General features: G+C 49.3%; 1 protein-coding gene and 1 long non-coding RNA gene across 2 annotated transcripts; one reads left to right on the forward strand and one right to left on the reverse strand.

Annotated features, from left to right (window-relative positions):
* The first annotated feature begins 25,311 nt into the window (after positions 1 to 25,311).
* Positions 25,312 to 62,462, forward strand: LOC144753127 (uncharacterized). The gene is made up of 3 exons (XR_013594212.1): positions 25,312 to 25,427; positions 42,573 to 42,633; positions 61,760 to 62,462. It is a non-coding gene; the product is annotated as an uncharacterized LOC144753127 (long non-coding RNA).
* Positions 62,463 to 82,107: 19,645 nt separating this feature from the next.
* LOC144753128 (uncharacterized) lies at positions 82,108 to 87,813 on the reverse strand. Its single transcript, XM_078640907.1, has 2 exons — positions 86,687 to 87,813; positions 82,108 to 83,191 (listed from the first exon to the last, which is right to left on the reverse strand). Exons 1-2 carry the CDS (start codon positions 87,762 to 87,764, stop codon positions 82,581 to 82,583), a joined length of 1,689 nt encoding a protein of 562 aa, XP_078497033.1. The 5' UTR covers positions 87,765 to 87,813; the 3' UTR covers positions 82,108 to 82,580.
* Between the last annotated feature and the right edge of the window lie 56,366 nt (positions 87,814 to 144,179).

A 144,179-nucleotide genomic window follows, 5' to 3' on the forward strand; every position in this document is an offset into this window, starting at 1 on the left:
CCAGGCTCAAAGCAGGGGAGAAGGGAAGAAGAACAGGAGAAGGAAGGATTGGAGGCACCACTCTGAACTCTTTCCCAACTGATGAAGGAGAAGAAACCAGTGAGAATGGGACCAAAAATGGGACAAACATTGTTGCTTGAGCTTTCCTGATCCTTACGAGAGTCCCTTGAATCAGAGGAATGGCTGAAAAGGCAGATACAAAGAAGCCCCTGAGGCGACCCTGCATCCATCGCCCAAGCTCCCACATCTCTGAACCTGGAAACAAACATGGGTCAGGGAGCATTCTCCTTGTTGGCAAAGAGACCTATCACTGGACAACTCCTAATATGAAGATTTCCCTGAGGATCCAAGGACTCGGGCATTAGTTCTGTGAGGAAGGAAGCATCGTGCTGAGCCTGTCCGCTGCTCTACTGTCCGCCCTCTTGATGCGGATGGCAGATGGGGACAGGAGAGAGGTTCTTCAGACTATTGAGAATGATCACCACTTATGATAACAGGTTCATGAACCCTGTTCCACCATCTGTATGTATGACTTGGTTGTCCTACTGTCTGTTTTTAACAAGACACGAGCACCAGGATACAGTTCTTTCCAGTATGAGGAATGCCTACTGCATTGTGGGGATCACCTCTCCTGATGGCACATGGGGTCCATTGTGGCTCCCAGTCCATATCTGCTGGTATCTGTTGTGATCCCCTTTGGAGCTGGTTTCCACAATGGGGTTTCTATCCTCAAATGGACTGTGTGTAACCATTTCTGTAAGAATGGCCTGGGTGGGAGATATTAGTCATTTGTAATGTGCATTGAATTATTAAAATCTCTATTGGTTTGTGTGAGTGTGTGTGTATTGTGTTGTGTCAAAATTATACACATGGCGCCACCATGTAGTGGACTGTCATAAGCACCATTGCTGAGCACCGGCAGCCGCCCACTCAAACTAAGCACTGTATTTCTAAATCACAAGTTACCTAAGGACAGAGCTTGGTCTCATGTTGAGGGGGGCCTGGGAGCAGTGATACTGACTGTATCCTGGGCTAGGTTCTATTAGGGGATTTTTGGCCAACATCCTCTAGAATCAAGCATTTATGGGTCAGGAAGACCAGACTGGAAAAAGTCACTACATCAGGGAGGAACTCCTCATAGGTAATGACTGGTGCAAAGAACTGTATTAGGCAGAAACCGCATATTACACTCTCTGTCGCTCTAATGCATACTTCTGTTGCCCCATCTCCTTTTACCCAGCCCTTGACCTTTTCCAGCAATACAGCCTGGTAGGGTCATTGCTACTCAGTGTCCAGGGTTGGTGACCACTGAGTGAGTGTATAGCACTCAGAGCTTTCAGTCGTGAACAAATATTCTCTCCAGTTTGTACACAAATGATCATCGTCACAGACGCGTAATCAGATGGCCTTCTCATGGAAGAGGACACAACTTAGTGCGGTGGCGGAGAACTTCAAGGGACTTTATTTTTGTTTGATTCCATTGAAGTATTGGGAGTGAGTATGACATTTTGAGAAAAGCAGCAGGGGTTAACAAACTTTCTGCATTCTGATATTTCATGAAAAACATATAAACTGTGATCCAGTGTCTTTTTAAATTATAAAAGGGAGACATCTGAAATAAATGTCATATGCTCTGGTACGTTGATTTGCAAATTGAAAGATTTCTAGTATTTGTGTACGTTGAATTTGTTCAGGTGCTTAAAAACTGGGGCAGATGCAATGGCCGGGTCAGTAGCTCTTTGCATACCGCAGAAATGTACTGAAACTGATCCATTTAAACTAAAGTATGTTAATCCTGCATAGACATGCTTCACCTGTGCTAATATCTGCACAGCAGTCATGCAGAGGAGTGCTAGACCTGTCCCATTGAAAGCTTGTAATTCCTGCAGAAAAGTGCAAGTACTACCCAATGAAGGAATGCCAGAGAGGAAGTACTGGCACCTTCAATTGCCAGTGTGGCATCCCCACTGAAAGCTGCTGGTGCTGCTCCACTAAATGTGCGGCAGCACAACCGAGAAATCCTGGTGCTGTCCATTAATAGTACACCAGCTCTGCTGAGAAGTGCTGGTGATATGATTAACTAGCATAGTGACCTGCTGAGGAGTGCTGCTAATCGAGCACTAAAGTAGGCACAGTGTTGCTATGCACCAGTACATTTTTCCTATTCCCAGCCCTTGCACACTGGTCCCTTTTTAGGTCTCGCCTCGTGAACGCAGCGCATGCGCTGCTTTGCCTTGGCGAGACTATTGTTGTCGGTTTTGCTAGCGAAGGGAGACAAACCATGCGCGCGCACGGACAGGCGATGTACACGTGCATGGCGTCGCCTTTCTGCCTCACACGCTCCCACCGCTCGCATGCTCATGGCGTCTCTCTGAGCTTTGGCCCGGACAGGCCATGTGCACGCTCCAGGCTTGTCAAGCACCATCACTCTGCTGGATAGGCACAATTATTTGGCTCCCCTGCATTAATAATGTGAAACATCCAGGATGTTCTTCTTGCATTTGTAAAACTAAAGATTTGAATCATGTTTTTTTTGTCCAAGGCTACCATTTTATCTATATTTTAAACCTACATTTGTAAGATATGATCTTAGTGCTCTCTCTCTTTTTTCCAGTATAAAGTCAGTGAATGTTTATCACCATTGGTAAAAAAAAAGAATCTAAAATCTGTTCTTATATTCTAATTTGCATAACTTATTCATCATGACAATCAAATATATTTGTGGAAATGTTTTTTTATTAATGGTGACCTAGCTGGTCATAGGAGCACTTTACTTAAACGGGGGTGCTGAAAGATGATTTAGCATGTGTGCATGCACATCAAGTAGGGATTTGCACATTTCAATTATCCCATTACGTTACATTTTAATACTGCATCACTTTTCATATATTTACAATTTTAGGCACAGATTGACAAAGTAAATTGCCCAGAACCACATGATTTTCAATCAAGTGCCTGAGCCAGAATTAGAATCCTGGCCACCCTTTAGGAGTTAGGAGCAGATCAAAATTGAATTTATCGTTTAGAACTACCACTTTAATCATAACTATTTAGCTGTTTTTAAAGTATATCTTAATTACGGTTAATTCTAAAGACTTTTTTTAATTTAGCTGGTGATGTTTCCAATGATAAGTGGGATAAGAAACACTCTGCCATTAGAGATTCTATCAGCCTAGCGGAGTCAATTTTGTCCCTACAAGTGGAAAAATAAGTGAATTCCTGTTGAAGTCCCTTTATTTTGATTCATAAATCTGATTTTAGAGCCCTGCTGAATGTTATTAGATCAGCCTCGTCTGATGATTCCTGTTATAATTTGCAGATACTTAGGGTATTTTCAATAGGTTAATCGATATGATTAATTTCAGCATTTTATCAGGACCAATGCCTGATGTTGGACAGGCCGCATGGTCGGGCTGCCCCCTCCCCGCAATGGGACCTGGACCCTGGCTCTCCCTGCATCCCCAGCCAGAGTCCCCGACGACCACCCGAAGTACACTGTAATTCCTCACCCACAAGACACCAGCTCCGAACCCAGCTGGCCCGGGTCACCATCCACACCACGGCCTCGGCCCAGCCGCCATCTTGGGCCACTACAGCACGAGGCCGCGTGGCCTCAACTCGACCCTCACCCTGGGCCCGGCCGGGCCCGACATCGAGGCACCAACCTCCCCCCGGGAGGCAGAGTGACCACTTGGCGAGTCAATGGGAGAAAGGAATCGTCAACGGCTCTCCTCCGCCAGGTGTCGATCACCCCCGGCCGCCTGGGCGCTGGCTCCACCCCCCTGCTGGGTGTCTGGACTCCCTCATCCCGGACCTCCCGGCCCCCCCAGGCGCGAGGGTCCGGACATCAAAGGGGACCAGACCTATAACTGGGGCAGGACCAGACCAGGAAACCAGTTGTATCCTGGAGTCGAGAGACCCGAGAAGAACTCCTCTGTGTCTTGGCCTGCTGGCGCTGCCGCGGCCCTCTGCCTCGTGAAACCATCGTCTTGGCCTGCTGGCGCTGCCGCGGCCCTCTGCCTCGTGAAACCATCGACTTGGCCTGCTGGCGCTGCCGCGGCCCTCTGCCTCGTGAAACCATCGACTTGGCCTGCTGGCGCTGCCGCGGCCCTCTGCCTCGTGAAACCATCGTCTTGGCCTGCTGGCGCTGCCGCGGCCCTCTGCCTCGTGAAACCATCGTCTTGGCCTGCTGGCGCTGCCGCGGCCCTCTGCCTCGTGAAACCATCGACTTGGCCTGCTGGCGCTGCCGCGGCCCCCTACCTAGGGAGACTACCATCTTGGCCTGCTGGCACTGCCGCGGCCCGATCCACAGACCCTCCAGCTCGAGGATTGTGAGCTCGCCTCTTGCCACTACCTGTACCGATCCGGTACCAAGACTGTCCCGCTACCCCCTTTTTTCCCTACAGAGACTAGAAGTGAGAGGACCCCCGGGTCCGAGATATCCTGTATCGCTGATATCCTTGCCTTAAGAACCTTATATAAAGCATTGAACTCGACTTGGTGTGGTGCCTGTTTGTGGGGAGGGAGGTAACTTGTCTGTACGATCGCAGGAGACGGTCCCACTCGGGGATCTCTCCCTCAGTATCCGGCCGACCCTCAGGGTCCCCGTCTAACATTGGTGGCCAGCGACGGGATCCGAACCTACGCATAATCGTACAGAAAGTCACCCGACCCACGACACACGACCACCATGACAACAGAGAGCGGAACAACGGAGAAATTCCAGATGGAAAAATTGGAAGATTACAACCACCGAGAACTGAAGCAATATTGCATGGAACTTGGTCTCCCAACCACGGGTCTGAGTACGAAGGAAGACCTCAAACGAGCCCTAGAAGCCTGGGCGGAAACGGGTACGGCCGTACCCCGAACACAAACAACCGAGACGAGCCCCGCACCAACTAAAGAAAGAGCGGGTCTCTCCCTGGAAGAGATCCGAGAAAGAGAAAAAACCAGACTCCACGAATTAGAGCTAGCCCGACTTCGCTTGGATGGAGAACTCAAGCTGGCAGAACAAAAAATAACCCTGGAACACTTACGGCTCAGGGAAGAGCGAGAAGACAAGCAAAGACAGAGAGAGCTAGAGGAAAAGAAACTAGAGTACGAACATGAGCGCAATCTCAAAACACTGGAGGTCCAGAAACAGAATAAAGACCTCGGGCTCCCCGAACGACCGACCCCGTCTGCCTCGACCGAACCCAAGGTTCACATCCCCAAAGATGTCATCCGGGAATACCACAAGAACGATGATATACAGCAGTGGTTTAAAGCCTATGAGGTGGCAATGACCTCCCACCGGATTCCCCGAAGCGATTGGGGAGCCGGATTATGGGGGAGGTTTGTCAACGAAGGGCGGGACGCCCTGCTACAACTCCCGGACCAGCTGATGACCTCCTACGACCACATGAAGGCCGCCCTCCTCACTCGATACGGGCTCACACCGGAGATGTACCGCCAACGGTTCCGCGACTGCAAACGGATTCCGGGTACAACTTGGGTGGAGTACGTGAACTTTTTTAGCCGAGCCTTCGAGGGGTGGATCAAGGGCAACAAAGTAACCACCTACGAACAACTCTTTGACCTTATCGTATGGGAGCACCTGTCGAACAACTGCTTCGTGGAGCTCCGGCAACACCTCCTGGACAGTAAGCTAACCGACCCTCGACAACTCGCCGTCGAAGCCGACCGGTGGGAAAGCACCCGAGTTGGCCGGAACGCACCCAGCGAATTATCCAGACCGTATCGCCCCCGAGGGGGAGGAGGAAGTCAGGGTCGGGGGAGAGACCCCGGCCCCTCGTCACCCCCCAGAAACCCCTCGACCCCGGTTGGCCGAGGAAGCCCTGCCGTCCGGGCAGGTTTCCGGGCCAACATTACGTGCCACAGGTGCCAGCGACCCGGCCACTACGCCAGTGATCCCAATTGCCCAAAGAATCCGAACACTACCCCCCGCCAAGTTGCAGCGGCGGCCCTAGGGGAAGAACTAATCCCGGAAGACCAGGAAGAGTACGAGACCGATCCCTCTGAATGGGCACCCGCCGCCATGGCACTGGTCTGCTTAGGGGAGAGAGACATGATTCCGCGGGCCCCCCTTCCCGCCAACACCCAGAAGTACGGTCAATGGGTCAACATTAATGGCCGCCGGGCGGAAGCCCTCCGCGACACCGGGGCCAGTGTAACGGCGGTCCGACGCCACCTCGTCACTCCAGACCAAATCTTGCCGAACATTCTTTGCCCTGTCCGATCAGCCGACAATTCCGAAAGCCTATGCCACATGGCCTGCGTCCCCTTCGAGTGGGGAGGAGTAACAGGGATGTTAAAAGTAACTGTCCGCGATGATGCCCCCGTGGATTGCCTCCTAGGAAACGACCTTGAAAGCTCTCCCTGGGCAGCTGTCGAACGGAGGGAGCACCTGGGGATGCTCGGCCTCCCCGAATGGGTCTGCGTCACGACCAGGTCCATGACCGCCCGCGCGGTCCCCAGCCCAGAAGAGCCCGAGTGGCCAGAACCTCCTCCCGCGCTCATCCCCGAGGAGGCCGCCCCAGAAGCCAGTCCATTGACCCAAACCGAAGAAGGATCCGACCAGCTTCGGGACGTCCCTGACCTGGCACAATGGCGGCAGGAGGGAGGCCCCACGCAGGAACAATTCCGGGCCGAACAGAAAACCTGTCCCTCTCTCGTAGGACTCCGGCAGCAAGCCCTGGCCCAGAGCACCGGGGATACCTCGGGGGCCCACTGGATCTACTGGGAACAAGACCTGCTCTACAGCGAGCAGAAAGTTGCAGAACTCGGGGCCAGTCGGGTGCTAGTGGTGCCCCTTCGCTTCCGAGACTTCCTCCTGAACTTAGCCCACGATGTCCCCCTTGCCGGACACCTGGGGCAGGATAAAACCTACGACCGCCTGGTGACCCATTTTTTCTGGCCCCACATGCGGAAGGATGTCACCAACCACTGCAAGGCCTGCCCCACCTGCCAGGCCAGCGGAAAAAGTGGCCGAAAAATCAAAGCACCGTTACAACCCTTTCCTGTCGTCACCACCCCGTTTGAACGAGTGGGAATAGACATTGTGGGGCCCCTCGACCCTCGAACAGCCCAAGGACACCGGTTCATCCTGGTCCTTGTAGACCACGCCACCCGCTATCCCGAGGCCATCCCTCTTCGGACCGTGACGGCCCCCGTGGTGGGCCGGGCCCTGATGGGGATCTTCTCCCGGGTGGGGTTCCCCCGGGAGGTCGTCAGTGACAGGGGCACGAACTTTATCTCCAGATATATGAAGTCCCTCTGGCAACAATGCGGGGTCACCTACAAATTCACGACCCCCTATCACCCGCAAGGAAACGGACTGGTCGAGAGATTCAACCGCACCCTCAAGGGGATGATTATGGGTCTAGAAGAACCCCTTCGACGCCAGTGGGACGTGCTACTTCCCTGCCTCCTGTTTGCCTATCGGGAGGTCCCGCAGAAGTCCCTCGGCTTCAGCCCCTTTGAACTCCTGTACGGGCACCCCGTCCGGGGCCCCCTCAGCCTAGTCAAGGAAGGTTGGGAGCAGCCTCCCCAGAAAACTCCCCCGGACATCTACAGGTATCTCCTGGCTCTCCGCAACCAGACCCGGCGGTTCCGAGACGCCGCCAAAGCCAACCTCGAGGCCAGTCAGGAGGACATGAAGAGGTGGTACGATCAGCACACGTCCTCCATTGAGTTCGAACCTGGACAACAGGTCTGGGTGATGTCCCCGGTTGAGCCCTGTGCACTCCAAGACAGATGGTCCGGGCCCTTCAAGGTAATCGAACGCAAGGGGCCCGTCACCTATTTAATCGACATGGAGACTGCCCGGAACCCCCTACGGGTCCTCCATGCCAACAGGCTCAAACCCCATTTTGTGCGATCCGAACTCAGCCTCCTGATGGCTACCGATAATGGGACAGAAGAAGACTCTGAACCCCTTCCGGACTTACTGAGGGCCCTCGAGCAGGATGGCTCAGTGGAAGGGGTCCAGCTCTCCGAGGCCCTGTCCCCGGAGCAACACCAAGACTGCCAAACGCTCCTGAGGCAGTTCGCCTCCCTGTTCTCCCTCACCCCCGGAGTCACCCCCTGGTGCCTCCACGATGTGGACACCGGGGACAGCCCTCCTATTCGACACCGAGCGTACCGCGTACCAGACCGGGTACGAGCCTGCATCCAGACCGAGGTGTCCAAAATGCTGACCCTAGGAGTGATCGAACCCTCAGACAGTCCCTGGGCGAGCCCAGTCGTCCTAGTTCCCAAGGCAGCTGCCCCGGGCGTTGCCCCTGAGCTCCGGTTCTGCGTGGACTATCGGGGGCTGAATGCAGTTACCCGGACCGACGCTCATCCCATCCCCCGGGCAGACGAGCTAATTGACCGGATGGGGGCCGCCCGCTACCTGAGCATCTTCGACCTAACAGCGGGCTACTGGCAGATCGGCCTCACCCCTAGGGCCCAAGAACGATCCGCCTTCTCTACCCCAGACGGGCACTACCACTTTAAAGTCATGCCCTTCGGCATGAAAAACGCCCCGGCAACGTTCCAACGGCTGGTAAACCAGGTACTGGCGGGCCTGGAAGGCTTCAGCGCCGCCTACCTGGACGACATTGCTGTGTACAGCCACCAGTGGACCGACCACCTCCGCCACCTGCGGGAGGTTCTACACGCCCTCCAGCAAGCCGGGCTCACCATCAAAGCCAGCAAGTGCCAGGTGGGCCAAGGGTCCGTGACCTACCTAGGACACCAAGTGGGAAGCGGGCTGGTGGCCCCTCTCCAACTCAAGATTGCTGCCATCCAGGCCTGGCGACCCCCTACGACCCAAACAGAGGTCCGGGCCTTCCTCGGGCTCACCGGATACTACCGGCGGTTCATGAAGGACTATGGCAGCATCGTGGGGCCCCTCACGGAGCTCACCTCCAAAAAGAGCCCCAAAACCGTCAACTGGACCCCGGACTGCCAATCGGCCTTCGAAAAGCTAAAGACCGCCATGTGCACGGCCCCCGTGCTCCAGGCTCCCGACTACAGCCGGGAATTCATTGTGCAGACGGACGCCTCCGATCATGGTGTGGGGGCCGTCCTCTCCCAACTCAACGCCGAAGGGATCGACCAGCCAGTGGTCTTCATCAGCAGACGCCTATTGCCCCGAGAACAGCGCTGGAGCACCATTGAGAGGGAGGCCTTCGCCGTAGTCTGGGCACTCAAGAAGCTCCGGCCATACCTCTTCGGCACCCACTTCCGGGTGCAAACAGACCACCGACCCCTGCAATGGCTGATGCAAATGCGGGGGGAGAACCCGAAGCTGCTGCGCTGGTCCATCTCCCTGCAGGGGATGGACTTCACGGTGGAACATCGTCCAGGCCAGGACCACGCCAACGCCGACGGCCTGTCACGCTTTTTCCGCCTCAGCGAGGAGAGTCCCCAGGAAGATGGCTGACTCTCCCCGCCTTCAGCTGGGGGGGACGCATGTTGGACAGGCCGCATGGTCGGGCTGCCCCCTCCCCGCAATGGGACCTGGACCCTGGCTCTCCCTGCATCCCCAGCCAGAGTCCCCGACGACCACCCGAAGTACACTGTAATTCCTCACCCACAAGACACCAGCTCCGAACCCAGCTGGCCCGGGTCACCATCCACACCACGGCCTCGGCCCAGCCGCCATCTTGGGCCACTACAGCACGAGGCCGCGTGGCCTCAACTCGACCCTCACCCTGGGCCCGGCCGGGCCCGACATCGAGGCACCAACCTCCCCCCGGGAGGCAGAGTGACCACTTGGCGAGTCAATGGGAGAAAGGAATCGTCAACGGCTCTCCTCCGCCAGGTGTCGATCACCCCCGGCCGCCTGGGCGCTGGCTCCACCCCCCTGCTGGGTGTCTGGACTCCCTCATCCCGGACCTCCCGGCCCCCCCAGGCGCGAGGGTCCGGACATCAAAGGGGACCAGACCTATAACTGGGGCAGGACCAGACCAGGAAACCAGTTGTATCCTGGAGTCGAGAGACCCGAGAAGAACTCCTCTGTGTCTTGGCCTGCTGGCGCTGCCGCGGCCCTCTGCCTCGTGAAACCATCGTCTTGGCCTGCTGGCGCTGCCGCGGCCCTCTGCCTCGTGAAACCATCGACTTGGCCTGCTGGCGCTGCCGCGGCCCTCTGCCTCGTGAAACCATCGACTTGGCCTGCTGGCGCTGCCGCGGCCCTCTGCCTCGTGAAACCATCGACTTGGCCTGCTGGCGCTGCCGCGGCCCCCTACCTAGGGAGACTACCATCTTGGCCTGCTGGCGCTGCCGCGGCCCTCTGCCTCGTGAAACCATCGTCTTGGCCTGCTGGCGCTGCCGCGGCCCTCTGCCTCGTGAAACCATCGACTTGGCCTGCTGGCGCTGCCGCGGCCCCCTACCTAGGGAGACTACCATCTTGGCCTGCTGGCACTGCCGCGGCCCGATCCACAGACCCTCCAGCTCGAGGATTGTGAGCTCGCCTCTTGCCACTACCTGTACCGATCCGGTACCAAGACTGTCCCGCTACCCCCTTTTTTCCCTACAGAGACTAGAAGTGAGAGGACCCCCGGGTCCGAGATATCCTGTATCGCTGATATCCTTGCCTTAAGAACCTTATATAAAGCATTGAACTCGACTTGGTGTGGTGCCTGTTTGTGGGGAGGGAGGTAACTTGTCTGTACGATCGCAGGAGACGGTCCCACTCGGGGATCTCTCCCTCAGTATCCGGCCGACCCTCAGGGTCCCCGTCTAACACCTGACAAATGAAAAGTCAGTACGGTCTCATCCCTCCCAAAGAAACCAGGCTTATCACTTATGGATATGGCCAACTGAAGACTGATAACTGTACTCCCCACTCTTGGTATTCTTGGTAAATTATTGGAAAGGTTTGTGGCCAAACAGTTCTCCAATTGCCTGGAACAGCACAACAGTCTTGATCAATGGCAAAAAAGATTTCAACCAAGATGGGGTACGAAGTCCTCTTTGGTGGTTGCGCTCGATGAGGGTAGAGCTATTCACCAGAGGGATGCTCTTAGACACAGCGACCTTACTACCATCCCCAGATACTAGTTGAGGTTGGCATTGGAGATACACTTAGGAGTTGGTCTACTTCCCTTCTGTCTACTCCCAGATGCTCTCCATGCCTCCTGTCAAATCAGTGCCATCAAGAGTCACTCGTGGAGTATCTTATGGTTCATCCCTATCATACACATGGTTACCATCTACTCGGGTCTCCCATCTACCCTGATTAGATCTTTTGGGTGTAAGACAATTTCATATGCAGATGGCAAACAAATAATAATCAAACTGGATAAGTACGCATTATCTGTAATTCAACCCAAATTCTACCTCTCTGCTGTTCAGAAATGGATGAGCCACAATTACCTTAAGCTTAATACCACCAAGACTGAAGCTCCTCGAACTAGGTAACTACATCGTGCATTGGGATGCTTCCCTTTGACCTATGCTATCATACAATGGGAGGCCCAGTGGTCCTATGACATCAAGGACTAAATTCAGTATGCAGTACTAGTATCCTCCATAGGGACAGGCTCAATTGACTATGTACATATATTAAAGAAGTAACCCAATCTGTGTAAGTACTCCCTTTTTCTTGCATTATCATCTATGTATGTTTATAGCAGTTACTTTATTCAATGCACAACCATCAACTGGACTGATGGGCTTGTGGAGGCCTATGGTCTGGCCTGTGAGCAGAGGACTTCCTCCTACCCTGTGGAAAGTGTCAAGTCTCTGGGAGTGGCATTTGATTGGGATTCAACCTTGAAAGTGCAAGTGAATGCAGTGGCTTTAGTTCCTTTGCTATTTTCTGACTACAAATGAAGAGTTCTGATATATGAAAGAAGAACCCTTTTAAAATTCAATATTGGCCTGGGAGTCTTAGCAAAGTCTTGGCATTTAGAGACATATTTCTGGAGTGAAGAACAAACTCATGCAATGCAAATATATTTTAAATCAATGGAAATACTTTCAAAATGCAACATACAGTTGACTGCAATGCTAGGAACACACATGTTGAGTTAGGAGGAACAAACATTATTGCTTTGCAATTGCAATAAGGTTTTAGAATAAGGGCAATGCAGAGGAGAAAGAAAGAGACCATTTCAAAGTACAATAAGCAATTAGAGCTTCAGCCAAAGATGCTTAGATAGAGGGCTGAAGGTGACCACACAGGCGTCAGTGACCCAAGGGGTCACTGCAGCGGGGTAGTCCGTCGAATGGACTGAGGAGCAGATCTTTATACTCCTTTCAATGATGAACTATTGACCACAAAATGACAACATTATCAGGTGCCTTTGACCTATAGGACATGACGCATTTTGGTCACTTCTCTGAAATATTTAAGAAAATAGAAGTGCCACCCACGCTCCAAAAAGTTTCTCAAAAGGTCACAGGATGTTTGACCATGAATCCTAATGAAATTGAACATCTATTGAACAGGATTTGCGTCACGTCAGGGGAACTTTTATAGGAAAGCGGAACATTTAGGAAGAAATAGGTTGCATGTCTTAGTTACATTAAAGCTAGTAACAGATCCAATAATATGAAAGATGACAGATGGCAAGTGTCCCCCACCATCAGGTTTTGCCTGATGTCTCTTTTGGCTCGGGAAGTTCCCTATTCTTGTGGTATCTAAGTGGGTGTAACAGAAGAAGAGCACATCGAGGGAGTGGGCGCCCTGGGGGAGCTGGACCTCGCTGAGGGGATGTTTGTGTGAGAGAGACACTTTGGGGCCTGTTCATAGAAAAAGAACAGCTGGGACAGTTTGGTCAATTTAACAGATTCCCATTAAGCTAGCTGGAGGGGGCTTATCAGGGTCTCATGCCTCAGGTGTGGGTAGAATTGGCCTTGGGTACTATATGATAAAAAATAGACTCTTCTTCATTCTGCCTAGCCCCCAGGTATATGCATTCCCTTGGAGTGGATTCATGTGTATTATCAACCATTGCCTATTGCAATAGCATTTACTCTGGCCTGCCAGCCTATCTAATGGTAGTGTTGCAAAGGACACAGCATTTTGTGGTGAGGATGGCATACAATTTGTATAAGTATGAACATGTATCAAAGGTTTATAGTGGCGGGGGGGCACCTGTAAATGTCCTGGCCCCGTTTGTGCCCCATCCCTGGAGACAGCTGCAGCCAGCCAAAATAGATATAGTCCTTTCAGCTCGAGAATAGCGATGGCATTCTTGTTTACATTTCATGTTTTACTTACTTTTGGAATCCCTAACAGTATTCGTTTTTTCCGGGATGTTGCATTACTGTAGTTTTAGTGCAACATATTACTTATTTACAGTGCAAAGTATGAAAAGATTTGCTCCTATACAGCTGAGTAAGATCAGGTTGGGGATGGGCCACTACTGAGAGCTTTGGAGTTTAGGCCGAATGCAGTTCGAATTTCTCACAGTGCCTGGCAGTGGGTCAGAAAGGTTTTTGTAAAATATGCTCATCCAATCCTTGGCCTCTCTGCAGAGCACGCAGAGTATTGGTCATGTGTACCAATTGTAATTATATCTGAAAGTGTGCAAAAGAGGTTCAAAGGTGTCAAAATAATTAATGCAATGTATACAGATAAGTGGGTGCATTGTTTGTGTGGGGGTGATTGGTGGCGTGAAGGAGATGCAAGGAAGTGCATGCAAGAGAGAGTGAAATGGGGATGCTGAAAAAGAAAGAGGCGAGGTGCTAGATATTCAAACTGAGTATTTGAGAAAGATGTGAGGAGAAAATGAGCGTAAATGTCTAATAAAGACCCCACAGAAGAGAAAGGTGTAAAGAGGAGAACGAGGGTGACTTATAGGCTTACCCCTTCCGGAGACCACAGTAATTCTTAATTGACTGTGCTTAAAAAACGTTGTATACGTGTGTGTATATCAGGCACACAATGCCCATTGGGCTCAAAGGGCTTCACCCCCCACCCGTCATGTGTGGCAGCCCGAGCTGAAACAGCTTCCCGGACACACACACAGCCACACCCGAGTACTTCACAGGTCTTTAAAAGACCATTTACTTGTTAATGAGGCTTTGTTGTTTTTTCACCCCTCCTTATAGCCCCTGCATTTCGACTCTGCCTATTGTTGGAAGAATTAGCCCCCCCGCTGAAATTTTTTCTTAGCCCCCCCGGAAATTCGGCTCTAGTTACGCCTCTGGTATATATATATCTATATATATATATATATATATATATATATATATATATAGATATATATATATTTTATATTTTCCCAAGTTTAGGTGGATAGCAGCTCCTGTATAGAGCATGCTACAACACCAGCGACACTCTGAATCTACTCTCCTCAAACACAAAAGTGCCTCGCACACGCGGCCCCGTCCCCTTCAAGACCCCGTCCCCTCCTCACACAGTGAAATTTTTAGGTCGCACCTGGGTAGCGTATGCTCTGCTCTGCGGGGATGCAGTATTCAGGTGTGGACTTGAAGCTCCACCCACTCTCAATACATAATTTTCATTGGCTTGTGTCAGTGTCCTTTATAAAAGTTGGTTTCTGATTTGTTGTTACTTTTATTAGTCCCGCCTTAGTACCTCCCTGTCTTTTGTTGTTACCTCCCATTAGGACTGGCCCTTTTACTTGTGTCCTAACTCGGGAGCTTTCATTCGAAGTTTGGAGACCTATTTTTTTTAATTAATATAGACAGGACTTGCGGGATGCCAGCAATGGCAGCCGCTTCTATGAATTAGTAGCGGGCCATGTGCGCTTTCACTGTGGCTTCCCCCCAGAACTCGCGGGACGCTGGCAATGGCGGCCACTTCTATGTATTACCAGCCAGGCGCGCAACACCCATTGGGCTCATGGGGCTTCAGCCCCCCCCGTCGTGTGTGTCAGCCCGGGCTGACACAGCTTCGCGGGCTGGCGACGTCTAATTGCAGCCGCACCCGAGTACTTCACACGTCTGTTAAAGGCCATTTACTTATAAATGGGGCTTTTATTATGTTTTCACCCCTTCTTACAGCCACTCTGGTTACGGCTGGATGAATTAGCCCCCACCCAAAATCTTTTTCAGCCCCCCCTCCCTCGAAATTTGACTCTAGTTGCCCGCCTGTTACCAGCGCACCATGCGCGCTTTCACTGTGGCAATGCAATAGGTTTCGCATTTGCGAGAGTTTGAACTATTGGCATTGTAAATGATAATGCCTTTTAAATGCTTTTTAAAACATAAATAAAAGGCATTGTCATTTATTCATTTATTTATAAAGTTTTATATAGCGCAAACAAGATCCCGAAGGATATCAGAGCGCCAATGCCAATAGCTTAAACTCTCGCAAATATGAGACCTATTGCTTTGCAAATGCTTGTTGATCAAGTTCTGCGGATGTAGGTGACCCAGTTTTATCTGTGGCACCCTGCCTGCCCTCCTAAAAATCATGTCTAGTGACGCTACTGAAGGTTTTTTATAAAGACCCACATTTGCTTCTTATTAAACAATGTATATAGGGTGTGTCTATGTATAATCCATATGGTTTTCTAGAATACCAGGGTTTTCTAAGCTTCTACACGCCCTCCAGTTTAATAACCCTGTCTTCTGCCCAGTCTCACTCAATGGCAGCCGTGAGGGGCTGGGCGGAAAGAGATGACACGCCCAGGAGGGGTGTACACTGCAGAGTGAGTGTACCCGATGCATCTCCTCCGACTCCTGGCTGTTGCAGTTCCTGAATGACAGCTGCAGAGGGGGCGTGCGCGCCACTGTGAGTGGCTGCAGCTGTCATTCAGTAATCGAGGGAAAAGACCGTAGAAGTGATAAGTTTCAGGCAGCGTCTCTCCCATCGATGACAGAGTCCTATGCCACCCCAATGGTTTACAAAAGCGTAAATAATATTTGCAAGTCATAATTTCTGCCATGGAGCACTGTTCCCATCTTGTGGTGAAATTGAGTAATGCAGTCACATAAAAAGTTCCAGCCAACGTGCTTTTAGGCCTCTTTCGAATAACCTATTGTGACCTCACAGTGGGCTTATATATAGCACATCCATTTCTTACTATAGGTTGGCTTTATTGTTACTCTCATTTCCTTGCTCCTTATGATTGCTATTTGTGTTCACCCCTCCCTGCAGTGTAGCCACTCTACCATTCTTTTGATTGGGTGACCTGTATCCTACCACTGCGCTCGCTCTTAAGGAACTATTTCATAGCTGCCAAGGTATCAGACTGCTATGTGTGACATTTTACATAATTTTAGTGTAATTATGAGTGACAGTTCAATGAATATGAGTGACATATTCTCACAAGCAAAACCAAGCTATGAAGATGAAGGAAACATACAACAATTAGAAATTACTATCCACTGAGCAACTAAAAGCTCTAATTATATCTTAAAATTGCTTAGAAGCACCAGAAATGGAAGGACACTAACGGGACATAGACTACATGACAGCAGTGCTCAGCAACAGGGGGCAATCAGGCACTGCAGCTGCTCAGAAGATAATCTCAGCCACACCATGCAGATTATGCGATATTGATATTGAGTACACAAGGCTGACTTGTGATGGCAGTTCGTTGGAGCAATTGCTGCTGGAGGGAGTAACAGGATGTTGTTTAACTGCATCAGAGAGAGCCCTGTGATTACTCTGCTGTCTCTCTCCTAGCACGGAGAAACTGGATCTCACTAGCCAGTTAACTCATTTTCTGTAGTTTTAGTTAATTGTTTTAGTTAGGGGGTGGGTGCTTTGGTGTCTGGATGGTATATATGCATAGAAGCCAGGTTTTCAGTTTTCCCATGTGTGACATTTATAGACTTATTTATGAGTAACATTTCACTGGCTTATGTTTGACACTTTCGTGATGAATTAAAGACAGCTATCAATAGCTTTTTTCGGGCAGTTTTCCATTTTTTCATAACTTCTTATAAGAACCAGCCCTTCTTATAACCTATTGACTACAGTGCAAATTAAGAACGCTTTTGACAATAGCTTTTACCAATATTTCTTCTCCTTTACAGACCCAAAATGTGTTTACATTCTTGATGTCTGCCAAAATAGTTACCAATTTAACGCAGTGAGACTCATTAAGACCAAGTTAGAATGTAACTCAATTCGGATAATGAAGTCATTAGAGGTAAATATTTAGTCAAAGAACAAAAAATATACCTCTAACAAATGCACAGCGCTGCTCTTTGGGACATGATTATTTTTTTAATGACCCCCTAATTATTACGGTCCCAGGATGGCAGCTGATCCCGGAGCTGCAGTGGGGCTCTGTTTTGCTTATAACTGCGTGGTACTGAGGGGCCTCTCTCGGCTCCTTGGGTGTGAAATTGAAGGGCGACCAGCGACATCAGAGACACAGTCATTATGTTGTTTGGTGGGCGGGGGAGGTCAGGAGCACGAGAGCCATGATAAAGATATGTCCTTGTCTGACTTCTCTGTGGTGCCCCGATAGTGAAAACAAAACCATGCCCGCTTTGCTTCAGAGGAGCTGCAAAGAAGTACTACAGCTGCAACTGCCCGGCCATGTCCGCAGCGCCTGCCCAGCAGTGGCGGAAACCTGAGTAATTAAAACTAACAGTAAAAACTTACTGGAACAACGCGGGTCTTCTCAGTCAAGCCTTACTACACTGTCGTCCGGCGGCCGCGGTAGTGAGCCGCACGGGGTCATCGTGGTGATGGGGTCACAGCCCCACTGGCACAGGATGAGCTGCACCACTGCTGGCAGACTCCCTGCGCCGATCATGCCAGCCATCATGCAGTGCTGAGGCCCGGGTGGCCATCGTGCTGTCACTGACTGACAGTAGTGTGCGACAAATGCCTCGGGCTGCCCGGAACGCCGCTGCTGCGGCTGACTGAGGGGTGTATAATTACTCATTTTTCGCTGCCAGCCCGCAGCATTAAAGGCAGCACACTGCTGCAGAGCTGCAGCGAGCGCACAGTACAAGTCCCCCGCCGTCAATTCTTCAACCTCTGGTGACCATACTTCCTGCAGTGCAGGAAGTAATTTAATCGGCAGAGGGTGGGCAGGCTGTAAGAAAGCCTGGCGTGCGGTGCCACAGCGGGCACCCCGGGAATTAATTAATTAACGCAGAAGGCTGGAAGGTGGCTGAGGCCGCAATTGTAACATTGTAGCGCTGCCGCACCAGCACTCAGTGACTCACTCAGCCAGAGCTGAGAGCACAAGAACTTAACTGCTTATAAGCCACACTGCCTGCCAGAGCTGCTGGCCGCAAGTCTGGAAGAGCAGAGCTGTCGCTCTGGCAACAGCACAGTAGCCAGTTTCAGTGGCATTTATGCGTGACAAAGCATTTCAGAGCGGTGATGTGGAACACCACACTGAAATGCGTTAGTGTCACACATGATGCGTGATACTTGGCTGGACTGCTATTTGTTTCCGCGTTTTTGGCTAAACAGTTGCATGTTTTCTTCAGCTCTTTCCCTGCATACCATGTTGGTGGGGCTATGGCAAAGCCAGTGGTTTGCTAGTGAGGCTGGGGTACAGAGCTATACTAAGTTAGTCGTCTAGGGGCAGATTCAGTCACACAGCAGCCACTATCACTGGGGTGCAGAGCCATGTGAGACAAGAGCTGAGCCAGACGCACTGCAGACCAGTTGGGTTGGGGCAGAGCCAATCACACGCTCGGTTAGGTAGTTCCATACAGTTCACAGTGCCCCAGCCCAGACTACCTCACATGGTGCTGACTCTTCTCCAGCGCCATGTCCCACTGGCATGATATGCTGCTCATTGCACCCCAGCCCAGGAGGCCTGGGATATGACTGGCTCTTCCCCAACCCAACCAACATGAGATGCGACCTACTCTTCCTTGTCCTACTAGCCTGCCTTGTGATTGATTCTGCCCCAGCCCTACTGGCCAGGCATTTGACTGACTGAGCTCTACCCTGATAACCCCCCAACGCGACTGGCGTTGCCCCAGCCATGCATATGACTGGCCCTGCGCCAGCCTTGCTATTTAAACAAGTAAGTGGCTCTGCCCCATCTGTAGTGGCATGCCACATGACTGAATGTTTCACAGACCCACTGACCTGGTTTGCAGCATGGCTCTGGCCCAGCTCTACAAATCTGCTGAACAACAGCTATTCCCCAGCTCCACTGGCCTGCCGTGTCACTGCTCCTGCCCTAGCCCACTGGCCTGACTGGCAACCGGTCCAGACCTAATCCCCATGGGCTGCATTGTCTATTTGTAAAGTTTCTTTTGACAGTGTCAGAACATACGATCTGATGGTTCAGAAATAACCTTTGTGTGCTTTGATAATATGGCATGTATGCTCCACATAGATTACAAAAGAAACATTTACCTCTCTTGGGGCACAGCATGGGATTGAAAGCACCCCCACTTGAAATGTGTCTGGAGCGACAAAGAGAGCAGGTCACAGGTTAAGCTGGTAAAGTGGAAAAAGTTACATATGAAAACATTAAAATGATTGTATGGTTCATCAACTTTGTATTATAGGCCATTAAACGTGTTTATTTGGACCCATTTATTCCTGTATATATTTGATTTACGATGTCATTTGCAAGCAACATTGTAAAAACTTCAAACCAAAAAGTTGGCAATAGCGCTTGGTTTGTGAAAAAGGACCCTTGTCGGAGGCCACTGAACCTTGCACTACCCATTGCCCTGCTAGCACTGCCAATACCAACAAAAGTACTAACCATCACACTCCTTCGAGTGTAACAATTCACAATAGTCCAGGCCACCCTGAGCTATAACAAAGGCTTGAGTGGCAGGTATTAGCCATTTTTATTGTATTTTGAATGGTAAAACTGTTGTGCTCATTTCAAAATCGGACAGACAGTGCCACCATGTGACAAGACTATCATAAGTGCCGGTGTTGATAATTAAGTGCCAGTGCTGAACACCGGAAACCACCAGCTAAAATTAAGCACTGGTTGGTATTTATTTAAAAGGCTCCACATGAGGACAAACACTATCTGCCTTTCATATTTTGTTCAAATATTTTTACGCTTCACAGTGACAAAATGTCACTATAGAAGGGTGAAGTAAAAAGTGCACTTTCACATTTCCCAATAAATAGGGTTACCATCTATTTCCCTTTTCATTGGGACACCACTTTTCCCTGTCCCAAGCTTTCAATTACTAAATCTGTGCAGGCCTGTAGCCAGAATTATATGATTAGGGTGGGGGCATGGTGTGAATGCAGTACGTTTAAACCAATATTACTTTCTCAAGAAGCTCTCTGTGCTTGGGTTATTTGGGGTGGGCCAAGCAGTATTGCAGGATGGCCCTGCCCTCAAATGCCCCCCTCAATTCCCCCTGTATCTACAGCCATGAATCAATGTATTCTAGGGGTTAATATATTGGTTCTCTGCATTTGGAATAAATATAATAAACGGGACACGTGGTGCCATCTGGTTTCTCTCTATCCAGCCCCATAATTGAAATGCTTAGTGTTGATTTGTCTCGATGGGTCACAATTATGTGCCATTACAAATTGTCTCAACCTATAAAAGATAGAATGAGAACTTCCAATAACATGTGTATAATATTTAAATGCACGGGCATGTACAGGTGTCTTCATATTATAACGTGCATTGGCAAAGCCAATAGGTCTAGCCTTTGCAACGTGGTTGAATGGTTAATTTAAAATATAGAAATATATAATATATATATATATACATATATATATATATATATATATATATATATATATACATATACATATATATGTCCACACAATGGTTCAAAGTTCCCGGTTGATTCAGCGCTCGTTATGGGTGCTTTCCCTACGGCAGACCCACGCCGTTACGTATTCCAACACTTCCTTCGGTTCACAAAGGAAAAAAGAGGGCGCACTCTTTTGGAATTTCCACAGCAGGATATTTATTGCGATCTTTTTAACATGAGAGCGAGTGATCTACGCGTTTCGATGCTACAAGCATCTTGCTCACGACGAATATACATATATATATATATATATATATATATATATATATATATATATATATATATATATATTAAAAGCAAATGCCATAAAAAAAGCAACAAACATGTTTCCACCTAAACATAGTGGCCATGAGCTTGCAATAAAATGTCTTAATTAAAAATATAATGACTATAATCAAAAGGAAATGTAGTAGGACAGCACTAGTACTTCCTAGGAGGCATGTGAACTTGGGATAGGTATTGATTTTTAAATAAAAATATATTACTTTTGCAAGTGTGCTATTGGCCTTGAAATAATGTAACCTCAAGACCTGGGATATAGAATGGAAAGAGAAGAACACGGCCAAGTAAAGTATCGGCCCTCCAGCCCTGGTGCTAGTGAACACTTCTTTTTAGGTTAGGCAGATGTATGCATGTGATCATGAAAAAATGAAGCCGCTCACAGCTGAAGTAGGCTGACCTATTGCTCCATGATTCATGCTGTGGTGGACAGAAGCATATTGTGAATGGCAGCTAACTCACCAAGAGAAGGAGATTCACCCAAAGCCCTCTATACGTGCATACTTCTCTGTATTTATTTTACTTTTACATGCTTTAATTACATTAGGTTAGCAAGTAAGCTAAAGCAGTCTCTAGGCCAGACCTCAAAAAGGATCTTGCATGATAGATTGCTATCAGATGTGTTACCCCATTGGGTACAATTGTAATGAATCATTACAACAATTCCCAGAATGTTTTCATTTGTGTTTAAATGAAAGCCCAGAACTGGACACATGGTGTCTCTCGTGAAATAAAATAACATGTCCTGCTTTGTGGGGGTTGTAGGACCACCTCTCATTCTTTCGATGGGGGAATCTGAAGGCAGACCACACCTTGTTTGTGGGGGAGACAATGTGATGGCTGTACGCCTCTTGTCCCCCCAACTCCCCCCCCACCCGCAGACCAAACTCTGCCTTCAACGTGTATAATTTAAATGAGGCAAAACTACAACTTCCAGAATGCACTGATTTGTTAAATGAAAGTTTGCTACAGTAAATATAGACTATCGGTATCATGGGTCTGCTACAGATCTTAGTGTAGATGCAGGTATTTTACTCCTTGGTTTGAGGAGCTTGAAGACCCCTACTCCTCTGATGCTGCAAACTGTGCACCCAGCGGCATTCAAGGTCTGGTGCAGAACATTTCTTGTCACCCCCGGCTTGACAAAATGGTAACAATATGTGTTTAAAACACATATTTTTCCCATTTTGTCAAGCCGGGGGTGACAAGTGTCATTACTGCAGGGGGTGACAAAACGGCAAAAATATGTGTTTAAAACACCCCGCACCCACCGCCTTACGCACCTGTGTGCACTCCCTGTTTCAGAAAAGCTGCAGGCCGAGAACTCCTCCCCGTTTTTAAGGCGGTGGCAATCAGGACTACATCCACTTTGTAACAGCTGCAGCCAGGCGCGCAACACCCATTGGGCTCACCAGGCTTCAGCCCCCGCCCCCCGTCGTGTGTGTGTCAGCCCGGTTTGAGACAGCTTCGCGGGCTGGCGACGTCTAATTGCAGCCGCACCCGAGTACTTCACAGGTCTTTAAAAGACCGTTTACTTGTAAATGAGCCTTTTGTTGTGTTTTCACCCCCTTTTACAGCAACTCTGGTTATGGCTGGAATAATTAGCCCCCTCCCCAAATCTTTTTCAGCCCCCCCAGAATTTGGCTCTAGTTGCCCGCCTGGCTGCAGCAGTGCTTAATTTGTGCCAGTGTTTGCCAATGCCTACATTGGCACATATTTCTAGACACCAGCACCTATTTATGACAGTCTACCACATGGTGGCACTGCCTGTCTATTTCTAAACGCAAAAACAACAGTTGATGGACAGAATGTAGAACAATGTCATACATTCACCCCAGTACAGAGATCTGGGCCTGAATCCATCGTTTTTGTGCACTCCACACCACCCCAGTTCAGACATGGCCATATGCAAATCAGCCTTGACCCTGTGCCTCATGGGAACAGTCCAGCCCGAACTGCCAAGCCATGTCTTTCCTGGACCGGAATCAAGCATCCTAAGACCGGTTTCTGGCTATCAGCCGTCATCAGCCAGGATAGCTTGACTCCAGTGGTGTGGAGAGCATGGGACTCACGTCTGAGCATACCCATCCCACTCAGGGAGACAAATGCAAAAACAACAGTTGATGGACAGAACATCCTAGGACCGTTTTCTGGCTATCAGCCGTCATCAGCCAGGATAGCTTGACTCCAGAGGTGTGGAGAGCATGGGACTCACATCTGAGCATACCCATCGGGGTGACAATTGCAAAAACAACAGTTGATGGACAGAATGCAGAACAATGTCATACATTCACCCCAGTACAGAGATCTGGGCCTAAATCCATCGTTTTTTTTGCACTCCACACCACCCCAGTTCAGACATGGCCATATGCAAATATGCCTTGACCCTGTGCCTTATGGGATCAGTCCAGCCTGAACTGCCAAGCCATGTCTTTCCTAGACCGGAAAAGCCCGAAACCGGTCCTTGGATGCTTGTTTCCAGTCCAGGGAGTACCTGGCTTGGCAGTTCGGGCTGGACTGTTCCCATGGGGCACAGGGTCAAGACTGATTTGCATATGGCTGAGTTCAAACTGGAATGGCATGGTGAGCAAAAAAACGATGGATTAAGGCCCAGATCTCTGTACTGGGTGAATGTATGACATTGTTCTGCATTCTGTCCATCAACTGTTGTCTTTGCATTTGTCACCCCGAGTGGGATGGGTATGCTCAGACGTGAGTCCCGTGCTCTCCATGCCACTGGAATCGAGCTATCCAGGCTGAAAGCCCGAAACCGGTCCTTCGATGCTTGTTTCCAGTCCAGGGAGGACCTGGCTTGGCAGTTTGGGCTGGACTGTTCCCATGGGGCACAGGGTCAAGACTGATTTGCATATGGCTGGGTTCAAACTGGAATGGCATGGTGAGGAAAAAACGATGGATTAAGGCCCAGATCTCTGTACTGGGTGAATGTATGACATTGTTCTGCATTCTGTCCATCAACTGTTGTCTTTGCATTTGTCACCCCGAGTGGGATGGGTATGCTCAGACGTGAGTCCCGTGCTCTCCATGCCACTGGAATCGAGCTATCCAGGCTGAAAGCCCGAAACCGGTCCTTCGATGCTTGTTTCCAGTCCAGGGAGGACCTGGCTTGGCAGTTTGGGCTGGACTGTTCCCATGGGGCACAGGGTCAAGACTGATTTGCGTATGGCTGGGTTCAAACTGGAATGGCATGGTGAGGAAAAAACGATGGCTTTAGGCCCAGATCTCTGTACCGGGGTGAATGTATGACACTGTTCTGCATTCTGTCCATCAACTGATGTTTTGCATATTTCTAAACATCAGCTGATGATTTAACATTGCAAAATACATAAAATAACAAGACCAGACTCCCTCAGGACAGTCTTACAGCTGTGGATTGCCAGGAATAGCCCATACTCTCATATTTACAGGTATACAATGGTAAGTAGGAAGGTACTGGCACAAGGCAGGGAGGGTGTGCGGTGAAAGCTGCAGTGACCTCCTGAGAAATATCTGGGGCCATGGCGCTTATTTTTCCACAAATTAAGCTCGGCAGTACATGCGAGCATACGCGTCGTGCAGTGAGGCCATTGGGCACCTGTGGGCGGGAGAATCCCACTGCACAGAGCTGACCTGACGGCCAGTCGGAGGGACCGTGGGAGGCGGGACGGAGTCTCGCACCTCAGGCTGCTCGCAGTCGTAGCCGCCAGGTGTCTCTAGTCCATGCATGGCTAGCTGTTTCATTACAGGTTTTTAACTGTTGTCCTGGATTATAAAGGAATAAACAACACGACATCGACCCCGGAAAGGAAGTAAAAATAGGAACGGGGGCAGATAGTCATGCAAAAACACCTGGGAATCTTGGCAGGAGTCCCTGCATTCATTTGCCATTAAGACATGGGGATGGTGACATGGTAACTGCTCATTGATTGCTGACTTCACATGTGATATGTAGTATTCATTCCGAAAGGATACTTGCAATTTTACAAAAATGTGCAATAAAACTGCAGCGTTTTAAGATGTGCTCGTTCAGCCGAAGCAACTGACGTGCACCAGGACTACGAGTCCCACAATGCATTTATATGTTCAACTAAAATCCTTATTCCGGACCAGCTCCCGGTGCTTTGAAATGCAGGCTCCATACAGCATCCTGTCTCGCGGGGGCTGCTGTCCACGCGCCACATCCGTCGTGGGCAGCTCCTGGCCCAGCCCAGCCCCACGAGCCGTGTGAAGAGGGCCCCCCAGCCCCAGAGTTCAGGCCTCGTGCTGCAGGAGGGAAGCGCCCCCGCCCCTCTGCTCGCGCCGGCCTAGACTTGCCTGGACTTGCCCTGTCTCTGAATGAGCCCAGCTGAGCTGAGCCGGGCAGGAGTCTGCAGGGCGCATCCGGCGGCAGTGACCCTCAAAGGGGGGTGAGGGAGGGCCTTCGGGACAAGTACCGACACACTGCCAGAACCTGCACGGACGGACAGCCTTCCAGCGCCGAGGGAGCCCGCGAGCAGCACACAGTGAGTACTGGCACCGGGACCACATCTCCCTGGGACAGCACAGCTACCTCTCCGCAGAATGATGTGCTATTCACAGAGCAGTACCGGGATCCTCAGTGCGGCCTTTTATACAGTACATTGGACGGGACTAACGTTCCTCAGTGGGTCTTTAACTGTAATGGGGGCATTTATTTTATCGGGACCTTGGCATTGGGGTTTCTGTTTGTCGCAGTGCAGTAGCAGCATTTATTGGAAGTGCTGTTCAATCTTATGAGAGTGGTGCCAATACTCGCCAGCAAGGTTGCGGTACGCTCAATAGGGTGGGTCGGACCCCACACGACAGGACTGCTGCACTCTTAAACAAGGGGTGTGGACACCACTCCCCAGGGCTGCTGCACTCTTAAACAAGGAGTGTGGACACCACTCCCAGGGCTGCTGCACTCTTAAACAAGGAGTGTGAACACCACTCCCCAGGGCTGCTGCACTCTTAAACAAGGAGTGTGGACACCACTCCCAGGGCTGCTGCACTCTTAAACAAGGAGAGTGAACACAACTCCCCAGGGCTGCTGCACTCTTAAACAAGGAGTGTGAACACAACTCCCCAGGGCTGCTGCACTCTTAAACGAGGAGTGTGGACACCACCCCCCAGGGCTGCTTCACCCTTAAACAAGGAGTGTGAACAGTGGACATCACTCCCCAGGGCTGCTGTACTCTTAAACAAGGGGTGTGGACACCACTCCCCAGGGCTGCTGCACTCTTAAACAAGGAGTGTGGACACCTCTCCACAGGGCTGATGCACTCTTAAACAAGGAGTGTGGACACCTCTCCACAGGGCTGCTGCACTCTTAAACAAGGAGTGTGGACACCACTCCACAGGGCTGCTGCACTCTTAAACAAGGAGTGTGGACACAACCTCCGCAGGGCTGCTGCACTCTTAAACAAGGAGTGTAGACACAACTCCCCGGGGCTGCTGCACTCTTAAACAAGGAGAGTGGACACCAACTACTCCCCAGGGCTGCTGCACTCTTAAACAAGTGGTGTGGACACCACCCCCCAGGCCTGCTGCACTCTTAAACAAGGAGCGTGGACACCACCCCCCAGGGCTGCTGCACTCTTAAACGAGGAGTATGGACACCACCCCCCAGGGCTGCTGCACTCTTAAAGAAGGATTGTGGACCCCCCCCGGTTGCTGCATTCTTAAAGAAGGAGTGTGAACACCACTCCACAGGGCTGCTGCACTCTTAAAGAAAAAGTGTGAACACCACTCCCCAGGGCTGCTGCACTCTTAAACAAGGAGTGTGGACACAACACCCCCAGGATTGCTGCACTCTTGAAAAAGGAGTGTGGTCACCACTCCCCAGGGCTGCTGCACTCTAAACGGGGCAATACAGAGACCCCTGCACGGGGTTGCTGTAATTTTAATGGGACTTTAAAGACACTTCGGAAGGGTTCATATACACTTCATAAAGTACCAGCACTTTTAGACAGGGTTGTTTTAATTTTAAATGTAGCCGTGCCAGCGCTTACCAGTAGGACTGCTTCACTCTTAGCAGGGACTGTGGGCACTCCATGCCATGGCTTAATGGGGCAGTGAAGACAGTTTCAATGGCAGAACCTGGACTTTTTAGTTGGGCTTCTGGACTCTTAATATGGCAATTTTCTTCTCATGTGTTAATGGGGAAGCAATGTCACTTCCTCCATTTGGCCACTTTATTCTTAATGGGACAGTAGAGGCACTTCCTGTCGGGGGTGCTTTGCTGATAATGGGCTATACAGACATCTTTCAGCAGGGCTACAATAGCTTTTTAATGGGACAGTACCAGCGCTTCCCCGGTACAAAAGGGTCTGGTGATGGACGGAGTATCTGAACCAATCAAACACTCACACCCAGTCAAAAGATCTGGGTTTAATCCATCACCGTTCTTTAGCCCACTCTGCCACCCCAGTTCAGACATGGCTATATGCAAATCAGTCTGACCCTGTGCCTCATGGGAACAGTCCAGCCCGAACTGCCAAGCCATGCCTTCCCTGGACCGGAAACAAGCTTCCGAGGACCGGTTTCAGGCATTACAGCCTTCTTCCGCCCGGTTTGCTTGAATCCAGTGGCAAAGGGAGCAAGCGACTCACGTCTGAGCATACCCTGCCACACTTATGGCGGCCAAAGCGGTACAAAAGGGGGTGGTTATGGACGGAGTATCTGAACCAATCAAACACTCACACCCAGTCAAAAGATCTGGGTTTAATCCATCACCGTTCTTTAGCCCACTCTGCCACCCCAGTTCAGACATGGCTATATGCAAATCAGTCTGACCCTGTGCCTCATGGGAACAGTCCAGCCCAAACTGCTAAGCCATGCCTTCCCTCGGCCGGAAACAAGCTTCCGAGGACCGGTTTCTGGCATTACAGCCTTCTTCAGCCCGGCTTGCTTGAATCCAGTGGCAAAGTGAGCAAGGGACTCACGTCTGACCATACCCTGCCACACTTATGGTGGCCAAAGCGGTACAAAAGGGGGTTATGATGGACGGAGTATCTGAACCAATCAAACACTCACACCCAGTCAAAAGAACTGGGTTTAATCCATCACCGTTCTTTAGCCCACTCTGCCACCCCAGTTCAGACATAGCTAAATGCAAATCAGTCTGACCCTGTGCCTCATGGGAACAGTCCAACCTGAACTGCCAAGCCATGCCTTCCCTGGACCGGAAACAAGCTTCCGAGGACCGGTTTCTGGCATTACACCCTTCTTCAGCCCGGCTTGCTTGAATCCAGTGGCAAAGTGAGCAAGGGACTCACGTCTGAGCATACCCTGCCACACTTATGGCGGCCAAAGCGGTACAAAAGGGGGTGGCAGAGTGGGCTAAAGAACAGTGATGGATTCAGCCCAGATCTTTTGACTGGGTGTGAGTGTTTGATTGATTCAGATGCTCCGTCCATCACCACCCCCTTTTGTACCGCTTTTGGCCGCCATAAGTGTGGCAGGGTATGCTCAGATGTGAGTCCCTTGCTCACTTTGCCACTGGATTCAAGCAAGCCGGGTTGAAGACGGCTGGAATGCCAGAAACCGGTCCTCGGAAGCTTGTTTCCGGTCCAGGGAAGACATGGCTTGGTAGTTCGGGCTGTACTGTTCCCATGAGGCACAGGGTCAGACTGATTTTCATATAGCCATGTCTGAACTGGGGTGGCAGAGTGGGCTAAAGAACGGTGATGGATTCAGCCCAGAACTTTTGACTGGGTGTGAGTGTTTGATTGATTCAGATGCTCCGTCCATCACCACCCCCTTTTGTACCGCTTTTGGCCGCCATAAGTGTGGCAGGGTATGCTCAGACGTGAGTCAGTTGCTCACTTTGCCACTGGATTCAAGCAAGCCGGGCTGAAGACGGCTGGAATGCCAGAATCTGGTCCTCGGAAGCTTGTTTCCGGTCCAGGGAAGACATGGCTTGGCAGTTCGGGCTGGACTGTTCCCATGAGGCACAGGGTCAGACTGATTTGCATATAGCCATGTCTGAACTGGGGTGGCAGAGTGGGCTAAAGAACGGTGATGGATTCAGCCCAGATCTTTTGACTGGGTGTGAGTGTTTGATTGATTCAGATGCTCCATCCATCACCACCCCCTTTTGTACCGCTTTTGGCCGCCATAAGTGTGGCAGGGTATGCTCAGACGTGAGTCCGTTGCTCACTTTGCCACTGGATTCAAGCAAGCCGGGCTGAAGACGGCTGGAATGCCAGAAACTGGTCCTCGGAAGCTTGTTTCCGGTCCAGGGAAGACATGGCTTGGCAGTTCGGGCTGGACTGTTCCCATGAGGCACAGGGTCAGACTGATTTGCATATAGCCATGTCTGAACTGGGGTGGCAGAGTGGGCTAAAGAACGGTGATGGATTCAGCCCAGATCTTTTGACTGGGTGTGAGTGTTTGATTGATTCAGATGCTCCATCCATCACCACCCCCTTTTGTACCGCTTTTGGCCGCCATAAGTGTGGCAGGGTATGCTCAGACGTGAGTCCCTTGCTCACTTTGCCACTGGATTCAAGCAAGCCGGGCTGGAATGCCAGAAACCGGTCCTCGGAAGCTTGTTTCCGGTCCAGGGAAGACATGGCTTGACAGTTCGGGCTGGACTGTTCCCATGAGGCACAGGGTCAGACTGATTTGCATATAGCCATGTCTGAACTGGGGTGGCAGAGTGGGCTAAAGAACGGTGATGATTCAGCCCAGATAATTTGACTGGGTGTGAGTGTTTGATTGATTCAGATGCTCCGTCCATCACCACCCCCTTTTGTACCGCTTATGGTCTATTCCCGGCACACCTCTATGGGTGCTTCTCAACAGTGCTGCTATAGTTTCATTTGGACAGTGCAGGGATTTCCTACCGGGGTTGCTATGTTATTAGAGAAAAACAAAGGTTCTGTCTGGTCCCACAATTCTTGGCCAAGAATTGTGAAAAAATGTTGAACTATCAACATCTGTCGAAAGGGTCACTAAATGATCCCTTTAAGAGTAGTGAGTGTCCTAATAATTAACAATAGCAATTAACACCCTTTGGATCTGCATGTCGCCACTAAAGTGCTGATTTGTTTTGCAAAAATTAGCAAAATTATTATTATTTTTTTTCAGTTTATTATACTGTTAAGGCAATACGCAGCATTAATGCGCCTACAACCTGGAGGCCGGCAGGGAATAATATCAGCAATCTCTAACTGTTACACAGCTCAGTGGCCGACAACCTGGGGGTTCGGCAGCGAAGTCAAATCTACAATAAACCAACCAAAAAGAAGCCTTACTGCAACAATGCTTTGTAGACCCAATTAAGATATAAAACACATCAAAGGTATCCTGTTTGTGTCTACCTGTCCTATAAATAAGTTTATCTGAAACAGCCCCCCCAAACCCTGTTCTGCCTACTCCTATCTAGTGTGTAACAAGCAATCCGTCTTTGTGAGACAAGTGGTGTTCCAAGGGATAGCTAATACCATCATCCTGTGTAACATTTCGCCCTTCCTGGATCCAGCAATCTCTTAACAACATGCATACTGCATATGCCTCCTCAACATCTCGACCCCCTCTGCATGTCCCGATCAGTCAATCACCTCCAGACAATGGTCCACTCCGCCTGCTTCCAGCCACGCCACGTAAGGCCCCCAAATATCTATCGGGTGGGATCTAGCAGGCATCAGTTCCCAACTTCTTGGGAGATGGATTAGGGAAAACATTCTCTAAAGCTGGGAGAGTCTGTGGTTCTTGGGGAAATTCTGAGTACCGCGCCCTACAAGCGGCCCTAAGCTGATAGAATAACAGTGCGTCTGTCGCTGTGGGCGTCTGCTCCCCACACATAGTTTGTAGTGTCAAAAACGTGGCCTCCTGGAATAAGTCTCTGCCTGTCATCAACCCGCGTGCTTCTGCCCTCTGAGTCGTGGCCCTATCCGTGAGTGGAGTCAACAGTGGGTTGCCTCCCAGTGGCATGGATGGAGCATAAAGTGTCCTTACCCCTGCACGTTTCGCTATTTTATGCCACGCCCATCTCGTTGCCTCTACCGTGTCTATTTCCTGCTGTGGCAGTTTATATGCCTAATACACTGCTGTGTTTAGCGGGATCGGGGCTGCTCTATCTATCTCCACTGCCACATGCGGTTGAAATGGTGTTGGGTGTTGCCAGAAATGCAAAAACTGCGCCTGAGCACTGTATGCATAGAGTTCGAAGTCCGGGGCAGCCAGACCACCCTGTGCCAAGGGCAGTGTCAGCAGATTCCAGGCAACCCGCGGATGTCTGCCGGCCCATACCAACTCAAGCACGGCTGTCCTGAGTCTACGAAATAAATGTATATTAAGCGGCATGGGTATATTGACAAATAAATATAACAATTTAGGCAAAATAACCATTTTGGTAATTGCTATACGACCTAATAGAGACAGGGGGAGTCGTTTCCATCCCTGGACCTTGGTTTCAATCCAGTCTATAACCTTCCTATAGTTTGCCAGCCACAAATCATGCATGGATCTACTGATAATGATACCTAGATATCTTGTCTCCGACTCCACCCATTCGATAGGGTATTCCGTCGTGAAATGTTCAGTCTCTGCGGTGAGCGCTAATATCGTAGATTTGGTCCAGTTGATTTGTATCCCAGTGAGCCCCCCATATTGTATCAATTCCCGCATTATAACGTCAAAGTTATCTTTGGGATTGGTCATATAAATGGTCATGTGATCAGCGTACATGGAAATGAGAAGGCCTCGGGACGTAAACCCTATACTTCTATGTGTGTGGTGCTGTCGTAGCCTTGCCGCCAGAGACTCCGTCGCGATGGCGAAGAGCAAGGGTGACAGAGGGCACCCCTGTCTCGTGTCACGGGTAATATAAAAAGGGTCCGACACCTGGCCATTTACACGCACCCTCGCCACTGGTTTGGAATATAAAATCTGAATCTGCTGGATGAAAAACGGGCTTAGTCCCTTACGGGTCAACAATTTAAACAGGAACTTCCACTCCAGTGAGTCGAAGGCTTTAGTGGCGTCAAGCAGAGCGGCCACTGCCTGTACATGAGGAGCTAGGTAATGGAGCACCCCAAACAGTGTGCGCAAATTGTGTGACGTCGACCTCCCTGGTATTAATCCGGATTGGTCTGGAAGCGCTATCTGCGGGAGCATAGCAAACAGCAAAATTAAAGAAATCCCACACAACACAATGGGCAATTTTTAGTTTGGTATATTCATTGTCCATTAACCAACGTTACTTTCAATCAGGCAATTTTCTTTACTTATTTGCTTTTCATAATGCTGTCCAGAACACATACATTACATATAAAAAACAACAATTTGCATGGTGAGAATGTACATATCCCAGTGTCCATATACAAAATACACAAATCAATGAAAAACAAATAATAGCACATCTCCAGATTCAAAAGTTGAGAATATCCTTTTATTCTCATTATCTATTTGAGGATAACTTACACGGGACAAAAGACCAAGCCGTATGACAAAGGAAGAGTGAGGGCAAGCTTCTACCAGCACCTGGTGAACAAATAGGAAGGAGTTGCAATAGCTATCGAGTGAACCAGGTCTGGGATCAATGACAATACTTCAGGAAATTGATTGTATGTTTTTTGTCTGAGTAACAACATTGCAAGGCTGTCCTCTTATTGCTTCTTGTTGTAGTCCTCAGGAAGACCCGCTGTGATGTGCAGTTAATAACACATAACTACAGGGTCAAAATGTCGGCGGCAAGGTCTAATGCCCTGTGTCAGTTATCCCAAAGTAGATAACTAGAAAAAAAGGATATTCGGAACTTTTGTATCTGGACATTTGATATTCTAGTTTTTCATTGTTTCATGTATTTTGTATATGGACACTGGAATGGGTACATTCTCATCATGCACATGTATGTTCTTTATATGTAATGTCTGTGAATTGTACAGTATATTGAAAAGCAAATAAGTATTGGAAATTGCTTGATTGAAAGTAATGTTGGTTAACTGACAATGAATATACCAAACTAAAAATTGCCCCTTGTGTTGTGCGGGAATTCTTTAATTTTGCTGTTTGCTAATTTATGCAAAGTAATTCAGCACTTTGGTTCCTACAGTAAGTGCCAGGGCACGTTAATTGCTATTCTTAATTATTAAGACACTCCCTACTCTTAAAAAGGGATCATTTAGTGACCCATTGTACAGATGCTGATTGTTGAACATTTTTTCGCGAAGAAACATTTGTATTTTTTAAAATTCTATGCCCAGGTTCTGAGGGACACTGGCCAACCCCATTATATTTAATGGATTAAAGAAAATCAGACACTTCTGATCAGGTCTGCTATTCTTAATGGGACAGAAGAGGCATTTCCGAGCAGGTGTATTATTCTTAATTGGACAGAACAGGCACTTCGAGCAGGTGTGTTATTATCTTAAAGGGATAGTACAGACATTTCTGAGCAAGTGTTCTATTTTCTTAAAGGGAAGGTACATCTGAGTAGGTTTTCTATTCTCTTTATAGGACCGTAGAGACACTTCTGAGTAGATGTGTTTTTCTCTTAATGGGACAAGACAGTCGCTACTTAGTTAGTAGGTCTACTATTCTCTTAAAGGGACAGTACAGGAAATTCGAAGCAGGTCGTCGAGTTTCTTAACGGGGCAGTACCGGTATTTCTCGGCGGGAGTGCTGTACTAATAACAGAGCTGTTCCGACAATTCTCTTTAAAGGACAGTGCCAACATTTTTTTGAAGAAGCGATTCTGTACTGTAATCACTGGCACACACTGCAGGTGAAATAGGCATGTTGCGGGGGAGGGGCTGAGGACGCAGGGGAGAGTGGCGCGTGAGTAGGGATAGGATAGCATGTAGTGGAGGAGGGGGGATTCCTGCTGACACGGCCACTACACTTTGTAATCAATAAGTAATGCTTTTAGCCCATTGATCCGGGCTCTGGCCCGTGCAAGAGATACTGCCCGGAAGCAGGGTGCCTGCTGGGCCAATAATGCTTCATCAGCAAGGAGTGGTGGGGCGTGGGGGCACGGGAAGGTCACATACTTCAAAATTATAAGTGTGCAGCCTCTTTTCGAAGCCTCCTTTTTATTGTGACTATTTTGAATAATCCGTCCAAATCTCCGCGCGAGCTTGGTATTTTATCGACTGCGTTCTTTGAAATCCACATTTTTACTAATTGGCAAAACATGTAACAAAAAACCCCCCACCATGACATACCTCCGGGTGCTTCTGCTACACAACACGCAATTCGATGGAAGAAACACAGTTTCGGCCAGAGACAGGAGGAAATGGAAGATACATTGAAGCAGCTCCTGATAAACTATTAATACTTAAAATCAGTTGTTATAAAGCCGATCGTTCGCATGGACTGCAGGGGCAGCAGTGGTGTAAGTGTCTCTTCTGCACAGAACAGCACGTCATGTTAACAGCAGTGCAGATACAGCATGGACAGCAGCAGTGCAGACACAGCATGGCCAGCAGCAGTGCAGATACGGGATAGACAGCAGTAGTGCAGATACGGGATAGACAGCAGCAGTGCAGACACAGCACGGCCAGCAGTAGTGCAGACACAGCATGGCCAGCAGCAGTGCAGATACGGGATAGACAGCAGTAGTGCAGATACGGGATAGACAGCAGCAGTGCAGACACAGCACGGCCAGCAGCAGTGCAGACACAGCACGGCCAGCAGCAGTGCAGACACAGCATGGCCAGCAGCAGTGCAGACACAGCATGGCCAGCAGCAGTGCAGACACAGCATGGCCAGCAGCAGTGCAGATACGGGATAGACAGCAGTAGTGCAGATACGGGATAGACAGCAGCAGTGCAGACACAGCACGGCCAGCAGCAGTGCAGACACAGCACGGCCAGCAGCAGTGCAGATACGGGATAGACAGCAGTAGTGCAGATACGGGATAGACAGCAGCAGTGCAGACACAGCACGGCCAGCAGCAGTGCAGACACAGCATGGCCAGCAGCAGTGCAGATACGGGATAGACAGCAGTAGTGCAGATACGGGATAGACAGCAGCAGTGCAGACACAGCACGGCCAGCAGCAGTGCAGACACAGCACGGCCAGCAGCAGTGCAGACACAGCATGGCCAGCAGCAGTGCAGACACAGCATGGCCAGCAGCAGTGCAGATACGGGATAGACAGCAGTAGTGCAGATACGGGATAGACAGCAGCAGTGCAGACACAGCACGGCCAGCAGCAGTGCAGACACAGCATGGCCAGCAGCAGTGCAGATACGGGATAGACAGCAGTAGTGCAGATACGGGATAGACAGCAGCAGTGCAGACACAGCACGGCCAGCAGCAGTGCAGACACAGCACGGCCAGCAGCAGTGCAGACACAGCATGGCCAGCAGCAGTGCAGATACGGGATAGACAGCAGTAGTGCAGATACGGGATAGACAGCAGCAGTGCAGACACAGCACGGCCAGCAGCAGTGCAGACACAGCATGGCCAGCAGCAGTGCAGATACTGGATAGACAGCAGTAGTGCAGATACAGCATGGACAGCAGCAATTCAAGCTTCCCCTGGCGGTCATACAGCATCAATAGCAGCAGGGCAAGCTTCCCTCCCTCATAGAGCAGATACAGCGTGAACATCAGAACTGCAAGGTTCCCACCCTTGCAGAACAGGTGCAGCATGATCTGCAGCACTGCCCTTCTCAAAGAAAAGATGCAGCATTCATTCAGCACTGCAAGCTTCCCTCCCTCACATACCAGGTGCAGCACAGACAGCAGCTTTGCAAGCTTCCCTCCCTCGCAGAACAGGTACAGCATGACCAGCAGCAGTGCAAGCTTCCTTCGCTCTCAAAATAGATACAGCATGATCAGCAGCAGTGCAAGCTTCCCTCTCTCTCAAAATAGATACAGCATGAATAGTAGGAGTGCAAGCTTCTCTCCCTCGCAGAACAGGTACAGCATGGACAACAGCAGTGCAAGCTTTCCTCCCTCGCAGAACAGGTACAGCATGAACAGCAGCATTGCAAGCTTTCCTCCCCCGCAGAACAGGTACAGCATGACCAGCAGCAGTGCAAGCTTCCTTCGCTCTCAAAATAGATACAGCATGATCAGCAGCAGTGCAAGCTTCCCTCTCTCTCAAAATAGATACAGCATGAATAGTAGGAGTGCAAGCTTCCCTCCCTCGCAGAACAGGTACAGCATGGACAACAGCAGTGCAAGCTTTCCTCCCTCGCAGAACAGAGACAGCATGGACAGCAGCACTGCAAGCTTCCCTAACTCACAGAACAGGTACATCATGGACAGTGCCACTGCAAACCTCCCTCCTTGCAGAGCAGGTACAGCACTGCAAGCTTCATTCCCTCACAGAACAGGCACAGGATGACTTCTCTCCCTTGAAGAACAGGTACAGCATGACCAGCAGCAGTTCAAGCTTCCCTTGCTCTCAAAATAGATACATCATGAATAGCAGGAGTGCAAGCTTCCCTCCCTCGCAGACCAGGTACAGCACAGACAGCAGCATTACAAGCTTCCCTCCCTTGCAGAACAGGTACGGCATGGACAGCAGCATTGCAAACTTCCCTCCCTTGCCAATTGGTACAGCACAGACAGCAGCAGCGCAAGCTTACCTCCCCACTGAACATGTACAGTATGGACAGCAGCAGTGCAAGCTTCCCACTCTCACAGAACAGATACAGCACGAATAGCAGGAGTGCAAGCTTCCCTCCCTCGCAGAACAGGTACAGCATGGACAGCAGAAGTGCAAGCTTCCCTCCCTCGCAGAACAGGTACAGCATGGACAGAAGAAGTGCAAGCGTCCCTCCTTCTCAGAACAGGTACAGCATGGACAGCAGAAGTGCAAGCTTCTCTCCCTCGCAGAACACGCACAGCACCGACAGCAGCAGCACCACAAGCTTCCCTCCCTCACAGAACAGGTACAGCACTAACAACAGGAGTGCAACCTCCCTCCCTTGCAGAACAGGTACAGCATGAATAGAAGGAGTGCAAGCTACCCTCTTTCGAGACAGTTACAGCACAAATAGCAGCAGTGCAAGCTTCCCTCCCTCGGAGAACAGGTACAGCACGAACAGCAGCAGTGCCAGCTTCCCTGCCTAAGAACAGGTACAACATGGACAGAAGCAGTACAAGCTTCCTTCACTTGCAGAACATGGTACAGCATGGACAGCAGTAGTGCACCCCTCAAAGAAAAGGAACAGCATTGCTTCAGCAGTGCAAGCTTCCCTGCCTCACAGACATGGTACAGCATCGATAGCAGCACATCACCCCTCAAGGAAAAACATCCCTTCATCAATGCAAGCTTCCCTACCTCGCACAGCAGGTACAGCATGGGCAGCAGCGCTGTACCCCTCAATGAAAAGTAACAGCATTCCTTCATCAGTGCAAGCTTCCCTGCCTCGCACACATGGTACAGCATGGACATCAGTATTGCACTCCTCAAAGAAAAGGAATGGCATTCCTTCAGCAGTGCAAGCTTCCCTGCCTCGCACACATGGTACAGCATTGACATCAGCATTATACCCCACAAAGAAAAGGAAAAGCATTCCTGCAGCAGCGCATGCTTCCCTCACTCTCAAAATAGATACAGCATGAATATAAGGAGTGCAAGCTTCCCTCCCTCGCAGACCAGGTACAGCACAGACAGCAGCATTGCAAGCTTCCCTCCCTCCCAGAACTGGTACAGCATGGACAGCAGCACTGCAAGCTTTCCTCCCTCGCAGAACAGGTATAGCATGGACCGCACCACTGCAAGCTTCCCTAATTCACACAACAGATACAGCACAGACAGTAGCACTGCAAGCTTCCCTAATTCATAGAACAGGTACAGCACGGACAGCAGCAGTGCAATCTTCCCTTCCTCGCAGAACAGGTACAGTACTGCAAGCTTCATTCCCTCACAAAACAGGTACAGCACAGACAGTAGCACTGCAAGTTTCCCTCCCTCGCAGAACAGGTACAGCACAGACAGTAGCACTGCAAGCTTCATTCCCTCACAGAACTGGTACAGCACAGACAGTAGCACTGCAAGTTTCCCTCCCTCGCAGAACAGGTACAGCATGGACAGCAGCAGTGCAAGCTTCCCTACCACGCAGAACAGGTACAGCACTGCAAGCTTCATTCCCTCACAGAACAGGTACAGCACGCTTACTCCCAGATGAACAGGTACAGCATGGACAGCAGCAGTACATGCTTCTTTCTTTCGCAGAACATGTACAGCATGGACAGCAGCACTGCACCCCTCCAAGAAAAGGAACAGCATTCCTTCAGCAGTGCAAGTTTCCCAGCCTCGCACACATGGTACAGCATGGACATCAGCATTGCACTCCTCAAAGAAAAGGAATGGCATTCCTTTAGCAGGCCAAGCTTCCCTCCCTATCACAGACATGGTACAACATGAATAGAGGTAGTGCAAGTTGCCGTCCGTCAACAGCACAGTGCACCCCTCACAAGAAGGAAGCAGCATTCCTTCAGCAGAACAAACTTTCTTCTGTGAAAGAACAGATGTAGGATGCACATACGCAAAGGTAACGGCCTTGCAGAACAGGTACATGTAGCAACCAGCGGGGTGGGCTCTGTAACCCTAAGAACCAGGGTAGTCACCCTGTATTAAACAAGCATTTGCAATGCAAATGGTCTCACCTTTGGGACCTTATATGTATTTAGCTATGCCGCACATTAGTCTGGGTGGTGGAACATCTATTGTTCTTTAACATGAGGGAAAGTAAGTACCAAACTGCGTGACATGCCAGGTATGGAAACACATGGAGTGAAATATTGCCTTTCTGCGGGAAATGGTATAGTCAAAAGCTCTGTTTTTAATATTAAATCGGGGCCTTCGGTGGTCATATCTCTGAAAATACAAGATTTGAAAAAAATATTATTGTCTACAGGTGCTCGTTGAAGACCATTTCGATGGATTGAAATCTAGAGAATGCTAATGTGAATCTGGTATTTTAATGACCATTGCTGGTCGTTTTCTATCAAGAGAGTTAAATAGAGGCAGTTGCCAGAAAAATAAAAAAAGGAAAGTCCCTCAGCAGAAAGCAATTCTGGTATTTTATTGACCTCTACTGGTCTTGTTCTATCAAAACAGTTAAATAGAGGCAGTTGAACAGAAAAAAGTCCCTAAGTGGAAGCAGACAAGTCCTGGGGATGATCTCCAGAGCCCGCAAAGTACATACACATATAAGTATATACTAAAGTATGTACAAGAGGTCTTGAATGCTCGACCTAACTAAGAATAGTTGTTTTACTCTGGGTGAGAGAAAAAGAGAAAGGTGTTTAAATAAATAAAAGCAAATTGTTGCATTAGATAAACAAATAGTGACCACTATAATTTGAAGCCAGTAAGTCCACATCACAAAATAAATTAAATCAGTTGAAAATGTTTTGATTTTGAAGATTCTTGAAAGGAAATGTATTAGTTGCTACCCATGAATGGATAAAATGCCCTTTACTCTTACACATTAATAGAAAGAGAGTATTTTCTTTTCATTCATCTGAAAGAATGCTATGATCATTATTTCCTTCCATAGCAGTTGGGGGAATGAGCTTAATCCTGGCCCAGTGTGAAAATGTCCCCCCCCCCCCCCCTGCCAAGAAAGGATGTTCAACGATACTTATATTGATTTTTACATGTCTTTGATGCAGACAATGTTTGATAAAATTGAATGGGTCTTAACATTGGCATAGAACATTCACCAATTGTAGTGTTCTGAAATACCACATTAGGCCGACTGAAGGGCAAGCATGTGAGGGTAATGCCCTTCAGTGTGCATTCGGTTTAATTACTGTCTTTTTAAGTTTGAAAATGCTTTATTAAATAAGGAAACAAAATAACACGAGCAGCGACACATTGATAAAAGCTTGCAAAGGTGCCTGGAAAATACAAAGAAGTATTCTAAACCAGGAACATTATATAATCACAACTTTAAAGAACACATTAGCATTTTTTGTGAGAGAATTTTGTGTTGGTGAGGGGTAGGTAGAGGAGAAAGAAGAGGAAAGAGAGGAAAAAGAAAGGGAAAATTATCCTTATTAAGGGATACACATATAAGTCCTTATAATAGCATCATAAAATCTGATATTAAAGGTAATATACAGTACATAGAACCACCTATGTTTCATGGAGGGTCATAATTAATGACTTGAACTCCAGAAGTAACAGAATTTCTGGATAGAAAGGACGTAAACAGCTGTCGTAGTTGGTTCTATTTGATCATAAGAGGTGTGGAGGTAGCATTTGGTTGATCAAGTCAGTGATTATAGCATATCATATTCCACCATCAGGTGTACAAAATTTTATTTGTATCATCCCAGGTAGATATGATGATCTGTAACGCAATGGCTATAAGTAGATCGCCAAGTTTTCCAACCATTGTTTGAAAGTGCCAAATGTGTGATGATGAACTTCCTAGAAACATATACATCTCTTATCAAATGGTATATTTGTACAACATATATCAGAAATCATGCCCCAACCCCATAACCAGGAAGCATGCACATTTGGACATTCGAAAAACATAGGATAGACATAGGACCTCACTATCATGTTTATGACAAGACCAGCATCTATTAGTGGTGGAAAGTTTGAACCTGCTAAGAGAAGTAGGGGTTAAAGACAATATATTGTAGAAAAAGAATAATGTTTGTGTAATACTAGCTGAATGTGAAATAGAGTGAATTGTTGACCAAATGTGGTTCCAGGTTTGAAGGAAAAAAGTTTGTTGGAGATCAGTGTGGTGGTTGGTTTTATAGATATGAGGTGGAGACTTCCGAAGAAAAATTAAGAATGGAAAAAGTTGTAAGACTTTCTGAAGATGTCAATAAAGAAGAGGAGGAAATGCCTGAGATCAGCTTTATGAGATGTTTGTAGCAAATGGCATGATTAGAGGGAAGTCCTCATTTGGATTGCAGGTCTTGGAATGTGAGAGGGACCCCATCAAGGAACAGCTGACCTATGGTTATGATCCGTTTGTGAGCCCAGTCTTTCCAAGAAAGCACTCCGTTATGTAGCTGTATACATTTATTGTACCAAATAGGAGACGCTTCAAGATTAACTCGTTTGGAGGGCGAGTTGGTAGGAATGGGTTTGGCCAATCTACTAGAATGAGTTAGTATTGATGTGCAAAAACATTTTGGGGGTTGTGAAGTGGAAACCAGATCCAAAAGGAAAGTGGAGTGACAATATAATGTTCTAATTAATGCCAAATGGTAGGGTTGGGATTTGACGCTTGTGCAAGGGATGTCCATATTTGTTTATGTGACAGCTGAGTGATATTTCTTAAAATTGGGAAACAGACCACGCCATTGTCTTTAGAGCATTGCCTCAGGGAATGTACCTTGAGCCCAATTGTGGGAGATAAAATATTGCATGAGTATCAATAATGATGGTATCGAGATACGGGAGAAATGAGAATAAAACTACAGAAATCCCATCTTGGCCGGAGACATTCTCTTTTGGAAGTTAGGCAAAGGCTCAGAGAGCTCTGCTGTAGAGATATTAGCATCTAGCGAGGAAAGGTCCACTTGAAGGTCGAGGTGTCTGCGTATTGACTTGAAAAAACGTACCCAGCACCTCTTCAGTGGGAGATGACTCCGGTGTATATAGTCGAGTAAAGTATTCTGTAAAACACTTCAAAACCTTAGAATCGGTAGTAAGTCAATTGTCTTGTATATCATTAATGATTGTTATCTTGGATTTTTGTTGCTGTATTTAAAGATAGTTAGCAAGTTGTTTTCCAGTGTTATTACAAACACTGTAGTATTTGGCATTTATTTTAGTAAAGTACATTTTAATAAAGAGCTACATGCATTATTAGTAGATGTTTAATTATCTTGTAATTTAACCTAAACTAGTTATGTTAGAGTATTTTGTTTGTTAGAGGAATAATATTCAAGTCCCAACTTTTTCATTTAAAGTAAAAGGATTTTAGTATCCTTGAGAGCTTTCTTCTTTTTTTTTTTTTTTTTTTTAGCGACCTAGTCTATAATAAACCCTCTAGCGGTCACTTTAAAAGCGTCCCAAACAAAGTGCATTTGAGTGTCTGCAGTAAGATTGCATTAAAAAAATGTGTTCGAGAATGAATTAAATTGATCTACTAAGTTTTTGTCAAGTAATAAAGTTATAATTATTGCATCTCCATTAGTTTGATCATGGAGTGTCAGCAAGTATATCGAGATCAATTGAAACCGGAGCATGATCTGAAATGAGGATTGGGCCAATATCTGCATGGATCAAATGTTAAAATATATTTTGAGTTAAGAAAATATAGTCTATTCTTGATTTGAAATTGTGTACAGGGGAGTAGAAGATATAACCTAAAATATCAGGGTGGAAAGCTCTCCGGGCATCTATTAAACCTCAGGATACAATAGACTTATTGAAAGTTTTTTGCATTTTGGTGGTATGTACCCAGTATGAGAACTTCTATAAAAAAAATAGTTCTTTAATTTGGTGCAGTATCCATTCCCCCTCTCTTCACGATGAGATTATCTGATGGGCAGGAAAAAAAGGGGTAGAAATGTGTTCCCAAAAGTGTGAGTCGACCCCAGTGGGACCATATACATTACAGAGAGAGAGTGATATATTATGTACCTTGAGGTGTAGAAAAAGCCATCTGCCCATATCATCTCTAACCTCCTTTTCAACTTGAAACTGTAAGTTTTTATGAATGAGGATTACAACTAATTTTTTTATTGTTAACTGCAGGAGAACCAAACGTATGACCAACCCAATTTCTGCAGACGGATGAAATATCTTGTTTCTTAAGGTGAGTTTCCTGTAATAGGGCTATCTAATACTTTAATATTGATAGGCGAGTAATTACACTTTGTTTCTTGATAGGGTTGCAAACACCTTTAACGTTACAAGATATAACAGGCAAATTACTAATTTTTGCAAAAAAGCTATAGCTATAGTCACAGGCATTCTTGGTAACGCAGTAATATGGATCATTCTTATAGCAAAGGGAAACGTGAGATGTAGGTAAGAGAACGAAGAAAACAATCTAAGGTTGCTGAAAGAAAAGAGTAAGAAGAGGGACAAAAGAAGGGGGAAAAAGAAACTGGAAAAAAGAGTGAAGAAGAGAGGGTGAGGAAACAGGAAAGAGGGAAGCACTACAAGGCCTTCCCAATGAAAGGAGAGAGAGGATAATGAAAAGCCAAACAACTTTAGCCGTGAGTATCCAAACAGGACAAGAGATCACAAATGGAGGCGGAGGGATGGAATGCGAGTGAAGAGACAGACCGACCCACTGCAGACCCCTGGAACACTATAAACTTAAGAGAGGTTTGGTGGAAGAAAAAAGATTAGAACATAATGAATTACAAAAACCGTGAGGAGCAACATGCACCATGATGTCAAAATATGTCATTTATTGACATTTCCAGTGCTTTCCTTGTGAGAATTGGGGAGCGGGTGGGGTGGCAAAAGGCCTCGAGGAAGGGGAAGTTGAAGTGTCCATTATGATATACGTATTGGAGGATTGTATTGACTCTAGAAATGCTGAAGGCACAAACCATGAAGATGGAGAGGAGAAAGAATAGTAAACTATGATTGCGGTATACATGTTGCCCAAATATCCGTTAGTTTTCCCAGCAGTCAGTGTGACAAAAGTGCACATGGTTCCAAAAAACCCCTCCCTCCAAAAGACAAAAACAAACCAACCCCTCCCTCCAAAAACCCAAATAAAAACAGTCCCTCCATCTAAAAGCCCAAAATAAAACATAAGCACTAGCTTAATCACTACCCTTACATTTATTACACATTTCTAATAAATACATTAAAACGGTACTTTCATGGGCTGCATGTTCTCCATGGTATTCCTCTACAGTCTGATGCACAAAGATATCCCTTGATAAATCCAGAAGCTGCTGTCATGCTGTTAACTACGTAGTAACACACTACAAGAGGATACCCATAGATCCAGTAGAGACCTGGGTAGAATAGTACAGCATACAACGTCTCAACAGGTATTATTTAAATTGACAATTTAAAAGAGGTTATGCACATGACATGTTGCTTGAAGGGATCAAGGGGGGGGAGAAAACAAAACAGGAAACAATTAATGCAAATTTTTTTTTTATATTACTGATCAAAGGCTTAAACCAAAATGCACTTTGTTACATTAAATGTCATGTAACCTGTACAAAACTGTGCCCAAGAGCTTGTGGAAAGGTGAACGGCGCAAGTGACAATTTAAGGGATATGTACAGCAGGAAAATAGCGCAAGGAAGCAATATTATATACATTGAACTCCAATGGTACCTGTGCAATCCATTAATGAACAGAGACAGTGTGTGGGACCATGAGGGTGGCACCTTGAATTGCACTGCAAAGGCGACGGCGTTTCGGCCTATATAGACTTCAGGCCCTCATCAGGACCAGGTTACAATATTTACACAAGTGCTGTTTGTGGGTGGAAGTAAAGGATTGAGCCTCGGGGTGGCACTATTGTGGTGATGGTTGCAATAACATGAAGATCAGAAGAAAAGGGGCATGGGCCTCGGGCGACGGAGGAGTTGACGGATTATAACCCCTGCATGACCAAATCCTGTGGGGTGATTTCATCCAGAATATAGTGTTCGAGGCATATGAGCTGCAGATTGCACACTGTGCATAGATTGCCACCTAGTGTTGGGCCTGGATGTTTGCAGTTTGTTTTGTTATAGAAAAGTCTTTGGAAGTCACGGGATAAGTGACTCTTCCTTTGGATGATACTGCGCATGGTCATCGGCTCCATCCCCAGATTGTTTTTTTCCACCACCGGGCTCGGATGTGTTTCCAGCACTCCATGTTGAAACCGAATTCCTTTGGCGCGCAATCCTCACCAACTTTCCAAAAATAAGTTTCGAACGCTTCTCCACTCGACGCTATTCTTCAACGTCGAATACTTCGATTCCGGTCTCGTCGACGGCCTTCGGGCCTAACTAGACCTCGACTCTAGCTCATGGAAAGGACGCCATTCAAAAAGTGTCCTCAATGTGGGTCGAAGTTTCCCCACACCGACCTTCACGAGGTGTGTAACCTCTGCATTTCTCCGGAGTACGAGGCAAAGGACTGCTCAGCTTGTGCCTCTTTCCGCTCCAAAAAGACTATCCGGGACCGAAGAGCGAGAAGAACAATGGCTCGATCTTCAACCTCTATTCCGGATGGCATCTTTGAGGAAGGCGTCAACGTCCCAGAACAACAAGACGTCGACAGCGGTTCCGAACATGAAGAAGATTCGGATGTCGAAGACATCACTCCAGCGCAACTGGTCGTAAGTAAGACCGTCGACCCGACCCTTCCTTGACAGCCCCAAAGAAGGCCCCGGTTACACCCTCGCCCTCGGGCTCGGGTACACACCGACACTTCGCTTCTACTGCCCCACCTTCGGGCCCGGCTAAGAAGCCAATTAAGCCTTCAGGCGACTCGGGCTCGAGTCCGCCTTCTCAGGGTGCCGGTGCCAACTTACCGGCACCAAAAAAGACATCGACACCGGCTTCGTCGACGTCCAAACCATCGGCGCCGAAACCCACAACTCCTTCGGCACCGAAACCCAGGTCTGAACCAAGCAAAGCTTCGGATTCCAAAAAACCTTCGGAACCGAAAAAACATTCGGAGCCGTAAAAACATTCGGAGCCGAGAGACTCCTGCTTCCCCGACAAAGGACATTGTCAAAAAACCAAAGCAAGCCGCTTTGGTGCCGAAACCTTCTCCAGCACCAAAAAATCAGCTTCCGGCAGAAGAATTATCTTATCCAGACCCTGCTCAAAAGACTCTGGCTAGAGACCCAATCACTGGACAGTTGATTTTGGCCTCAAAGAAGTGACCACTGGACAAACCAGCTCCAGCTCTGCATGCAAAGAAGAAGGACATGCCTACCTCGCCTTTAAAACTGCCTTCCCCTTCTCCTCCACCTATGCCATCACCACAGGCTCCCATACCACAGCATTCCCCAGCATCCTCTATAGGCCATATAGTTCTGACTATATAGATAGTTCTGATGATATGGGGGTAACATGCCTGATCCAGCCACACCTACTGGATCACCTGACCCATGGGATGATTACACCACTCCAGATGTCCCAAATGTCCCTCAGGATGACTTATACCCCCCAAGGCCTTCCCCACCAGAAGACACTATAGGGTTTAACAAATTGATACACAGGGCTGCACAATATCATGGGGTAGACATACATACAGAGCCTGTAGACGAAGACTTCATGATGGATACCTTTGATAACGCACAAAGGTCTACATCCATCTTACCAATGCTCAAGGGAGTAATTAAACACGCTTCTGAAGTCTTCAAAGATCCAGTCAGAACTAGAATCATTAATCCTCGTATAGAGAAGAAATATAAAGCCGCCCCTTCAGACCCAACATATATTAAAGGGCCAGTACCACTAGACTTACTTGTAGTTATCAACGCACGCAAGAGAGCAAACTCGCAAACATCAGGTGATGCTGCCCCACCAGATAAAGAGTCTAAGTTACTGGATGCATCAGGGAAGAGAACTGCGTCTCAAGCAGCAAACATGTGGCGTATCGCCAACACACAGGCATTGCTTGCCAGATATGATCGAGCACATTATGACGAGTTAGAGTCACTAATGAGACACCTCCCTGATAAGTACAGGGATAGAGCACACAAACTCATCCAAGAGGGTAAAAACATTACAAACACCTCCATCACATGTGCCCTTGACGCAGTGGATACTGCGTCTAGAGCAGTTAACACCAGCGTCTTACTACGCAGACACGCCTGGCTACGTATATCCAGATTCAAACCTGAGGTACAAAGTGCCATTCTTAATCAACCTTTCGATGAGCAACACCTATTTGGAACCAATGTGGATGTATCTCTTGAAAAAATGAAAAAAGATACAGACGCCGCCAAATTCATGGGAGCCCTGCAGTCGCAGGCTCCCAGACGTTCATTTAGTCGCTCATCCTATAGAGGTGCCACCAGAGGATATTCCCCAGACACAGCCTCTGTCTCATACAAAGCCCCCACACAATCCACTTACGGCAAGGGCTACCAAAGGGGTGGGTACAGGGGTAACAATAACCAGGGCAGAGGTAAAAATAACAACTCCCGCTCTGCCTCTACCCCTGCCCAATTACTCCCTTCTCCTTCTCCTTCCCCCGTCCCACTCCACTCCTGTCGGGGTAAGACTCCAACAATACCTGCCAGCCCGGGAAAACATCACATCAGACAGGTGGGTGTTACAAATTATTCAATCAGGTTACTGTCTGGAACTAAACTCTACCCCCCCCAAACATACCACCCAAGCAGCGTCCAATGTCACAGGAACATTTAACATTGCTCAGACAAGAGGTAATATCGTCCTGCAGAAAAATGCAATAGAAATAGTTCCAGAGCACCAGAAAAACAAAGGAGTATACTCGCTGTATTTCCTAATACCAAAAAAGGACGGATCTCTAAGACCCATCCTAGACCTCAGACCTCTAAACGTTTACATTCAGTCGGACCATTTCCATATGGTCACACTTCAACAGGTCCTTCCACTACTCGTACTAAACGACTTCCTTGCCACTCTAGATCTCAAGGACGCCTACTTCCATATTCCCATCCACGCAAAGCACAGAAAATATCTCAGATTCGTGCTAGACGGGCAGCACTACCAGTTCAAAGTGCTCCTATTCGGAGTCACAACAGCGCCAAGGGTGTTTACCAAATGCCTAGCAGTAGTAGCAGCACACTTAAGAAGACAGCACATTCATGTCTTCCCATATCTGGACGACTGACTCATAAAAGCCACCTCATACAGCTAGTGTGTACAACACACTCACGCTACCATTCAACTGCTTCACGACTTGGGATTCACAGTAAATCACACCAAGTCGCCTCTACAACCCTCACACATGCAACAGTATCTCGGCGCTAAAATAAACACCCAACTAACACTAGCGTATCCCTCTCCAGCAAGGATAACAAGCGTACAAACTCTCCTAACAAAATTCAAGCCGCAACACTCGCTACCAGCTCGAGTGTTCATGCAGCTCATAGGAATGATGGCATCTTGCATAGTCGTAGTTCCTCAGGCAAGATTGCAAATGCGTCCACTTCAAGAGTGCCTAGCACGATAATGGAACCAGGCTCTAGGTCAACTGACAGACCTAGTGTTGGTAGACGGTCGGACTCATCGTTCTCTGCAATGGTGGAACACCAAAAACCTTTCTAGAGCCAGTTCCTCAAATAGTCTTAACAGCGGACGCATCGCTCTCCGGCTGGGGAGCCCACCTCCTGCATCACACCATGCAAGGCAGGTGGACACCGCAACATAAGCTACTCCACATCAACCATCTAGAGTTACTAGCTGTGTGTCTAGCCCTAAAAGCTTTTCAAACTCAAGTGTCAGGCAAAGCTGTCTTAGTCCACACAGACAATATGACAGCTATGTACTACATAAACAAACAAGGAGGGACACACTCTCTGCAGCTCTCTCAGTTAGCACAGCAGATATGGAGATGGGCTATACCACTAAAGATCTTCTTATTAGCCCAACACATCCCAGGAGTACAAAACACCATGGCAGATCTGCTAAGACGACAAACTCAGCAAATCCACAAATGGGACGTTCATCCACAAGTTCTTCATCTGTTCTTTCAAATGTGGGGACAACCTCAAATAGACCTCTTTGCCAACCACGAAAACGCAAAATGCCCAAACTTTTCCGCCAGATACCCACACTCATTGTCCAAAGGCAATGTGATATGGATGAACTGGTCAAAACTATTTGCGTACGCTTTTCCTCCTCTCCCACTACTTCCAGTAGTGGTACGCAAACTACAGCAACATTCCGTAACGCTCATCCTAATCGCTCCAACTTGGGCCAGACAACCGTGGTACACCACGCTGTTGCAGATGTCTGTAGTACCACACCAAAAATAAACCTATCTCCACGCCTATTAACGCAGAACCATGGAGAGATCAGACACCCGGATCCAGCTCAGCTCAACCAAGCGATCTGGCTCCTGAGGTCATAGAGTTTGGTTACCTCAACCTTCCCCCAGAATGTATGAACGTTATCAAAGAAGCTAGACGCCCCACCACTAGAGCATGTTACGCTGCTAAGTGGATAAGGTTTGTCATATACTGCCAGAACAACCAAATTAATCCTTTAGACGTGTCTATTCAACACATCATTGGATATTTATTGCACCTTCAAAAGTGTAACTTAGCCTACACGTCTATCAGGTTACACCTTGCGGCCATTGCGGCATACTTACAAAATAGACAACATCTATCTCTTTTTAGAGTGCCAGCTATTAAAGCTTTCATGGAAGGACTCAAAAGAATAATTCCTCCCAAAACACCACCTGCACCAGTGTGGAAATTAAATGTGGTTCTCACAAGGTTAATGGGACCTCCCTTTGAACCATTACATAAATGTGAATTGCAATTTCTAACCTGGAAAGTAGCTTTCCTAGTAGCCATTACGTCTCTCAGAAGGGGTAGTGAACTACAAGCATTTACCATTCAGGAACCCTTTTTGCAAATGCATCATAACTGACGTGGTTCTTCTTACTAATCCAAACTTCCTTCCAAAAGTAATTTCCCCTTTTCATCTAAATCAATCTGTTGAGCTGCCCGTATTTTTCTCGCAGCCTCAAACAGTTGCAGAAAGAGATCTACACACTTTAGATGTCAAGAGAGCATTACTGTACTACATTGAAAGGACACACACTTTTCGTAAGACAAAACAACTTTTGTGTCTTCCTCACCGCCACATAAAGGCAATCCCATTTCAAAGTCAGGGATCGCTAGGTGGATTGTTAAATGTATACAAATATGTTATGAAAAAGCCAAACGCACATTAACAATCCCACCAAAAGCCCATTCTACCAGGAAGATAGGGGCTTCAATGGCATTCTTAGGGAACATTCCCCTAGATGACCTATGCAAAGCAGCCACATGGTCTACACCGCACACATTCACAAAGCATTACTGTGTAGATGTGCAAACTAAACAACAAGCCACTGTGGGCCAGGCTGTACTAAAAACTCTGTCTCAAACAACTGCAACGGATACTGGTGGTCGCCGCTAGGTGTGGGAACTGCTATGTAATCTATGCATAGTGTGCAATCTGCAGCTCCTATGCCTCGAACGGAAAATGCTACTTACCAGTATGCATCTTTTCTTGGCATGTAGAGCTGCAGAGTTGCACATGCCCACCCGCCTACCAGGCTACCTTTATCTGTTCCAGTATTATCTTAATTAGATACATATCACATGGACATCACTATCTCTTATACAGCTCCATCACTTCCCTAATGGCGAAAAACAATCTGGGGATGGAGCCGATGACCATGCACAGCATCATCCAAAGGAGGAGTCACCTATCCCGTGACTTCCAAAGACTTTTCTATAACAAAACAAATTGCAAACATCCGGGCCCAACACTAGGTGGCAATCTATGCATAGTGTGCAACTCTTCAGCTCTACATGCCAAGAACAGATGCATACTGGTAAGTAGCATTTTCCTTAGCGGCAGAGTGCTCGCTGACATTTAGGATTAGATCGAGCCAACAGAGATTTGCAGTCGGTCAAGGATCCACACTACATCAGCATGAGTCCGATGTCTGGAGTGAACTAGCAAGAGAGAAGCCCCAGGATTGGTTGAGGCACGTTGGCTGAATGCTCCTTCAATCCCTGGAGGCCTGTACTTGTTCTCCACCGAGCTGTCTAAGACAGCTGGAATGGAGAGGTGCAAAGTGTACATGTCAGACTGGCCATCGTAAGACAGCTGGTAAAAATTGCCTGTACACTTTCAACTGTCCAATCAAGCCACTGTACAGTCCTCTATGCTGCCAATCGCCAGCAGAGGACATGCCCAGCATTTCACCCGGCTCAGGGGCAGACTGGCGTCTGCGGCATGCCTCCGTGAAAAATACAAAAAAGGCAATGACATATTTTTCACCTTTTAGCGCACTTGGGGGTAGGGGCGAAACCCCCGTGGCCCTTGTGAAGAAACCGCCGCTGCCTTTACGCTAGATCGGCTCTTATTTCCAAACCACACCCTTACCTCCGCTCCGGCTTGGTTTCCCTATGAATGCGAGGATTGACCATACTGTCTCCTCATTGTCATCCAAGGGAATTGGAAAAGACCGCCTTGTACATCACAGACGGCAGCTGTCAGTGTACTGCACTATCATCAGCCCCAGGTGTACAGCACTGTCATCAGCCACCGGTGTACAGCATTGTCTGCAGAACAAGGTGTACAGCACTGTCTGCAGACTCCAGTGTACAGCTCTGTCTGCAGCCCCCAGTGTACAGCACTGCCAGCAGCCCCTGGTGCACTGCACTGTCTCCAGCCCCCGGTATACAGCTCTGTCTGCAGCCTCAGATGTACTGCACTGCTCCAGCCCCCGGTGTACAGCACTTTCAGCAGCCCCTGATATTCAGCACTGTCTGCAGCCCCTACAACACTATCATCAGCCCTTGGTGTACAACACTGTCATTAGCTCTCAGTGTACAGGACTGTCTGGAGCCCCCTGTCCTGGGTACCGCACTTCTGCAGCCCCATGTACAGCACTGTCTGCAGCCCCCATGTACAGCAGTGTCAGCAGACCTCGGTATACAGCACTGTCTGCAGCCCCTGTGTACATCACTGTCACCAGCCGCTAGTTTGCCGCACTGTCATCAGCTCCCAGTGTACAGCACTGTCTGCGCCCCCCTGTCCTGTGTACAGCACTGTCAGCAGCCCCCCCCCGTGTAGAGCACTGTCTGCAGCCCCCATTGTACAGTATTGTCTGCAGACCCCTGTCCTATGTACTGCACGGTGTGCACCCCTGTCCTCTGTCACACACTGTCTACACCCCCATCCTGTGTACAGCACTGTAAGCAGCCCCTGGTGTACAGCACTGTCAACAGCCCCCAGTGTAAAGCACTGTCAACAGCCCCCAGTGTAAAGCACTGTCAACAGCCCCCAGTGTACAGCACTGTCTCCAGCCCCCAGTGTACAGCACTGTCTGCAGCCCCCGGTGTACAGCACCGTCATCAGGCCTCGGTGTACAGCACTGTCATCAGCCCTCGGTGTACAGCACTGTCTGCAGCCCCTGATGTACAGCACTGTCATCAGCCCCCCAGTGTGCAGCACTGCCATCAGCTCTCGATGTACATCACTGTCTGCAGCCCCCATACAGCACTGTCAGCACTCCCTTGTCCTTTGTACACCACTGTCTGCAACCCCTGTCCTGTGCACAGCACTGTCATCTGTTCTGGGTGTCCAGCACTATCTGCAGCCCCCGTGTACAGCACTGTCATCAGCTCTGGGTGTACAGCACTATTTGCAGCCCCCAGTGTGAGAGCACTGTCTGCAGCCCCCTTGTCCTTTTTACACCACTGTCTGCAACCCCGGTCCTGTGCACAGCACTGTCATCAGCTCTCCGTGTACAGCACTGTTTGCAGCCCCCGTGTACAGCACTGTCAGCAGTCCCCGGTATACAGCACTGTCTGCAGTCCTTAGGATACAGCACTGCCTGCAGCCCCTAGTGTACAGCACTGTCATCAGCTCTCGGTGTACAGCACTGTGTGCACCCCCCTGGTGTATAGCACTGTCTGCAGCCCCTGGTGTACAGCACTGTCTGCAGCCCCTGGTGTAGAGCACTGTTTGCAGCCCCGGTGTACAGCACTGTCTGCAGCCTCTGTCCTGTACACAGCACTGTCATCAGCTCTCGGTGTACAGGACTGTCTGCAGCCCCTGGTGTACAACACTGCCATCAGCCCACAGTGTGCAGCACTGCCTGCAGCCCTCAGTGTACAGCACTGTCGTCGGCTCTTGGTGTATAGCACTGTCTGCAACCCCGTACAGCACTGTCCGCACCCCCCTTGTCCTTTGCACCCCACTGTCTGCAACCCCTGTCCTGTGCACAGCACTTGTCATCAGTTCTGGGTGTCCAGCACTGTCTGCAGCCCCCGTGTACAGCACTGTCATCAGCTCTGGGTGTACAGCACTGTTTGCAGCCCCCAGTGTAGAGCACTGTCTGCAGCCCCCAGTGTACAGCACTGTCATCAGCTCTAGGTGTACAGCACTGTTTGCATCCCCCAGTGTACAGCACTGTCTGCAGCCCCAGTGTACAGCACTGTCTGCACCCCACTTGTCCTTTGTACACCACTGTCTGCAACCCCTGTCCTGGGCACAGCACTGTCATCAGCTATCCGTGTGCAGCACTGTCAGCAGGCCCTGGTATACAGCACTGTCTGCAGTCCTTAGGGTACAGCACTGCCTGCAGCCCCTAGTGTACATCACTGTCATCAACTCTCGGTGTACAGCACTGTGTGCACCCCCTGGCGTACAGCACTGTCTGCAGCCCCTGGCGTAGAGCACTGTCTGCAACCCCTGGCGTAGAGCACTATCTGCAGCCCCAGTGTACAGCACTGTCTGCAGCTCTCGCTGTACAGCATTGTCATCAGCCCTCGGTGTACAGCACTGTGCGCACCCCCTTGTCCTTTGTACCCCACTGTCTGCCACCCCTGTCCTGTGCACAGCACTATCAGCAGCTCTGGGTGTACAGCACTTTCATCAGCTCTCGTTGTACAGCACTGTTTGCAACCCCCATGTACAGCACTGTCAGCAGTCCCCGGTGTACAGCACTATCTGCAACCCCCGTGTACAGCACTGTCAGCAGTCCTTAGGGTACAGCACTGCCTGCAGCCCCTAGTGTACAGCACTGTCATCAGCTCTCGGTGCGCAGCACTGTCTTCACTCCTTGTTCTGTATACAGTACTGTCAGCAGCCCCCAGATTACAGCACTGTCAGCAGCCCCCAGTGTACAGCACTGCCAGCAGCCCCAGATTACAGCACTGCCAGCAGCCCCCAGATTACAGCACTGTCAGCAGCCCCCAGATTACAGCACTGTCAGCAGCCCCCAGTTTACAGCACTGTTAGCAGCCCCCAGATTACAGCCCCAGATTACAGCACTGCCAGCAGCCCCCAGATTACAGCACTGTCAGCAGCCCCCAGATTACAGCACTGTCAGCAGCCCCCAGATTACAGCACTGTTAGCAGCCCCAGATTACAGCACTGTCAGCAGCCCCCAGATTACAGCACTGTCAGCAGACCCCAGTGTACAGCAATGTCAGCAGCCCCCAGATTGCAGCACTGTCAGCAGCCCCCAGATTACAGCACTGTCTTCATCCCTCTGTGTACAGCACTGTGGTCAGCTCTCGGTGTACAGCACTGTCTGCAGCCCCCCATACAGCACTGTCAGCACCCCTTCGTCCTTTGTACACCACTGTCTGAAACCCCTGTCCTGTGCACAGTACAGCACTGTCTGCAGCCCCCGTGTACAGCACTGTCATCAGCTCTGGGTGTCCAGCACTGTCAGCAGTCCCTGGTATACAGCACTGTCTGCAGGCTTAGGGGACAGCACTGCCTGCAGCCCCTAGTGTACAGCACTATCATCAGCTCTCGGTGGACAGCACTGTCTGCACTCCCTGTCCTGTGTACAGCACTGTCAGCAGCCCCCAGATTACAGCACTGTCGGCAGCCCCCAGATTACAGCACTGTCATCCGCTCCTGGTGTACAGCACAGCCATCAGCCCCCAGTGTACAGCACTGTCTGCAGCCCTTGGTGTACAGCACTGTGTGCAACCCCCTGTCCTGTGGTACAGCACTGTCTGCAGTCCCCAGTTTACATCACTGTCTTCAAACCCGGTGCACAGCACTGTCAGCAGCCACCGTGTACGGCACTCCATGATAAATGATGCTTTATATGGGGCGAGGTGGTGGCTGGATGACGCGGTAGATGAACTGTATCCCCGCACTCGTGTGGTCATGTTACATGTGTTTGTGTCCTGAGCCTGTCCTGCCCCCTCCCTCTGTGGTGACACCCGACGGAATGCTGAAAATGCGGCCTGCCCTCCGCGCCCTCCCGTCATACCTGTTCCACCGGTTTCACGGCAGTAAAGAGGCACCTGCTGTCAGCGGCCGGTGACGTCACCGCCCAGCAGGCGCTAACATCTCCATGTATCAGCCTTTGTGTCCATACACACATGCGATGAGCTTTCTAAAGCACAATACAAGACGTTGTCCTTAATTCAATGATAAATACCAAGTACCGCGGTCTGAATTAAAAACGATTAAGATGTCCTCAGCTCAGGGTACTTGGGCGCGCCCAGAACAAACAATCAGCTGAGGCTGAGAACCGCCATCTGTAGAGGTCAGGCGGGTCACCAAAAGCAAAACCAGCAGCAGGGCCCAGAAACCCCCTTCTTTGCTAGAGAACCTGGACTGCCTTTGAACTCCACGCAAACCAGCCTCCTGCCCAGTGATACTTCACGAGTCTTCCGTCCATCTGATTCCACAAACCTCCCGTCAATCTAAACTCCGCCAGCCTCCCATTCATCCAAGCTCCACCAGCCTCCCATTTCTCCAAATGCCACCAACCTATACTAGGGTGACCAGGCGTCCCCGTTTTGCCAGGACGGTCCCTGTTTTTAACCAGCTGTCCCAGCAAATTTCAAGAAATTTAGCTCATGTCCCCGTTTTTGGAGAAGGTCGACTGAAAACGCTGGGAGGTGTTTTTTATGTTTTACAAAGCAAGGATAGTTAGCAGTTGTTTCAAGAAAGCAATTTAATTAACAGGCAAGCTACTGGGCTTAAAAATTGCATTGTATGTATGTTCTTACTGCCTGTTCTGTAATTCTCTGCTGAGGAGCGCTCTCATCGCTTGAAGTAAAACTGTAGTCCTTCTTCTATTTTTGTGAAATGTCCCTGTTTTTGGCTTTAAAATTCTGGTCACCCTAACCTATACTCAACTCACCTCCGCATCCAAGCGGCCATTACTGCATCTTCTCTTGTGTCATCTTTGCTGCCTGGAGAAGACACATTGCCTGACCACTGCCTGGCTTCAGTGAAACCAAGAAAAAACACAGACCGGTGCCACCTGAAAGCAGTACCACATTTAACGTGACTTTGTCCCAAATATTTCTCCAGCATGTATACCAGATGTAATGGCTGGTAGTCTAGTTGTCTGCACCCACGCACCCCTGACATCCAGGGCTCCCCGTGGCCTGCGGGGAGTTAATAAATGAAGGACGGCTGCTCGTGGCACGTCACTTCCGAGCCAGCAACTGGTGTGGCCTCATGAGTCTATGCTGCGCGTTCCTTCCCCACAATAGGCCACACGCCCGCTGGGACCACACACCATCCCGAGCTCACCACATGACATTGGCGCCGAGCGGAGGGGGCCCAACCCTCACTCGCACCTCGCGCTGCCCCGGAGTGCATCCACCTCCTGTGCGCGGCAGCGCTGCTGTGCGCCTCATCGGATCAGAGCCGCCGTGTGCCCGCGGTAGTTCCATGTGCCGCCCCAACCTCTGCGGTAGCCGCGTGTGCGGCAGAAGCACCCCGGCGACCTCGTGTGTCACCTGCACGCCGGCAGGCCCAGGCGAGGCCTTTTCGAACTCCGCGCCCCGCTCTACTGAAGAGCTCCGCCTATGACCTGGCGCCTACAACGACAGGAGCCTCATTTCCATATTGCAGACGCGGCTGCTAGAGGCCCCTCTTACCCCTGATTCCTGCAGCAAGCGGGGGCACCAACGCTGGGGACATCTCAGCAAGCACTGGCTGATCCAAATGTGGTGCATGCAAGCACTGGCCACTCCGTGCAGAACACAAAAACAAGCACTGGAAAATCCATTGGAGGGGAAAAAGGAGGGGAGACATACCCGTGCACGAATAGCCTCTGGATCACCAAGTAAGGAGAGTGTGGGTTCACCAAGCGCTGGAGTGCCCTGAGAGCGGGAAGAAGCCTCATCATAGCACCACGTGGGGCACACAACGCCATCTTCTTTTCCGTGAACTGGCCAGGATATCTTGGAACACCCCCTGCCGGGCGACATGGGAGATGAAGACAACGCCGCTGCGCCGGCCCGCATCCCAATCCAGCACGCAGCATCAGGAGTGCTACCTCCTTTTAACGAACTGGAAGACCCAGCGACAGCCTCCCCCCGGTGGAGGACATGGATCGAACACCTAGACAACTATTTTGTCGCGACCCGGTAGACAGACAATGCGGTGAAGAGATCCTTGCTGCTTCACTATGCAGGAGACGAGATCTTCAAACTCTTCAAGCATCTGCCCAACACAAGGGCAGCAGATGCCTATGACGTGGCCGTGATGGTGCTGAACGGCCATTTTGACCCGCAACTGAACCCTGATTTCGACGTCTTCAAACTCGGACAAGCCCGCCAGAGAGAGGGAGAATCCATGGATATGTTCTAAGCACGCCTCCGAGAACTAGCCAGTACATGCACGGATGAAGACCAGCCAAAAGAAATCAGGAGGCAACTAATCCAGGGATGCCGCGACAAGACGTTACGTGGCCTCATATTGCGAAAACCAAGAATCACGCTGGAGGAAATTTTGATACTAGCCAGATCACACGACCTGTCCGCAGCCAGAGCAACGGTAATGGACCAAACACTAACCAAGTCCCAGGGGTAGCCAGACTCCATCAAAACGGAGTGGGCTGATGCGGTGAGGACCAAACCGAGAGGAGACTCACTCAGAGGACCACGAGGAGACACGTCCAGATCGAAATGCAGATACTGTGGACACGAGCCACATGCTGCAAAAGACTGTCCTGCCCAAGGAAAGACCTGCACCAACTGCGGAATACCAAATCACTTTGCATCCGTCTGTAGACGACGCAACAAAACCCGAGACTTCCGAGGGCAGAAGCCCCCAACGCGAGCTGTTCGACAACTATCGGTGGCAGACGCCGCGCCGCCCGACCATGCCCAGAAGAGGCCCGCGAAACACCTACCAACCGTAGAAGACTCGTCAGACGACGACGATGAGGAGGTGTACGTAGTCTCCTTCGTGAAGGAACTCAAGCAACGCCACAGACCCCAACCCACTTGCACAGTCCAAGTCGTAGGGACCGAAGTGAAAGCGGTCATTTACACGGGAGCGATAGTAAATGTCATGGGCCTACATCAATACCAGAGCCTGCACCCTCGTCCTCCCGTGGTGCCATCCAAAATCCGGCTATATGCATATGGAGCAGACACGCCCTTGCCATTGAAAGGTAAAATCTCAGTACCCATCAAAGCCGATGACCTTGAGATAATGGCTACAATCTACGTTATCGACAGGGAGGCGGATACCCTCCTGAGCAGCCACACTGCCGAATACCTAAAGCTGATCGCTTTTGCCAGGCAGATCCGGACGTACCGGGTAGAAGAGCTCCTTGGGCAATTCCCCGAACTGTTCAAAGGCCTCGGGTGCATCAAGTGTGAACCCATCAAGCTACACATTGACAAGTCAGTTGCCCCCGGCGCCCTGCAGCATTGGAGGATCCCGTTCCACCTGCGACCTCTCGTAGAGAAGGAGTTAGAGGCCCTGGAAGAGCAAGGGGTTATCGAAAAGGTATCCGGACCAACACCGTGGGTATCCCTGATGGTCATCGCGGAAAAGCCCAAGCAGCCAGGAGCCATCCGCCTATGCATTGATATGCGGCTGCCCAACAAGGCAATTAAGAGGGAATGCCATATAACGCCAACAATGGACGACATCATCGCAGATGTCAACAGATCCAAATGGTTCTCAAAAATCAATCTAAACGCAAGGTACCACCAACTGCCCCTGTCCGAAGAGAGCCGGTTCATCACCACTTTCAGCACCCACCTAGGGCTCAGGAGATACAAACAGCTGAATTTTGGGATATCCTTGGTGGCCGAAGTGTTCCAAAACACGATACGGAACTGCTGTCCAGACTACCAGGAGTGTTGAACGTGAGTGATGACATCCTCATCCACTACGCGACAGCTGCTGACCATCACAAACACCTCCGGGTCACCCTGAAACGCCTCAGCGCACATGGAGCCACTCTACACAAGGACAAGTGCCAGTTATTCCAACCTTCCCTCGAGTTCTTTGGCTATGTCTTCAATCAGGAGGGCATACAGGTAGACCCGAGGAAGTCGCAAGCTATCAAAGACACCCCTGCTCCAACTAAACCAACAGAAGTAATGAGCTTCCTGGGAATGGCCACCTACTGCGGGCGGTTCATACCAGGCTTAGCCACCCGAAGTGAATCACTACGAGCCCTCACAAAGGTAGACGTGACCTGGCACTGGGGCCCAAAGGAGGAAGAAGCATTCCAAGGGATAAAGGATGCCCTCCTAGGAGAGACCACGCTGGCATACTTCGACCCTGCGAAGCGGACGGAAGTACTGGTAGATGCAAGCCCAGTTGGACTCAGCGCAGTGTTTGCTCAAGAGCGCAAACCAGGCCAGTGGGCCGCCCTGGCGTTCTCCAGAAAGTCCCTCACCTCGACAGAAGCAAGATATGCCCAGATAGAGCGTGAGGCACTCGCCATCAAGTGGGCCTGAAACCACTTTCATCTATACCTCCGGGGGCACCCGTTCACCATGGTCACTGACCCTCAACCGTTAGTTCCCCTTTTCAAAGGGACAGCGCCACATCCACCCCCATGCATCGAACGCTGGGCGGTCCAACTGCAACCGTATGAGATGGAGGTAGTCTACCGCCCGGGGTCCAAGATTTTCTTTCAAGACACCCCACTCAGGCAGAGAGGCACGAAGAGGACAAAGACAGCAAAGAGTTTGCTCACTGGGTAGCGCTCACATTATGCCCCCAGAGCATGTCCCTAGACGAGGTGAAGGAAGCAGCCGCCACCGATGCTGTATGCACCAAGACGCTGGGAGCTGTACAGGAGGGCTCTTGGACCAACTATCTTCGCCAGCCCAACTCGTGGACCCCGGAGGACCGGGAACTCCTCACAAAAATGTGGCGAGTCCGTCAAGAACTGAGCGCCACTGGAGATGGCACCCTGCTAAAACGACCCCGGCTAGTCATGCCTCTGAGCCTCAAGCAATGGGCAGTCCAACTAGCCCACGGGGGACACCAAGGAACTACCAAGATGAAATCGCGAATGAGGGAAAAGGTCTGGTTCCCAGAACTCAAGGACATGGTGGAGGAATATGTCAGAAGATGCTCATCATGCCAGCTGACGAGTGGTCCAGAGAAGCCATCCGATGGTCCAAATGGTCATCACCGAAGAAGCCTGCACCATCCCAAAGTAAGCGTGGATTTCGGGAGCTTCCCAGGGAGAAAACACACACTTGTCCTTATAGTTGCCTACCACCCGCGTAGCTAGGGAGGGCGAGGGGGGCGGTCTGCCCCAGGCGGCACCATTTCTGAGGCGGCCGCGGTCACGTGGCACTGGAGGCCTGTTGCGGCCGTGGCGGGCTTTATAATTTATTTGGGATTCTTGGGAACGATTTGGGAAGTGAACACAGTGTCCCAAATAAATTATTAAGGCGGCCGCGGCCGCAACGGGCCTCCAGTGCCGCAGCCGCCGCAGACAGTAAAAGTGTGCAATCATCCCAGCCTGCACTCCTTCTGACATGACCTGCTTCGGTGGGTAACTGCAGACTGCATGCATTGCACAGTGCACACAAACGCAGGACTTACTTTTGGCAATTTAACTGAAAGTCCCGCGTTTGCACTGTGCCTGCCTGCTGTAGTTACAACTTAAAAGCAGGTCAGGACAGGAGTGTGTGCAGGCTGTGTCCTCGTCCGTCCTCCGACCGTTGTTGTTCCCCCGCCCAGCCTCGCTCAGAGTCCTCCTCTAGGCCAGCCCTCGCCTCCCGATCAGAACGTAGCAGTGATGTGTTACGCGCTCACCGCTACGCTCTTGTCGGGTGACTCGTGTGGAGGAGTCAATTCTGGCCTTGGGGCGACGGCAGGCAGTGCTGGTTTTTAATGCCTTTACACGTGCAGGCACAGTCACTGCGGGTGCAGGCAGCTTTCAGACAGACTCAGCCTGGACTAATTAATTGAAGAGGTGAGAGAGACTCGGTCTTTGACTCGGCATTTGACAGCAATGAGGGAATGCTGCCAGCTTAGAGGGGGTATTGGTGTCTCTCTCCTCTGCCCGAGTCCTGCAAGTCGTCCAGGTGAATAGGAGGCCAAACAACGTTTCTTTCAGAAATTATGAAAACACAATATAAAATATATTGCTATAGACAGACACAATTAGGTCATTTCATGAACAGACATATGTCATTGTTGATTGTAGTCTGTCGCCTGTCACTCACTGTAAACACACCAATTGATCTATCAGTCTCTGTCTAGCTTTCCATTACTTTCTAACCTCTATTTCTATTTCTGAGTGCCACATATTTGCTGTCTCATTTTGCTCACCCTTTCGTATTCGGTGTGTGAAGTGTTTAGCTCCCTCCTAAGGTAGCAAAGCAGCCACAAAGGTTATGCTGAATACCTGAATGCTATTTCCACGGCCACCGAAATTACGCATTACCTCCTCACCCGTCTTACTCCTCCCAATCGTTACCCATAGGAGTGATTGTTTTGCGCATGCAGGCTTTGTTTACCAATCTCAGCAACAGCATTAAAAAAACGTACCCAATGTAACTTCATTCTATGACTTCACTGTTCCCTCCTCTAGAAAAGGAGAAAGCACAACTCCAAACTTCTTGTATTATCCAGGATATATAAAAATGAAGCTGTACAGTCGGTTTGCGTGTCTGTGAAGAGGGAGGGTCGCTAACTAGAACTGTGACAAGTAATAAAGATTAGAAGTAATTAAACTCATCATTACCTCCTCGCCCATCGTCCTCGCTCCATTTCCCACATATATGCGATATTACCCAAGAACATCAAACAGCTGGTGTACAAGTTAAAATTAAAACTCTTTAGTTATATATTCAGCAACACCAGTGATTTAGTCATATTTATAATTTTAGCTATTCTCATGTATGCTGCTGATGAGGTATGTTAATCGAATAACCAATTTTTTAGGCCCTTCTTGAAATCCTGCAGGGTGGCAGTCTGTATGTTCTCCTTTGTAATGCCAGTCACTGGTGTATTCACTCGGTCCTTTTTCCCCAGCATCCCCCCCCTCCCTAGGGGCGCCAATCTGAGGGATAGCCCCTGGCGCCATCACTTCGAACCATGGCACGAAGTATTGAGAAACATATCATGGTTCAAAGAGGTCCCGCCATAACAACGCATGGAGACCTCGAACAACCACCCAAGCCCCAGAGCTACGGCAGTGGCCGAAGAAGAAAGAGGAGAATCAGCGAGCAGCCAAGCCGGAGAGACCCCACAGTATCTTGCTCTTCTCCACGCGAAGCTAGCTCTGAAAGCCCCGGCCGGAACAGCATGGGAGGGCGTACCGGCATACAGCCATACAGCCTGAGGCCAAACCTCCACCCGAGCCAGCGACTGGGAGACTATGCATGTTGAAGAGGCCCAAGACTCGCTGACTGGGGCTCACGCAAGTACTGTGTGTTTATATGTGGGACTAAGAAACATTCCTGAACGGTTTGCTTTTGTTAAAGAACTGTTGAAATCAAAGAGCCAAGTTGGATAGGGATGTAATGGTTGGTAGTCTAGTTGTCTGCACCCACGCACCCCTGACATCCGCAGGCCAGGAGTGGCCTGCGGGGAGTTAATAAATGAAGGACGGCCGCTCGTGGCACGTCACTTCCGAGACGGCAACTGGTTGGGCCTCATGAGTCTATGCTGCACGTTCCTTCCCCTGCACTAGGCCACACGCCCGCTGGGACCACACGCCGTCCCGAGCTCACCACACGACACCAATCACAGACTGACTTTGCTCTGTTTGAGGTTACCTAGTAGTGGTACTACCTAGTAGTAGCCCTATGTAGGTAGTACCTACACGGGGCAAAATGGGATTTTCAAGGCGGCAGCATCACTATTTTCTTAAGAGCCTTTAGGGAGTCTTAACGTATTGACTCAGTTCAGCTGTATCTCTCCATGCATTTTTTAATAAAAAGGACCAGATTCAAAAAGTAGTTTCCGCTGTAAGCGCACATTTAAGTTCAAAGGATGTATTTACTGTGTCCTTTTACAAACTCAAAGAATGGTTCCTGACCGGGATAAATGGTTTTCATCAGCATAATTCTCCATAAGAGTGCCAGCAATTACACAATATTAATCCCCACACAAGAGGTGGTGGGTGGACGGATCAAGGCCTCACTTGTCGCGGAAGCTTGTGAATGTACGTACGTTTGTGGCCAATCAAACACTCGATCCGGCCCTGGCCTTTTCCTACCCTGGAAATGGTCAGAAATGTTCTCTAGCAAAGGGCTAAATTATCTACCTTTTCAGGATGGGAGGGGGGATGGATCACCACCAAGGCAGGAGGGTATAGGAGGTATAAGAGGAAGTACGAAATTCTGTATTTGCATATCAGGCTGCGTTTTCTCAGAATGCAATGGTATACTGTGCACAAGTATGCAAATGAGAGCCTGGGGACGATGTCAGATGACATTCCCAGTCAGATGGCTGGAAACATAACTTTTATAGCTTTGCATGCATACTACCAGGAATGTTTGTGAATTGAAACAAGTGTAAAAATATGTTCATATTTAGATTACATTGTTTGTGAATTATGCCTGATATTTTTGTGTAAACGTGAAGATCAGTGTTCCCCTAATTTCCTTGGCGGGCCTTTGTTGATCCACTGCTCTGCAGTGTTTGCAATTTTTGCATGCCAGTGTTCTGCATTTATTGCCCGGCAGTGTTCTGCAGGTATTGCCTGCCAGTGTTCTGCAGGTATTGCCTGCCAGTGTTCTGCAGGTATTGCCCGCCAGTGTTCTGCAGTTATTGCCTGCCAGTATTCTGCAGTTATTGCCTGCCAGTGTTCTGCAGTTATTGCTCAGCAGTGTTCTGCAGTTATTGCCCAGTGGTGTTCTGCAGTTATTAACAAAAACAATGTGAAATCCTTGGGTCTAAACTGAGTTCAGGTGAAAAAAGTTTTTTGTGTGTGGCGAGCCACTACTATATAATTACTGAGATAAATCAACACAGAACCACTGGCTATAGCGCACAGACCTAGCAGTGGGCAACTCCCTTTACAGGACGAAATCCCTCGCTCACCAAAGGTGACATGCTTCATCATATGGGATTCTCCTCTGGCTATGGTTTGACCATCTCTTTCCACCACACTTATGCGGTTTAAATACATACCGCTGGTGCACTGTTTTTAATCCTGACAGTGGGTGTACAGGAATAAATAATACTTGTTACACTCACTAGCCAGTTTTAGTTTCACTTTCCTTACATTAGATTTTCTTTGCGCTGTGCCCTCACTCACACTAATTCTCTCCATATGTGGATTTAGAATATCCTATCATAGTAGGCACCTAAAAACATCCCTGAGCTCCTCCCTCACAGAGAGGGGGTTGTAGCCCTCAAATGAACTAGGCGTTTCCTTTGAGAGGAGAATCCCATATGATGAAGCCTGTCACCTTTGGTGAGTGAGGGATTTCGTCCTATAAAGGGAATTGCCCAAAGCTAGGTCTGTGCACTATAGCCAATGGTTCTGTGTTGATTTATCTCAGTACTTATATAGTAGTGGCTCGCCACACACAACATTTTTTTTTCACCTGAACTCAGTATAGACCCAAGGATTTCACATTGTTTTTGTCTACAATTATTGAGGATACAATCCTCTGCAGGTCTTTAAATTTCCCTAGGATCCTCCTGCCACAAACTTGTTTGTTAGGTTCTGCAGTTATTGCCCGGCAGTGTTCCGCAGTTTTTGCCCGCTGTGCTCTGCAGTTTTTGCCCTGCAGTGTTCTGAAGTTTTTGCCCGGCAGGGTTTTTCAGTTTTTGCCCGGCAGTGCACTGCAGTTTTTGCCCAGCTGTGCTCTGCAGTTTTTGCCCAGCTGTGCTCTGCAGTTTTTGCCTGGCAGTGTTCTGCAGTTTTTGCCCGCAGGGTTTTGCAGTTTTTGCCCGGCAGTGTTCCGCAGTTTTTGCCCAGCAGTGTTCCGCAGTTTTTGCCCAGCAGTGTTCCGCAGTTTTTGCCCAGCAGTGTTCTGCAGTATTTGCCCGGCAGGGTTTTGCAGTTTTTTCCCGGCAGTTTTTGTCCTGCTTTGCTCTGTAGGTTTTGCCCTACAGTGTTCTGCAGTTTTTGCCTGGCAGTGTTCTGCAGTTTTTGCCTGGCAGTGTTCTGCAGTTTTTGCCTGGCAGTGTTCTGCAGTTTTTGCCTGGCACTGTTCTGCAGTTTTTGCCTGGAAGTGTTCTGCAGTTTTTGCCCTGCGGAGTTCTGCAGTTTTTGCCCAGCAGTATTCTGCAGTTATTACCCGGCAGTGTTCTGCAGTTATTGCCTGGCAGTGCTCTGCAGTTATTGCCTGGCAGTGCTCTGCAGTTCTTGCCTGGCAGTGTTCTGCAGTTTTTGCCTGGCAGTGCTCTGCAGTTATTGCCTGGCAGTGCTCTGCAGTTATTGCCGGGCAGTGTTCTGCAGTTTTTGCCCGGCAGTGTTCTGCAGTTTTTGCCTGGCGATGTTCTGCAGTCTTTGCCCCGGCTGTGTTCTGCAGTCTTTGCCCCGGCTGTGTTCTGCAGTCTTTGCCCCGGCTGTGTTCTGCAGTCTTTGCCCCGGCTGTGTTCTGCAGTTTTTGCCCGGCAGTGTTCTGCAGTCTTTGCCCCGGCTGTGTTCTGCAGTCTTTGCCCCGGCTGTGTTCTGCAGTCTTTGCCCCGGCTGTGTTCTGCAGTCTTTGCCCCGGCTGTGTTCTGCAGTCTTTGCCCCGGCTGTGTTCTGCAGTTTTTGCCCGGCAGTGTTCTTCAGTTATTGCCTGGCAGTGTTCTGCAGGTATTGCCCACCAGTGACCTGCAGGTACTGCCCGCCAGTGTTCTGCAGGTATTTCCCACATTTTGGAATATAAGGAGACCCCTACTAACGATGTATTCACTACCAGTAGGGACTAACAACAATTATTTTGAAAAAGAACAGTAGTGAAAAACAATGGACCAAATGCCAAAACCTAGGGGATTCAACTAAATTGACATTCGTAGTGACATATGAACATGATTAAACGAGACCAAACATGATTTATATATCAAATTACTGTTTTAAATTTATTTATCTTTTTTTTCTTCTTTTTTTTGGTAAAGTTTTACGGTTAAAATTACAATTCAGTGAATAAATCAATAAAGAACATATAGTTTTACAACACAAAATTATATAACAGAGAAGAGAGGTAGAAAACCCAAATGACTTAGTTGTAGGTGTGGGCTGATGAAGTTAGCAAAGCGGTGGATGAAAACTCAACGCACGTTTCGGCTATTGCCTTCTTCAGGAGTCCGTCATTTGCAACAGGACAAAATAAACAATCAAAAAAACGGGAGATGAGGACAATCGATGGGCCAAACTTTGTGATAAATTGTAAAGTAAAATTTGTCTTCAATAGATATATAATAGCTGGCCACTATATCTTTACTTTCAACAATGTATTACGACGGATCCTCGTTTGACATAATACTGTGAAGATTATAGTCGGTTTGTTTGCGGTTGCTCTGTACGGCTAGAAGAAAAATTCAGACCTCAAAAGTCAGAAGCAGGCGTTGTCAGCGGGGCTAGATAAGGGCTGGTAGACCTCTGTAGTAGCTTTAAAAACTGATGTGTTGTAGTCAGAATTAAAGCCTCAAAATGATCCTTAAAATGCACGCTTGCTTGCAGAATGTCGATCGGAATAGCTACATCCGGGGTGTTGATGGCTTTTCTATATTTCTTCGGCGATATATCAGGATACGTTTTTAACCATCCACGCCCTGAATTCTGATGACGATCGTGACGGGGACTATATCTCTATTAAAGTGATTAACCGAGTCCGTAGCTGGGAGTCTGATGAACGGGAACCACTGGCCGCAACCGGGATTGGGTTCTGCAGTTATTGCCTGGCAGTGTTCTGCAGTTATTGCCCGGCAGTGTTCTGCAGTTTTTGCCTGGCGATGTTCTGCAGTCTTTGTCCTGGCTGTGTTCTGCAGTCTTTGCCCCGGCTGTGTTCTGCAGTCTTTGCCCCGGCTGTGTTCTGCAGTCTTTGCCCCGGCTGTGTTCTGCAGTTTTTGCCCCGGCTGTGTTCTGCAGTTTTTGCCCGGCAGTGTTCTTCAGTTATTGCCCGGCAGTGTTCTGCAGTTATTGCCTGGCAGTGTTCTGCAGGTATTGCCCGCCAGTGTTCTGCAGGTATTGCCCGCCAGTGTTCTGCAGGTATTGCCCGCCAGTGACCTGCAGGTATTGCCCGCCAGTGACCTGCAGGTATTGCCCGCCAGTGTTCTGCAGGTATTGCCCGCCAGTGTTCTGCAGGTATTGATCGCCAGTGTTCTGCAGTTATTGCCCGCCAGTGTTCTGCAGTTATTGCCCGGCAGTGTTCTGCAGTTATTGCCCGCCAGTGTTCTGCAGGTATTGCCCGCCAGTGTTCTGCAGGTATTGATCGCCAGTGTTCTGCAGTTATTGCCCGCCAGTGTTCTGCAGTTATTGCCCACCAGTGTTCTGCAGGTATTGCCCGCCAGTGTTCTGCAGGTATTGCCCGCCAGTGTTCTGCAGTTATTGCCCGCCAGTGTTCTGCAGTTATTGCCCGCCAGTGTTCTGCAGTTATTGCCCACCAGTGTTCTGCAGTTATTGCCCACCAGTGTTCTGCAGTTATTGCCCACCAGTGTTCTGCAGTTATTGCCCGTCAGTGTTCTGCAGTTATTGCCCGGCGGTGTTCTGCAGTTATTGCCCACCAGTGTTCTGCAGTTATTGCCCACCAGTGTTCTGCAGTTATTGCCCGTCAGTGTTCTGCAGTTATTGCCCACCAGTGTTCTGCAGTTATTGCCTGGCAGTGTTCTGCCGGTATTGCCCGGCAGTGTTCTGCATTTATTGCCCGGCGGTGTTCTGCAGTTTTCTGTGCTTTGCACAGAACTCTCGTTGAGAGTCCGGTGTCGACAGTACTGGCTGCCTCCAATCCTCATCCTCTTGGCCAATTGAGCAATTTTGTCCTTTACACACAAAAAAGAACCTATTTTTCATGTGTTTTTCGCTGATCGAAAAGTGAAAAGTACATCAAATAAAGATGATCAGCGATGAGAATTTTCTGTGTGTGCCATAGATACTCAAGACTTGAAGTAATGATGTCACTGCCGGACAATATCCTCCCACTTTCACAACTCACATTTGGTTCGATCATTGCGTGTGTGGAAGCCACTGGCATCTTACACTAACAAACCCCTTGCTTCCTCTGAAGTAGTCTATCCCTTTCCTGGAGTTCTGCCAGGAAACCAGGAACAACAAGCATTGACTAGACCAAAAGGTTTGTTTTTAAGTGCATGAACAAAGGCATAAAACATTTGGACACACAAAAATAGAAAGAGCGAGCACAAAGACCAACACACCTGCAGACACCTACTTCACAAAGTCCAACATGCACAGAAGCAATAAGGCAAATAGACAACAAACTTACAAACGTCAATGCACACAGAGCAGCAATCATTCTATCCCTGTGGAGCAAGAGGCACATATCGACATGCAGCAGCGCTGAAGAACAAGATGGCGTGCTTCACGGGGCCTCATCGTGGTGTCCGGCAGGGGAGCCTAGAGTGTGTTGGTGGTGCTGATCAGGAGAGCACTGAAATATGTCCAACACAGGAGCCCTCGACGCAGCTCATGAATGCACCTAGTGTTGTGCATTAGGGGCGCACTGAGTATTGTGCATTAGGGGAGCACTGAGTATTGTGCATTAGGGGAGCACTCGGTATTGTGCATTAGGGGCACACTGAGTATTGTGCACTAGGGAAGCACTAAGAATTGTGCACCAAGGTAGCACTTGCTGCTGAACAGTTGAGGCACAATAAATCATGTTTCTCTACGCTATGGTCCAGGAGGAGAAAAATCTAGGTCCATCGCATCTACAGAGGGCGTACGACGGGGATGCATTTTGGCCCCCTTTTTATTCCTTTTATATACAAATGTGGTGGAGAAATTCCTAATAGAGCAGCACTTGGACTAACCGTCTATAGGAGGAAACCCGGTTCCACTGCTATCATACGCGGACAACACCGTATTGATGACCCTGACAGCCAATAGTCTCCAAAAATCCCTGATCGCTTTTCCTGATTTTATGACAGATTTGGATCTTAAGGTCAATTTTAATAAGTCTTTTATCATGGTCTGTGGCCCGAAAAATACAGAAACAAGGAAATTTGTGGTAAACGGTAGAACCATTGAAAAGGTCCCTTCTTTCACATATATGGTGAATCTTTTTAACAACAGTCCAGTAGAATCATAGAGGGCTTGTTTCGTTTTGCGTGCAAATTGGGACATAAGCCAGTGGCGGAAATTTTCACCCTATATAAATCAAAATGTCGGTCAGTTACAACCTATGGGGCAGGTGTATGGGGAAGTCAAAAACCAGTCCATTGCAAATTTTGGAAAACAAATTCATAAAAAGATTGCTGATGTTTCCCATTAGGTCTTCTACAAAACGTTGTCATTTAGAGCTAACATTGGATTTTGCAGAAGATAGATTCAAAATTGCACCCCTGATTCTATGGGGGAAAGTGTGGTCATCGGAAGAATTATCATTTACCAGAGCGATTATAAGAGATTGTTTAAGTTTAGAAAATGTATTGTTTATTCCCTGGCTCTGCTATGTTAAAAATGCTTAAAGTAAGATTGGCCTAGGTAATTAATTTGAAAATCCTGATGTCACATAATCTAATATAAAATCGATGATTAAAAATGCCTATTCTAATGAGTTAGTTACATCTAACCTGGATGATGAGACCACATTCTATGGGTCGCCAAATCTTCAACAATTTTATCTATCTTTTAGCACCAATACACATTCCCGCTTCCTTCTGACGAGGTTTCGTCTCTGCACATTGCACTTTCTTGTGGCATTTCCTATCCAGGCGAGTTGGTGTGAGAGACTGACTCCCTGTCTATGTAATAATTTAGCCAAACAAAGCACAATGCACCTTATGCTGTTTTGCAATTTATATAAAGATATAAGGGCATGTTTTAATAGGCCCATCCTGAGGGAAATTGCCCCTTGTTCATACCAGGATGGTTTTAATCATTTACGATCTTTGCCCAATGCCGTCATTTGTTGTGCTGTGTTAGATTTAACTGCTTTGCGTAGCAGGAAACGATATGAATTGTGATAGGGAAACTGGGAAATAGGTCCTTAAGTAATTTCAATTAATTTATTCTGATACCTTTGGAATGATATAAAGAAATTGGTAGTTCACAGAAAACCCTGCTCTGAAACCTCATATGCTGTTTCGTCATACTTAGCTTTTGCAAAATATAATATGGAATAATTGTATGCATTGTTTTATTATTGTAACCATGTACTTTTATGATTCGGAAGAATCGAATAAAGTTTTTCAAACTGAACTGAATTCATCATGGTGCACAGAACTGGGTGCAATGGTGGGCACACAGTGCTGTTGGAGAAGCTGCAAACTGCCTATTATCATCGTTTACTCAGATAGCCCTGCATGTTTTCTTTGCATATCAGGACTTGCACTCTTTGCCCCATTATACGATTACGTGTAATGGAGCAAAAGACAAAAGTATGAGGACTGGATAAGCCACTGATGCTGGACAACAAAGGTGGTCTTTTTCCTAATTCCTGTGATTGACTTGTTTAGAGAGGCACAGGTGTGTGGGGAGTTACCATATTTAATATGTTTAGTACAGACATCCACATACTCTGATTTGATGTTGCTTTTTATTTAATTTATTGCCTTTGGAAAATTGGATGCTTCGAATTGCTAGTTGAGTAGGTAGGAGGGAGTGGATAAACAAGCTGACCTTGCATGGTCAATCCAGTCCACAAGCTTACTGAAAGAGGCGGGTCCCTAGATATTTGTGCAGTTTTTAGATATCCGCCTCAAGATGGCGAGGCAAAGGAAGAAAGCTCCTGAGGGAGAGGTCTTGATTGTTCTGTGACCTACCTACCTACTGTTTGTACCTTGACCATTGGGAGACAGCATGGGGAATCCGCGCTTCGACACCTGGTCATGCAGCGGCCCCAAAGGGCCCCACATATGCAACCTAAAGGCCCACGCCTTCATCTGCTTAATGGCAACAAGTTCCATGTCAGAGCTTTTTTTCCAACGAGCTGCGACAACGCAGATATCACTACATACATCTGAGAAACCTTTCTCCAGTCTTAGATTTCCAGCCAGCAGCCCTTGGCCAAACTGTAGCTGGTAGAACGTAATGTTCTATGGGTAAAAGGACAGACGTGGAGGAAAGCCATCCTAGGATGCTTGTTTCCAGTCCAGGGAGGACCTGGCCTGGCAGTTCGGGCTGGACTGTTCCCATTGGGTGAAGGGTCAAGGCTGATTTGCATATGTCTGGGTCCCAACTGGAAAGGCATGGTGAGCAAGAAAGCAAAGGATTTAGGCCCAGATCTCTGTACTGGGGTGAATGTATGACATTGTTCTGCATTCTGTCCATCAATTGTTCTTTTTGCATGTGCAAGGGCCACTTAGCAGCCATGCACACACATGGGCACACAATAAAAATAAAACATGTATTTCCTCCATATGATCTTGACAATTTGACTGTTTTTGGCTTGCTGCTTTAAAGTATTCTCCATGCTCTTTGGGGTCCTATATTGTTACATTTGGTAACACTTTACCCTATTTTCATCTATTCAGCTGCTCTCAAAAGTTTTTTAGGTGTCAGCATGCCTCTGGAGGCACTGGGAGTCCCATAAATCATTGCAATGTGGTGGGTGGAAAAATAAGGGATTTGTTGGGACTGCCTGACTAATGATTTCTGTTAAGGATATACCTCTTTCTAACGAAGCTCTGAAAGCATCCGATGCCCTAGGAATGATCTGGTGAACAAGCTAAACTACATTTGGCCCTGACTGCTCAATCCGCGGCAAAGCCAGCGATTCTCCCGGTGGCACTGGTTGTCCGTTTTCTTTCATCTCCAACATGATTTGGCAAGTGAATGTCGATTGCTAAACCTAAACAAACAGGAACGAACTTAACATGTTAGGTCCCAAAAGCATATATGACAATTATTTTTGTCCCCGGAGAAAACACCAGATACCAGGTTTGACATGTTAAACCCCATATATTCAGTTTCGATGCAGTAGTGTGTTTATTTTGGCTAGAGTGTGACAGTTTCATGCACTTTGATTTCTTGTAAAGCGTGACGAGTATCAATGGCTTCTTGGCACTGGAGAACAAAATCAGAGGAGTGAGAGATTGGCACCGGGCCCAGAAGTACCAACAAAAGAAAAACGATTTTTATCACTCTTAAAAACAGGTGTGAGTTAATCACTTCTACCTGCAACAGCAACTTGCTGCAGAGTTCGGGACCAAGGAATCTGAAGTGTGTCTTCAGACACAGACCTCTCATTCTACGAATAAAAGGAGTCAACGGGGCATGAGCAGGGCGTATAGAAACCAAAATCAGCCCTGGCAAACTTGGACCCACACCGCAGGGGGCTGCGCCCATTAAGGTTGTAAGATTAGATCATAGCTGCACGTCCTGCTCTGAAAGCAGCCCCCCCCCCAGCCTGCAGCCCCCCTGGGGCATGCAAAAGCAGAATGGCCTGTCCGGCCCTGGCCTGAGCATAGTGGCAGACGTCAGAGAGGAGCGCGAAGTGTTCAGACTTTGTGAGTTAGAGTGAGACATGTACAGTGGATTCTCTGATCCGCTGCCAGTATGGAAGGGGTCATCTTAAGGTGACCAGATCTTGAAAACCAAAAACCGGGACATTTGGGAAAAATAGAAGAAGGACTACAATTTTTCATCCACGGAATGGCGCAGAATGACAGCTCTCATCAACATAGGATCACAGAAGATGCATTAAGAAAGTAAATAAAATGTAATTTCTACAACCAAAATCATACCAATTAATTAAATTGCTTAAGTATAACAGCTGCTAACTAGCAAAACTTTAGAACACCCAAAAAAGTGCCTCTCACTGTTTTCAGTCAATTCCCTCTAAAGACCGGGACATGAGCCAAAATTGCCCAAATCTGCTGGGGAAGCTGGTGAAAAACTGGGACTGTCCGGGCAAATCCGGGACGTCTGGTCACCCTAAGTCATCTACCACTGACCTCCGGCGACTGAGAGAGACCTGAAAGGCTGGCATGCACCAGCCTACATTGGGTGGGCAGGACAGACGTCTCCAGGGACAGAGAGTTATTGTAGAGCAGAGTTTGGGGAGACCCATTTCTCCCAGTGCTTGTAATGCCTTGAGTCACATGAAACTAAGGCCCTCATTGGACCGGTCCAGTTAATTGAGATATGTGCGGTAGCTCCTGTTACGACACATACCGGAATTATTGATTGTAAAAATGCCTGGTATTTACCAGACGTGGAGAGCTTGATGCACCAAAATACGCAGGATATTGTCCTATAACTAATAATTGGGTGATATTTACCCCCCCTCGATAAGTTCTAGTTCAGTGAAGTCGGATTTTTTTCAGGTGTAATAAATATCACACCAATTACTGGCCCACTTTTAATGAGGGTCTTAGTGGGGTGGAGTTCGCCGCATTAAAAGTCCTGGCAATATATAAACGTAACGAATCTACTGCCCAAAGTAAATATTCAGTCTGTCTGCTCGACAACTGTCCAGCCACGATCATGAAATCTATAAAGCATACATTTGCATCATCCTTAATTCAGATAATGAAGCCTTTTCACGTGTATATACTGTAAGTCTCCTTAATCAATTTAAGACTGCAAGCATCACCCAATGATGAAAAACATAACTTAAAGCGGATGATGCACTCTGGCTGATTCTTCTCATGCCTTAAATCCTTAAATTATAACATCAGAACTGCAAAGCTCTGGTGAAGCCAATGGTCTGCTGGATGGTTCACAAGAAGGATTTAGACCAGGGTACGGGGAATCATTCTGTCGTAACCTCAGTGGTTGATGGTCGTTGAATGGTTTTTGATGGTTGCCTTGTTGGTGCACTGATCCTGTTAGATCTTTCTGCTGCGTTTGACACCATCAGTCATTGAGTTCTCATCCAAGGCTTGGCAAACTGTGCAGACGGTGGGACTGAGCCGCAGTGGGTTGAATCTTTTCTAACTAGCAGGACCCAGGCCATGCACCCTGGATAATTTACAACACACCGGCCCGATGTGATGTTCCACAAGCAGCACCCAGATCTCCCCTGCTTCTCAGTCTCTGTTTATGACCGCTGGTTTGTCTGCTACATGATTATAATATTAACATATATATGCATACGGACGATATATCGATTCAATTTTATTCGCATGAACGCTGTATAGAGTCCCCTAAAGCTCTTTCATTAGCACTTGAGAAGTCACATCTTTGGAGGGAGCTATTTCTTTTAATTGCATGCAATAGAACCTGAGATTTTACTTGCCAACAATGTGAACGGCAGGTGGGACTGTACTTTATGGCTGGCGTCTGGGGGGCTGGACCTTAAACTGGTAGATGCAGCAAGAGATGTAGAAGTCCTCCTAGACCCAGAGGTTTCTCTTAGTGAACAAGTGGCAGCTGTTACCAAAGCCTGCTCTATCACCAGCAAAAGACTCTGTGAGACTGGATGTTGGGCTTCGTAAATCATTTAATGATGATGATGATGATGAAACTGTGGCCCTGGTCCCCATAGGTTCTCCTTTCTCAGAGTAGAGCGTCATGTTTTGGCTCCTGTATGTGTCAATAACACGGTCGTGCACCCGGCGTGGGGCCACTGTAGTTGTTTTTGAGCAACAGTTAAGCAGTGAGAGGGGCCACAGGGCTCTGACATTTCACTCATACAACTTATCTAAGGGAGCTGGAACCTTAGCCCAACTTTCTTCCTCAACCAAATTTGCTTTTGTACCCAGCTCCTACTGAGGAGGAGGAAACATGGCTCCCCCAGGCATGAGCGAACATCAGTCGCCGATGAGATGAGGGGGAACTGCACAGAATTGACCAGGCAGTGTGTGCTGTAACTGTTAGCAGGGGACTGGAGGTTATGGTAGGTTTGGTGGACAGTACTAAGGTTGAGCAGAAGGTGAGTGCTGGATAACTGTGTGTAAGCAGCTTATACCTGAGATGAGTCAATGAGGCCTTCAGGCAATGTGAAGAATCCACTCAGTGAGCTGAGGTTGCCAAAAGGTAACAGCAAGAATGCGATGACTCCTGCATCTAATCCTGCTTTCAACCCTTTGTCCTTTTCCATAGGCTCTGGGGCAGGCTGGCAGTGGGATGCTGTGTCAGCCTGAATACTGTTGGTTGCAATGGTTAGCCATGTTGCTTTTAGTCTCCAGTGGTAGCTATGTTTGAGCGTTCAAGTTCTAACTTGGAGGAGTTGTGCAGGTTTTTTTTAGTATAATGGCATTCATATGGCCCTTCTATGCCTGGCCTCAGATACACAGGAACAAAGAAGGGGTCAACCATGGTATATATCAATGGTTAGCCAAGTTTGTCTTAGTCTCCTTGACTCTCTAGTGGTAGCTGTGGTTGAGCAATCAAGTTCTAACTCGAAGGAGGTGTGGGGCATTTGCAGTTTACTATATCATTCATATAGCACTTCTGCGTATATATCGAAGTCTAGAATCAGAAATAAAGGTTATGCTGTTCCTCAATGATTAGATATCAGAGTCAGGGAAACACTACCAACTTGACCTTGAGGGTTCTAAGTTGGGAGTCCATATATTGGATTTTAATGCCCTCACACACCCTTTCAGGTGACATGCTTCATCATCTGGGCTGCTCCTCGGCTCGGCGATTCAATACCCAACGGGTTCCCTATAGTAGGGGCGCTTTCGCAGAGACCTTTTTCCAATCGCCGTTTGGTGAAGTGGGGGTTAGGGGCCAGAAATGTGTAGATGTGTATGATGAATAAGTGATTTAAAATAGGGCTTGGAGTACCCGTGAGATCAAACGTTATTCTTTAGGTCTCCTACCCTAAATAAAAGCAAACTATAGGGCGCTCCCCTAAGCTTTATGTCTTGGTTTAAGCGTCCCAATTGGTGAATGAAGGTCAACATGTTTCTCGCTCAGTGTCTATTCTACGCGCGATTCTTCAGGACCAAAACAGTGAAGACTATCTACACTTTACAGTTGGTGACATGGATTCATACTCACATCGACCATGTATCTACCTATTTAGTGTACCTGTCAGGCTTGGAACTACCCAATTCACTAGACGAACCAGGCTTCAACAACGCCCGGTAGGTCAGACATGAGAATTTCTCATGTACTAAGAGTTGTGCGGATTCCGTGTAGACTCACAACCAGTGAATAAAGGTGATTTGATTTTCCAGCAAGGGGTCTGAGTGACATCAAATAGAGAACCAGAGCGAAGCTCAAGTTGTTTATGATGTCACTCAGAACTCAGTGGCAGCTGGTTAATAAGAGGACTATTGGGGTGAGCACCCACGTGCAGATTCACCCCCCCCAACCACAAGCACATACACTCACACCTTTCCATTTACAAGGACACACACACACATACATACTCATACCTAACCATTCACAAGCACACTTGTGTGCCCATACTCACTCCCATCCGTTCACAAGGGCACACACATTCACATCACATGCGTGCAAAACCACATACATTCAGTATTCGGCAGTAGCGGCTGGTGTGAGAGGAGAGGAGGGGCATGGGGGAGGTGGGGGGACAACAAACAACTAAAAAAGGAGAGAAGAAAAGAACTTACCTAAACGCCGCCCGCAGCCCGCTGTATCACCATCTTCTGCTTCTCTTGTGGCTCCCCTGCAGGCAGAGGCTCCCCGACTCCCCTGCGCCCAATCCTGAAGCTGCTCTCACGCATGAGAGCAGCTTCAGTATTGGCCTGTGCGCAGATGATTTGCGTTCTCATGGAGACTGCACTTTGGTGTATCCAACCAAGGAAAGCAGCTGCAGCGCGCATGACTGTTTGGCCGGCCTAAGACAGTTAGCCACCCCGTCATGCGCACTGATAGCAGTGCAGCCACTCCCCATTGGTGCCTGTCATCTCCTTGGCCCCACCCCCAAGACTCGGCCAGGAAACAAAATGAAATCATAATAAACTCAGGTTTATTATCATTTTTTTAATGCTTTTTTTTTACGCTGCTGGCAGGGGGTGGTGAGTCGGCACTCCTCCGCCATAGTTCAGGAGCCGCCCCTCGGTTGGACACCTGCCCAGAAACTCATCCCTTTATTCTCGGTTTTTCAAGAGAAACCTGGAGGGAGGGAGTGCACCATTCTTTTAAAGGCAAGCAGCGTTCTCCTCTCCCAGTTCCAGACCTGGGTGGGCGGAGTCCATGTGTGTTCTAGACCCAGGTGGGCGGGGTCCATGTGTGTTCCAGACCCGGGTGGGCGGGGTCCATGTGTGTTCTAGACCAGGGTGGGCCGAGTCCATGTGTGTTATAGACCAGGGTGGGCCAAGTCCATATGTGTTCTAGACCCAGGTGAGCAGGATCCATGTGTGTTCTAGACCAGGGTGGGTCGAGTCCATGTGTGTTCTAGACCCGGGTGGGTGGGGTCCATGTGTGTTCTAGACCAGGGTGGGCCGAGTCCATGTGTGTTCTAGACCAGGGTGGGCCGAGTCCATATGTGTTCTAGACCCAGGTGAGCGGGATCCATGTGTGTTCTAGACCAGGGTGGGCCGAGTCCATGTGTGTTCTAGACCCGGGTGGGTGGGGTCCATGTGTGTTCTAGACCAGGTTGGGCCGAGTCCATGTGTGTTCTAGACCCGGGTGGGTGGGGTCCATGTGTGTTCTAGACCAGGGTGGACCGAGTCCATGTGTGTTGTAGACCCGGGTGGGCGGGGTCCATGTGTGTTCTAGACCAGGGTGGGCCGAGTCCATGTGTGTTCTAGATCCAGGTGAGTGGGGTCCATGTGTGTTCTAGACCAGGGTGGCCGAGTCCATGTGTGTTGTAGACCCGGGTGGGCGGGGTCCATGTGTGTTCTAGACCCGGGTGGGCGGGGTCCATGTGTGTTCTAGACCCGGGTGGGCGGGGTCCATGTGTGCTCTATACCCGGGTGGACCGAGTCCATATGTGTTCCAGACCCGGGTGGGCGGGGTCCATGTGTTCTAGACCGGGTGGGCCGAGTCATCTGTATTCTAGACCCGTTCTACAGATCTAGCTGTATCTTCTCAAACTGTACTCTGTAGAGGGTGTGAAAGGTTTCGCGCATGCGCGCTCCTACCTGAGCGCACTCTTTTACCTTTCCTTCTCTGCACATTGCTCACCGCTGCGCCACCATCCTCTGGCATACATACTGCATTCACATCATGTGCACACAGACACGTACACACGTGATGACTATTGTCATTTTGTGAAGGATGCACACCGCGCGCTGTACTGCCCTCATCGCCTGGTGAACATTGTGTGAAGCAAAAACCATCCCTTTCTTTCTAACTTCTAAGTTTCTAAGTTCTAACTTGGAGGAGTTGTGCAGGTTTTTTTTTAGTATAATGGCATTCATATGGCCCTTCTATGCCTGGCCTCAGATACACAGGAACAAAGAAGGGGTCAACCATGGTATATATCAATGGTTAGCCAAGTTTGTCTTAGTCTCCTTGACTCTCTAGTGGTAGCTGTGGTTGAGCAATCAAGTTCTAACTCGAAGGAGGTGTGGGGCATTTGCAGTTTACTATATCATTCATATAGCACTTCTGCGTATATATCGAAGTCTAGAATCAGAAATAAAGGTTATGCTGTTCCTCAATGATTAGATATCAGAGTCAGGGAAACACTACCAACTTGACCTTGAGGGTTCTAAGTTGGGAGTCCATATATTGGATTTTAATGCCCTCACACACCCTTTCAGGTGACATGCTTCATCATCTGGGCTGCTCCTCGGCTCGGCGATTCAATACCCAACGGGTTCCCTATAGTAGGGGCGCTTTCGCAGAGACCTTTTTCCAATCGCCGTTTGGTGAAGTGGGGGTTAGGGGCCAGAAATGTGTAGATGTGTATGATGAATAAGTGATTTAAAATAGGGCTTGGAGTACCCGTGAGATCAAACGTTATTCTTTAGGTCTCCTACCCTAAATAAAAGCAAACTATAGGGCGCTCCCCTAAGCTTTATGTCTTGGTTTAAGCGTCCCAATTGGTGAATGAAGGTCAACATGTTTCTCGCTCAGTGTCTATTCTACGCGCGATTCTTCAGGACCAAAACAGTGAAGACTATCTACACTTTACAGTTGGTGACATGGATTCATACTCACATCGACCATGTATCTACCTATTTAGTGTACCTGTCAGGCTTGGAACTACCCAATTCACTAGACGAACCAGGCTTCAACAACGCCCGGTAGGTCAGACATGAGAATTTCTCATGTACTAAGAGTTGTGCGGATTCCGTGTAGACTCACAACCAGTGAATAAAGGTGATTTGATTTTCCAGCAAGGGGTCTGAGTGACATCAAATAGAGAACCAGAGCGAAGCTCAAGTTGTTTATGATGTCACTCAGAACTCAGTGGCAGCTGGTTATTAAGAGGACTATTGGGGTGAGCACCCACGTGCAGATTCACCCCCCCCAACCACAAGCACATACACTCACACCTTTCCATTTACAAGGACACACACACACATACATACTCATACCTAACCATTCACAAGCACACTTGTGTGCCCATACTCACTCCCATCCGTTCACAAGGGCACACACATTCACATCACATGCGTGCAAAACCACATACATTCAGTATTCGGCAGTAGCGGCTGGTGTGAGAGGAGAGGAGGGGCATGGGGGAGGTGGGGGGACAACAAACAACTAAAAAAGGAGAGAAGAAAAGAACTTACCTAAACGCCGCCCGCAGCCCGCTGTATCACCATCTTCTGCTTCTCTTGTGGCTCCCCTGCAGGCAGAGGCTCCCCGACTCCCCTGCGCCCAATCCTGAAGCTGCTCTCACGCATGAGAGCAGCTTCAGTATTGGCCTGTGCGCAGATGATTTGCGTTCTCATGGAGACTGCACTTTGGTGTATCCAACCAAGGAAAGCAGCTGCAGCGCGCATGACTGTTTGGCCGGCCTAAGACAGTTAGCCACCCCGTCATGCGCACTGATAGCAGTGCAGCCACTCCCCATTGGTGCCTGTCATCTCCTTGGCCCCACCCCCAAGACTCGGCCAGGAAACAAAATGAAATCATAATAAACTCAGGTTTATTATCATTTTTTTAATGCTTTTTTTTTACGCTGCTGGCAGGGGGTGGTGAGTCGGCACTCCTCCGCCATAGTTCAGGAGCCGCCCCTCGGTTGGACACCTGCCCAGAAACTCATCCCTTTATTCTCGGTTTTTCAAGAGAAACCTGGAGGGAGGGAGTGCACCATTCTTTTAAAGGCAAGCAGCGTTCTCCTCTCCCAGTTCCAGACCTGGGTGGGCGGAGTCCATGTGTGTTCTAGACCCAGGTGGGCGGGGTCCATGTGTGTTCCAGACCCGGGTGGGCGGGGTCCATGTGTGTTCTAGACCAGGGTGGGCCGAGTCCATGTGTGTTATAGACCAGGGTGGGCCAAGTCCATATGTGTTCTAGACCCAGGTGAGCAGGATCCATGTGTGTTCTAGACCAGGGTGGGTCGAGTCCATGTGTGTTCTAGACCCGGGTGGGTGGGGTCCATGTGTGTTCTAGACCAGGGTGGGCCGAGTCCATGTGTGTTCTAGACCAGGGCGGGCCGAGTCCATATGTGTTCTAGACCCAGGTGAGCGGGATCCATGTGTGTTCTAGACCAGGGTGGGCCGAGTCCATGTGTGTTCTAGACCCGGGTGGGTGGGGTCCATGTGTGTTCTAGACCAGGTTGGGCCGAGTCCATGTGTGTTCTAGACCCGGGTGGGTGGGGTCCATGTGTGTTCTAGACCAGGGTGGACCGAGTCCATGTGTGTTGTAGACCCGGGTGGGCGGGGTCCATGTGTGTTCTAGACCAGGGTGGGCCGAGTCCATGTGTGTTCTAGATCCAGGTGAGTGGGGTCCATGTGTGTTCTAGACCAGGGTGGCCGAGTCCATGTGTGTTGTAGACCCGGGTGGGCGGGGTCCATGTGTGTTCTAGACCCGGGTGGGCGGGGTCCATGTGTGTTCTAGACCCGGGTGGGCGGGGTCCATGTGTGCTCTATACCCGGGTGGACCGAGTCCATATGTGTTCCAGACCCGGGTGGGCGGGGTCCATGTGTTCTAGACCGGGTGGGCCGAGTCATCTGTATTCTAGACCCGTTCTACAGATCTAGCTGTATCTTCTCAAACTGTACTCTGTAGAGGGTGTGAAAGGTTTCGCGCATGCGCGCTCCTACCTGAGCGCACTCTTTTACCTTTCCTTCTCTGCACATTGCTCACCGCTGCGCCACCATCCTCTGGCATACATACTGCATTCACATCATGTGCACACAGACACGTACACACGTGATGACTATTGTCATTTTGTGAAGGATGCACACCGCGCGCTGTACTGCCCTCATCGCCTGGTGAACATTGTGTGAAGCAAAAACCATCCCTTTCTTTGTACTCGTTTCAAGGCCACTCTCTGCGCTGTGCCTTTCACACGATGAACGCGTCCTTGGACGTCGTGCTACTGCTACTTCACTTTCGTCTGCACGATAGAAGTTCACCTTGGGAGGGAGGGGTGAGGGGGGGTGAGCAGACACCATACCAAATTGAGAGTGTGCAAAAGGCCGCTTTATTGAAACAGGTGCATATTTACAACAATACAAACCTGGCAAACCGCCTCACAAAACTAGTCCTCACTAAATAAGATGTTACCTTACAACCCCAAACGTCAGGCCCGCCCTTAACACGTCACAAACCCCGCCCCCACCCAGCACAACATAATTACAATTCAAACAATACCATAACCTGATAATCATTTAAATATCATCCCAACCCACCGCATAACATCACATTCCAAAAAATACCCACCAACAATTTACATTACCCAAAACTTTGTAACCACCCCACGAAACAACTATTTAAACTTTTCCAGCCATAGCCCAACTTTAGCAAAAACCCCAACAACCTTCATGTCCCTGCTGACCAATAACTCCCAATTTCCGCACGGCACCTGTTCCAAGCGACAAAGAACAAAATGTTTGTTACCCCATATTCACCTGTTCCAACAAAAAGGACCAAAAGTACCGAAGCATAAACTAAATAAATAAATAAAGAACTTAAAGAAATAAATAAAAGACCCTGGTAAAAGGAAAAAGAGCTAAACAAGAATAGGGAGGGAGGGGGGGAAAAATTTTCTGATTAATCTAAAGAGCTCCCGACCACCAGGTCATTCAACCTAAAATGGTGGCCGGGAGGAGGAGCCCAGAGAATATATAACTGGGCTCCCTCAGTAGTAACCGAGGGAGCCCAAAACAAGCCCAAATGCAGCCCAAGGCTGGACTCTGATGACACCCCCCCCCACTAGCCCCTCCCAATCAGCCCGGGGGTGGGGACCTCCCTACGGTCGGCTGCCCCCCCCCAAGCCCCCCTTGGGAGGGAGGGGTGAGGGGGGGTGAGCAGACACCATACCAAATTGAGAGTGTGCAAAAGGCCGCTTTATTGAAACAGGTGCATATTTACAACAATACAAACCTGGCAAACCGCCTCACAAAACTAGTCCTCACTAAATAAGATGTTACCTTACAACCCCAAACGTCAGGCCCGCCCTTAACACGTCACAAACCCCGCCCCCACCCAGCACAACATAATTACAATTCAAACAATACCATAACCTGATAATCATTTAAATATCATCCCAACCCACCGCATAACATCACATTCCAAAAAATACCCACCAACAATTTACATTACCCAAAACTTTGTAACCACCCCACGAAACAACTATTTAAACTTTTCCAGCCATAGCCCAACTTTAGCAAAAACCCCAACAACCTTCATGTCCCTGCTGACCAATAACTCCCAATTTCCGCCACCCAGAAAAGAGGGGGAAGGAATTACCCTCCTCTCTTTCTGCCCCCCAAAACTAACCAACCCAGGAACCAGAACTCCTCAACCCAAAAAATTTTGAATCTGCAAGCACCTGGAGAGTACCTCTCGCAATTCCAGTAAGTATAAATCCATCCCTATACGAGACAAATGAACACCATCGCTGCGAAAAAACTCCATATTGTCATAACGGATTTCCTTATGGGACACCCGCCCAAAACCCAGATCTCTACAAAAACGGGAAACCTCCAAATTCAACTTCCTGCGCGCCTTATCAACCGCCCTAGGCTTGATCGCACCCCTCCAGGTTCTTCTAGGGACCAACTCTGTCCACAAGACATGGCAGCCCGCCCATTGTTGACGAATAAGGGAAAGATCTTTCTTCATGGTTCTCAATAAAACCACCCCTTTCACCCCACAAAGGTCATTCTCACCAAGGTGCAAGAGCAGTACATCAGGACAAATACCTCCCACCAACCAAGAATTCAAGGCCGGAATAAGCTCCCTCCAGATCATACCTCCCTTCCCCTTCCATACAACATTAAACAAACGAGAATTAAAACCAAGCGTGGGACCAAAATAGCTTCTTATAGCTTGATCTTCCGCCCGCCTAATGAAGGAATGTCCCACTATCCAGATCGTCATGACAGAAGAACGGGGGCCGGCCACCGAACCTGAAAGAGAAAAGCAGCATCAAACTCAAGACAAATTATCATCCGCAGGCGCCGAAACAGGATCAGTACGCACATAGCGCCTAAAACAGTTGGAAGACCAACGCCCTAGAGACATAATGTCCTGTTGCGACCAACCCCTGTTATGAGCTTCTGTTGCTGCCCCAATCCTGAAAGAATGTGTACCATACTGTGTCTCATCCAGGCCCATGAAGCGCAGCGCTTTACGCAGAACCATGCCCAGCTGATACTCAGTCACCCTGGAACCATCCATATGTCGAAAAACAGGGCCCTCAAAGGCGGCCCCCGAACAGTCCCTCAAACGCCTGGCCCACCTCAAAGGACATGTCTCAGGAGGGGAAGAAGCTTCCAGCCAAATGCCCCTCCCCTTGCTGCGTTGATCAGTTTTTGCCCGAGCCAACCAGACGTGCAACCCTGATTCCAAAAATCGAACATTCCCCCATCCCACCCCAAAAGCAACTTTCGACCCTAGTAACTCCGAAACCCTGAAAGCACCGAAAAACATCCAAACCATAAGAGTGGAAAACAGGCAAACCTCAAACTCATTCAAACAAACTGAGGGCAAAACCTGCAAAACTCGGGCCAATGTCTGCCAAGACAAAGGTTGGCGAACCATGTGTTCCCTACCCCTCTCTCTAGCCCAACCTTCAAGCATACGCTTACCCACCTCCCCCGCTGAAGGAGAATAGCCCCACAGCAATTTGCCCATGAAAGCAATACCAGCCAATTTTCCAGTAATCGTCACACGTGTCAAACCCCTGTCCATCAAGTGAAGAATGAACTGTACCACATCTTCAGATCGTCTCCAGCCCGGAGCGCGCCAGCCGGCCCCAGATTCCAAAAACTCCTTCCAGGCCAATTCATACGCTGCCCTAGTGGAAACTGCAAGCGAACCTACCACCAACTGCAAAACCCTGTCTCGCCTACAGTCCACAGATGTTCCGGCATGCGGGTCGGCGTCCTGTCCGCCTCCGAGGCTAGCCCATGGAATCTCTCCCACTGTGAACGAGACAAAGCATCCGCAATGTCATTGTCCACCCCAGGAATGTGTAAGGCCTTAAAACTGATGTCATACGTCAAGCACCCCAACACAAAGACTCGCAAGAGCTTCAAGATGTGAGCATCCTTGGCCGACTGCCGATTGATAATTTCCACCACAGCCTTATTATCAATTCGAAACAGCACTTTTTTGTGAGCTAGCTCCTGCCCCCACAAAGTCAATGCCACCACTACAGGGAAAAGCTCAAGGAAGGCAATACTCCTACCACCATTCTTCCACGCAGCAGGCCACTGTTCAGCGCACCATCTGCCCTGCCAGTAAAGACCGAAACCATCACTGCCTGCCGCATCTGAAAAAATGTGAACGTCCCAGATCCAATTCTCTTCTCTGTATAGAGGAATGCCATTGAAAGAGTGTAAAAAGGCTACCCACATCCGCAGATCCTCCTTAACACCTGCTGACAGGCGAACGTGATGGTGAGGTAAAAACTGACCAGACAGAGCTCTACCCAAACGCCTGCAAAAAGTTCTACCCGCCCTGACCACCCTACAAGCAAAGTTAAGATGGCCCAGCAACACCTGAACTTCCTTCACTGTCACCTTCGCTTTGTTCAACATAACGTGTAAGAGGTCCAACATTTTTTCTTTTTTATCCACTGGTAAACGTGCCTCCATAACAGTAGAATCAATCTCGATCCCCAAAAAAGACATGGTCGCGCAGGGGCCCATTGTCTTTTCCGGTGCCAATGGCACACCTAAAAATTCCATCAGAGTTTGGAATGTCCGCAAAGCATTCTGGCATGCTGAGGAATTGGGAGCGCCAACAAAAAAGAAATCATCCAGGTAGTGAGTCACAAGCTGATGTCCTGATGTGTAGGTGAAAAACCATTGGAGAAATGTGCTAAAGGTCTCAAATAACGCACAGGATATGGAACAACCCATTGGTAGAGCCTTATCCACATACCACTTCCCCTGGAATTGAATCCCCAAAAGATCCCAATCCCCAGGATGCACAGGCAATAAACGGAATGCCGATTTGATGTCACATTTTGCCATCGCCGCACCAGGGCCGGCAGACACAACCAGGGCCATGGCCACATCCACTGAAGAATAAGACACTGAAGCAGCCTCACCATCAATGAAATCGTTAACTGATGAGCCCTCCGGCCATGACAAATGTTGAATCAAACGAAATTGCCCAGGCTCTTTCTTAGGCACCACACCAATAGGGGAGACAATAAGATTTTCCAAGGGCCAATCACCAAAAGGACCCGCCATCCTCCCCTCCCGCACTTCCTTGTCCAATTTGTCTTGCACCACCTCTGGATGTTCATTGGCCGACAATAGATACTTTGACCACCGCCGCAACCGCGGCCCTGTGTAACCAAGACGAAAACCTTCTTGAAAACCATCCAACAATAACTTAGCAGCCTCGACATTCCCGTAGCCCCTCAGGGCCACAGCCAAGTGAAAAGGATTAACTGGCGTATGAGCCTTTGGGCCCAGTTCCAGAAGTGTTCTTCCCCCCCCTGTAAGGTTGAGGCTGCTGTGCAGGGGCAGGGGCATTGGTTGTCTGTTGTGACCACTGTCTTCCCCCTGTAACCCGAGGCCCCCAACACTTGGACAGTGGGTGCGGTTTACCACATTGGGAGCATTCGTGTCGAAATTTACAATACTCTCTTGGGCAATATCCTCTGTTAAAATCCCAACACGTCCCATTGGCAGATTGGACTGACGCAGCTGCACCCACCCCTCCCCGAGTGGGCCTACCCTGAAAGGGCCGCGAAGGTAATGGATACCCACTAGCTGTGAAAATTGTCCTACCACCTGCCGAGGCTCCCATAGTGTGTTGCCACAAGTCATTATCCAACTCCCCCCATTTCGCTTCAGGATCCCAAGCCATCCGAGCCCGGAATTCCTCATCATACTGTGACCAGGCATAACCACTGCCAGTAATCTGCGCTTTCCTGATCACATCCATATACTTGAAAAGCGCCACACAGCGCTCAGGGAATTTCTCACAATACACACTAGCGTATATAAGAAATGCCGCTGTCCAGTTTTCTATGGTCAAAGGAACCTTTGGGCGCTTGGCCAACTCATACTCTTCCTCCTTAGACCCCTCCTTAGACCTAACCTCCCTATGTAAAAGCTTCAATAATTCAACGTACTCCCCTTTCCAAATCCTTTCCTTAGTAGACAGCATTAAATGAGCGCCCAAAGGTTTTGTGACGCCCATGTAAGGCAATTTCTTTATTTTAAGCTCCTTGCTGTGTGGGGGGTCCTTACCTACCTCCATGGGCTCCGTAACAGTCCCGGAATCCACCTTAGAACCCACCCCCCCGCCACTCGTACCCACTCCTTGATCCTTAACATAACGACCCTTGTGGAGCTTAAGATCCACACCCTCTGAAGGAGGATCCCCCCCCGTTCCAACAGAAACCATCAATGGCTTGTCCCGCGGCCCAGCAAGCTCACCTGGATTCAATAAAGGCAGTTGGGCCGGCCTCTCTCTCCATGCCATCTGTTCAACATCAACGCCTGACCGAGGAACCCTCACCACAGGGCCGCTCTCTCGAATTGGTCTGGAAACTGTAGCTCTCGGACGCACCACCACCGGTGCCTGTAAAACATCATCAGAAGCGTGAAAAAGCCCCCCCCTTGCACCCTCAGCATGTATCTCGCCCTCTTCAGGGCTCTCCTCATCATAATCTAAAACCAAAGATTCCTCCAACCGAGGAGGATCCAACACCTTAGCCGGACTTCTGAAACCAACCCGGGCCTTACCAGCCCGTACTGACATTGTAGGCGGGGGAGCCGACTGGACCCGTCTGTACTCCCCCAAACGTTGACCAGATTTGTACAGCTTAACCAACGATGAATCCCTTTGTTGATGAGAAGAAACATGTGGGGCCAGCGAGGACGCGCCGGTCCTGCTTCTGCCAACCCCGCCGATATCCAGAGGACCTAGCAATGGGGCCAGCGAGGACGCGCCGGGTCCGCTTTTGCCAACCCCGCCGATACCTGTAGAAAGAGAAGTTGGGGCCAGCGAGGACGCGCCCGACCTGCTTCTGCTGACCGCGCCGAGATCATGAAAGGAAGACGTTGGGGCCAACGAGGTCGCACCTGACCTGCTTACGTTGACCGCGCCGGGGTCCCTCGCCGGTACGGGGTATGCCGCGCCAGGCTCCACCCTCCCTTCTCCTCGGTGCAACTGGGCCGCACTCCACCCTACCAAGTCTGCCTCTCCACGACGCTCTCTGACCTGCAAAGAAAAAGGCTGAACTGATGTGCCGGGACCCCTACTACCAGAACGGCCAAAACTATCAACACCACTAGCCATACACAAACTAGAATCCTTAAACTGCACTGGACCAGCCTCCTGAGGAACCGACCCTGTAGATCGAACCGACAACCCCCGCCGAGGAGGGGAAGGCTCCACGTCCTCACCACCACTACTCCAGTTCAACAACTCCTGAACCATCTTAGACGCAGGTCCCGATGCCAGTCCACTCTGCCCTGTCTGCTGGATATCAGAGCGGGGCTGCTCCCTCATCCCAAGCGATCTGCCCCCAACAGGCAAACCAGGAAAACTCAAAGTGCCCCCAAAACCACTCAGCATATCAGTCCCATGGATGGGTGTAGATCTGCCCGCATCACGGACCCCTTCTGCCCATGAGGGAAAAACATCTAGACCCTCCCAAGATCTAGCACCCACTTGCCTATCACCACCTTCATGCAAAGGAAAACTAACAGCACCACCCACAGAAGGCGCCATGAACCCCCCACCAGCCCCAGAAACATCTTGTGGATCACACAACATAACACGACCAGACTGCAGGCCCAGCAAGCCTGCCCAGCCCTCCTCTCCACCTGCGCCCACTCCCCCTCCCCCACAGAACCACTGTGTACAGAAAGCACCTCCCCCCGGGATGAGGCAGGGGGGGAAAACAACAAGGGGCTATATGGGACAAAAGCAGACTGTACTGTACCACAGGCAACATCACTGGCCTGTAAAACCTCCCCAGAAACACGGGCCGGCGTCGAAAAAGTAACACCACCAGCCCCTGCGCATGCCATGCGAGTGACAACCTGTTCAGTCCTCCGAGCCCCCAGCTCCGATAAATCAATAACTTGTCCATCCGGCCCAACAGCCGGCAACACACCCACACCGCCAGCGCGAGGCTCGAGGATTCCAGCACGCGCATGCGCGCCAACCGCCGTCTCCTCACTCAACCGCTCTACGTCATGGGACACGGAGGCAGAAGCCGAGCGCTTCCTGCCTCCGCGCTTACCGCCCCGCTTGCCTCTAAGAGCGGGAACTGAAAGCGACCTCACCGGCAGCCCCAGAGATACCAGGGGAAAAGACGCCTCACCCTCCCCCAGCCCCGCCTCGCGCGACGTAACAGTTTCCCCTTCCGCATGCGCCACAACACCAGGGGCCGCCCTCCTAGAGCGCGGGCGGCCCCTCTCACTTACCGCCTCCCTCCGTGACTTCTTCGGCGAACCACACGCCGCGACCACCGCCGCAACACGCGCCGAGGCCTGCCGCCGAGGACGCGCCGCTCCAGGCACGTCACCTAAAACTAAGTCCAGGCGTCCAGCCTCACTGAGAAGGCGGATCGCCTCAAGCACACGATAGTCCTCTCCAGACATATCTAAAATAAAGCACCACAACTTTCAAAAAAATTTCTGATTAATCTAAAGAGCTCCCGGCCACCAGGTCATTCAACCTAAAATGGTGGCCGGGAGGAGGAGCCCAGAGAATATATAACTGGGCTCCCTCAGTAGTAACCGAGGGAGCCCAAAACAAGCCCAAATGCAGCCCAAGGCTGGACTCTGATGACACCCCCCCCCACTAGCCCCTCCCAATCAGCCCGGGGGTGGGGACCTCCCTACGGTCGGCTGCCCCCCCCCAAGCCCCCCTTCTGCACTTTTCACGTTCACTGCCCCCACGTACCTCTCAGTGTCCCCTTAGACACGTGTCACGCACAGCAGCCTCCTCACACTTTATTCCACATATTATAGGTTCACTGGGCACACACCGCCCGGTGGGCACTGTGTCAAGCAGGCTCGATTCCGGTCACTATTACTCACACTGCAGCAGGTTCACTATCACCTCGCGTGCTTCACGCGCGTGCACTCGGTGCACACTCACTTTGTGAACTTCGCCCTTTCGGCGGCGCTCAGCTGACAGCCCTGTCGGTCTGCAGTAGTGTGACTCACTGCCAAAGAATCCGCCCTGTTTATGTGCAAGGTGCTTTTCACCCACAGGTGCGGAGCGCACAGGTGAGGGCGGCGCTGGAGGGGAGGCCGCTCCGGAAGACACCGGCCCTGGGCGCTATATATACAGCTGATGGAGGCCCACAGCCCGCAGATGACCCGGAAGTGGGCCCAGCAGGAGGCACGGGAGAAGGGAGTACGGACAGGGGAGAGGAGTCCGCTCAAGACAGACGAATCCGGACAGGACAGGTGAGACCGGGCAGAACAGGTGAGTCCGGGCAGAGCAGACGGATCCGAAGAGGAGGGGTGAGTGCGCAGAGCAGATGAGTCCAGGCTGGAGAGGGGAGTCCGTCCATGGCAGGGAAGCCATCACAGGAGAGGTGAGGCCTAGCATTAAAGGTGAGTCTGAAAGCGACAGATGAGTCCGAAGAGTGGGGGGGGGGGGGAGGGTGAGTGTGCACAGGGCAGATGATGAGTCGGAGATATGAGGCCTAGCAGGAAAGGTGAGTCTAGAAGGGACATAGCATGAGAGGCGAGACTGAGGACCGAAGGGGACTCTTCAGGACAGATGGGTCCACACAGGTGAAATGAGTCCAAGGCAGATGAGTGCAGGCAAGGCAGGTGTGACCGAACACGAAAGGTGAGTACGGACAGGACAAACGAGTCCGCAGAGGAGAGGTGAGTGCAGAACACGAAAGATGAGTCCGGACAGGTGAGTGCTAGCAGGACAGGTGTGGCCGAACAGGAAAGGGTAGTGCGGGCAGGACAGGCGAGTCCGCAAAGGAGAGGTGAGTCCGCAAAGGAGAGGTGAGTGCGTAAAGCAGAGGTGAGGCAGAACAGGAAAGGTGAATCCGGACAGGCGAGCCCGCAGAGCAGAGGTAACTTCGTAAAATACAAGTGAGTGCTAACGGGGCAGATGGGGCAGAACACGGCAGCTGAGTTCGGACAGGTGACTGTGGGACTGTGCTGCAGTGAATTACATATTTTCTAACTAGCAGGACCCAGGACAGGTGAGACAGAACTCGAAAGGTGAACCCGACAGGAGAGATGTCTGGCGGGCAGAGACAGGGCAAACATGAGCGGAGAGTTCAGACAGGAGAACTGCGCGTGGACGGGAAATATGACGCTGGCCAAAACAGGTGAGCGCAAACTGGGTAAGGTGGGGCAGAGAAGAAACGAAGAATGTTAGGGAGGGGGTAGGCAGGGCAGGGTAGTTCAGCACCTCCTAGAGAGAGGAGGGCAGGTGCAGCGAAAGGTAAAGTGTGAGACAGCACAACACGAGCAAGGTGTGGTGAAGGGAAGAGCAGGGCAGGGGCAGTGGAGGTGGGAGAGGAGCACAGAGTATGTGTGAAAGAGAAAGGAGGCTGCGAGGAGGCCATGGTGGAGGGAGTGGGGAGGTGAAAGCACAGAGGAGATAAATAAGAACAATCTGATGAGAGAGGAAACTAGAGCGAAGCGAGAGAGGAAGTGACCTGAGAGAGCAAAGGGAAGTGAGACGTGTTCAGCAGAGAAGGGAACAGCGAGGTGGAAGAAATGAGACGAGAGTTTAGAAAAAGAGACGAGAGGGAATGTGAAAAAGGGGGAAGGTATGTAAACGGGAGAGAGAGCAAGGGAGGAAGTAAGAGAGAGAGGACAGAATGAGAAAGAGAAAGGACCCTCCTACATGCTCACAGAGGAAGGGGTAGATGTGGGTGAAAGGAAAGCGCCAGGGTCGATCTAGCGGTGCCAGGAGGGCTGGCCTGGCAAGTCATTGTGGTGGCTGTTTTTTTTGGTATGGCTTGGCTGCGCAGATGTTGCCACACATTTGTGGGGGTATCACTAGAGTGGGCTTTGGCTCCGCCCACATGTTGGGAGCCAGGAGTACATGTTTTAATTGGGCAGAAGTTGTGTGCTTCCACAAAAAAAGTGCCTGCCCTTCACACAGCTGTGATGGTTTTTTTTATCAGCTGCTCGAGGTTGAACTTTCAGGGACACGCACATTGCAATGCAATTAAAGTGTCTTAGATAACTAGATAATATATGTTGATTTTCTTTGGCAATAACTCAGAGGGCAGTCATTAATCTACATGGATTTGTAGGTCTGGCTTAACAGTGCAACTGTCACTTGACCTTTTAACCTACACCAATTTTATCCTACAGTTCTTTGTTTCCACTGAAATGCATGTCTATTCCCATGCTATCTTCTTGTAATGCTTCACATTACCATACAACATTCATTTAAGACCAGGCATAGTGACATTGCCAATGTTTGTTATGGTCTGGCTTGAAAGCACAGCTGTCGCCAGACAATTATGTGAGAATCACCAGGAGGGGACTTTATTTCCCCTGACATGTGGGGAGCCAGGAGTACATGTTTTGATTGGGCAGAAGTAGTGTGCTTTCACAAAAAAAGTACTTGCCCTCCACACAGCTGTGATCATTTTTGTTTATTTATCCAGCTGCCTGGGCTTCAACTTTCAGTAGCACACCCAAAACATTGTACTACTATCAAGGTGTCTTATTTAACTTTTGGAGTTTTCTCTGGAAGCAGCATAGATGGGAAGAGAACACTTAACCTATATGGACTTTTGGGTCTGGCTCGAAAGTGCAACTGACACCTACCTTTTTAACCCACACCTATTTATTCTACAGTTCTTTGCGTTCACACAAATACCTCTCCGTTCCAGTGCTATCTACTGGTAAAGCTTCACATTACCATACAACATTCCTTTAAAGTCAGACCTCTTTATCATTGTCAATGCTTCTTTTGCTGTTTGTGGGCCTATTTTGTGGTCTGGTGTGCTGATTGTTACTGTTTATTGCTGAGATAGCAAGGGAGAAACTGGAGAAACAGGTTCAAGCCTCGGCACTGGCCCAACATCCTGTGCATCTAAAGAAATCTTGATTCTGCCCATGCCTTTAAAAAAGGCAAAAAAGTACAAATGCACGCAGTCTCCCATAGCTTACAGCATGTTTGCACATTCGCCCCTATTTTTTTAGAATGCGTTTTTTTTTTTTAGCTATCTGCTTTTCTAATGGATCCCATTTTCATTTAGTTGCCGTTCCTATTTTCTGTTATAGTCTGACGTGGACAGAAATGAGAGTAGAAAGAGATAGGCGACTGGAGGCAGAGATTACACTGATGTGAGAAACCTGCACTTAGCAATGGAGTGGTGGAAGAACACGAGCGAGAGGAAGGAGGTCAGACATATGAGAGAAGGGACTACTGGGAGTGAGGTAATGCAGTGTGAAGAACATGTGAAAGAGGAAGTGCTTAGTGGGACTGAGGGTGGGGGTGGATCTGGATCCCATAAAAGCATCGGCCGCAGGTGAATGAGTGAGATGACTAAGGTTCAGGATGGATGTTTCCATGAGGAGGAGGGTCAGTACTGATTTGCATTAGGTGGGCCTCTGGGGCTGATTTGGAGTTTGGTGGACTGGCACTCCACTGTAACAGTGACGGAGTGCCCTGCCCTCCAAATACCAGGTACCCCAGACTGATTTTAAGTCCGTGGGGACCCCAGGGTTTATGCTGATGGACTAAAATTCACTCTGTTGATGTAATACTTCCGTTGACGGCCTGACAGACTATATGCTGTTGAAGATAAGCCATCCAACTCTCTAACCTATAGAGAGTGGACAATCAGATGGGGTATTCTTTACTGCCTGTCACCAGGTATATCCGGGAAGTGAGAGACAGTCAATAAAGGAAAATGACCCCCACACCATCTGAGAAATCTCAGACAGAGCAGACCTAACTCTGGGGCTCCAGACTCAACTACCCAGCCAAGAATGCATTTATTTTGGGTGGGGTCACACCCCTAAAAGACCCTGAAGCTATTCCCTTGGCTTAGACGAGAGGGAAGAGGGTAAGAGCAGAATGAGGACTTATGACTTGCATCAAGGGAGAAAGAAAAGAAATCAAAATGTTTGCACAAGGAAAGGGTGACGAGCATGTGAGAGGAGAAGACCTGATGTGGGACAGAGTGGGAAAGAGGAGAGTCGAGGGCACATCAGAGATGCGAAAGAGACAGAGAATGGTGAAGAAATGGACAAGCGATGAGAGGGCCAGTGATAAAGAGGGCAGGAGGAAGAACGAAAGAGGAGGGGAGTGTAACATAAGAGTGCGAGCAGAAGAGCAGGAAGTGCCTGGTGTGGACACTGAAGTGGGCGCCATATGCCCACGGACACCTTTCTATAAGAATCTCTGTTAAGCTGCCCAGCATGTGAGAGTCACCTCAAGATACAAGTATTGGGTTCCATAGCTGCGATACTAGAGCCGCCCTCAGCGTGGGTATCTTTGGGGTTTACGAGAGTGATACAGTTGACAGCTCCCTAAGGTGCAAGATCAGGGTTCCCCAACAATGTGGTTCTGGTGAGTTCCCACAAGGCAAGGTGGTGTTCCTGATAGGAATAGCCCCACTTCTGGTAGTTTTGGGTTCCAAAGTCTTTGCTTCTGTAAGGGGGAAGCCCCTCTACTGGGATTCGTGGGTTCCCAAAATGGTGGTGTTAGGTTAGCCCCCTGGGGTGCAAGCTTATGGTTGGCTGCAATGAGTAGCTGAACTCTTAAAATAGAACATGTGTATCGTAGTAGGAGTATCTCAGATCTGGGGTAGTGTGCATAGAACAGCAAGTGGTAACAGGCTCGGGCGTGACTTGATGTTTACACTCTACCGTAGGGTAGATGAAAGAGAACTTGCAACCGATTTAGCAAACATACCAATTTGCATTATATAACATCTTTTCAATTTGTAGCTGAGAAGAAATCCAGATTCCCCTATGTTGTTATTTACAGTTTGAGACATGGAGACAATGGTTCGCCCTGGGACACTCAATCATTGGCTGAGTTTCGAACCCAGTTCTCTGTGTTCCAAGGGCAATAACAACCACTGGACCACATCATATTCCATCTTATCGTTAATGCCTCATATCCCAAGATGTGTGATTGGTGAGTCCACCCTACGGTGGGATGCTGGGGTTTCCAGAATTGGTTATTGATTGGGAGTTTCGGGATCACAAAGCTGAGTGACTGGTTAGAGGCTCACCGAGACCACCAAAAAGAGGTAGGCCTGAAATATTTGTTCTGTCAAACAAGCTTTATTCATTACTGAAAAGAACAGATTATCAGTACCAGACCTGCCAACCTTGAAATATTTTCACAGTGTGAGAGAAGGTGGCAAGGATGGGGCAGGAGAGGGTCTTGAGCAATCCCTGACCAGCCATCGAGGGTCTTGGAGGGTGTGAGGTACAGGGGAGGTGGGGGGGGAGGGATTCCAGGTAAGCACTGCCTGAGCAGGGGCTCCTCAGTGGCGTAACAAAACTTGAGGGCCACCGTGCAAAGTGCATGGAGTGGTGGTGGTAGGGGGGGGCACGTTCCGGACCCAGTTAGGAGCTTTCAGACCACCCGCGCATAGAGCCGGATTGGGCCCCACAGAGCGCTGAGGCCCCCCGCACCGCCATGGCAGCGGGGCCCATTGTTACGCCACTGGCACTTTTACCCTCTCCCAAAAACACTAACAAAGGCCCCTAACGGTGTCACCCACGTCCAGAGAGGGTGCAACCCCCCCCCCGAGCCTTCACATAACAGCTAGAAATGCACTGTGCGTAGGGGTTTCGAGCCCACCTTGCATTTCACCGTGTAAAGTGAGCAGATATCGTGTGACAATGGCACGTGAGAGCAGCTCACGGTTCTGTAAACACGAGTCACTAAAGTAAACTCCCCAAGCCTTCCCCCTTGTCAGGCCCTGTTTTTATGCAGCCTTTCATTGGCCTTCTGTGATCTCATCAGCTGTGTGAGGGTCGGGGCCCTAGGCCCTCATCCAGGGATAGTCATGGCGCAGACACACGGTGGTATACTCGGAAAGTGGCCGAGGGCGCGTGCGCCCGGCCCCTTTTATGGGCAGGGTCACCTGACCGGTGACACCTGTGATGGGTGAGTGCAGAAGCCAGCCCTCAAGGAGTGTTTTACAAAGACTAGACATGACCAGCCGGTCCTACAAGCTGGTCTGTCTGTATGCTGTGTAGAGCTTCTCAGTTTAGGCTGGATCAACAACTGCTCCTGTGCGGCACATGGCGCCCCCCCCCCCCCCCAAACCGCCATGAGTTCCGCCCACCCCAGTATCAAAGTTGCAAACATTTGTTTGAGGAACTGGCGCATTTTTCTAGGCGCATAACACTCTGTGCTTTTTACCCCTCCACATGGTGGCGTTATTGGAAGCCCCGACATCACACATACAACACGCAACGCTCTCTTTTGCCTGTCAATGCTGTGTTTCTGGTTGTTCGGAGCTTCATTTCCTGGGTGTCTTCCCATAACTGTGGGTTGTACATAGGCAGGAGACCCCATCTCCTTCAGTGGGGACCCCGTGGTAAGTCTTGGGTTCACAAGCTGCATTCATGGCTGGGTCATTGGGAGTGGGCAATCCCTTTTTACCCAAAGAAAAGGTCCCCATCTTATCAACTTTCGGAGGATGAAATGCTGAGCCGCCTTAGAATTAGATGCTGTGACTTCTAAGTCGCAGGGATATTTCTTGAGCAGATGCAGTATCCTACTGAGCTACCTTACCTGCCAATGAAGAAGTTGAGTGGTTAGAAGCTCTGCGCCTATGCCGAACAGATTCGCAGGAGGTAAGGGTAGTGATGATTTCACTGCCCGAGGCGACGGATAGCTAAGATAGCTCACTAGGTTGCGAGCGATCTGCAGATATTTCTGTAAACCGCAGGTCACAGTTTTGAATCCAAACAGGGCCGATTCTACCATTCATGCTTCTGTGATTGTCACAATGATTTTAATTGGGCATGGGGATATGTCTGTTTCCAAGCTCAACTGAAAATCCACCTTGTGGTGTGTACTTTGCTCGTTTTCAGTTTTAACAGTGAGGGTTGGTCGGGACCTTGGGGTGTTCACATAGTAATGCTGTTATTTTTAGTGCTAGAGTCATTTGCAGGTACAGATCGGGTCCGCACATGGATGCCAGTACTGGACATTTTTTGTACTGGAGGGCTATTCTATTATGGTTAGTGAGTGATGTTTTTCTGAAGCAAGCCATGTTTCTGTCTTCACAGGGTGCAGCTTATTTGAGTTTTGTAATCTTTTGGTACGTCTGCCATCTAGTGGCGAGATACAGCATATCTTCATACTTAGGGCGGCGCAAGCTGTTTTATTTCAGAAGAGATAGAAGTTAAGACAGCAATTCTATTTTTAGGTTTGGCCGGCCAGCGCAGCGGTTGTCTCCATGGTCTACTGTTACAAATTCTTTATAATGCACATAAAGTGGGCGTTGGCTCTTTCCAGATGAGTACTTCTCTCCCACCACATGGAGTTTGCTTAGGGTGACCAGAATTTGAGAACCAAAAACCGGGAAACACCGGAAATAAAAGTAGGATTAAAGCCTTTAGTCTTACTTCTATATCTGTCCTGTCCCGATTTTTGCGTAGTCATATGGACATGGAATACTTTTAAACGTATGCGCACACACACATATAATGTGTGTGTGTGTCTCTCTCTCTCCCCCCCCCATTTATTTAACAATATCTATGGCAGAACCTCCATCCTAGGCCCCCAGTCCTTCTCTACACCCCGAACTGCTCCTGTGCTGCCTAACGGAATACATTCCTTAATTTTTCTGAAAGAGCCAGTGTAAGGAGACCATGCCTTCCAATTCTCCCTAAAATTGCAATTACCTGACATTTGTCCCAAAAACCTGGACATTTATGCAAAATGAAGAAATGTGTTGGAACACCGGGACAGTCCACCAAAAACCGAGATTGTCCGGGGTACAACGGGATGTCTGGTCACCATAAGTTTGCTATATCATTTAATTCCTTCCTTGTTGAATGTCTGCCTCGCAGTGTGTGTGGTTTTTTACACCTCAAAAGCACACTGAATAATCACACATTACATTTTTTATCTTACAAATGCATTTTATTCAGAAACCATTTTTCACCGCAGCAGACATTTTAACGATTTAGTCAGTGAGTCACACTCACACACATAGACATATATGTTTACATACACATAGATAAGGGCACGCAGTCCAGCGGCTTAAATCCAAACAAACATAGACAAAACCAATATGTGTCTTTAATGTGAAAATACATGGAGATAAGTATTCAGAAATGCAGTTGGCATCCATTAGCACATTAAAGCCAGACATATGATTACCAGCGCTTGTATTCTTTACAGTCTGTCACTTATAGAGTGAACTTCCACCAACCCATTAGACACCTGCGCTCCTCTTCACTCGCCCTCGCACACACTCCCTGCATCTGTCGCAGCCGGAAGGGTGGGGGCTCCTTTTCCTACATTGCTGCCAAGGCCTGAAACGACATCCCCTCCAGCTCCGTACAGCCCCCTCCCTGGCAGACTTCAGAAAGAGACTCAAGACATGGGTCTCAATAGCGAGACAGTGCCCAGATACCCCGAGGGGTGACAGTGTTGCGCTTTATAAATGCTGTTTGATTGACAAATTGATTTGACAAATGCAGTTCATACCATTTCAGTACAATAATTAATTATTTTTTTATAGAATGTTTGTATTAAATCTGACAACACCGTTTATAACATTTCAATAAAATAATTTACATTTGTTTCTACAAAGTTTTCTACATACCAGTCAATAAAGCTACAAATCTAATGTTGCAACTCAGTAACTTTTTTTTTCTCCATATTTCTGGCCGTTTTTAAAGATCTATTGTCTACACTGCAGTACTTAGCAAGGGCTTTGGGTCAGCCCCTTGCTCGTGGTTGGATGCCTTTCCTGTCTATCTCAGTTTGATGCTCCTCATGTGGGTCTTTGCTGCCTAATCTTGTTTTTGTGCTGCCCTTAGAGCATAGACTCTTTAGAATCATTTTGATGGGATGTGTAGTATCCTTCAGCTGCTGACATAAGGAAACTATTTTTTCATTTGCGATTTAGCACTCCTTGGGAGCACATGGCTTTCCTCATTTCCTTCCCATTCGCTTGTTCCCCATCACATTCTCACCTCCATCCTGTGCTTTCTCTTCCTGCTTCCCATCAATGTTTTTTTTAAAAAAAAGGCCGGACATAGAAAGGTGTATTATTGTGTTCCTTTCCATCATACTGTGTCTGTATACTGTTTTGTATACCCACAAAAGAAGGAAACAGTTGATAACATTGTACACATTTAAATATTATGATCAAGTGAACTGTGTTTTAGAAATTTCAAAACAGCTAAATTTGTAGTAAATTGTTGGAATTGGGTAGATATAATAGCTAAAAAAATTATACATGGACTTACAACATCCTGCAAAAAGTGCCTATTCTGAGAAAATGTATAAATTCATGTCAAGTTTTATGCATTTCAGTATAGCAGGTTTTACTGTAGCAGAGACACTTCGCTTCCACCAAGAAATGCGACTTTACATCACCTCAGGTAACGTTATCACCCCTGACTGATGTGCATGAAATCTGAAATGAAGACCTAAGCTGGAAGAATCAAGCATCAATCAGATTTGTTTCTAAAAAAGAGGAGGGGTCCAAAAAGACTCCAAGGCTATATCAGTCTTCACGTAGTTTAGTGTAAGCGGGACACACTCAAAAAACTCTGGACCTCTTGAGTTTTGAACAGTAAAGTTTTTAAAGGGGATGGTGAGTGTGCTTCCAACATTTCGGTGTATCATCAGGCTGAATCCTTACTCGTATATATTGAGTCAAAAGTCCATTTTTTTTATATAGAAAGGAAATCTTTATTGTTCTAGTTAAAACATGAACAGCCGACACGTGTTTCGCCCCTTTGGCGTATCGTGCCAGGGCTTTTTCAAGGCTATTTATATATCAATCTGCTCATTGCAGTTCTTCCTCATTATTATGCTGATTTCCAACAAACTTCCGATTTTCTCAAAGTGTAAATTTATAAAGGGAAATCCCTCGGTTCTGCAGTAGGGAGCCTGCAGGTCGTTCCTTCCGCTTATGCGATTTCCCTTTATAAATTTACACTTTGAGAAAATCGGAAGTTTGTTGGAAATCAGCATAATAATGAGGAAGAACTGCAATGAGCAGATTGATATATAAATAGCCTTGAAAAAGCCCTGGCGCGATACGCCAAAGGGGCGAAACACGTGTCGGCTGTTCGTGTTTTAACTAGAACAATAAAGATTTCCTTTCTATATAAAAAATGGACTTTTGACTCAATCTATACGAGTAAGGATTCAGCCTGATGATACACCGAAATGTTGGAAGCACACTCACCATCCCTTTTAAAATCAATCAGATTTGTATTGATTTGTTAAATTGTTCAAAAATATATAAGTATCTATGGTAAATGACTCTAGAACATATTAATGAGGTCTAATTTTCAGACAAATTCACATCAAGGATATTAATACCTCCCTTGACTTTAGGGAGATTGGAAAGGGGAAAGCTTTCACGGATGAGGCAACTTCATGTCCCATAAACTTGTGTGCTTTGATTAGATGTTGTGTTAGGAATCTTACCAACTCTCTCATGGTCGTAGGCCACCCACACGCCTCATCTTTTCAATCGCCATCAATGTTGAAGCTGAGTCAGCCAAACTCGACAAAACAGTGAAGAATAAAAGTAGAGTAAAGTCTCTTCGTCAGTGAAGAAGAGTTGTGGCACTCATTTTCAACCCCAATTTAAAGATGAAGAAGAGGGGTGTGTGGCCTCTATTCCTCATCCAATGTGACGACGAAGAGGAAGCAGGGGCCTCTGCACCTCCCTTTATTCCTGAAGGTCGCGATAAACAAGAGGCCGCAGCCATTCTGCTCTCTCCCTATGTACTAAGGATGGGTGGGAGGACTCCTCTGTCCGCGACCCAGCCACCTTCACTCCCACACCGGCAGTGCCGGACTAAACCCTTTGGAGGCCCCGAGCAGTCGAAAAATTGGGGGAGGGGGGCCTCACAAATTTATCTCCTAATGCGTTTTTAATTTTAACTACCAATAATTTTAATAAACCAATTTTATTACACAAAACTAAACATTAACACTTATTAATGTTATAAAAAAAAATGTTGGTTTCTTTGAGTTGATTCATTCTTTTTCTATCTTGTGGAAACAATTTAAGAAAGCTTGATTGTAATTTTCCTTCAAGATCAAATCAATATTATTTTGATCCATTGCCGCAGGGCCCCTAAAAGCAGTGGGTCCCATAGCCAGTGCCTATTTGGTGATCCGGACCTGCACACCGGTGGTGAGTGCTTCTTTGGCAGTGTCTTAGCTGGTTGTTGTGAGATATTTTCAGACAAGCAATCAGCAGATTTACTGCCCCAGATGTGCTGCACATTGTCACGCGCCCTCCATTCATCGAGCTCCAAGACCCCGGACTGATGACATCAGCAGCTCTGGAACAGATCAGGATTTGTGTACGATATGTTTCTGCTGTCATTTTTTTCCATACTAACCTTGTCATGTATAATCCATCGAAGAAGTGTGACTAATTCCGAAGCACTGCCAGTAAACTTTGATGCAGGTTCCCCTCCTAGGAGTGCTGCTTACACAGGGCTAGGCTGAATGAAAAAAGCTTTTTTGAAATAATTAATAAAGTTGGAATCTGAACTCCTATGCAAGTTCCTGAATAACTGAATTGCATCGAATTATCGATACTGGATATGTTTGGGACAGTACCATTTTTAAATCGTGTTGATTAATTTACTCTCCTTTTCAGTTGCTGAAGTGGTTGACGACCCATTCATATGTGGAGTAAGGTTGGCCTTTAAATTGTAGAACATTTAGCAGGAAAAACTTCAATGTTTGCAATATTTTTTCTCTTTGTGCGATTTGTTAAGTTTTCTTTTTCTGCAGGACGTTATACGCAGCCATGCCTCGTCCCATGATTCACCACACAGCAGGGTGTGTGCGAAAAATGTTTAACATGCCTTGGAATGTGTTACTTTGTATGTAATCAGCTTGAGTTGGTAGAAGAGCTTCCTTGCTCATCCTTTACCGAACAAAACAAAAATGACTACTTCAGCAGCCCTTGTGACTGAGAGAAAAGTGACATGCTATGGTCTGGGGGATGCTCGGAAAAACGATGCTGTGAGGAGTTTAAGCCTATATTCAGTTAGACAGAGAAAATGTGAAATGTAGGCAAATCTATGAGTTTATTGGCCTCTGTATTTGATTCAAGGCGACCATTTATAAACTGTGCACCACAAACTAGATCCTCTGTAGGCTATTTTAATCACTGGCGTTGGTATTATCCAACTCAGTGGTGTTCATTGGGTTAATCTCCTTGGGATGAAAGTCTACTGGATTCAAGTCCGCGACCTTCAAGTAAGACACAGATCTCTACACCTGACACTCTACCAATGCTTCATTTTAAAATAAAATATAAGCGGAGCGGTCTAAAGCTTTTCTTGGGAGCCTTCCACAACCACTGCCGATCCCAAGCCTGCTTACTCTTGATTCCACCTCTTGCCTCTTACTTTCACCACCTGACACTGTGACTTCCCGTCTCTTTATCTCACTCTTGAGTCGTCTTTTTCACTGTTGTTTTCTCCCTTTGTCACTGTTCTCTGCTCTTGTTTTGAGTCAAAGTCTGAAGTTGAAAAATAAGTCCCTGTCTACGACAATAAGCCCTGGTGCTCACCACCGCTACAAATTAAGCACTGCGTCACAATCCACTGAGTAGCCGTACCTTTTAAAGCACCACCATGGCATCAGGCGGCCTCTCGGATATTTTAACTTTATATTTCAGAGCTGTGAGGGCCGGACAGACTCGGATATCAGATGACCCTGCCCTTCTGGCCTATTAGTGATAGCAGCCTTACACTTAAAACTCCTAATTTTCAGTCTCGTTCCTCCTTTGCTAAATCTCACCCTGACACGTCTGTGCAGATGCAGTTCTAGTTTTTTGTGAGATTACAAGCTGTCCTTAATGCCTTCTACAGCCGTTTATCCCATATACATGTTTTAAAAAAGTTTTTGTATTGTTTGTTTCCAGTGTTTTGAGCTTCCTTAATCTAGTAATGATACTCAAAGAAGTTTCTGTATTGTTTGTTTCCAGTGTTGTTTTGAGTTTCCCTAATCTAGTAATGATCCTCAAAGATTGTGTATGTTCCCTTAAGCACACAGCAGCAATAAACAACATTCTTCAAAACTGAATATGACTTTTGGTATCATGTATTGTTGCAATGATGAACACTGAATATCTAATGAACAACAAATAAAAAGAACATACATTTAAAAGTTTGGGAATGATCATAGACCAGGTTGGAAAAGGGTATTTTAAATTTTCAAGAGGAAAAGTGGGGGACGCATGGACAACCCTCTTCTGTGCAACTGACAATGGTATGTATGAATGCTTTGCAACCCAGCTGCAGTTGCAGTGCATGAAATGCTTTTCAACTACAGATGACAGGGGTGATCCTTTGCAAAAGGTAATTGATCAGTTTCGGGCAGTCTGTCTATGCATGCCGCGGGCATTGGGAAGAGGAGACAGGTGTACCATCGACCACTGCATGCTCCTCCTATGTCCCATCCACAAAATATCATGTTTTGTGGCACTGTGATCTCTGTGTCTTAAAGAGACACAGATGACATTTCCGGCACATTGAGATTTTGAATACGAGGTGGACTTTCACTGTTCCATACAGGCATCAATCTCAGCATTCACTGTTGTGTGCACTGAGGTGCACAGCCAATCCCTCTCGGGCAATATTAATGGGGCTGGTGATTGGTGCCTCACTGTGAAACCACCTCTGCACTTTAAAGAATTTGTGGATCCTTACCTCCACAAAGACTTGGGGTTATCGCACCGACCAGAACATAAAACAGTAGTAGTGTGAGGAGCCTATTTTAGAATCTTCCCCCCTCCCCTCCCTTTATTTTTCTCTAAAAATGGATCATGCACCTAAAACCTCAAGAAGAATATGTGGAGCCTGCAGAGCTTTTCTGTACCGAAAGGAATATTGAAAATTTGTAAGACCCACACCGGAAATTAAAATTTCAGACTGTTTTGTAAACATGTTTTTACCATCGATATATTAAGAGGTGACTCTTTTGATTTAAAAAAATAAACTTGAAATGTTCTTTTTTAAATATTACTATATTTCATATAAACCTAACCACAATTCTAAGAGTTTGCATCTGCTCTTTGTACACGTCACATCAAGATGTGATCAGAGCACCTTCTTAAGTCATTCTATTTGTGCTTGAATCATATTTCACAAACACAGTAAGTAAGGTATCCACACACATTCTAAATGCAAATGTATACATTCATACATAGATTGCAAGATGTATATCACTTCAGTTATTATGGTTTTGCAGCGTGAATCTTTCTGGATTCACTATGCTGTGCATTATTCCGCGGTCTTGTGGTTGGGTCCGGATTCGTAGTCTTTTCTTTGTTTTTTTTTTTTTTTTCTTTGCCCAGGTGGGCGTCGGCGTCACACCCCCTTTGGGTGTATTTCCGGTGACGTCGGCATGCTTCCTGCGGAAGCTCCCACTCTTGGGCGCCATCTTCAGATTCTTTTTTTCCGCGGTCGGGTCTGGATCGTTCCCGTTTGGGCTCCAGACATTTTTGGAGAAAGAAGAAAGAAAATACAGAAAAGACGAGGAGAAGTCATCTGAAGACTCCAGGGGACTTCACCGACGAAAGACAAGCAAAGATAAGGCGTTTTCCATCCAGATCTTCGACGACCGTCGACGAACACGCGACCAGAGAGGCCCTGGACGCTCGAGGATGGACAACACGCCGTTCAAGTTCTGCCGTAACTGCCACCACAAGTACGCGCAGAAGGACCAGCACCCGGTATGCAACCTTTGCCTACCGGTGGACCACGAAAGCGGAGACTGCAACGCCTGTTCCGCCTTCACCCCGAAGACCCTTCGTGTGAGAGAGAGGCAGAGGGTAGCACACGCCGCCCTGCAGGGGAAGGCCCCGACCCCGTCGCTCTACGAGCTGGGGATGTCCTCCGAGGAAGAAGACAACGCTGCCGCCGAAGACGACAGCTACACGGTCGTAGAGACCGATTACACGAAGACTTCTGACAAGGTAGGAGACTCTTCGGCCCCCAAGAACCCGAGAGACTCTGAGTCTCGAAAAATCGAGGGCAAGACCCCGAAAGCGCCGACGCCAAAAAAGGCGGCGTCCGCGACTACTCCCAGGCCCAGCGGATCCTCAGAGAAGGAGTCCCCGGCGCCGAGAGCTGCTGATCAGCAGAAGACGTCGAAAATCGTCCCCGAAAAGGATCGATCGACGAGGGAGAAAGACCCGAAACTGTCGACGACGACCAGAGACCCGATATCCGGTTCGACGTCGAAAACTTCGACTCCGAGAGGCACGGCGACGAGCCATCCGTCGAAGAGAGCGGCGGAACCATCCGACGCGGAACACGCGGCCGAGATGGAAAAGAAAAGAAGGCGCCTCGAGGCAGAAATGGAGAACTTCATGCAGCGGAAAAAAGATTTCGACGCAAGGATGAAGGCCTTCACGATCCCTCACAAGACCAAGCCACCAGTGCTGGAGGCGGTCGAGGAGGAAGAAGAAGAGGTCGCCGAAGTCACCGAGCAAGACCAGGACGTCGAGGTGTTCGACGACCAGGAGGAGTACGAGAATCCCCACGAGAGCTACAGCTATGGGGAGGAAGATGAGGGCAGGACAGACACAGAGTCGGCGCCCTATGACCTTCAGGAGGTAGATTACATCGATGTCGACACCGACAGCCCGGAGGAGGTGGTCGACACCTACCCCTCGAGGCCCTCGCCGCCGGACGACATCGGGGCCTACAACGCGGTGATACAATCTGCCGCAGCAGCTTTCAAGCTCAAGCTCGACGAAGAGAAGCAGAAAGCAGACTTCCTTCTGGAAACATTGCTCCCAACACAAACGAGGAGCCAGTTCCTCCCGATGCTCGAGAGCGTCTTGGCTCAGGGGAAGGAAGCTTTCAGGGAGCCCGCAACATGCAAGGCAGTAACTCCCAGAACTGAGAAGAAGTACAAGCATGCCGCAAAGGACCCGGCCTACATTCAGGGCACGGTCTCCGCAGACTCCATTATCACGGCCACAGCAAGGAGGAGGGCTAACGTACCCACTACCTCGGGCCCGCCACCGGATAAAGAGAGCAAAAGGATGGATCTGGTGGGCAGAAGGATCGAACGGAATGCCGCGACCCACTGGCGCATGGCTAATTCCAACGCCCTGGTAAACAGACACATGTACCAAATCATGGAGGGACTGGGGCAGTTGGTGAAGGACTTGCCCCAGGATGCCAAGCAGAAAGCCGAAAAGCTAATTGAAGAGGGGAAGAATGCTGCAAATTCTTGCCTTAAGACGGCCCTGGATGGGGCAGACACCGCCAGCAGGCTCATGATGATGGGCGTCACGGAAAGGAGACACGCCTGGCTCAGGATATCCGGTTTCAAACCGGAGGTGCAACACAGCATCCTGAACACACCATTCAACGGCAGTACGCTTTTCGGACAAACAGTTGATGAGCAACTCAGCCAACTTAAGAAGGATAACGAAACAGCAAGATCCATGGGAGCATTGCAGTTCAGAGGGAACAAGAGGGGCACCCCGTCACGGAGGCCCGGCGGAAGAGGCGGAAACCAGCCAGGTACATCACACCAGGCTTTCCAGCAAACGCACCAGGCAGACTCGCAGGGTCAGCAGGGCCATCAGAAACAGCCCTGGCAGTACCAACAAAGAGGCCAGTCCTTTCGAGGGAGAAATGGACGGGGACAAAATAGAAGAGGGGGCCAGCAGCCCACCTCCAAGTGACTTCAAAAAAATCCGTGTGCCCACCCACAAAAAAGATCCCAGGGGGCAGCACGTACAGATGGGTCAAGACAAACTAGACACCTACGACCACAGGACACCAGTGGGAGGAAGATTAAGATTCCACCTCCAGGAGTGGAGAGGAATCACATCAGACAAATGGATCCTCAACATTATCCAATTCGGATACTGCATAGAGTTGGAGGCGAGGCCAACAAACAGAAAACCAAGAAGAAAGCCGCTAGCAAGCAAGCAGCTGCAGTGCCTTCAGGAAGAAGCAAAAGAACTCCTGCAGAAGCAGGCCATAGAAAGGGTACCCTTCAAGGAAAGAAACACAGGAGTATACTCAACATACTTCCTGGTACCAAAAGTAGACGAGACAATGAGGCCCATTCTCGATTTACGGTTCGTGAACAAATTCATAAGAACGCAAAAATTCAAAATGACCTCCCTGCAAGAGGTGCTCCCACAGTTGCAGACCGGGGACTTCATGGTCACTATAGACCTCAAAGACGCATACCTGCACATCCCAATGAACAGGAAGCACAAGCACATGCTCAGGTTCACCGTCGGAGAAAGCCACTACCAGTTCACGACACTGGCCTTCGGTCTAAAATCGGCACCAAGAGTTTTCACAAAGTGCCTCGCAGCAGTCGCAGCGCACCTAAGAAGGCAGGGAATACATGTATACCCTTACCTGGACGACTGGCTGGTGAAAGCAAACTCATACCAGAAATGCAAGCTGCACGCACATACAGTGACCAGCACGCTCATAAACCTGGGGTTCTCCATCCATTGGAAGAAATCATCAATGGAGCCGGAACAAGTGAAGATCTTCCTGGGAGCACAGATCAACACCTTACAGGGCAAGGTGTTCCCCAGCGAGAAGAGGGCGAGGGCGCTGGTGAAGGAAACTCGCCTCTACCGGAAGGGACAAGCTCGGACAGTGAGGACGGCGAGCAAGATCATGGGGATGATGGCATCATGCATCCACCTGGTACCGAATGTACGACTCCACATGAGACCCATTCAAGAATGGCTACAGGAGCAATGGTCACAAGCTACAGGCAGTTGGGAGGATCTAGTGGTTGTAACGCACGCAGTGCAGAAGGAGATGACATGGTGGACCATGGAGAACATAGCAAGGGGAAAGCCTCTAACGCCCCCAACGCCAACAGTGACCATCACCACAGACGCATCCCTGAAGGGATGGGGCGCTCACATGGAGGAGCTCAAGGTGAGGGGACTGTGGACACCGACGGATGCCACAAAGCACATCAATTACTTAGAATTGAAGACAATCTTCCTTGCACTGAAGGCCTTTCAAACAAGACTGTACAAGCACAGGGTATTGATACAAACAGACAACACCACTGCGATGTTCTACATCAACAAGCAGGGGGGCACACAGTCCGCACCGCTTTCAACGCTGGCGCAGGAGATATGGAGATGGGCCATCCCTCTCAAGATAGACCTGCTAGCCATACACCTACCAGGGAAGGACAACATACAAGCCGATTGGCTCAGCAGGCAGACATCGGCATCCCACGAGTGGGAGCTCAATGCTCAGGAGACAAGATACCTGTTCGACAGGTGGGGGACACCATCGGTGGACCTGTTTGCCACACGCCAGAATGCAAAATGCCAAAACTTCGCATCCAGGCAGCCCGAGGAGGGGACACTGGGGAATGCCCTATGGATAGATTGGTCAAGGACATTTGCCTACGCCTTTCCCCCGATACCACTGATGCACAGAGTACTGAGCAAGTGCAGAGCGAGCAACATGACACTGATACTGGTCGCACCGCAGTGGGCGAGGCAGACCTGGTACTCGCAGATCATGGAGATGACACAGTGTGCACCCCACAGATTCAGCAGGAGGAAAGATCTACTGTCCATGCAGAACGGAGAGGTACTGCATCCAGAGCCAGAGAGCATGAGCCTAGTAGCGTGGCTCCTGAGGACATAGAGTTCGCACATTTGAGACTACCAGAAAGCACCCTGAGGGTACTTCGGGAGGCACGAAGGCCCAGCACTCGAAAGTGCTACGTTGCGAAATGGAAAAGATTCACAATATGGTGCAGACAGGAAAGACTCCACAATAAGATGAAGAGGGACTCCACAGTGCTAAGGTACCTGACGCACTTACTGGAGAAGAACCTTAGCTCATCCTCGTTAAGAGTTCACTTGGCAGCGATAGTAGCCTACACAAGGGGAGAAACGTGCAGGAGCTTCTTCACATCACAGGTGGTGAAGAGATTCCTAGAAGGAGCGAAAAGGATCGCACCACCCAAGCGGGTGCCGCCACCTGCATGGAACTTGAACACAGTCCTAACGGAACTCATGAAAGAGCCCTTTGAACCACTTCACAAGGCCTCCCTAAAGATGCTAACTATGAAAACAGCCTTCCTGGTTGCGATAACGTCCTTACGCAGAGTAAGCGAGCTTCAAGCGCTGACGCTACAAGAACCATACATACAAATACACAACGATAGAGTTGTGATGAGGACTGACCCACACTTCATGCCGAAGGTGGTATCCAATTTTCACATGAACCAGTCTATACAGATACCGAGTTTTTTCCAAAAACCCACAACCAGCGCAGAGAGAGCTCTGCACACCCTGGACGCCAGAAGGGCAGTCATGCACTACATTGAAAGGACAAAGGGGCACAGGAAAACGAAACAGTTTTTTGTGTCCTTCGCAAACAGCTTCATGGGCAAAGCAGTAACCAAAAGGACCATTGCACGATGGATCGCACAAACAATCCAACTCTGCCACAAACGGGCAGGACAGGAACTGGCTGAGGGGACACGTGCCCACTCCACCAGGAAGAAGGGCGCTACAATAGCCTTCCTGGCTAACACACCCATAGAGGACATATGCCTGGCGGCAACATGGGCTTCGGTGCACACGTTCACGAAGCACTACTGTGTGGACATACAAATGAACAAGGAAGCTCAAGTGGGACAGAAGGTGCTACAGCACATATTCAACACCCAACGCTCATCTTCCACCCAGCCGCCACAGAGATGAGAAACCGCTACAAAATCTATGCACAGCATAGTGAATCCAGAAAGATTCACGCTGCAAAACGAATAGTTTTCTTACCTGTCGGTGTAGTTTTGCAGCTTGAAGATCTTTCTGGATTCACTAGCGAACCCACCCACCTCCGCCAGAAAGATGAGGCTGGAGAGAGAAGAGGTGGTTAACTAAAGAATAGACTTTGAAAATACAAAGCGGTAAATACAAACTAAGAAGAACATTGCCATTACTTCGGAAACGAAAGAAACACGGAAAAAAAGAACCCGAAGATGGCGCCCAAGAGTGGGAGCTTCCGCAGGAAGCATGCCGACGTCACCGGAAATACACCCAAAGGGGGTGTGACGCCGACGCCCACCTGGGCAAAGAAAAAAAAAAAAAAAACAAAGAAAAGACTACGAATCCGGACCCAACCACAAGACCGCGGAATAATGCACAGCATAGTGAATCCAGAAAGATCTTCAAGCTGCAAAACTACACCGACAGGTAAGAAAACTATTCGTTACAGAATCTCAAAAGATGGATCATGACTGTAGTGGAAGCTGAAAGAATATTTTTTGCTCTGCTCACCTAAAATTAATGAAAATATCTTACAAAAAAGGAATTCAAATGTAAAAAAACATGCACACTAAACAAGGGAAACGGATGAGTAAGGCCAACATTGAAAGAATAATCACAGAAAGCAAATTATCCAGCAAAAACAAAATAATGTAGAGGATTAGAGATCGCAGAGACCTGCATAGGGGAGTCCAGAATGATTAGGTAATGGTTTCCAAAAAGGATAAACACTGGGTACCAGTAACTCGAAGACCAAGGTTAGGAGCACAGACATTAATGCTCACTCGGGGGACCTCCCCCCTCCAGGTCATTAAGCACCCGCTTTCCAGTCCTGAACTTTTATGTGATCACCTAATGCAGTTGTTCTTAACCTGTAGTCTGGAAACCCCTGGGGATCTGTGACTGCTTAGAATATGAAATAATATTAACACATTAAAAAAAGTCTATATAAATAAAGAAGCAAAAGATAGTTTGTATCGATTGTACAGATTTACGATCATACTAGATTTTTAACATGTTATAGTAATACTGGGCACCTTACATATGTCTAATGTGGCTCACATAATATACATGCAGTTGTCATTGCATTCCACTATCTATCGTGGTGTTTGGGTTCTGAATATTTAATAATCACTTTACCTTAACACTAAGGAACTTTCAAGTTCTTGTTTTTACCAAATGCAGTAACACGACAGTGGTGGAGATTGGAGGCTAAAGAGGGATACATTGATCCAACTTAGGGGTAAGAATACCATGGCCTTTTACATTTCTTCACAGAGCACCAGTGTGAAGGCCGAGGGGTATGGAAAAATGCTATCCTTTTATGACACGGATGTAAAAATGTATTATAACACAATTAACTTGACTCTTAGATGTGAAGATGGATGATGGGTATTGAATAGTAGCATGTTTTATTACTTTGTTTTTCATGTAACTTAGGTGGACCAAGACACCAACTATGGGCCACCCAATTCAGTACCAGGTTTACTGAAATAAGGCTGGTATCTTTTATTTACGAATTGATTCAGAGTGACGCTTACTATTTCTGGTCCTGAGGATTGACAAATAAAAACCGCTTTTAGAGTTATATATGGGCAGAAACATGTTGACCCCACAATAAGTGACGTGCTTTTGTTACACAGTCCTTCGCTCTGTTTTTAAGCCTAACCACTGGGGGCCCCAGAATGAAGCACCTTTTTGCCCACCAGGGAAATCGTTTTTTGCACTCTGACCCCCACTTAGACCCCTGTTTAAGCTCATCTTCGATAAAACACCTCCAATCATCCCCGGCTGGGGAGTGGTAGCTCTCAGCAGCTGCACAGCAGTTCTGCTCTGAGGAGGGAACCCAATGATGAAGCATGTCACCCTTGGGTGAGTGAAGATTCTCAACCTAAAGACGTCACGCTTCTAACTTCCACTATCTGTGATCTTGATTTTGTTTATCAGGCGTAACATTTTGTGTGTGAAGCTAACAGATTATGGTCATGAGCATAGGGGATGCTTTCCAGGACCCTGATGCATGTACCACACTAACCGGTTATTAGTCTTATGGTAAATTATAATGTATGTATGTATGAATGTGGTATGTATGTAGCGTTAACCTAGCTAAAGACAGCAGAGTGCCACACCGGTTCTAAGCTAAATGTCAATTTAATTTTGAATGTTTGAAAACAGTAACCAGCGACAATCACTAGAGCTGCAGAAAGGCCTGCACCTCCAATTTAAGGTATCCTATAGTTGCTATGTTGAAGTGCTCTTATGCAGAACCACAACTCCAGATCCTAAATTCTAGGACTCTTCACAACAAGGAGCTTTAGAGGGAAAAACACCAGGCCGCCCTCCACTCATCAATCATCAATACAATAAAGGCCTGGCTGAAAGAGAGTCAATAATTTTTCACTCTTAGGACAGACTTCTGATGTGGGGATATCTTCCTCCAGCCAATCTCTGGCAACATGTCCAGTTTACTCCAGTCCCAGAGACCCCAATTCAAAATATCTTAAAAAAGAGAACTGCAATCAGTCAATCCGCAAATATATATTCTACCCGACAACATGTGAGTGAAGAGCGCTTACAAAAAGTAAGTGAAAGAGTGAGAGGGCACCTCACGTATGCAACACCAGGGAGGCTGCTGGCAGGTTCTCACCAGTATGCCCACGTATATCATCATCACTCACTGAAAAAACAGAATAGTGTCCAGTAGAGAGACAAAAGAGCAGACAGATAGAGCTAACTGTCCCAAAACAAAGAACCCTGGGTCATATTATCAAGAAAGGGCGATCCATTATCGCCGCTTTTATTGGCAGGAAACTGCTGATTAAGCGGCGATAATGGGCTTGATAATATGCCCTTGTGAATTCCCATAGAAGCCCAGGTTCTGGTGGTAGCCTGGGCTTCTATGAGAATTCACAAGGGCATATTATCAAGCCCATTATCGCCGCTTTATCGGCAGTTTCCTGCCGATAAAAGTGGCGATAATGTATTGCCCTTTCTTGATAATATGGCCCCCTGTGATTTGCAAAGAACGGTGTGTTCCATGCAATTAAAATTGAGTAAAGACTCACTGTTGGGTTGCCCTCTTTATTCGCAGTTGTGAGCCAACTCCAGTTAAAAGCACTGCATGTAGCTAACCTTTTCAAAGAAGGCCAACATGTTTCATTGCCATTTCCTTGTGTTGTGGCAAATTTGTCAGGGCGTAGGGTTTATTTATTCGCCTCACTGGACAATAAATTTTGCTATGCGGATAGGCAGGTGTGGGCTGAGGGCCCTCGTACCAGCCTCCACCATACCACAAGGGTTGTGTTTGTCCCAATTACCCCTAGTATAAAAGCACTTCTGTTACTTATCGTTACACCACAATCGCGTCGGTTAGGAGCAGCGTCTCATCCCTGCTTCCTGATCCTAAATTCTAGGAGTCTGGATTGACACGTTGGGATTTTACTGAAATTTGCTGTGCTGCGGTGAGCTAGAGGAATAGAGCAGCACATAGCCATATTTACTTAGATGATGTTGCTGCTCTCTTTCCCACCACTGGATTCATGAAAAAGTGCAAACCAGTAGCCGCGTGGGTATTGGTTGTGGCAAAGGTAAATGGCTCACAAGGAAATTATTCAAACAAAAAATATTTTAAACAATTAGAATGTGAGCTGTTTGTCCAGATAGTGACAAAAAGAATCAAACAGGTAATTTGTGTCTGTATAAACATTTTAAAATAAATAAAATTTGAAAATAAATAAAATTTGATCAAACCAGAAAAGACAGGCGTATACAATAATTGAGTTATTGAAAACCAATCTAATATCAATTTATAAAGTCAAAGGGTTCAAAACAAATAATTTCCAAACATATATCAACAATGTATCATCATAGTCCAGTAAAGCAATAAACGTGTCAGTCCTAACTGAAGAATGAACAGTCCATAGATGAAAAACCTATGATAGTAAATTAGAGAGATGGACTTGACAAAACGTTTCGGTGTCAAGTGTTATAAATCTGTGAGACCACCCTCAGGACCAATATGATTTGAGAGGACATGCAAAAATGATCCCACAGGAAAAAGAGCTGTGGGTATAGTGGTAGCAATTAATCAGCGCCCTGGTCTCTGACTGAGAGAGACATTTTATGATTCATTCCACTCAATTCATCTTCATGATAACGTGTACTATAGATTAAATCTTTAGAGTCCTTCCTGCATTTACTGATTTATACATTCATCTATATTAAACAGAGTACACAGCTCAATTTCCTGTGGGGTAATATTTCAATATTCAAAAATTGTTTATGCCTGTTTTTTTCATGTTTTATCAAATTTGATTTGTTTCATAATGTTTATACTGACATGAATAACTAGTTTGATTCTATTTGTCACTAATTGGATAAATAACATGTTCTGATTCTTCAAAATATTTTGGTTTGAATGAATCTCTTGTTAGCCATTTAAGTTTTGCTCCCACTGGCACACAGAAAGTCTGCCTAAAGCTATACATATACCTTTGCGCCATAGTGCAAAGGTGTGTGAGTGGTCTAGTATCGGTTTTGTACTGGAAGGCTATCCTTTCATGCTTTGACTAATTTCAAAACCTTTGACACATAGGGTATGTGCTGTACAGTGCAGCACACGCGCAATTTGAGAAATAAACACATTTCTCCTTGTAAGTACCTATCTCAAGGAGGCATTTTTGGGGGTTCAAAGCTGCCTACCAATTATAGCAGATAGGACTTTGTGTCAAAAGCCAAGGTTGGTAGTGCGGGAACACCCACATACCCCCCTGGTATACCCACTTGATGCAAAGTAGTGCAGTGTAAAGTGCTGTTTGTGTTCATTTTATGTATATTTTACAGTGCAAAAAAAGATTTGTGCTGAAGACTCGAAAAGTAATTACTTTATCGAGACTTTGTGCCGGCTTGTGTCTCTATGCGCGACTTTACAGCTGCACAAATCTTGACGAATCTGCCCCAGACTGTGAAAAAAGCTGCACTGCAATCCAAGCCCTGAAGCACAAGCATAGAAGGGATGACTTCTCTGTGAACTAAGTAATACAGCCGTGCTCGCTTCATCACAGCTGCAAAGGAGCGAGGAGACGGGCACTGGGTGCAGAAGTGACAACCAGTGACAGTCAGAACATGTAAAGTATAGAACAGCTCCTGCAGGGAGCAGAGAGTCCCCAGTGCTTCACTAACACAAAAGGACATTCAGTAAGATGCACTGGGTGAGCTGCTGGCGAAGGAAGATAGACAGGGGAACAGCCTTTACAACGCGGGCATTACCACACGCTGCCATTACTACGCTGCTTTTACAACGCAAGTCGTTTCAACGATTTGCGCTGGAGGGCGCTGTTGGACAAGGAATAGTTTAATTTTCTATTCCAATACCTTCCCTACTGTAACGTGGGCTGGAGTTGGAATAGAAAAGTAAACTATTCCACTATCCAGCGCTTACAGCGCAAGTCGTTGTAACGACTTGCATTGTAAAAACAGCGTTGTAATGGCACGCGTGGTAATAGCCCGCGCTGTACTATCATACAACTGATAGACACTGTGGTGTTTGTTTCTTTGGAATTGGTCACGGGGAATGTGTATCTGTGGCAGTCAGTGCACAACTACAGATAGGATGCTGCCAACCTCCTGGAGGGAGCTGGAAGCTGTCAGACACCTTGTGCCCAAGAAGGGCAAGGGTCGAAGCACTAAACTGAACATGCATGTGCATGCATCTGTGTAGTTGAGCAATCGAGGGACTATCACAGAGCATTTCCTGAGGTTCTGGGGACACAAAGTCACACAGAGATCAGTAAGAGGACAGACTTTGGTGTGTATCTTTGAGCAGGAAAGCCCAGCGCAGGTCCAATCCATGCCATATTTTCAAGATAGTCAATGTCTGTGCAAATGAGTTGTTTTTCTTTGGATCCATTGCATTTAAGTGGATTTTAAATAGTTCTAAAACTCATGTACGTGGCCCTCCTGGACCAGCGCCATGTACCCCTATCACAAAAGACAGAGCAAGAGTCGCCATCCGGCAGTTAATGAGGTTCAGGAGGTTGTACACAGACATCAGTGCAGAAGAGCCATCTAGTTGACGACATTGACGTTTTAGGTGATGATTAGTGCAACAGTGAATAAAAGTGCTACAGTGACACTCAGTGGTCATTCAGAGAACATCAGTTAAGGAAATGCTGTAGTACTGGACAGCGATTTATTTATTTATTTAATGATGTACTTTTTACAGCGGGAACTTGACCCAAGGTTGTTAGAGCGCTGCACATAAGCGTCGAATAAGAAGAATACATTTTACAAAGCATTGGTAAAACTGCAAATAAAATCCAGGGTTATAACAGAACAAAGCATCAAATCCACTGCCTAGCAGCCTAGTGCATGCAACTGAAAGGTCTCTATACGAAGGGGGTTGTAGATAAGTTCAAGTTCAAGTTCAAGTTTAACATTTGTATAGCGCACTACTCACCCAGAGGGTCTCAAGGCGCTTGAGGGAGGGGGTACTTTGCTTATCGAATATCCACGTTTTTAGTTGTTTTCTGAAGGAGAGGTGGTTCTGTGTAAGGCGGAGGTGGGTGGGGAGAGAGTTCCATGTTTTGTCTGCTAAGTAGGAAAAGGATCTTCCCCCCATGGTGGATCTATGGATGCGTGGAATTGCGGCGAGGGCTTGATTGGATGATCGTAATTGGCGGGTGGGGGTGTAAAAGGACAGGCGCGTGTTGAGGCATTCGGGTCCTAGGTCGTAGAGGGCTTTGTGTGCGTGGGTGAGGAGACGGAACGTTATTCTCTTGTTGACGGGGAGCCAGTGGAGGTCTTTCAGGTGACCAGAAATGTGAGCTTGGCGGGGGATGTCTAGTATGAGTCTGGCTGAGGCGTTTTGGCTGCATTGGAGTTTTTTCTGTAGTTTGGCTGTGGTTCCGGCGTAAAGGGTGTTTCCGTAGTCCAGTCGGCTTGTGACCAGTGCATGAGTGACCGTCTTTCTTGGTTCGGTGGGGATCCAACGGAAGATTTTTTTGAGCATACGTAGGATGTTGAAGCATGATGATGAGACGGCGTTGACTTGTCTGGTCATCGAGAGGGAGGAGTCCAGGATGAAGCCTAGGTTGCGTGCGTGGTCCGTAGGTATGGGTGCGTTTCCCAGGGCCGGTGGCCACCATGAGTCGTCCTAGGCGGAGGGGGGTGAACCTAAGATGAGGACTTCCGTTTTGTCCGCGTTCAGTTTTAAACGGCTGTTCTTAATCCACTCGGCTACTTCTTTCATCCCTTCGTGTAGGTTGGGTTTGGCGGTGTTTGGGTCTTTGGTGAGGGAGAGGATCAGCTGGGTGTCGTCTGCATAGGAGATGATGTTGAGGTTGTGTTGGCGCGCGATGGATGCGAGGGGACTCATGTATACGTTGAAGAGGGTGGGACTGAGTGATGATCCTTGTGGTACGCCGCAGATGACTTCGTTGGCCTCTGATCTAAAAGGGGGGAGGCGGACTCTCTGGGTTCTTCCGGCGAGGAACGAGATGATCCAGTTCAATGCTTTTCCTTGTATTCCGACGTTGCTGAGGCTTTGTATAAGGGTGCTATGACAGACTGTGTCGAAGGCTGCGGAGAGGTCAAGTAGGATGAGGGCAGCTGTTTCTCCGTTGTCCAGTAGTGTTAGAATGTCGTCTGTTGCAGCGATGAGGGCGGTCTCGGTGCTGTGTTTGGTTCGGAAGCCGAACTGTGAAGGGTCGAGGGATTTGTTGGATTCGAGGAAGGCGGCGAGCTGACTGTTGACGGCTTTCTCAATGACTTTGGCAGGGAATGGGAGGAGCGAGATGGGGCGGTAGTTCTTAAGTTCAGTGGGGTCTTCTGTGGGTTTCTTCAGAAGGGCGCTGAGTTCGGCATGTTTCCAGCTTTCCGGGAAGGTAGCGGAGTTGAGGGAGCAGTTGATGACGTCTCGAAGATGGGGTGCGATAATGGAGTCTGCTTTGTTGAAAATGTGGTGGGGACATGGGTCGGTTGGCGATCCTGAGTGGATGGAGTTCATCAGGCGGATGGTGTCCTCAGTGGTGATTGGGTTCCAGGCGCAAAGGTTGTTGGAGGGGGCTTTTAGTTCGGAGGTGGGTGGGGTGGACTGGTCTCCGGACTGGTTATCAAGGCTGTTATGTATGTCAGTGATTTTGTTGTGGAAGAATGAGGCTAGGGAGTCGCAGAGGTATTGGGAGGGAGTGATGTCGTTGGTGCCGGCGGTGGGGTTGGTAAATTCTTTGACGATGTTGAAAAGTTCCTTGCTGTTGTAGGCGTTGTTGTCGAGTTGATCCTTGAATGCTGATTTTTCGGTGGATTGGATCAGTTGGTGGTGTTTGCGGGTGGCGTTCTTGAAGGTGGCCATGTTGTCAATGGTTGGGTTTTTTCTCCAGGCTTTCTCGAGGGTGCGACAGAACTTCTTGGATTTCTTAAGGTCGTCGTTGAACCAGGGGGCTTTTTTGCTACCTTGCTTGATTTGATGTTTTTTCAAGGGTGCTAATTCGTCAGCGCTGTGATTGATCCATTGTGTGAGGTTGGTGGCTGCAAGGTTTGGGTCCAATGATTTTGCAGGAGGGTTTTGGTGAAGCGATGTGAAGAGTTGTTCGGTGGTAATTTTGTTCCAGTTTCTGCGGGGAATTGGGTGTGGGTGGTTGTGGGTCGAAGTCTTTTTGTAGTTGAAGTGAACGCAGCTGTGGTCTGTCCAATGGAGAGCTGTGGTGTGATTGAAGGAGATGTGCTTGCTGGAGGTGAAGATTGGGTTGAGTGTGTGCCCGGCATAGTGGGTGGGGGTGTCAACAAGTTGTTTGAGTCCGAGATTGGCGAGGTTGTCCAGAAGGGTGGTGGTGTTGCTGTCGTTGTTCTTTTCCAGGTGGAAGTTGAGGTCTCCTAGTAGAATGTAGTCCTCGGAGGGGAGGGCGTGTGGGCAGATGAAGTCGGTGATGTCTTCGCTGAATTGTGTGCGGGGTCCTGGTGGCCTGTAGATGAGGGTGCCTCTGAGTGTGGTCTTGGGGTCGGTGTGGATCTGGAAGTGAAGGTGTTCGGCGTTTGCGAGGTGATCGTCGGAACTGGTCGTGATGCGGATGGTGTTCTTATGAACAATGGTGAGGCCTCCTCCTGATTGGTTGATGCGGTCCTTTCGGATGATCTTGTAGCCGTCCGGGATGGCTATGGCGATGTCCGGCGCTGAAGAGACGTCCGGCGATGTGGTGTCAAGTAGGTTCCAAAGTTCAATGGCGTGTCTGTGAACCGAGCGGGTGTTGAGCAGGATGCACTTCAGGTGGTTAGTGTCGGAGCTCTGTTTGGAGTTTGTGGATTTGGTGTAGGTCTTGATGCAGTCGAACTTGCAGGAGTGGCAGGTGAAGGGTCCATGGGTGTGTCCGGGGGCGGCTTGGTGGCAATTAGGAAGTCTGCCGGGGTTGAGTGCTAAGAGGGTTGCGGCGTCGTACGTTATGCGGGTGGAGTGGATAGGATAGGATCTTATCCTTAAAACATAGGAGTTGAATATAGGGAATACATGAGACAAATTATAAATAAAATCCAGGTAAAATACAGTGTCAGATCATAACAAACGGATGTTAATCCCTGGTTGAGAGATTAGTACTATACATGCCCAAAGTGGGGCTTCCGAAGGGTAAGAGCACCGATGTGATAAGATTTTGAGATGAAAATTTCAGGACAGACGGATGCCCTAAAGAATTGATAATGAGCAATGGACCAGGGTTCATTGCCCTCCAATTCGTGGAGCGTAGAACAGCATAAGACCACTCTATACATTCACAGGAAAATCGACTAGTAAAACGGTTTAATAGAATGCTGGTGGGATGTGTGCAATTGTCTGGGCACACCTGGTTGGACAGCAGAGGATATGTATGAAAGATGTGGAGTTATAGAACAACACCTCATTCTGTGAAAGCAGCTGCAAAAAAATCGCCACAGATTACCCCGGCAACTATCGCTAATGAGATGCAGAGTAGGCGTTCCCGTGCAAAAAGCCACAACAACACCATACCGCAACATTCTCAACGACCAGCCAGATCGGCGATACCATCACAAAACAGGCGATAAGGTGAGTTAGCAGCAGGAAATTAACACCTGCTCTGACCTGCTGTAAAGTTGGACAACAACCTGCACCAGAAAAGGGAGCCCAGCCCTGAGCCACACCAGAAGAACAACAGATGGCATGGAGCTACTGATCATGCCGCTCGGTGCCCCAACAGGGCCACAACACCCACCGCCACCCCCCCCGGCACCTCCTCCCCCCGGACCACCACAGAGACAGCGGACCATCAGGAAATGCACGAGCCTCACAGACTTAACACCAGAGAATGTCATTGCCCACTACAGGCTCAAAAGGACAACCATCCTCCGCATCCTGGCCATCATTGCCCACAGGCTGATGGTACCAATACAGTGGACAACCAACATCCCACCTCAGACAAAGCTGCTGGCTGTGCTGCACCTGTTGGCTCCTGGTACCTTCCAACCAAACACCACCAGAGTTGGAGGAGTCTCACAGCCAGCCCTGTTCGTCACACCTGTCCTGGATGCCATCATCAGCTTGGTACCCCAGTACCTATACTTCCCCCACACTGCGCAGAAACAGCTGGAGACCAAGCAAGGCTTCTACACCATAGCTGGCTTCCCGCACGTGTTGGGGGCAATTGACTGCACACATGTCCTACTTGTGCCCCCTGCCGACAATGTACACAATTACCGTAACAGAAAGCACACGCATTCCATCAATGTGCAGGCAATAGTTGACCACCGGGGACTCTTCACCAATGTCTTCTCAAACTACCCAGGCAGTGTGCATGATTCTTACATCTTCTGACAGTCCATCATCAACCAGCGCTTCCAGGATGGGACCTACGGAAATGCACTGCTCGTTGGTAAGTACCAAATGAACACACCACACACCTCAACTCCACAATCATGCAACTTACAACTCTGGGAATGCACACGTTACAAACTCACATACAACATGCCAAACAAAATGCCCACCCACCATACAAGACAGCACAATGTACTGCACTACCTGCGCTAGCCATGTACATGAGCCATCAATGGCATGGCACCACAGCCACACATTAGCAGAATGTGGGGAGAGGTGGGAACCAGGCATGTGCGAAGGAGGCAAGTGACCCATGAATGAGAATGTACACAATGCCAAGTGTGGCGTGGATGTGCTGGACAGACTCCAGTATGCAGACCACAGACATATCCATTTCGACATACACTGCTGCTGGTGGTGGTAGTGTAGTGGACAGTGGAAGCAACCATGTCACCCCAGCCAGTGGGGAAGATCGCGGAAATGTAGCTTGTTACCTGCTGCACCCCAGGCCGCTGGTCCCTAGACACGTCTTGGCTGTCCCTGCACACCCAGGCCTCAATGCTTACCTTCCGACACCAGCGAGTATCACGGAGGTCCCACCACGTGCCGGTGCAAGCTCTAAGCCAGAGGCCCGCGACCTTGCCAGCCTCTTCAGATCATCACGGCCTCCGCGAGCAAGACCCGCAGTACTCCTTTCTCGTTGGCGTACTCCGCCGGCATACATACCGGACAAGTAGGTCACACATTTGGAACTGAGTCTTGATTACAGAATGGCAGAGTACATATTTTATGGCAGAGTTTATATCAGTATACTCCCTTCGATGTTGTGCCACCAACTCTGTGCATAGCATTCCAACCACACGTGTCTAAGGCCCCTTGCGGACTTCTGCCTTCGGCCTACACTGCGGGCCAGCAAGCTTCACACCAATCCAATTCAGTCCATACCAGGCAGGACACGGCATCATCGTAGGTTCTAGTGCCTCTACCTCTGTCAACCACAAATCATCTCCACATGCCATTTCAACGTCGTGTGTTAGAGTTCCAGGAGAAGCTGGCTGAACAGCGGTTGACCCGTGGTGACCGCTGCCGCCGGCCTACACTGCGGTCAAGTAGGTCACACAATTAGAACTGAGTCTTGATCTCTTCATGGCAGAGTTTATATCATTGTACAGGCCTCATCACAGACTGCATTCCCTTCCAGCTCTGGTGCCACTGATTCTGTGCCCCGGAAGTCATGGACACTCTCTGGTTGAACTTTGGTGGCGTCTGAGTCAGTCAGTCAGTAAGAAAACTTTATTTGGTTTGTTACAACCATAAAAGTATACCCTGTACATAAAATTGCTATTAAAACATAAATAAGATCATATTAAAAACGTGGCATATGTACATCACACATAAAATAACACATTCCCTTTATACAAGATACAAATGTCCACCTACGAATGATTAGGTCAGGTAATTCATTCATATGCATCAAATCCTTCCAAGAGATTCCATACAGTACCATTAACCTTTACATGCACAAACTCATCCTACTCCAAGTGAACAGCATACGATATTTACTCTGTACACTTGAGGAACACCTTAACTTTACTCATAAATTTCCCCATAGCACAAGCAATATCTAGGTTCGTCATTTCCATTAAAAGGTTAGCAGCTTGCATCCTATTCCTAATCCTGTATTTTTTAAATATCGGGCATGAGATCTCTTTTCGTGAGTCTAAAATCTTCATACACTCTAATAAAATATGTACAATATCGCAGTGAGTACCTAACACGCAAGTGCAGGTACCATTACAATTCAACATAACATTTTTGACCTCATTATTCACATAGCAGGGGTTTATCCCCATTCGCACTTTTAGTACCTCAAGTCTTAAATGGTAACTCGGCAATCTGTCTAAATAGGGATACTGTGACCCCTGACCCTCGGGTAGGTCACTTCCCCACCGCTGCAGCTCCGCCTGCCTTCCCGCTGCTCCGCATATTTCCTCGCTACAGTTGGCACTCTGCCCGATCACCTGGACTGCCTGGGCCCTGCTCAGTGCCCGTGTGCCTGCCCGCCCCTTCCCCTCTGGCCGAGTGTGTTTGAGTCTGCCTGCCCGCCCCGTTTTTTGTTTTGTACCCCCAGTGTGTTCTGGTGTGCCTGCCCACCCCCTTTTCTCCTTCTGTACCCCATGTGTGTGTTAGCGTGCCTGTGATTGCCGGGAGTCTTCTCATCCCGCTTACTCCGTCTTCCCGCCGCTGCCTCCCGTGCAGCCCCGTCCCCCCCGGCACCCATTGGCTATTCCCTCCCGCCTCCCAGCGGACCCCTCCTCCCCATCTCCCATCTTAAGGCGTCCGCGGCGCAGCAGAGACAGTGACCCCTGACCCTCGGGTAGGTCACTTCCCCACCACTGCAGCTCCGCCTGCCTGCCCGCTGCTCCGCCTGTTTCCTCGCTACAGTTTGCACTCTGCCCGATCACCTGGACTGCCTGGGCCCTGCTCAGTGCCCGTGTGCTTGCCCACCCCTTCCCCTCTGGCCGAGTGTGTTTGAGTCTGCCTGCCCGCACCGTTTTTCATTTTGTACCCTCAGTGTGTTCTGGTGTGCCTGCCCGCCCCCTTTTTTCCTTCTGTACCCCTTGTATGTGTTAGCGTGCCTGTGATTGCCGGGAGTCTTCTCATCACGCTTACTCCGTCTTCCCGCTGCTGCCTCCCGTGCGGCCCCGCCCCCCCGGCACCCATTGGCTATTCCCTCCCGCCTCCCAGCTGACCCCTCCTTCCCCCCTCCCATCTTAAGGCGTCCGCAGCGCGGCGGAGACAGTGACCCCTGACCCTCGGGTAGGTCACTTCCCCACTGCTGCAGCTCCGCCTGCCTGCCCGCTGCTCCGCCTGCTTCCTCGCTACAGTTGGCACTCTGCCCGATCACCTGGACTGCCTGGGCCCTGCTCAGTGCCCGTGTGCCTGCCCGCCCCTTCCCCTCTGGACGAGTGTGTTTGAGTCTGCCTGCCCGCCCCGTTTTTTGTTTTGTACCCCCAGTGTGTTCTGGTGTGCCTGCCCGCCCCCTTTTCTCCTTTTGTACCCCTTGTGTGTGTTAGTGTGCCTGTGATTGCCAGGAGTCTTCTCATCCCGCTTACTCCGTCTTCCCGCCGCTGCCTCCCGTGCGGCCCCGCCCCCCCGGCACCCATTGGCTATTCCCTCCCGCCTCCCAGCTGACCCCTCCTCCCCTCCTCCCATCTTAAGGCATCCGCGGCACGGCGGAGACAGTGACCACTGACCCTCGGGTAGGTCACTTCCCCACCGCGGCAGCTCCGCCTGCCTGCCCGCTGCTCCGCCTGTTTCCTCGCTACAGTTGGCACTCTGCCCGATCACCTGGACTGCCTGGGCCCTGCTCAGTGCCCGTGTGCCTGCCCGCCCCTTCCCCTCTGGCCGAGTGTGTTTGAGTCTGCCTGCCCGCCCCGTTTTTTGTTTTGTACCCCCAGTGTGTTCTGGTGTGCCTGCCCACCCCCTTTTCTCCTTCTGTACCCCATGTGTGTGTTAGCGTGCCTGTGATTGCCGGAAGTCTTCTCATCCCGCTTACTCCATCTTCCCGCCGCTGCCTCCCGTGCAGCCCCGTCCCCCCCGGCACCCATTGGCTATTCCCTCCCGCCTCCCAGCTGACCCCTCCTCCCCTCCTCCCATCTTAAGGCGTCCGCGGCGCAGCAGAGACAGTGACCCCTGACCCTCGGGTAGGTCACTTCCCCACCACTGCAGCTCCGCCTGCCTGCCCGCTGCTCCGCCTGTTTCCTCGCTACAGTTGGCACTCTGCCCGATCACCTGGACTGCCTGGGCCCTGCTCAGTGCCCGTGTGCCTGCCCGCCTCTACCCCCCTGGCCGAGTGTGTTTGAGTCTGCCTGCCCGCCCCGTTTATTGTTTTGTACCCCCAGTGTGTTCTGGTGTGCCTGCCCGCCCCCTTTTCTCCTTCCGTACCCCTTGTGTGTGTTAGCGTGCCTGTGATTGCCGGGAGTCTTCTCATCCCGCTTACTCCGTCTTCCCGCCGCTGCCTCCCGTGTGGCCCCGCCCCCCGGCACCCATTGGCTATTCCCTCCTGCCTCCCAGCTGACCCCATCTCCCCTCCTCCTCCTCCTCCCCTTTTATGGTGACCGTGGCGCGACCGTGCAGCGGACGCGCGCAGCGGGCGCGCCGATTGCGTGCCGAAGGCGCGCCAAAGGGAAGCCCGTCTGAGCCCGTCCGCGCCTGGACCGCGCCCAGTGCCAGGACCCCTGGCCCACGACGATGCCAGCGCCCCCGACGAACTTACGACGCCGCCACCCTCCATGCACTCAACGCCGGCCGAAACACCGCCTGCTACCAAGCCACCCCGAAGCGCACACACGGACCCTTCCCCTGCCAAGCCTGCAAATTCACCTGCCTCAGGACCTGCACCGCACCCACTAAGCCGAACACCAGCAACAACCACCTCAAGTGCATCTTGCTCAACACCCGCTCAGTCCACAGGCACGCCGTGGAACTCTGGAACCTCCTCGACACAACATCACCAGACGTCGCCTTCCTCACGGAAACCTGGATGAACGCCTCCTCAGCCCCCGACATCGCCATAGCCATCCCGGAGGGCTGCAAGATCACCCGGAGGGACCGCGTCAACCAAACCGGAGGAGGCATCGCCATCGTCCACAGAAACACCATCCGCATCACGACCAACTCCGACGACACCCTCACCGCCGCCGAACATCTTCACTTCCAGATACACACCGACCCCAAGACCACCCTCAGAGGCACCCTCATCTGCAGACCCCCGGGACCACGCACAAAATTCAGCGAAGCCATCGCAGACTTCGTCAGTCCACACGCCCTCACCTCCACGGACTACATCCTCCTAGGGGACTTCAACTTCCACCTGGAGAACAACAAGGACTGCAACACCGCTGCCCTGCTGGACAACCTCGCCAACCTCAGACTCAAGCAACTGGTGAACACCCCCACCCACTAAGCCGGTCACACGCTTGACCCCGTGTTGGACCCGGCCTCGTGGCGTGGTCCTACCCCTCCCGCATGGCGGGCCCCGGACGACATCGGCCCTCCATCCAGCCCGGGTCGGCCTCGGGCACACCCCTGCACGCCCTCCAAACCACCAGATCCGCCACCCGGCGGCCCACAACCACTGACACGGCACCCTCGGGCCGCCCCAGCATCACCGGTCCGGTGCCCACCCCGGACCCTCATTCCAGACCCGACGCCATCTTGGGCCCATCACGCCACAGACACGTGGTCCCGGACCAACCGCGGCCACGGCCCCAGCGAGCCCGCCATCGAGGCACCAAGAACCCTCCGGGTGGTAGAGTGGCCACTCCACCAGAGACAAGGAGAGGGGAGTTTCGATAGCTCTCCAACCGTCCCTGGATGCCTGGTTTCGATCGCCCTCCGGCCTCCGTGGGCGCTGGCTCCACCCCCCTGCTGGGTGTCTGGACACCATCATCCCGGCCCCTCTGACCCCCAGGCGAGAGGGTCCGGACATCAAAGGACTCCAGACCTATATCTGGGCCAGCCCCGGAGTAGGAAGGCAGTTGTATCCCGGAGTCGAGAAGCCCTGCTGATGCTATCGCGGCTGACCCTGAGACGAACTCCCCTTGCTGTAACCATCTTGGAGCCTGCTGGCGCTGCCGCGGTCCACACTCGCTGAACCATCTTGGAACCTGCTGGCGCTGCCGCGGTCCACACTCGCTGAACCATCTTGGAACCTGCTGGCGCTGCCGCGGTCCACACTCGCTGAACCATCTTGGAAACTGCTGGCGCTGCCGCGGTCCACACTCGCTGAACCATCTTGGAACCTGCTGGCGCTGCCGCGGTCCACACTCGCTGAACCATCTTGGAACCTGCTGGCGCTGCCGCGGTCCACACTCGCTGAACCATCTTGGAACCTGCTGGCGCTGCCGCGGTCCACAGTCACTGAACCCTTTGGGAACCTGCTGGCGCTGCCGCGGTCCACACTTGCTGAACCACCTTGGAGCCTGCTGGCGCGGCCGTGGCCCAACCTCCCGGAACTCCCCAGCTCGAGGGTTGAGAGCTGTGCGTAGAGTCTCCTTGCAACTGACCATCTATAAGACTTTCCCGCTACCTTGCCCCTTTGTCACGAGACTTTCCAGATCTCGGGATCTGCTGTATGTATTGACACGATACTTATTGCCAGATAAAGATTGAAAACTCTATCTACGTGTGGTGTACATTTGTAGTGGTGTGATTACTCTGCTGTACGATTCTAGGAGAGGGCCCTCCCGTTGGAGGCCTCTCGACCTCGCTCGGTCCCTTCTCTGAAGGAGGGGTAGACCTAGGGGTGGTCAGTCAGACACCTTCTGCCTCCCCCGGGTTCGCCTTTCTAACATTGGTGGCAAGCGCTGCGTTCCGAGCCAACGCAAAATCGTACAGAGAGTGATCGACCCGCTACGACAGAAAAACACACAGAGACCATGACGACCCAAGGAACCAACCTACCGGCCGAATTCCAGAAAGAGAAGATAGAAGAATACAGCCACAAAGAATTAAAACAATTCTGTAAAGACATGGGTATCGCTACCACTGGCCTGAGCACAAAAGAGGACTTCAAATCGGCCCTACAAGCCTGGGTGGAAACCCGAGACAGACCACCCCAAGAGGAGAATAGCCCGAACGGGCAACAGGAAACCAGCGCACCCCCGACGGGGGAAAGAACCGCAACACTAAACGCGGACCTCATCTATGAAGACGCTCGAGAACGAGAGCGCAACCGGCTACACGAATTGGAGCTTGCACGACTCCGGCTAGACGGAGAACTCCAGCTAGCGGAGAGAAAGATAGCCCTCGAGCAACTACGGCTGGAGGGGGATCTAGAAGAGAAACGTAGACAACGTGACCTCGAAGAAAAACGACTAGCATATGAACACGAACGAGGCCTGGGAGAACTAGAAATCAAAGCCAAGGTCAACGAAGATAGCGCGGCCGGGGCCAAGACCTCGGCCCCTCCCGTGGACACCAAGGTTCACCTACCGAAAGATGTAGTCAAAGAATACTACAAGAACGATGATATCCAGCAATGGTTCAAAGCCTACGAGGTGGCCATGACCGCCCATCGGGTGCCCCTGAAGGATTGGGGCGCCGGCCTGTGGGGAAAGTTCGTCAATGAAGGGAGGGACGCCCTGCTGGAACTCCCTGACACCGAAATGACCTCCTATGAACACATGAAAACGGCCCTACTCACGCGCTACGGACTCACCCCCGAAATGTACCGGCAGAGGTTCCGAGACTGTAAAAAATTCCCGGTACCACTTGGGTAGAATATGTGAACTTTTTTAGCAGAGCCTTCGAGGGGTGGGTAAAAGGCAGTCAGGTCACTACCTACCAGCAGTTGGTCGACCTTATGTTGTGGGAGCACCTCTCCAACAACTGTTTCATTGAACTACGACAGCACCTCCTCGACAGCAAGTTGACCGAGCCGCGAAAACTAGCGGTCGAAGCAGATCGGTGGGCGAGCAACCGCGTCCACCGGAACACCACAGGAGAATACAGACGAGGGTCCCCGGGGAACCACCGGCCGCGAGGCAGCGGGTCTGGCATCAGCCGAGGCCGAGACCTCCCGCCGGGGTCTTCTCCCGCCTCCTCTACACCAGCCTCCAGCCCGAGGGGGGCCCATCCAGCTCGACCGGGGCCACGCCCCAACGTTACGTGCCACAGATGCCAGCGGCTGGGCCACTATGCCAATGATCCTCTCTGCCCCATGAACCAGTGGCCCGGCCCCACCGGGCCCCCCGGTCGACAAATCACTGCAGCTGCTCTGAGCGAAGAAAAGGAGGAAGAAGAAGAGGGCCCTCTGGAACCAGAAGAATGGGAGTCCGCGGCCATGTGCCTCGCCTCCCTGGGCGACAAAGACATGATCCCCCGAGACCAGATTCCGATCAACACCCAGAAGTACCGCCAGTGGGTCACCATCAACGGACGCCGGGCAGAGGCTCTCCGTGACACGGGGGCCAGCATAACCGCCGTCCGCTGCCATCTGGTGACCCCAGAACAAATCTTGCCCCACGTTCTGTGCCTTGTCCGGTCAGCGGACAATTCCGAGAGCCTGTGCCAGATGGCCCGCATCCCCTTCGAGTGGGGAGGAGTGTCCGGCATGCTGAAAGTCACCGTCCGAGACGATGCCCCGGTGGACTGCCTCCTAGGGAACGACCTGGAAAGTTCCCCCTGGGCACAGATCGAGCGAAGAGAGCATTTGGGGATGCTAGGCCTTCCTGAATGGGTTTGCGTAACGACCCGATCCATGTCCACCCGGGACACCGTCCCAGCCGAAGACAAACCCGAAGAACCGGAATGGTCCGGCACCTCCCCCACCCGCCACTGCCACGGCCGAACCCGAACTGGGGCCGCAGAGCCCCAGCCATGAAGAACTTCCCGAGCTCCGGCCCCTTCCCGAACTAGCCCAGTGGCGCCAAGAAGGGGGCCCCACCCGCGAGCAGTTCCTGCGGGAACAAAAGACATGTCCTTCCCTTGAGGGACTCCGACAACAGGCCGCCACGCAAGCCACAGGAGACTCCTCGGGGTCCCACTGGGTCTATTGGGACCAGAACCTCCTGTACAGTGAACAAAAGATCGCCGAGCTGGGGGCCGGCCGAGTGCTAGTCGTCCCCCTCCACTTCAGAGACTTTCTCTTAAACCTGGCACATGACGTGCCCCTCGCCGGGCACCTGGGGCAGGACAAAACCTACAGCCGCCTGGTGACCCACTTTTATTGGCCGAAGATGCGCCGCGATGTGTACAACCACTGCCGAACCTGTCCAACCTGCCAAGCCAGCGGAAAGAGTGGGGGGAAAATCAAGGCCCCACTCCAACCGTTTCCCGTGGTGACCACCCCCTTCGAGCGAGTAGGGATCGACATCGTGGGGCCCCTGGATCCTCCCACCTCTCAGGGGTACCGCTTCATCCTCGTCCTGGTGGACCATGCCACCCGCTACCCAGAAGCTATCCCCCTCCGGACTATCACAGCCCCCGTAGTGGGTTGGGCGCTGATGGGGATCTTCTCCAGAGTCGGCTTCCCCCGAGAGGTTGTCAGTGATCGGGGCACAAACTTTATATAGAAATATATGCGGTCCCTGTGGCAACAGTGCGGGGTCGCGTATAAGTTCACCACCCCGTATAACCCTCAAGGGAATGGACTAGTGGAGCGATTTAATAGGACCCTGAAAGGAATGATCAAGGGCCTAGAAGAGCCCCTCCGGCGCAAATGGGACGTTCTGCTGCCATGCCTCCTGTTCGCCTACCGGGAGGTACCCCAGAAGTCCTTGGGGTTCAGCCCCTTTGAACTATTATATGGACACCCGGTGCGAGGCCCCCTCAGCCTGGTCAAGGAAGGCTGGGAGCTGGCCGCCTCCGATACTCCGCCCGATGTTTTCCGATACCTCTTGACTCTCCGCAACCAGACTCGGAAGTTCCGGGAGCTGGCCGAAACCAACCTGAAGGCCAGTCAAGAGGAGATGAAGCGCTGGTATGATGAAAATGCCTCGTCCATTGAATTCGAGCAGGGCCAGCAGGTCTGGGTCATGTCCCCGGTCGACCCCGGCGCCCTCCAGGACAAATGGACGGGGCCCTTCAAAGTGGTGGAGCGCAAGAGCCCCATCACCTACCTAGTGGACATGGAGTCCCCCCGGGACCCTCTCCGGGTCCTACACGCCAACCGGCTCAAGCCCCACTTTGTCCGCACCGAACTGAGCCTGTTGTTGGCTACCGATGACGGAGCAGAGGACGACTCCGAGCCTCTACCAGACCTCCTGGGCACCTCCGCGAAAGATGGCTCCGTCAAGGGAGTCTCCCTCTCTCCCGCGCTGACACCCAAACAGCGCCAGGACTGCCAGAACCTGCTGGGTCAATTTGCGACTTTATTTTCCCTCACCCCCGGAGTCACCCAGTGGTGTGTTCACGACGTCGACACCGGGGACAGCCCGCCCGTGCGGCACCAAGCCTACCGAGTCCCCGACCGAGTCCGGGCCTGCATCCAAGCCGAAGTTTCCAAGATGCTAGCCCTAGGGGTAGTCGAGCCCTCAGACAGTCCATGGGCCAGTCCCGTCGTCCTGGTCCCTAAGGCCGCCGCCCCCGGGGTGCCCCCGGAGCTGCGGTTCTGTGTCGACTACCGGGGACTGAATGCCGTCACCAGGACCGATGCCCATCCCATTCCCCGAGCGGATGAACTGATCGATCGCCTGGGAGCCGCCAGGTACCTCAGCACCTTCGACCTCACAGCCGGATACTGGCAAATCGGCCTCACGCCAGGGGCACAGGAACGATCCGCTTTCTCGACCCCCGATGGCCACTTCCACTTCAACGTGATGCCCTTCGACATGAAGAATGCTCCGGCCACCTTCTAGAGACTAGTGAATCGGGTGCTGGCAGGGCTGGAAGAGTTCAGTGCCGCCTATCTGGACGATATTGCGGTGTACAGCCTCTGTTGGGACGAGCACCTGACCCACCTCTGGAAGGTCCTTACGGCCCTCCAACGGTCCGGACTAACAATAAAAGCCAGCAAGTGCCAGATCGGTCAAGGGTCCGTGACCTATCTGGGACACCAAGTGGGGAGCGGCCAAGTGGCTCCCCTTCAACCCAAGATCGACGCCATCCAGGCCTGGGAGCCCCCCGTCACCCAGACCGCCGTCCGAGCCTTCCTGGGGCTCACTGGATACTATCGGCGGTTCATAAAGGACTATGGGAGCATTGTGGGGCCCCTCACAGAACTAACCTCCAAGAGACTACCCCCGAAGGTGCACTGGACCCCCGAGTGCCAAGTAGCCTTTGAGACACTGAAGACTGCCATGTGCACCGCCCCGGTGCTCTAGGCCCCCGACTACAGCCGAGAGTTCATCGTCCAAACTGACGCCTCGGAACACGGCATTGGGGCCGTACTGTCCCAAATGAACTCTGATGGAGTTGACCTTCCTGTGGCCTTCATCAGCCGGCGCCTGCTGGCCCGAGAACAACGATGGAGCACCATCGAGAGGGAAGCATTCGCCGTCGTATGGGCCCTAAAGAAGCTCCGGCCCTACCTCTTCGGCACCCACTTCCGAGTACAGACCGACCACCATCCCCTGCGGTGGTTGATGCAGATGCGGGGCGAGAACCCGAAGTTGCTACTTTGGTCCATCTCCCTCCAAGGGATGAACTTCACCGTGGAGCATCGCCCTGGCAACGACCACGCCAACGCTGACGGCCTCTCCAGATTCTTCCGCCTTGGCGAGGAGAATCCCCAAGAAGATGGGTGACTCTCCCCTGCCTTCAGCTGGGGGGGACGCGTGTTGGACCCGGCCTCGTGGCGTGGTCCTACCCCTCCCGCATGGCGGGCCCCGGATGACATCGGCCCTCCATCCAGCCCGGGTCGGCCTCGGGCACACCCCTGCACGCCCTCCAAACCACCAGATCCGCCACCCGGCGGCCCACAACCACTGACACGGCACCCTCGGGCCGCCCCAGCATCACCGGTCCGGTGCCCACCCCGGACCCTCATTCCAGGCCCGACGCCATCTTGGGCCCATCACGCCACAGACACGTGGTCCCGGACCAACCGCGGCCACGGCCCCAGCGAGCCCGCCATCGAGGCACCAAGAACCCTCCGGGTGGTAGAGTGGCCACTCCACCAGAGACAAGGAGAGGGGAGTTTCGATGGCTCTCCAACCATCCCCGGATGCCTGGTTTCGATCGCCCTCCGGCCTACCTGGGCGGTGGCTCTACCCCCCTGCTGGGTGTCTGGACACCATCATCCCGGCCCCTCTGACCCCCAGGCGAGAGGGTCCGGACATCAAAGGACTCCAGACCTATATCTGGGCCAGCCCTGGAGTAGGAAGGCAGTTGTATCCCGGAGTCGAGAAGCCCTGCTGATGCTATCGCGGCTGACCCTGAGACGAACTTCCCTTGCTGTAACCATCTTGGAACCTGCTGGCGCTGCCGCGGTCCACACTCGCTGAACCATCTTGGAACCTGCTGGCGCTGCCGCGGTCCACACTCGCTGAACCATCTTGGAACCTGCTGGCGCTGCCGCGGTCCACACTCGCTGAACCATCTTGGAACCTGCTGGCGCTGCCGCGGTCCACACTCGCTGAACCATCTTGGAACCTGCTGGCGCTGCCGCGGTCCACCCTCGCGGAACCATCTTGGAACCTGCTGGCGCTGCCGCGGTCCACACTCGCTGAACCATCTTGGAACCTGCTGGCGCTGCCGCGGTCCACACTCGCTGAACCATCTTGGAACCTGCTGGCGCTGCCGCGGTCCACAGTCACTGAACCATCTTGGAACCTGCTGGCGCTGCCGCGGTCCACACTCGCTGAACCATCTTGGAACCTGCTGGCGCTGCCGCGGTCCACACTCGCTGAACCATCTTGGAACCTGCTGGCGCTGCCGCGGTCCACAGTCACTGAACCCTTTGGGAACCTGCTGGCACTGCCGCGGTCCACACTCGCTGAACCACCTTGGAGCCTGCTGGCACGGCCGCGGCCCAACCTCCCGGAACTCCCCAGCTCGAGGGTTGAGAGCTGTGCGTAGAGTCTCCTTGCAACCGACCATCTATAAGACTGTCCCGCTACCTTGCCCCTTTGTCACGAGACTTTCCAGATCTCGGGATCTGCTGTATGTATTGACACAATACTTATTGCCAGATAAAGATTGAAAACTCTATCCACGTGTGGTGCATATTTGTAGGGGTGTGGTTACTCTGCTGTACGATTCTAGAAGAGGGCCCTCCCGTTGGAGGCCTCTCGACCTCGCTCGGTCCCTTCTCTGAAGGAGGGGTAGACCTAGGGGTGGTCAGTCAGACACCTTCTGCCTCCCCCGGGTTCGCCTTTCTAACACCCCGTCTTCTCCTCCAGCAAGCACATCTCCTTCAGCCACTCCTCCAGACTACACTGGACAGACCACAGCTGCGTCCACTTCAACTTCAGGAGAACCACGACCCATCACCACCCACGACAGGTTCCCCGCAGAAGCTGGAGCAAGATCACCGCCGACCAGCTCACCACCGCCCTCAGCCACAACCCGCCCACCAACACGACGGACCCTGACGAAGCAGCCCGCAACCTCACACAGTGGCTCACCGACTGCGCCGACGAACTCGCACCACTGAAGAACCCTCCCAACCGACCCGGCAGCAGGAAAGCCTCGTGGTTTACCACGACCTCAAAAACTCCAAGAAAACCTGCCGCACCCTCGAGAAAGCCTGGCGCCACAACCAGACAGCAGAGCACATGACCGCCCTCAAGAACGCCACCCGCAAACACCACCAGCTGATCTGCACCACCAAGAAGACAGCATTCAAAGAACGACTAGACAACAACACCGACAACAGCAAGGAGCTTTTCAGTATCGTTAAAGAGCTCTCCAACCCCAGCACCTGCAACACCGAAATCAGCCCCTCGCAAGACCTCTGCGACTCTCTCGCCTCGTGCTTCCACCGCAAGATCGCCGACATACACAACAGCTTTGGCACGCTGACCACGCAACCAACCACCGAACCAGCGCCCCCCCCCCACCGCCACCCTCTGCACCTGGACCCCTGTCAGCACCGAAGACACCAACCGCATGATGAACACCATCCACTCCGGCTCCCCTACCGACCCTTGCCCACACCACATCTTCAACAAAGCCGACTCCATCATCGCACCCCAACTCCGGAACATCATCAACAGCTCCTTCGCATCCGCCACCTTCCCGGAGAGCTGGAAAAATGCCGAGCTGAGCTTCCTCCTGAAGAAACCCACCGCAGACCCCACGGACCTCAAGAACTTCCCCCCATCTTGCTCCTCCCCTTTCCAGCCAAAGTCATCGAGAAGACCGTCAACAGACAACTCTCCGCCTTCTTCGAGACCAACGGATCCCTTGACCCCTCACAGTCCGGCTTTCGAGCAAACCACAGCACCGAGACCGCCCTCATCACAGCCACCGACGACATCAGGACCCTGCTCGATAACGGGGAAACAGCTGCCCTCATCCTCCTGGACCTCTCAGCAGCCTTTGACACCGTATGCCACCGCACCCTGATACAACGCCTCAGCAACACCGGAATTCAAAGAGCGGCACTGGAGTGGATCATCTCGTTCCTCGCCGTAAGTACCCAGAGAGTCCGCCTCCCTCCGTTCCAATCCGCGGCCACCGAAGTCATCTGCGGCGTTCTGCAAGGATCCTCACTCAGCCCCACCCTCTTCAACATCTACATGAGCCCTCTCGCTGCCATCGCATGCCAACACAACCTCAACATCATCTCCTACGCCAACGACACCCAGCTGATCCTCTCCCTCACCAACGACCCCGCCACCGCCAAAGCCAACCTCCAGGAAGGAATGAGAGACGTCGCAGATTGGATGAAGATCAGCCATCTGAAACTGAACTCGGACAAGACGGAAATCCTCATCCTTGGAACATCTCCCTCCACCTGGGATGACTCCTGGTGGCCCCCTGCCCTGGGCAGCGCACCCAAACCTACGGACCACGCACGCAACCTGGGCTTCATCCTGGACTCCTCCCTCACAATGACCAAGCAAGTGAATGCTGTCTCATCATCCTGTTTCAACACCCTGCGCATGCTCCGAAAGATCTTCCGATGGATCCCCACCGGAACTAGGAAAACGGTCACCCAGGCCCTAGTTACCAGCTGTCTGGACTACGGAAACACCCTCTACGCTGGAACCACAGCCAAACTCCAGAAAAGACTCCAGCGCATTCAGAACACCTCAGCACGACTCATCCTGGACATCCCTCGCCGCAACCACATCTCTGCCCACCTGAAAGACCTTCACTGGCTCCCCGTCAACAAGAGGATCACGTTCAGACTCCTCACCCACGCACACAAGGCTCTCCAAGACATGGGCCCGAAGTACCTCAACAGCCGCCTCACATTCTACACACCCACCCGCCAGCTCCGATCCGCCAGCCTCGCCCTCGCCTCCGTCCCACGATTTCGGAAATCCACTGTCGGAGGAAGATCCTTCTCCTACCTGGCAGCCAAGACATGGAACTCCCTCCCCACTCACCTACGGCTGACCCAGGATCATCTCTCCTTCAGGAAACAACTAAAGACCTGGCTGTTCGAGCAGTAGCGAACCCCCCCCCCCCTTCCCCCCCTCAGCACCTTGAGACCCTCACGGGTGAGTAGCGCGCTATACAAATTTCTGTGATTGATTGATTGGTTGATTGGTTTCCCAAGCCAAGGTCATATACGACACCAAAACTTTCCGCGAGAGATACTCTCTATCATGTGTGCGGGAAGTCTCAGCTCCCAGTGTCCTTAGTTCTTTCTTATCTATACTTGGATGTCCCAGTTGTGGGCATAGTTTTAAACCCAACACTCCATATGCTTCACTTAATGCGGCTCTTGTTTCTTTCGCCCAGGACAATTCACTAGCGGCAATTTCACTTTTACACCACTGGGAAATTTTTAGGCGCTCTCCAGACCCTAGACGCTGCCAAAAGCGTATTAGAGCCATGCAGGCAGTTACCGCCCAAGAGGTAATTCCAAGCTCAAGTCTTGCAGCTTGTACCATAGAGGATTTTGGCAGTGAGAACAAACTTTTTAGGATATTTCCCTCCTCTTTATCCCAACCTTTTTTCCCACTTAAGTAAAGCATTACTGCCCCGTACAGGAATTGGGGAGGGACCATTGCTAGGTAGGCCTTTATGACCGGCCTATCTGAGTTTTCTCCATAAACACTATTAAATCTTTTTAGTCCCTTCATAGAGGCAGATGACCTCATTTTAAGAGCCTCCAGATGGGTATGCCATTTAAGGTTACTCGTAAACCAGATTCCTAGGTATCTGTATTCTTTCACCCTCTCGAGTAATTTTGTACCCAGACACCAAGGGAACCTAGTTTTACTCCTCCCGAAGCATAGAATTTTGTTGTTTTCCATGTTCACTATTAACTTTTTATTAAGGCAATATTCGTTGAACATGTTTAATTTCCTCTGGAGACCTATCTCCGTCTGGTCCATAATCACTAAATCGTCTGCATATAATAAGCAGGAAATATGATTACTTCCTAATTTTGGTCTAGCCCCTTTAGCCTCTCTTAGTTTTGCTGGTAGGTCGGCCAAAAACAGGGAAAAAAGCAGAGGGGCAAGTACGCACCCTGCCTCAAGCCATTTCCAATCTGGATCCTCCCAGACAATCCACCCTCCTCATACAAGATTATCTGGGCCCAGTTTTCAGTATGTAAAGCTTTTATAATGGCCAATAGGTCACCATGTAGATTGTAACCTACCAGGGTTGACCATAGCTGCTCCCTACCCACAAGATCGAATGCTGCGCGGAAGTCCACGAAACAGCAGAATAAATTACCCCTCTGTTCTATCAACTTCTGCGCGATGGCCCAGAGAGCAAAACAGTGGTCCACCGTCGAATGCCCTTCTTTGAACCCACCCTGTTCTGAGGGTATTATCTGATTATCCTCTGCCCAGTCTTTTAGCAGGCCTAGGATTACTTTGGAGAATACCTTTTCCCCAATGTCAAGGAGATTTATTAGGTGGTAATTTTTTGGGGAGTTTACATCGCCTTTTTTATGTATCGGTCTAACAATAGCCCCTTTCCAGCTTTCTGGCATAATACCTGTCTTTAGTATCCCCTGAAACATATTTGAAAAAAACTCAGCCCACCAGTCTGGATTAGTTTTTATAATAATTGCTGGTAGGTTGTCTGGGCCGGCAGCTCGAGTTAAGTTTAGTCCAGCTATTACGCTCCTTATATAGCGTGGGGTGAAATGTACTAATATTTCTTTCCTGACTCCTGGCCAGCTTGTGGATATTATTTCCCCTTTGCTCGGCCATTTGCCATATATTTCCTCAAGGTAGGATACCCACTTATCCTCTGGAACGGAGCACTGCAGGGATCCCACAACTTCCCCCGTGCATTACTTAATCAATTTCCAGAATCCTTTAAAAAAAAATTCTTCGATAGCCTCGAGTAAGTTCACCCAACATTTTTCCTTAAAGGATCTTTTTTCTCTCTAATAGTTGCCTTATATTTTATCCTTAATTTCTTACGTTCTAGTGATGATATGGCCTGGGGGTTGTCTTTTGTCATCATGTAGCTGATACTGACATGGTGGTAAAAAGGAGTCTGTAGCATTCTAATCCTCCATTTGCCTGTTTCTGCTTGCTTGGGCCCTCTGCATCATGCCCTGGAAGGACACCTTCCACTGTCCCTTTAACACTCCGCGACATTCTCCTTGGACATCAATGAGGACCCACTCAGCTCACGTGACACTACCTCAGTGCACCGCAAGTCACCGTCCCATGGTGGTGTGCCTGTGCCGGACACAGTGCATCCAGGGCCACTAACTCTGTGCAGCTCAAGCCATGGACCCTTGCTGTTTGAACTTTGTACTTCTGATTGTCTGACCACTGATGTAGTTGTTGCCAGCACCAACCAACCCCTGAGGGGTGGCTTACACTACCCAACACCCATCAGGCACAGGCGTCACTGGACATGTGACCCTGGCAATAAAAGGTGATTGGCGCACGTGTCTGTAGCAAGTTCCACAAACTATCTCAGTGTGTCCGTGTGGTCATTATGAATGCATGAGGGCCTGGGCCATACCACATGACATTGTGCTGTGTACAGCGGGTGAAAACTTGTCACCTCAGGCAGTGGGGTAGAACTGGAACATGTAGCTGTGTCGTACCCCTCTGTGAGCGTAAGCGGAGTGGACCGGTGTATGGCAGTACATCGTAGGGGTGTGGTTATTCAACATGTGGCTCTGGGCGTGGTTAAGTTTAGGCCTTGCCAAGGAAGTAACTAATGCGCGTGTCTCTGTTGTGGTGTCTACACCACCCGTCCGGCAATGGATAATGTTGCTATGTAGCATGACCCCAGAGTGCGGGCTCGGCCGAAGGGGTAAATGAGGGAGCGCAAGCCCCCTCGGGTCAGGGATTAGACATGTCAACTTTTGTGTGTGGCGCTATTACCGCAGCATAAGCCAAAGGTCTAACCTAAACCGCATGGTGAGTTCAGCCAGGTATGAACTCTACATCTTTGTCCACCCTGTCCTTACCACACGTGGCCACCCACCTTCAGCGCACAACATCACTGTGTCGTTGTCAGTCTTGTGGACATGCGCAGACAGGCATGACAATGATGTGCCGTAGGGGTGCAAGTGATGCGACCGCGCTGTGCACACTCGTGAATAGGCTCGGGGAGAGGGAGGAGCAGCAGTGAGGCTAAGTAATACACAGTGATGCCACTCATTTACAACAAGCAGTACATGTCATACAGGAATCACTAAGTCATACATATCACACACCAATGCACCAGTGAGCCTGCTAACACATCATGCAGTATGAAGTATGTCTCTCTGCATGGTCACACGTGATCAAGGATATGCACTCTGCGCTGGGATGATAACACTCCTCCGAGCCCGAACCCACAGGTCCACAGCCAGTACAATTTCAAGCACAAACGCACCAGGGGCATCGTGGAATGCACATTTGGCGTGTTGAAGTCACGTTTCAGGTGCCTGGACATCACAGTTGGAAGGCTCCTGTACAGTCCAGACATCGTGTGCAAGATGATCATTGCATGTTGTGTGTTGCACAACACAGGTGTACGCAGCAATGCCCCATGGATACAAGTGGCAGATGCACCGGATGATGATGATGTAGATGAGGCAGGTGGACCACACCCCACTGCAGCTTCAGCAGGAATAGCCCATAGGAACGCCATCATTGACAATTTCTTCACATGAGCACGTCACATTGTGACAGTCCTTAGCAATCATGGGACAGTACAAAATGACCACAGGCCCAGCATGTGCAAATAAATCCATTTCAAGACACATTCCTTGAGTGTATGTCACTCCTCTGTACTAGAACATCACTCAGACAAGTGTGAGTGCGGCATGTGGTGCTACCAATTTTATGATTTGTAAATGGATGGTGGGTGTGTCACCTCTGTGCAGAGAGGCTGTTTACGGTGTCACGTATTCAAACTGCCAGTTCTGTGTGTCACAGTTAGTATGGATTCCCACTCTTCAGCGTTTCACATGTGTCCCAAATCATTCCATATTGGCTTTCATTTGTGACCTACAAGTGACAACAGGGCTTCTTTTGGGGTCAGATATGTACCGCCATGATGCAGGGATGCACCCTGTGACTCAAGTCCCACAACATGGGCAACATGTATGTAAGGGGGAGTCACTGCCCCTACATTCGTCCATGCTTTCATAATTGATTGATTATGGACATGACATGTCTGTGTGCAGGAGGTGTTGATTATCCCTCTGCAATGTGAAGGGGAGTTGTGGTTTCACAGTGTGTTCCATGTATGTTTCCTCATTGGCGGAGTTTACATACATACAATGTGCACGTCAATGTACATTGTGACTGTTTGTGAGGAGATGCCTATTTGATGCGGGACAATGGTAATTTGTTCTACGTCACGGATGTGGGGTTGTGCTCGTACATTGTCATCTCACCGTTTTTTTACTCTGTTTATATGGTGCATGGGAATTGCAGGCCTGTTGCTGGATTTTTGTATCGCGATTGCCCTCATAGCTACTATTTTTGCATTCGTGTTTTGCGTTTTGTCGGTGTCGCGTTAATTTTAACGCATCATTTGATGCGTTATCGTGAGACTGTCGCATGCTACAGCTGTGTTGAGAATACAACGTTAACACAGCATTATTTTCCTGCGATAGACTGCGATGTGAAGAGTTCCGTTAAGCTAATTTTGCGATGATTATCAAAGGTTCTTGAGAATATGCTCCTGGGAGTAGTGCTAGTGAGAACCCACAGTGTGGTGCTTGATAAGGGCAAGCAGTGGAAGGTGTGAAAGGTGACACTGTGCAGTGGTGTGGAAAACAGGTTATGGAGGAAGCATCACGCAGAAGCTGCACATTTACACGGTAATACTAAAAGTGGTTGGGAGAACACGTCCCCAAGGACCAGGAGGGGTTTTCCTCATAAGGATGCCCAGAAAGTATGATGCTTTTATCACTGATATTCGAAAATAGCAAGGGCCCCCTGATAGTTCCAATTCCTAGGACAGGGTAATACACAGTGAAAAGTAACTTCCTAAGCAATCATACAGATACAAAGCGAATGCTAAATATGTGTCTCTAGTCAAATGTAACTACAGTTATCAATAACAGGAAAAGATCAAATAAATAAAAATAAAAAATATCTTTTATTAATTTATTCATTCATTACATATAAATTGTGGAAATACCTAATACATAGTATTATTATATACACATTTGCAGTAAAAACCATTCAGATCATTAAAAACATTATTTTACAAGGAAAAAAGTAGACAATTCTGTGGCAAGACTGTTTACTTTTCGATGCGCCTTTCGGCGCGAGTTATGCCTTCGTCAGGAAAAAGTCAAAATTCCTGCACTCCAGAGAAGGATTGCCAGAGTTCAGTAGAGAATAAAATATCCCATGTGGGTAGGTACCTCATTTATTATGTACCGATCCAACCAGGGTATCACTATTGTAGATCAATTTGGGTGTCACTATCATAGATCAATTCGAATGGTAGGTTAAAATGTACTTTTATAGTATGGACATAACTGATTGGATTGGGTAATCTGATCTCAATGAAGGGTAAGAAGCTGATCCAGAGAAAAAAACACTCAAGGAATTCGCCGCTGAGGATCAGACCGCTACATATCAGAAGAAGGTCCCGCGTCTTAAAGAAACCTTTCACTAAGGATATATCAATTTCGACATATGTTCGCCACCTACGTGATTTATGTCTGCCATCCATGCAACAGAAAGGACTAAGCAGGGGGAACCTGCTTGTAGACTGCACTGTTCCTACAGGAAAAGAGACCCTTTTCCAAAACTTTTAATCCAGATTCAAGAGAATCAATGCTATAAAACTATGTGAACTTACACATTTGTTTTTTTTTATTTTACTTCATGCATATATAATGCAGCCATTTTTGCAGAAAAAACATCATTGATATAAATCTTTTTATACATAAAAGTAGAACTGTATGAAAATAAACATTCATTTATGATTTCACATTTGATAAGTTGAAAACCAGATGTGTTAATAACTCATGTCTTTGTAAGGTGAGAAACCATAATACATGGTAACTTATGATTCAGTTAACTCAATTTTCTGACGACATGGTGCCCAATGCATTTCGGGACCTGAAGGTACCCTTCGTCAGGGGAAAAATCCTACAAAATATACAAACAACTAATCAATGAAAAATTCAAATGAACTAAATACAATGTATTATCAAGCAAATTACACCAGAAACAGTCGTTTTCAGACGCTTAAGGGGGAAAAAAACAATCATCAATACATACGATGGTGACAACATGTACTTAATCATGCACAAGATAGAAATAGACATACATAGCATGAATCCTCACTAATTTACACCTAATAACAGTATAACTGAATACTGCTGTATCAATTGTTGCTATAATTCCATGAGAAAAAAAGGAAAAAAGGAAAAAAGAGAGAAAACCATAAACGTACATATAAATGAATCACTTTTGATGAGCATTAAACTAAATATAAATATGACACAGTACAGAACGAAATACAAATAATAACCCTATGGTATTCGCTAGTATCCTTAATGCTATCAACACATACCTCTGCAATGATATATGGCTTGTGGAGTGGGTTCCTATGTTCTGGTGTGAAAGACTAAACTCTCCCAGACACGTGATGACTGCAAGGCTAAAAATATAAAATACTTCTGTAAGCTAAGTATTCCAAGTTTAATGAGAGAAACAATATTTTAATGTTGAAACCAAAGTTACCTAAGTCGCTGTGAGTCTAGGAGTACTGTCAAACTTCTGGCAACAGCCCTAGTGTGTTCATAAATTGATGAATTGTCAGACCATTCAGCTCAAACTAGAAGAGTTGTAAAAGTGACATATTATACCGTTCAGTGATACGTGACTAGTAAGCACCAGTGTCTGACATGTGAGATTTTAGAAGTAGTACCCAAAAAAGATGGTCAAGATAACTCCGCTAGATTATTGCAGCGCGAAACATACTGGATAGATTTTTTGTGCACAGGAATCCCCAATGATCTTAATGATCGGATAGACTTGGGATGTTTTCTATAAACATAGTGTCAAGTCTTCTTGAACATATGGCATACATAGTTGTTGAAACTTATTTCTTCTATACCCCTATGACACATCGTTATATATTGTTTATACTCCATTAGTTTTTTGTTTTTTACTTATATTCTCAATTGTTAGTTCCATGATAATCGGGCTAAAGGAGAGTCACCTGTTTAAGGCTTACTCATTTATGGCTTGTTTACACTTTCTAGGGCATGAACAATTGAGATGTCATTGCTGCATAATATAGATAGGTGAAGACATATGTATAAAGTGTATTGATGGTCGGTTTGCAATTATGTCACTGAAGACAGTGTATAATGTTAGCCGTGCTTATTACCGGCAAATAGGGTTATGAAGGTTGTTTTGCCAACATGACACCAAGGATAGGGTACAATGTGACCTATACTTTAACAGTAACAAGGGAAATGTATTAGTGATATATTTCAATGTATTTACACACAGAACATGAGGCATGTTTAATATCCACATCGTTATTACTTGGAAGTACCCCTGTTTGAGGTAGGATCCACTAACCAACCTTTTAGTGGTACATTTTGTGTACACATGGCCACACGAGGTAATAGCACTAAGGTCTCCCAGTCGCCTGCATGTTTACTAGATTAGTAACTTGTCACGTTATGTTAATTTACACTGTGTGATTAACACCATCACATAGATCCCATTCCTCTTTCCTAGAAATATGTGCCGATTATCTTCTGCAGAATAAGTTTTTTGGACTACATTTTCCAGAGCCATCTCTTGATGCGTGGGGTCGTAGGAACTCTTTATATACCTGTATGGTAACCTTGCGCGTTTAGTTGGTTTCGCATACTGAACACACATCGAGGCTCTGCATAACATCGATCACTAAGGTAAACTAGATTTCCATCTCTCCTGGAGTATTATTTTTTGCCTGAACAACTCCGTGCTCAGGTGCACTTTTTCGTAATAATTTGGAGTTAAGCTATTTTTTGAGACTCGCTCACGTTTTTGTTTTTAACAGATTGTGGTTCGAAATTATTTTGCAACTGCACGCAGCACGGGTTCTGCAATACGGACATATGCCGTGGGCTTTCTGCCAGAAATTATAGAGGTACATTAATTCTCTTTAACATTAGTTTCTCATTTGATCAGAGAAACATATCATATTGTCGAGTCTCTTTACTCTGTTAATTTTACAACATTTCATTGATGTATTCAGATTCGTTATCCCGCAGACACAGAAGTCTGGACGAGTGATTTCTCATTATCTACCGAAATTAAAGACCGCGTCTGCCACACTAGAGAGACAGTTGCAGGTATGCGATATGTGAAATTTTTTATTCACATGTCAGACACTAGGGCTTACTAGTCACGTATCACTGAACGGTATATTATGTCACTTTTACAACTCTACTAGTTTGAGCTGAATGGTCTGACGATTCATCAATTTATTAACACACCAGGGCTATTGCCAGAAGTTTGACAGTACTCCTAGACTCACAGCGACTTAGGTAACTTTGGTTTCAACATTAAAATATTGTTTCTCTCATTAAACTTGGAATACTTAGCTTACAGAAGTATTTTATATTTTTAGCCTTGCAGTCATCACGTGTCTAGGAGAGTTTAGTCTTTCACACCAGAACATAGGAACCCACTCCACAAGCCATATATCATTGCAGAGGTATGTGTTGATAGCATTAAGGATACTAGCAAATACCATAGGGTTATTATTTGTATTTCGTTCTGTACTGTGTCATATTTATATTTAGTTTAATGCTCATCAAAAGTGATTCATTTATATGTACGTTTAAGGTTTTCTCTCTTTTTTCCTTTTTTCCTTTTCTTCTCATGGACTTATAGCAACAATTGATACAGAAGTATTCAGTTATACTGTTATTAGGTGTAAATTAGTGAGGATTCATGCTATGTATGTCTATTTCTATCTTGTGCATGATTAGGTACATGCTGTCACCATCGTATGTATTGATGATTGTTTTTTTCCCCCTTAAGTGTCTGAAAACGACTGTTTCTGATGTAATTTGCTTGATAATACATTGTATATAGTTCATTTTAATTTTTTATTGATTAACTGTTTGTAT

Source organism: Lissotriton helveticus, chromosome 5_1, assembly GCF_964261635.1.
Source record: "Lissotriton helveticus chromosome 5_1, aLisHel1.1, whole genome shotgun sequence".
In the NCBI taxonomy this organism is placed as follows: domain Eukaryota; kingdom Metazoa; phylum Chordata; class Amphibia; order Caudata; family Salamandridae; genus Lissotriton; species Lissotriton helveticus.

What these genes read in the sequence shown, in the direction of transcription:
- LOC144753128 (XM_078640907.1), bottom strand. Translation starts at nt 87,764, where the DNA reads ATGAGGGAGCAGCCCCGCTCTGATATCCAGCAGACAGGGCAGAGTGGA. An exon ending in ACTGCCTTTATTGAATCCAG is followed by an intron (nt 83,192 to 86,686) that starts GTGAGCTTGCTG and finishes TTTCTCTTTCAG; the next exon opens with GTTCGGTGGCCGGCCCCCGT.